The following is a 144,179-nucleotide window of genomic DNA, read 5'->3' as shown; positions in this document are numbered from 1 at the left end:
GACGGCTGAAATGCCAGAAACCGGTTCCCGGAAGCTTGTTTCCTTCCCAGTGTAAGAATTGGCTTGGTAGTTTGGTTTGCCCTGTTCCCATCATGCACTGGGACAGGAACAGACTAATTTGCATATAGCCAGGTTCTGAGCTGGGATGGTGCAGTGAGCTAAAAAATGGTGGTGGATCTAGCCCTGATCTTTTGACTGGGTGAGAGTATTCTGCTTAATTCAGAGACTCTGTCCATCACCACCCCTTGTTGTTAAATATTTTGTCCACCCTAAGCGTGGAAGGGTATACTCAGATGTGAGTCCCTTGCTCATTGCACCATCAGGATTCAAGCAAGCCGGACCGACGACGGCTGAAATGCCAGAAACCGGTTCCCGGAAGCTTGTTTCCTTCCCAGTGTAAGAATTGGCTTGGTAGTTTGGTTTGCCCTGTTCCCATTATGCACTGGGACAGGAACAGACTAATTTGCATATAGCCAGGTTCTGAGCTGGGATGGTGCAGTGAGCTAAAAAATGGTGGTGGATCTAGCCCTGATCTTTTGACTGGGTGAGAGTATTCTGCTTAATTCAGAGACTCTGTCCATCACCACACCTTGTTGTTAAATATTTTGTCCACCCTAAGCGTGGAAGGGTATACTCAGATGTGAGTCCCTTGCTCATTGCACCATCAGGATTCAAGCAAGCCGGGCCGACGATGGCTGAAATGCCAGAAACCGGTTCCCGGAAGCTTGTTTCCTTCCCAGTGTAAGAATTGGCTTGGTAGTTTGGTTTGCCCTGTTCCCATCATGCACTGGGACAGGAACAGACTAATTTGCATATAGCCAGGTTCTGAGCTGGGATGGTGCAGTGAGCTAAAAAATGGTGGTGGATCTAGCCCTGATCTTTTGACTGGGTGAGAGTATTCTGCTTAATTCAGAGACTCTGTCCATCACCACCCCTTGTTGTTAAAAATGGTCTGATCTAGTGCCTGTGTGTGCTGGGAAATTGGATGTGGTGATGCAGCCTCTGAACCATTGCATCAAGGAAAGCGTGGAAGAAGCGCGAAAGTGCATTCTGAGAGACCCCTCCTGCTGAGGCTTTCACCCCCTGAAAACTCCCTGATGCCAGGAGGTGCAGTGAGCACAGAACCTGGACATGGGTGGGAATGGTGTGTGCCCTGTGTGTGGGGTGTTCAAGTATGGGTGTCAGCTCCTCTATCAAATCCAGAATGCTGTCTGGGTGCAGCCTGTTGTTCACATGGATGTCCTCCTCGGTCCGCTGGAAGAGGGTGATGCGTGCTCTGTAAATCCTTTGTTGGTGTCTCCTTCTCTGTGCAGCATCTCTGATACACAGCCTCCTGGCTATCACATACATGTCAGCCATGGTGGGAAGTCCCAGTGACATTGTGGGCCTGTTTAAATAGGTAGCACCTGGTTTCCACCTGCTCAGAGTTGGGGGTAATTGAGAAGTGCAAAATTGTTATTTTCGTTAAATCGCTATTTGCAATTTTTTGCTACATCTCAATTTGCGAATTCGCATTTACCGGGAATGGTATTTGCGATTATCGCAAATACTGTGCCACGGACTGCGAATTCGCAATATTATTCACAGAATCGTTGGGATGCAAAAATGGTAATCACTATATTAGAGATTGCCATTTTTGCGATGCGGAAACCTTTTGTACATAGAAACAGTCTGTTTTGCGATCACATGCAACCTGATTTTTGCAATTCGCAGTGTTTGTGATTGCAAAGCAGCTTCCTCCCTTAAATACATATGAATCTATCCTTATTCAATCTTTGCACCACTTGCAGGCTATAATTCGTATAGAGCCTAAAACGGTTAAGCTGCCTCCAACAGATCTAAAAAAAGATTTAAAAGGAAGAGTTGTGTGTTTACCTTTGGTTTTTAAAAAACATGTTGAAACTGTTGGCATAAAAAGAGAGGAAAATTAACCTGTAGTCATTGATAAGGGTGTACCTACAAAGAGTAGGAAAATATGGCACAAGTTTGGAGATGTCTCCAAATTTCAAAAGGCTACATTATATCTGGTGCAAACAATATTCACTATAAAACTGTAAATTTACAATAACAAGAAATATTCCTAGAAGATGAAACAGACATTTCAAGTGGACAAGTAGAAAAAGTGGAGAACTCGAAAAAAGAAGACATTTTTGAACATTACACTATAAATCCTCTACACTCAAAAGAAGTGATAGAAGACAGTATTGAACTGTTCCAAATGAAAAAAGCAAAAGGAACGCCCATGAGTGTATGAGGAAAAAGTTTAGAAGCACGTTCTTTTCCACAGCTGTTCCCTATTGGAAAAGGTGGATGATATGATGAACGATCAGCTCATTTTCCAGCTTTAGAACATTGTACTTTACGACTGTACTCAGAAGATGCACAATGTATTGCATATTTGTTTCATCTTTTATTTGAAAGTGACCTTTCTACACTTTCATTTGCAGTGAATCACATATTGAAAACAGGGATTCATTTTTTGGTTGTTTCTGCAAAGCAATTCATGGATAAAGTTGAAGAAAGAGACGAACAATTAGAAACACAGTTAATTAATTTGATGGCATGTCAACGAGGCACTAATATATATTGGTATCGACATCATGGGGAACTGAAATGTATGTTAAGAAATTTAGGATCCCCTAAACTTAATTGTGCTGAGTACGCATGGGATGATATACTTGATTTTCCACGAGAAGCAAATTCAAATATGGAGAATATTAAATTGAAGACAGCTGGAAAACTGTGTTTTCTGGATCCTGTAAATGTGTGCAGATATTGTAATCATAGGTTGGAAGCTATGATGTCTTTCATCTGTAATAAAAAGAATCCACCTATTGGCAAAGTTATTAATTTCTTTTGAAGAAAGGAATATCAAGGTAGAGGTGCAACTCATATTCATATGTTGATATGGATCAAGAATGCACAAAAATTTGGAACTGACCTTTATTGAACAACATGTTAACTGTACCATACCAACAGAAAAAGCAGGAAACAACTTGAGACAGCAAGTTTTACAGTTTTAAAATCTTTGATGTAGAACATATAGTCAATGAAAATATTTTACACAAAATGTTGTTTTGGTTTTCCACGTACAGTAATTACGAAAGGAAGAGTGAACAGTTTGCAGTAAGGCATAGTATCCCTCAAGAATTACTCAAAAATACTTATAATATAAAAAGAACAGAAGAATCAATGTATATTAATGATTACAATTCAGTAATTTTGATAATGTGGAATGCAAATATGGACATACAATATGTTGCAGATAACTCAATTGCTGTTGCTCGCTATGTCATGTCTTATATTACCAAATCTGAGAAGACAGAATTGAAAGAATTGTAGGAAGACATTTTTCACGAAAAGACACTTAGCAAAAATTGTCCAGCTTCAGCTTGAAGATGCTTTCACATCGGGAAATTGGATCGTATGAATGTTTGGATTGATTGACATCTGCACGTTTATATTTAAAGTCAAGAAGAATCATTTGGATAAGTCTAGGTCTTGCTGTGACACATATCGAGTTTTGAAATCTGTACAAGAAATTAAATACTTAGCATTAATTGATCCTGAAAGTACAAATATTCTTAAAAGAAATATGTTGGATACGTACTATGCAAATAGAAGTCCACACCTGGAAAAGATATGTCTATATGAAGTACTGCAACATTACAGTTTTAGGAAAAATGTTACAGAAAATATAAATGAAGGAAAATATGCTGTAAGTGGATGTGTGTTAAAACATGACAAAGGAAATCTGATTAATCACAGGAAACTAAGTTGCGATACTCCAGTTAAAAGGGAGTTTTTCAATTTAGGTCTTCTGCAACTCTTCAAACCTTGGCGGAGTGAAATAGATTTACTTGGAGATTTTGACTGCTATGAAGATTCTTTCAATGCACCTACAGATAGCATTAAATGTATTATCTCCAAATGTTGAACAAAGATATTAATGAAGAAATTACTATTGCAGCTGAAATAGCTAGAGAAAATTCTCAAGATAGTCAGAGTTCTGCTACACAAAGTCAAGATCCACTACTGGAAGCCTTACTTGAAAAGGAAGCAACAATAGCAATGAGTGAAGTGGAAACGGCGATGCAACAAGCACAACAGGAAAATGTTGATTTGAAAAACTTAGAAGAACAACTGAATTCTGAACAGAGGGAAATATATTACCAAGTTACATAATATATAGTACACAGACTACTGCATGAAAAGAACATTTGCCAATGTACATAATTTAAACCTATTCTTATGTACATCAGTGGGCAAGCTGGAACAGGAAAAGGTTTCTTGATTAAATGTCACGTTATCTGCAAAAACCAGATTCACATTTATCGTGTGTTGTAACTAATCCTACTGGATTAGCAGCACACAATATCAAATGGATTACATTACATTACATTACTTTTGTTACCAGTAGAAAATGATAAAAAGGAGGAATATCACAAGCTATCCGGAGAAGCTTGTTTCGAATTTCAAGAGTACTGAAGAAAATGAAACTTCTGATAATGGATGAGGTAAGCATGGTTTCAAACTTAATGCTTGCTTTTGTACGTTTAAGAATACAGCAGATTTTTTTAAAAAGTCAGATGTTTTCTTTGGAGGAAAACATGTAATTGTATTTGGTGATCTACTACAACTCACACCTGTGAAAGGCCAACCAGTTTTTAAGACCCTTCTTCATGAAGGCACTAAATAAATCATTGGTAAGTATTGGAAATGTGAACATTTGGAGATATTTTGACTATAAAGAACTTATTAAGAACATGCGACAAGCAAATGACGAAGATTATGGAAATATTCTTCAAAATATTAGAATTTGTGTCTTAACAAAGGATGGCAAAGAAACTTTAGAAGGTCAGTTACTAAGAAACTTGGGGGCTTATTAGCAAGGGCGTTATCGCAGCTTCGGCAGCACTTTTTGCTGATAAAGCAGCGATTTTTTTTTATCGCCCAGTTACCAAGCTGTCACTAACAGCAGTTAGTGATAGGGACCAGTTTGGGGCCTGCATTGCATGTCAGCTCTATTTATCGCTAATGACATGCAAAGTGGGCGTACCCAAACTGGTAGCGACTGAAATCAGTCGCTAACACAGCTATCACCTATTAGCAATAGCCGAGACGTGATGAAAAAACACACGCTAACCCCGATTAGCACCAGGATTTTACACTTGGTAAAAACCTAACTTAGCCATGATAGTCAATGGGAGGTGGATTCTATGGCTAGGTCCCCACCAGCCTATTAGCAAGATTTTCCTTAGAGATAGGATTTTTATCTCTGGAAATCTCGCATTAAACATGGGAATCGCCGCAATCGCTGGATTTTTTTATAGCCGTGGAGATAATCATTGGCAATACTGCGTTGTCTCCACGATAAAATCCAGCGATAGGAGACAATAAAAAAAATCACGCTCAGCGCGGTTTGCGATAATTTTCGCAAGTTGTTGCTAATATGCCCCTTGTTTACGAAAAAAAAATATTGCACCTGAAACAATCTACAAAAAATTGCTGAAAAGTAGTCTATAATTTGCCTAATGCCATCACTGAAGGAATGCTCTACATTCAATGAAGAACTGTTGAAACTGGAGAAACAACCGATAATGAAAATAGTAACCACTGATAAATTAGAACATGGAGGAGTAACTAATCTTCTGTCAGAGAAATTACAGTTCAATTTAGTCTCCTTGGAAAAATCAATATCAAAGACTGGTAGCTTAGAAAAGACCTTATGTGTATCAGTAAACGGCGTAATTTAGATGTTGAGAAAGGTTTAGTAAATAGAGCAATGGGGAAAGTTGTTGACTTTGTAAGCTATCCAAATAGAGATGGAATTGAATTTTTGAAGATTAAATTTGATCAGATTGAAGACGTGAAACAGATTGCACATTTTGGTGTCCGTTTCTTGCTTGTAAAAGAGTTTTATGTTACTAGAAAACAGTTTCCTGTATGTTTAGCATATGCAGTGACCATTCATAAATCTCAAGATTTATGTGTTGGCGGTGCTTTGGTATATATTGGAAGTTCTTTGTTTGAAGAAGGTATGGCATATGTTACATTGTCTCGAGTAAGGACATTATCTGGATGGTATTTAATTGATTTTGATGGGGAAAAAGTTATTGCAGATGTAAATTTTGTAAAAGAGTACAATAGGTTCAGATGACTCTATGCTCCTAACTTAGTTCAATATCCTATTTATGAAAAACATTTGATACGTCCAAAACAAAAATTTGAGAAACATTCTAGTGAGGTTACAAAGAAGAAGGAACTGAAAAGAATGATGAGGCTGGAAAGATAATGTAAGTGGACATGGTGCTAATATTGTAGGATATCAGTTAGAAAATAGTTCAGGTAGCAACTGCGAAGCTAATGTAGCCGTGAACATTGCATTTCTTTTAGAAAATCTACAGCATGCAATTATGGAAAATCGAGAAAACAGAATTTGTTCTTTGTTACATTATGTTTTTTAAAAGTTGAAAACTGATAAAACAAAAATCCATAGTGTTTCTGATGTACAAAATCTTCTGGATATGTTTTCTGGTTCTTTACAATTTACACAGAATGTACAGCAAGATACTCAAGAATTTCTTATGTTTATGTTTGCAGTATTGTTTGGACTACGTTACAGATGGGATCATACATAGGACAGCGGCACTAACAGAGACACTGAACGATTCATACATTTGACAATACCAGATTGTAAAGCAGTGTCTTTCAATGAATTAGTGAAATCAGCTAATCATGATATGGAATGTATGCAAATCCGAAATGTTGTCAACATTATTTATAGATAGATGTGAAAAATATATAATTTTAATGATGCAACATTGTAGAGAAGATGGAACAAAACTGGAAACCAAAATTAAAAAGATTTTGGCAGGTTAAGTGTCAATTTCAGGAAGAACTTTTAAAACAGTGGCTATTGTTTTCCACGATGGACCGAGTCCAAAATTTGGACACTATTCTGTTTATTTAAAATGCAAAACTGGATGGACACTTTGCAATGATGCACATTTAGAGTTCGGTTGCCTTATGAATTGCCAAATTCATATCTAATATTTCTTATGCCAAAATTCTGAGAGAATGTCAACATGAATTAATCACTATATTTTTGATATTTGTACCACAAATGATTTCAGAAACATCAGTCGGGCTTTTGGGAAGTTGTGACTATGATTTGGAAAGTTTCTCTTGGATATCCTCAATGGAAATATTTTCAGAAACATCATTCGGCCAATTGGGAAGATGTTGAGAATTACGGTTTGAATGATTGATTCTGTTCTTTGATATTGCATTTTAAAAATTGTGTTCAAAAGAAAGCGCTTATATATTTGATCTTTGTATTATCTACAATGTAATAAGGGTGTTGATTTGTGAAAATGTGAATAGATATTTGAGGTTCTTGTAGATATTTTGATCGCAGGTATGTGTTATTTTAACAATTTTATTGGTTGTATTTGTTTGCCCGCTGTCATAGGATGATCAATATGGAAAAACACTGTGTATGGTTAAATTCAATAGAATCTGAAGACAGCAAAAAGGCAAACTGAATATGTTTTGTAATTGTAAAATTATATTATGTTCTTAAAACTATATCATTGTATGTAATAACAGGACTCGGAGACCAGCCGTTCCTACACCTGTGGAGTCCGCCGACCGGGACACTCGACTTGATGCGACCTTAACGTCTCTGCTGATCCCCGTAGCCATGAGAATGCCAGGACGGACCTTAACTGTCTAAACAGCAGAGGGACCTCATTACCATCTCTGACACCCTTCGGGTTTCTATTTAACTTTGTACTGGTCGGCGGCGCGCTTCCCCTTCATTGAGAATCCACCGAGGAGAGCATCCCCTGCCATTTCAGGGTCTCCACGCACTCAACTGGCTCTAGGACTCCATCAGCCTCGCCCTGCCTGAGCACATTCTCGGGGGCAGACTCCATGAGAATCCACCGAGGAGAGCTTCCCCTGCCATCACTGGGTCTCCGCGCCTTCAACTTGCTCTAGAACGCCATCAGCCTCATCCTGCCTGAGCACATTCCCGGGGGCAGACTCTTTGCCCTGCCCATCAGAAACTTCCCGGTGAATTTCGACATATTCTCATCATAAGCGGATAACTACAGTGCCTCTTCAAGCTAGACGAAACCCCCCCCCCGTGATAAACCAGAATCCTTACCTGTTTGTGGTTCCCCTTCCGCCCTCCCACTGTGCCCTGATGAAGGTGTAGTCCCGGACGGGACCATACACCGAAACGCGCGTAGGCGCTTGTTCCTATCCAGGAACCCTCAGAACCTACCTGGACCTCGAACCATCGGTCCCCATGTTATCCACAACCATCATCGCTTGGTGCTGTTTGATCTGAGAATGAATGCTGTATGAATGTTGATGATATGCTAGAGCGGAATCTGAACCACTATTCATACTTATTTTTTATTGTGTCTATTTATTACGGTGTAGGTTAACCCACGAAACATATTTATGTATCAGCCAAAAAAAAGACAGTCTCCAAAATAAATTTACTCCTGAAAAATAAATTTTGATACAAAACGAATAAATCTGTCTGTGTGGTGTAATTTGCCTGGGCTCAGGTGTCTCTATATTAATACACTTGGACCTCTCCTAGGCCTTTCTGTCCAAATCCATAGGGCAGGTACCCGTTCTGCTTTTGATGTTTCTTTCCCCGTCTACCTGCCTTAGATTGATGTGGGGTCCGCCTCTGAATTGAAATATGATCTTTTCTAGTCTAATATATAAATAAATCCTCCCTCAATAACATGATTTTGCAGCAGAAGTAGTTTCAAATCAAGAATCATATGAAATAGCCTATAAAACAGCAGGAATAACAAATAGATTTCCTTGCTTATCATGATCTCTGTATATTCTTAAACTGTCCTCGAAACATTCTCAAATGTACTGACCTTTCATTTCATTGTGTTCAAAAAATATACCCCCTATTTTTTAAACAATAGACTAATGTTATATAAAATATCTATTTTGCATAGGTGCTAGCCCCATCATTGGCTTTGTATTCAACTATCTTTTTATCAACTCTAAGGAAGTTATCATCGATTTGCCTCCAACATATGAATCAATATATGCAGAATGTAAGTTGTTTTTATAGCAGTATATTTTTTAAGACGATGACAATAGACCTTCAGATCAGTTTAGACACGTTAATCCGGGTTGAGTATCTATGTATAAATGTGACCAAAAAACAAAACATCAGTTTTTTTGTATGCGTAAAGAAACCGACAATACTGATCATTTTTTCTGTCTAGCTAAGTACTGCACTGACTTTATATATATTTGTCTATTAAATGACCTTAAGTGACTAATGTGTTATGTCTGGACCGGTTAGGTAGTTTTAGAGTTGTTAAGAATGATGTACTCTTTAACAGATAAATAAGCAGATAGTTAGATACATGTCAAGAATATGTTATAGAATATATATAATGCCATATATAATATGTTTTTTATAAATATTCCTTTCAGAGTTTCACCAACGACTCCTGAAGAAGGCATTTCCCCTACTGCTGAAACGCGCGTCGAGTCCCTTTTTATTAAATTCTGATTATTTGCAAAATATTTCTGTGATATATCTGATTTTTATTGAATATGTGTGATATATGTTGTCAAGAAGTGTTTATGTCATAATTTTATGGTATCATATAGTTTGACTTATGTGTTTGAGTCTCTATATGATTTTTATCTATTTGTTAATTAAATATATTGTTTTTACGTATACATTTGTTTTTTGACAATTCTTTTTCGCCACTGGTCCCAGCCTTCATAGTCACTTATTTTGTAGATGGCCTAGGATCTTTTTCCCAAGTTACACTAAGCGGATATGCCACGCATATACCAAATTTACTTTCGTTCAGAATATATTGAAAATATTAGTTCAGAAATATTTTTATGAATAAATTTAGACAGGCACTGTGAGCTGCACGTAGCACAGTACGAACACGCGTAGTGCAGCGCTCATTTTTTGCTTGTTCGCGGTCCTGAACGTCATGTTCGCGACCGCGAGCAAGCAAAATGACATCCCGACGAGATTCTCAACGCGGGGAGGTAAGGTTTCTCATTGTGAGTGGTTGCGCATGCTCGCGACCGCTCTCAATGAGAAACTACCAGTTCGCGTTGAGAAAGCTGCAGCTCGAGTAATAATCAATTCGAGCAGCAGAAAACTACAGCTCACACTGTGCAAGATGCCGTTTTCAATGAGTGCACAGTTCTGGATGCTTGTCCGCACTGTGCAATCATTGAAAACACATCTTGCACAGTGTAAACATGCTACAACGCAGCTCCCGTAGGGCTACGTGAAGTACGCGTAGTGCGAAGTGCACTTCGCGTAGCTTTGCATAGCGCTACTTCGCGAACTACGCCCACCCTTAATATATATGTATATATGTAGTTAATAAAAAACATAGGCTTGACAGACATTATAGATAGAAATTAGCATTAAAAAAACCTTTGAAATTCACTGACAAAACCATAGCTTTCAGGCGCGTTATAGTTAGAAATTATTTAGAAATTAGCATTTAAAAATCCTTAGAAATTCCCTGAAAATTCATAGGTTTCATGGACTTTATAGTTAGTTGGACATTCTTCTCATACAAAACCATAGAAATTCCCCTGTTATAGTTAGTTCAGCCTACTAAAACTCGCGCCCCCTCAATGCACTTCTGATGATGTCACATATTACATCATTCATGACAATGTTAGTGACTTCTCTGATGACATCACTGATGACATCTAATATGACATAACTGATGACATCACTGATGACATCATCCACATGAAAATCTGATCCACCTCCTCACACTGTAATATAACCTTTGATACACCTACTGTGAAATAAAGACTACCATTTTCGAAACCATCGACTCACCCATACCAGTTACTACATGGCACTCACTGATTCCTAGGTCTACACACCCATCCACTCATACACCTATACAGACTCTCATACCACCACTCATCCAGACTTACTCACACACCTAGTCAGTTATGCAAAGAATCAATCACACTACTACATCTAATGATCTATACAGTTATACACACACCACATCACTTATTCAAACAGAAACAAAAAAATCATACTTACTGTCTTCTACAATCACTGATATAAGTACACACTCATCCATACAGCCACTCTCACCATCACTGACTCTCATGTATAGTCATTTATGTACTTCAACTTTCACATACACTGCCTTTTACATATGTAGTTACTTGGACATGTATCATTGAGACATCAATTCACTCACCAAAACACCCATACACACACTAACCCACCCATACAGCTGTTTCAGCATGCACTCTTGAACCAATTTACACAGTGAATCAACCACTCAAACATCTATGCACAGAGTCACACTCCTCCCACCCACCCACACACACATTCAGGTACCCATGCAAATACCCAGGCAACCAATCGATAACCCATATAGAAACTCAGGAAGCTACTGATCAACCCATGCAGCAGCTTATACAACAGCAGACAGACTAATACAGACATTCACACAGTTTAGTCATTAAACCATGCATTCAGTAAGACACATGCAATCACTCACTTAAACAGTTTGTCACGCACATACTACATCCTCCATTCAGACACTTATACACACACTCATTCTTCAATACACCTTTGCATATATATAATGCATATTTAAAGTTTAAAGAAAAAAAACAGTCACTGGATGATGTCATCAGTGATATCATCAGTGATTTTATTTGAGATGTCATCAGTGATGTCATCAGTGATGTCACTGACCAGGTCATGAATGATAAAATATGTGACATCATCAGCAGTGCATTGCGGGAGTGCGAGTGATAGTTAGATGAACTAACTAAATGGGGTAATTTCTATGGTTTTGTACGAGAAGAATGTACAACTAACTATAACGTCCTTGAAACCTATGTTTTTTCCAGTGAATATATATATATATATATATATATATATATATATTCTCACTGAAAAAACCATAGGTTTCGGTCAAGTTATAGTTGTAAATTAGCAGTTGAAAAAACCCAGAAATTCACTGAATTCGCACACTTGTTGTTTCAGTCCCCTCCACCTTGTTGCACCACTGTGCAAACATACCCCCTGGTGCATTGTAAGTTGGGTGATTGAGTTTCCTTCAATACTGAGGGTCCCTGTGGGGCAACTAGCCCACCATGTACCTCCAGTAAGCACCAGGGAGCTGCATTGTAGAGAGGTGTATAAAGGGGCATGGCATCGGACTACCTCTCTGCAACGCAGCTCTGTGGCGGGAACTGGAGGTACCAGGTGAGCTAGTTGGCCATCAATGACCCTCAGTATTCAAGGGGAATTAATTCCCCAACTAACAATGCTCCAGGGGGTGCCTTTGCAGTATGGTGGTAAAAGGGGGTGCAGCCTCTGGCTAGAAGCTGGCTTTTTTTTATTTGATTTTTTTACAAGGGGGGCAGTGTCACCCCCTTTCTTTAACATTTCTTGGGCCCTGGGGACCCCATCACCCAGGGCCTGACCCCTTTTTATTTTTAATTATTTTTTTATATCAGGAAGGGGGACGCGTGGCCACCCTCCTGAGGTCAACTTTGCACGGGGGCATGGGCAGTCCTTTAAAAAAAAAAAAAAATGTCTCCCCTCCTCAGGCCAATAATGGCCCTGGGCACCCCATCCCCCAGAGCTGGCCTTTACTTAAAAAAAAAAAGGAATTCCAGAGGTGGAGCGGGGAAACATAGACCCCCTTCAGGGCCACTTCTGGACCCGGGGATCCCATCACCTGGGGCCCGGCCGCTACGTTGGGGACCATGGGGGGGCCTCAATCCCCCAACGGTCCCTGCTAACTTCCCATGTCCTCCTGGAGCCGGCATTGCTTTTCCACATGGGAGCTGCTGACATGCAGCTTCCCTTGTGGAAAAGCAATTCTACTTTGGCTTTTGGAAGTGAGCGCAGGTTTCCCTGCTCTCGCTTCCAAAAGCCAGAGCAGAGTTTGCTATGACAGGGCGGGAGCCACACGGTGGCAGCCCTGCCATAGGAAACAGCAATGTCCCGGGAGTGAGCACCCCGGGACATTGCAGGTGCTGGCCCTGGGGCGGTCCCCAGGGCCATGGAGGGCTCCGGAAGGGGGGCCACATGGCCCCCTCCCTTCATTTTCTATACCCCAGGGAGGTGGTGGTCCCCCCACCCAAAACTTTTCAAAAGTTATACAGAGCTCTGGGGAGGTGGCAGTCCCCGGGCAGTGTATGGGGGATTGGGACCCCCGCACGCATTTTGTTTTTCAAATCCTGGGAAGGTGTCCATCCCTAGGTCTGAGGGGGACCACAGTGCCCCCGCATACATTAGAATTAGTCCCAGGGGAGTGGCGGTCCCTGGGGCTGCGGGTGGGATGAATGCCCCCTTGCACATAATCAATAAAGCCACGTGGAGGTGGCAGTCCCCCTCAAATTTATTTGAGAGTGCCCCTGGCCCACCTGGGGGCTTATAGAAAATGAAGCGTGGTAGCCCGGGCTTTGTTTTTATTATATTTTCAGTGGGACTCCCATGAGCAGGCCTAGGTGGTCAGGGTGTTTCTACCCTGGCCTGCCCCCTTTTCTTCCTTCTCAACCTTTGTCCAACTCTTTTCTTGTGACTTAGTTATCGGGTCACAAGATGGCTGCCAACACAACACTTTATGGTTTGGAGTGTTGGCAGGCAATCAGAGTGGAGCTCGAGCCCCGGAGGGTTCGCGAATCCACTGCATCCCTAGATATCAAAACTTTTTTAATTTTGAATTTCTCAGGAACTACTGAACGTACTTGCACCATTTAAAAACAAGGACTGTTTCTGAACCAAGATCTACCTTTTTGACAAATTTGGTGTAATTTTGTTCAGCAGTTCTGGCTGATGTTTCCTCTAAAGTTTCCTATGGAAAATTACATGGGGAAAACGCGTTTTGGGAACCCCGTTTTTTCTCAGCCCCCGCATGACGAATCACCCCGAAATGAAAGATTGGAGCTGCCTCGAGCGGGTCACTAGCTTTGAAATTTACGCAAAGATTTGTCAACCGGCGCTAAAGTTTTTTGGGGAATCAAAAAACACTTTTCCTATGGAAACTAGGTCCTAACTATAACTACCTACTGGCAACCTCCAATAGGTAATATATATCTATATCTATAGTACGGTCTGAGGGCTCTAAATGGAAGGACAAGCTCGGACAGGGGGGGTGCCCATACAAATAATGGGCCCAACCACACATCAAGAATAGATTACATCCTGCTTGACGTGTGCTTATGGAGCTCAGTGAGGGATATGGTAATACTACCTTCAGTTGAGAGTGATCATAATCTGTTGTCCCTCACTCTAGCCCCTTGGTGGTCTGTTAGTAGTGGGGGTCCTGTATCTAGCCCCACAGTTGACTTAGGTGAGGCGGAGGTATCCCTTTGCGGAAGACGCCTGAAGTGGTCAAAACTTCTCTTGTCTGCAAGTAAACTTGAGGCTGTGTCCCAATTACTGGCCCGAGCCCACCAGAATCTAGGCGCAGTTGAAGGGGGTTTGGGGAGGTATGTGAAGTATTTTGTGGACTAACGGGGGCCTTGACAAATCTGTTTACTGTACGTAAGAGGCATGGTGGGGCGAGAGAAAGGGCCAACAAAAGAGACGGCTGGTACACCCACAACTGTAGGGAGGTGAAAACAAACCTAGTTGAGGCAGTTAAAGCAAAATCCCAAGTCAGGACAAGGGAGGCTAGGAAGGTCTACTCCAAGTCAGTCCAGATAGCAAAGAAGGAATGGGAGGAGAAATTCTGGGCGGACTTGCTGGTTGCTAGTAAAGATAAAGATGCTAGAGGGTTCTGGAAATTGATAGGCTCCAGTAGCAGACCCGACGATACTCTGAGAACTTGCACCATCCCACCCCAGAACTGGTTTCGTCATTTTGGGGCCTTATATTCAGAGATAGAAGGGCCCCTAAACGAGCCAGCTCTATTCCCCTTCTCTACGGAGGAGGGCTCCTTTGGCTTGTTCACACCCCGGGAGGTTGAGAATGCCATCAAAACCGTGGTCCCACTGAAAGCTGCTGGCCCGGATGGGCTCCCAGGGGATTTACTGCGGGCCTACCCATCTGATTGGGGCCAAATGATTTCGGCCCTCTTAAATGCCATCTTGGAGGGCGGCCCGATCCCAGAGTCGTGGAGAGGGGCAGTGGTAGTCCCCATATACAAAAAGGGAAGTAGAGACATTCCAGGGAACTATAGGCCAATAAGCCTGCTTGACTCTACACAAAAAGTAGCTGGAAAAGTCATTCTGGGGAGAATCCTTCAATGGGTGGATGAGAATCAAGTTCTATCGGACTTCCAAGCAGGCTTTCGCTCAGGAACAGGCACAATTGAGCAGGTCTTTAGGCTAACACTATTGCACTGGAAGGTGGTGGAACTGGGCAAGGGCAGTCTCTATTTGGCCTTCATTGACTTGAAGACTGCCTTTGACCTAGTTCCCAGGGAAGAACTCTGGAGGGTTCTCTATCGTTTGGGCCTGCCCCCGTACATTTTGTTTCTTCTTATGAAACTCCACACGAACAATTTCGCCCAGGTTCGCTGGGGGAGAAATGGCAAAACAACAGATAGGATCCCTGTCTGTAGGGGTGTCAGACAGGGTTGCGTGTTAGCTCCCACACTTTTCTCCTTATATGTAAATGGTGTGGTGGAGCATCTCCTACAGGTACCTGTGGACGCACCCTGTCTGGTGGGGTGTGCGGATCCCAACATTATTGTTCGCGGATGACACTCTGCTCATTTCAAAGACCCCTCAGGGGCTCCAGAAGTTGTTGACCCGTTTTCAGGACTTTTGCGTAACCAGCGGGCTGGTGATAAAAGTAGAAAAAACGAAATATCTGATACTACGTCCACCAAGGAAATTAGGTCGCCCTCCTACTTTGAATTCAGTCCCTCTGGAGAAAGTGACCGAATTTGATTATTTGGGACTACGCCTGAATGATAAAATGAGCTGGCCTTCACATATCGACAAGATGGTCCTCTGTCACAAAAGGGTTGGGGGTGCCTTACTCAAGGAATATCATGCATCCCCCAGATCTTCAGTGGCGCCTGCTATTGAGATCTACAAGGCAAGGGGGGTTACTTCTGCCTTGTATGGCGCAGAGTTATGGGGTCACTGCAATTTGGATTCCCTATCCAAGACTGAAAATAAGTTCCTGAAGGAGCTCTTAGCTCTTCCCTTGAGCACTCCAACAGTTCCAGTGCTCTTGGACTTGGGCTGCAAAGGCATCAAAGACCAGGCCCGTCTTCGCCCATTGCTCCTATGGTCCCGCATATGGAGGGTCCTGAAATTAAAATCCTATGCCGATGGCCTATCAGAAATATTGAACACGGGGGGCTGGAACAAGATCAAGTGGCTGAGGGACATAAAATCTCTTTTGGGGGAACTGGGCCTAGGAGACTGCTGGACTACAAGATCTGCTCCTCCTAAGGCAGTCCTCAAAAAACTATATTGGGACTGGGTCTCTTGCAACTAATTGGGAATCCACATCATTGCAATTCAACGGCAGCGTTCCTCAAAGTAAAGGATGTGGTATCATATGAACCCTATATGGACCTAATTACTATGCCAATGAACAGGGCCCTTTACTTCAAGTTCAGAGTTGGCACTCTTCCGTTAAGAGCAACTGTATCGAAGTGGAAGTCCTATGCTCATTTATCCCCCTTTTGCGCTTGTTGTCCAACCAGGCCTGAGACGGTGGCACATGTACTCTTTGAGTGCCCAGACTATATCCATCCAAGGAGATACTGGTTGAAACCCCTCTTCAAACGCCTGGGAACACGCATGCATTCGGTGGCTCTCCGAATTTTATTGACTGATACCTCTCCACTTAAAGTTTGTGGTGTTTCCAAATTTTTAAAACGTTCTTGGTTGATTCGTTGCAATAGATTGACTATATCGATTTCATTCTTTTTTAGCTAATTTATCTCAGGGGGTTCCCTAAAATTTTACCTTTTTAAAATGTATGACATACCTGTACTTTTTCTAAATGTTGTTTTTTAACGTATGTTATGCTTGTAAGATATCTTTGCATATCGAATAAAGCTTTCAACCAACCAACCTATATCTATTAAAGAAAAAAAATATATATATATATCACCTACTGGCGATAGCCAGTAGTATATATAGTTAGGACCTAGCTACCAAAGGAAATCCGCAACATTCTATTGGGAATAACTTTGGAGCTGGTTGAGGAATTTGCGTGTAATTTTCCAAAATTTTGGCCTGCTCCGCTGCGCTCCTTCACTGAAAGTTTTGGGGGATTCGTGTAATGGGGGCTGAGAAAAAATGGGGGTCCCAAAACGTGTTTTCCCCATGTTAATTTCCATAGGATGTTCTGACAAGTCTACAGCCCGAACCGCTGAACGGAATTACACCAAACTAGGCAAAATTGTAGGGACTGTTACGCAGAAGTGCCTTTGCTATATTTGGTGAAAATTGCTGCAGTGGTTTTTATGAAAATTAACTTCAGAAACACATATATATCTGGGCAGAGCATGACCACGCATCTCATCCTGAGATCTGATTGGCTGTCAGCACTTCATCCAAGACGTGTTGGCACGCATATTCAATCAATCAATCACAGACATTTACTTACACTACTTACCCGGAAGGTCTCAAGGCGCTTGGGGGGGGGGGAAAGTGCTGCTACTGCTCGAATTGCCAGGTCTTGAGCTTCTTCCTGAAGGAGAGGTGGTCTTGGGTCAGGCGCAGGTCGGTCGGGAGGGAGTTCCAGGTCTTTGCGGGGCAGGTAGGAGAAGGACCTTCCTCCTGTTGTCGTTCTTCGGATGCGGGGGACGGCGGCAAGGGCGTGGCTGGCTGATCGGAGATGTCATTTGGGAGCGTAGAAGTTGATGCGGTTGTTGAGGTAGCTCGGGCCTTGATCGTGTAGGGCTCTGTGTGCGTGGGTGAGGAGGCGGAAGGTGATTCTTTTGTTGACGGGGAGCCAATGCAGGTCTCTCAGATGTCCGGAGATGTGGCTGTGTCGTGGGATGTCGAGGAAGAGTCTGGCTGAGGCGTTCTGGATCCGCTGGAGTCTCTTCTGGAGTTTGGTGGTGGTTCCGGCGTAGAGGGCATTGCCGTAGTCCAGTTGGCTGGTAACGAGGGCCTGGGTGACCGTCTTCCTGGTCTCGGTGGGGATCCACCAGAAGATCTTCCGTAGCATGCGCAGGATGTTGAAGCATGACGAGGAGACGGCGTTGACTTGTCTGGTCATGGTGAGGGAGGAGTCCAAGATGAAGCCCAGGTTGCGTGCGTGGTCTGTCGGTTTGGGTGCGCTGCCCAGGGCGGGGGGCCACCAGGAGTCGTCCCAGGCGGAGGGCGAGGAACCCAGGATGAGGACTTCTGTCTTGTCTGAGTTCAGTTTCAGGCGGCTGGTCGTCATCCACTCGGCTACGTCTTTCATCCCTTCGTGAAGGTTGGCTCTGGCGGCGGCGGGGTCGTTGGTCAGGGAGAGGATCAGCTGGGTGTCGTCAGCGTAGGAGCGTAGGAGATGATGTTGAGGTTGTGTTGGCGTGCGATGGCCGCGAGGGGGCTCATGTAGACTTTGAAGAGGGTGGGGCTCAGCGAGGATCCTTGAGGGACGCCGCAGATGACTTCGGTGGCCTCTGACTTGTACGGTGGTAGACGGACTCTTTGTGTTCTACCGTCGAGGAAGGAGATGATCCATTCCAGTGCCTTCTCCTGGATTCCGACATTGCTGAGGCGCTGCACTAGGGTGCGGTGGCAGACAGTGTCGAATGCCGCGGAGAGGTCTAGGGGGATGAGGGCCGCTGTTTCTCCGTTGTCCATCAGGGCTCGGATGTCATCGGTGGCAGCGATGAGGGCGGATATACATGATAGCACCTCATTAAAAAGCATTGTAGTTAATAGAGGGTTTTAGTTACATTTTAAATCATTTGTTGATGGTACCATACTCATTTTAGGAAATTGTGGTGTGTTCTAAGGTGATTTTACCATGTGAAAAGCCTTCTGCTGGGATATCATGAATCATGTTTGAAAGAAAACTATTATCTCATGCTTTTCCCACAGTAGTTTGGTAGAGGATCTATAAGCTAAACTGAAAGCATATTTTCTGTAAATTCACATTATCTTTCTCAGTCATGTGAGAATGAAGTCTGACATTCTCAGTAAAACATGTACATCCAACAAGGACAGAGACTGTCAGTTGATTCCTTTGTTTTCTACTGCAGCCTCCTAGAGTGTTCTAAAGAACAACTAGAGCGCTAACAGTTCTACTTATTACAAAGGTATGGCACACCTGAAGCCATCTTGACTGGAATTAAGTGGTAACCCTTAAAACATTTAATTTAAAAAGGAACAAAATGAGGGGGTATATTTTGCAATAGAAAGTATGATTAGTGCTGCAGAAAGAACAATTAGGGCACATTTTGAGTGACTTCTCAAATCCTCTTCTATTTCATTAAACAATTCTGATAGCAGTGTCCCAAGATGGCCACCAGAGACAGAAGAGCCCAAATATAACCCACATATCACCCAGATGTAGCCCAAGTATAGCCCAATGACAGAATGTCCCAGAGTGACTTCTCAAATCCTCTTCTATTTCATTAAAAAAATTCTGCCATGCAGACTGAAACATGCACTTTGAATACCAGCAGCAGATTTCCCTGGTGAGCAGTAGCTTTACTACAGTGATCTAATGAGCAACTAGAGTGCTAACATTCACAATTTATGGCAAATGTGTGACACATCTGAATGCCTTCTTGATGGAACCAAAGTAAACAAGCATTGAAAATGCGGTAGATCTCGCCCTCGTTTCAGTTAAAGCCATTCTGTTTGTAATGAGGTGGCTTTTTAGCTTTGCTTTTATTAGTGTTTTTAAAACTTTCATGTAAATAACATGCATATGAATGCATATATGTGTATGTATGCATGCATTTATATTTGTATTTACATAGATATGTAGATTATATATGTTTATATATGTATGTATATTACTGCTCCTCGTTGCGCCCGGTCATGCACTCATGCACGGGTGCGTGGAGGAGGATCAGCGTTTTTATTTTTATCCTCTGAGCACCAGAGCTTAGAGGATAAAAATAAAAACGCTGATCCTCCTCCCGCGAGTGCTGTTTTCTTTGAAAAATACGAAAAGAAAGGAGCTACGATATGTATGTATATATATATATATACATACATATATATAAATGCATATGCATATATATGCATATATATATATGTGTATATGTGTGCGTGTAGAGAGAGGTAGAGAGGTAGAGGTAGAGAGGTGGAGAGGTAGAGGTAGAGAGGTAGAGACTAGTAGAGAGAGAAGTAGAGAGAGGTAGAGAGGTATAGAGTAGAGAGTGAGTAATAGAGAGTTGAGAGTGAGTAGTAGAGAGTAGTAGAGAGCAGTAGAGAGAGTAGCAGAGAGTGAGTAGTAGAGAGTAGTAGAGTGAATAGTAGAGTGAGTAGTAGAGAGTAGTAAAGAGTGTAGTAGAGAGTGAGTAGTAAAGAGTAGTAGAGAGTGAGTAGTAGAGAGTAGTAGAGAGTGAGTAGCAGAGAGAGTGAGTAGTAGAGAGTAGTAGGGAGTGAGTAGTAGAGAGTAGTAGAGAGAGTATAGGACATGATAATCCAAATCCAAATGTTTCTCAAGAAAAGTCATTTTCAATCGTTCGGAATATCGGCGTTTGGGCAGATATGACCCAGGGACCCCCAGTATGTAAGGGGAATTAGTCCCCCTCTGCAAAGGCGCCAGTGGCCTGCGTTGTAGAGAGGTGTAAAAAGGGGCATAGCCTCATTACACCTCTGTGCAATGTAGCCCCCTGGCGCATACTGGAGGATCCAGGTGGGCTAGTTGGCCCCCAGAGACCCCCAGTATGCAAGGGGAATTAGTTCCCCCTCTTCAAACATGCACGGGGGCTGCGTTGCAGAGAGGTGTAAAAAAGGGTGTGGCCTCATTACACCTCTCTGCAATACAGCTCCCTGGCCTCTACTGGAGGCTCCTGGTGGGCTTGTTGCCCCCCAGGGACCCCCAGTGTGCAAGGGGAATTAGTTCCCTATCTGCAAACGCACCAGGGGGCTGCGTTGCAGAGAGGTGTAACAAGGGGCATAGCCTCATTACACCAATGCAATGTAGCCCCCTGGCGCATAATAATCCACATTTGTAAAGCGCACAATCACCCGTAAGGGTCTCTAGGCGCTGGGGGCCGTCGGGAAGATTAAGCAAGCTATTGCCCAGAGTCACATGGTGCTGGGCTAATCTGCCGAAGGCCCTGGGGATCGAACCGTGATCCCCAGATTCCGGAGTCAGTCACCCTACTGGAGGTAAACCTTTTCTGACCTGAGGGCACCCACCATAGACACATTGGGGCCGCACTCAAGGCCCTGGCCCCATGGCCCCAGCCTGCTCCCCACATGCTGCAGGAGCTGGTATTTGTCTCTCCAGCAGGGAGCACCTATTTATGCTGCTCCCTCCAAGTGGTAGCAATCTGTTGTTCAGTGTGGGCTGGGAAACAGAGCACAAGTCTGCTACCAGCTGGTTGGAGCATTTTTAGAGCTCCTGCCTGCTGGGAGAAGGCTTGCATTTGCACAGACGTGGTGAAAGCAAACATAGGTTTCCCTGCCTGTGCAGGTGTGGACAGGAAAACCGCTTTGTCGCAAGGGTAGGCTCCCCGGGACATAGCTAGCAGGCCGGTGACAAGGGATGGGCTCCCGGTTGCTTGTGTTTTACAGTTTCTCGACTTTAGTCTGACTGGGGCCCCTTCTCTAAATTGTACATTAGGTACACTCCATATTGGTTACTGGGTTACCATTGTGAGTCCCTAGTATATGGTACCTTAGGTACTAAGGGCATAGAAACCCCAGAGGCCTACCAGGGGCTACAGCATGTATTACGCCGGCCCTGGTAAGAGTTCCAAAAAGGCACCACAGGTCTGCTACTGCAGCCTGGGTAAGGTGGTGAATGCACCCCTTACTAAGATAAAGGCTACATATATCTACCTTTAATCACTGACACATATAAACCTATAAGTCACTCCTATGGCAGCCCTTATCAGTCTTGCTGCCAGAATGCCTGCTTTTGTGCGTAAGGGTGCCCATGCATGAGCAGGACACCTCTGCAGCTTTCGGAATTTATTCTCTGTAGCTGTTGTGTGATACTGCCATACCAAAAAACTCTTAAGTGCATTATAACCTCACGGTAAATTCTATCTTTGGAATGGCTGCATGGAAACATGTCATGTTGAAGTGTCAAACACTTTGGAATCCTACCCTCGCCAGTCCTGGTGGAGGGGATAGAATACCACCCTTCTATAGGGAGAAATCATGTGCACACTTATATAACCAGTAATAGTTTAAAAGAGCTCCAGCATTACAATATGGATGCTGCAGCCACAGACACGAGTCTGACCTCCTGCTGTTGGATGAAACTCCAGCAGGAGAGGCCTGGACAACAGTTTGCCTGTCACAAGGAAGTGTGACCACCTCCCCAGACAGGCTTTAATGTATTGGGGCTGGTTGGGTGCATTCAGTGAATGCTTTTCAGACAGTGCTGGGGGCACATTTGCTATCCCTGTGCATATCCCAATTCAATCCAGTAGCAGGGGCACTCAGCCCCTGCTCTGGCGCAAAACTGGACAAAGGGAAAGGGGGGTAACCACCCCCTCCCTTGATCCAACCACAGGTGGGTCCCTAGAGTAAGTCCAACCCCAAACTTAGTATAAGTATAGGAACTCAGTTCTTAGAACTTTAGATAACCCTGGACAAAACTTCACAACATATATCCTGGAACTTTGACATTCTATTTTGACTAGAAGATGGAAGAATCTCCCTTGGGGTTTAGGAGTGACTCTCGTGTTCAAGCAGGCACCAAAGAAGCATCTTGCCAGTCTGCATTTCCAAGGCTCCCACAGGATCCCAACAGATTTGTGACACAGGACATGGACTTCCAGACATCTCCGAGGCCGACACAAGATCCCAGTAAAGCTGGGACCCGCAGCCATCCCGAGAGAAGTGGGACCGGAACTTCTGTACACCGTGCACATTTGCAAGTGAATCGACTTCCCAAGCGTTACCGAAGTTGTGCATTGGGCTACTCATAGTCCAAGCCTTGAGCACGACTTGCACTGAAGTTTGTGGTCCTACACTCCACGAGTGTTCCATGGGCCCACTTCTAGCTTTAATGCTCTAGGCTCCTTCACGATCTCTGGTCCGTTGACTGGTGGGTCCCCATGAAGGTAACTCTTCTGTTTCTTGGGCTTTCCTGGATGCTTCAGACGTGCCATGACTCTCCTCCAAAGGGTGAGTCCCTCAGACCTTAATGTTCAGTACCAAAGCCAATCTCTGCTTTCTGCATGGGTTGCTTTTGCCAAGGCTTGTTGGGTCCTATCCGGAATCCGACACTGCAGAACTTAACATTCTTTGTCAAACAGCTTGAATACAGCTCCTGGTCATCGTCTACACCTCCTGGTCCTCGTGGCAGAAGAGTCAAGCTTCACCTTCTTCACCTGAAATCACCTGACATTGGTTGGCATCATTTTATTGCCTTCCTGGTTCTGGCTATTGACCCAAACTCGGTCCCCTCTGCTTTCAGGTTCTTCTTGACTCTCATCCTAACTTTCCCCTTGGTCGCCTGCAGCACTTTCCGCAGCTCCCCATTGAAACCGACAACGAAACTCAACATTAAAAGACACCTATGCACCCTGGGTGAGGTAACTTGAGTACTCCAGTGCTCCTGTGGGTATTGACTCTAGAACTGCCTAGTTCTAAAGGGGTTTGCTACAAGTCCTCTTCCAAGTGTCCTTCCTTTGTGATTTTTTTAACCGCGACTTTACCCATTGAAGTACATGGTGATTCGTGTCTATGTTTAGATACTGCACGCGTCCCCCGTGGGTCTCCTGTGTCACTACCTTGTGAGGTTCCTGGTGGCCCCAGCAGTTCTACAGGCTCTAGTCCAAGTATATATGTCAGTCATGGTTCTTCTTATACCACTTTCTTAGTATATGGTCTGTGAGGCCCCTAAATGTATACTGTGCTAATTTAATATGTGCTAAGTAATTTTAACTGATGTACTTTTGCATCTAGCCTCATAAAGAGACTAGAGGGATGTGTTTAGAATAAATACATATATTTTATATATATACCTGGTGTGGTTCTCCTTTCATTTGGTCATTCACGAGATTATAGGCTGGTAAAACAAGCTGCTTTACATTCCATCAAGACTTTGCCTGAAGGCTGCTCACCGCCGCTACCAACCACTAGGATAGCTTTCTATTTAGGTTGTCTTTAAACCTACCATCAATAAGGGTCATTTGGACTGGTGCAAGGGGCCCACTAGAATAGTGGACAGCATATGCTAGGCCAACTCATCACACCTGTGGCTATAGCAGGATACGGAGCATTGCTGTGCAGCTCTTCCGCTGTAAATAGCGGCCTTGAGGATTAACATTTAAGTGTTTTTCTTTTTGAATAGATAGTAATTGAAAAGCTATTTTAAATCATTAAAAAATCAAAACTGATTTTTATGATACACTACTTATCTGATGATTCAGTGGATAAGTATAGCTTTAACATTATTGGAATACTGCGTAAAAACATTTTTTAGAATTCATTGCACATCTTTATTAGCTAAAGTTCTTTAAACAAAAAGCTTTTCACTTTTATATTGTCACCTTTATATTATCAATAAATTTGAAATACATCACAGATGTCATTTATTGATTCAAAAAAGGCTTTTATTAATCTTTAGCTACAGCTACTCTGGATATATAGTATCTTTTAGAAATTGGAGTCTCTAGTTGGCAGAGGAAGGTAACTTTGTCCAAACAGGGACCCTTTCATCTAGTCAGGGTAAGGGGAATACCCACTTTAGATAACTCCTACTCACCCCATGGGTAGCTTGGCAAAAGCAGACAGACTTATCCCAAAGGCAATGTGTAAACTACTTGTACTCGAAACACACTGCTGGATTATATCAATGCTCTTTATGTGGGGTTACAGAAACAACTGTTACTCAAACTCCAGCGCCTCCAGAACGCCGCGGCAAGGCTGGTTCTGGATATACCCAAGTTTGCTTCCGTAGCATCTAAACTGCAAGGCCTGCACTGGCTCACGGTGGGGAAAAGAATTGAGTTTAAATCAGCGTGCCTAGCGTACAAAGCATTTCACGGCTCAGGCCCCAGTTTCTTAAAAAGCAACCTAAAACCATATGAACCGACCAGGATGTTAAGATCCAGTAGTGCTAAACTCCTGGTAACTCCCAGATTCAAACAGCTGAGTTGGGGGCGGGATGGAGTTTCATAGGTAATACAGAAAAAACCTGGAACATGCTCCCTGCAGAACTCAAAAATAGCCCCTTCTTATGGTCCTTCCGCAAAAACCAGAAAACCTGGCTGTTCTCGTCTTAATTCAGAAAGGCACTACGTCTACTGGCAGGCAGTTGGTCTCTTACAGCACCAAGACGCCCTTGGGCATTTGAGCGCTCAATAAATCACAAAATCAAATAAAATCAAACACTGTAATACAGTGATAACACCACAAATGGACATCACTCCTATTTAGAAAGTTACATTATCTTCATCTAAACTCAACAAGACTAAAACAACAAAAATCCAACTCAAATGTAATAAGAGTATGACTTCATAGGTTTCAAAAACTTGTAGATGAGTCAAAATTCACAAGGACAAACAGAGATGGAAAGTGTTGAGAAACAAAGAGATGTGTCAGTTCCTGAGTCTTTGGGGAGGCGATGTGACAGTTCTGCTGCATGCAAGAGAAATGATGCATTGAATCCGGATTGTAGTACGAGTGATGCTTCGACTCCAAGATAGTTCTGGCCCATGAGTCATGAATCGGGAAAACATGGCACACAGGTGTGATGTGTGAAAATCCGGGATGCATCCACGATTGACGCAGCGGAGACAAGGGGTGCTGCGTCGGTTTCTTCAGCGCAATCCCATTATGCGTCAGCTCTTGCAGCCACAGAAAGGTGCTGCATTGATTCGGAAGCAATGTGTAGAGGTTTCTTCCAACCCCCAACAGCAGGATCAACCTCCAGCCCCCACATGACGTGAACTCCAGCAAATGGCTGGTCTGATGGGTTTGGTTTATAGCCTATGTATTTCAGCAGTATCTGTTTACACATGCACCTACCTAGTTCACAGTTACTCCCATGGTTAGACACCATCCCAAGACCTGGTCTGCTCTATTATGTATTTTGTACTTTGTCAGCAGGGGAAGGAGCAGACAGGTTGTTTAAACTTTCCCCTGGACCCTCCACACACCCTTTTGTTTTTTAGTATTTTGAGCAACTTCCTAGTTGCGGGTCCTTTGTTGTGGATACAAACGTTTTTGTACCCCTATAGCTCACTCAACCTAATTGTGCATGTTGCCCCTCCGCCCATCTCACCACTGTCGTACTTAATTTCAACTAGTATGGTAAAACATCTTGTGGTAATAACCATGTTAACCACGCAGCAAGTTTTAGTTATTAACTCATCAACTTATTACGATCTGTGGATCGGGTTTAACAGAATTGATCTTTCATGAGGTCACAGTGTTTGCCTCTATTTAGCGATCCATTCTGACTCTTTTCCATTACGTGTTAAATCCCGGCACATAGTTTACATTTTCCCTTTTTCTCTTCAATCAAACACCTAATGCGGGGCCATTCCGGGATCAACGTCATAGAACATTCATCTGTCTAGTGACACTGTCACGAGGATAGAAATATCTTTAGTGGATCTCTCTGGTGACTGAGAACACTGTGGTAAAATATTACCCTTTGCAATGCTGTTTCCGTGATTTGATTAACAAAGAGAGGCACACTACTGTCACTGTTTATTCATGTGATAGACACAGAGCTCGACTGAGATGCCCGCTTGCACACATGCGTAAGGGATCAGTGTTCTCCCCTCTGGACATGCGTGCTTTTCAACGCTAACGTTTTGCTAAATCCGTGTGGTTTACTTTTTCCATCCAATTCGGTTTTTATAAAAAATTAGAGAATCTTCACATTCCGGATAACGTTCCGGTTTGTAAACTCTTTAGAAGCACGCCTTCAACAATACAGCCGGAATGTGCTAGTGCTTGATTCTCATCTCTAGTGCACATGCGCGAAAGAACAGTGTTCTTTATCGCGCTCATCCCCCTTTTTTCCAATTCACGCGAGAATCGTCTCTTACAATCCAGTAACCTACAATGGTCGGGTATTTAACAAGGGCAGGATGACATACCGGGTCCCTCCATTTCCACTCGGTGTAAAATCGGGGGTACCGACGGACAGGTGAGTTTACCTGTTAGGCGGCCCTTTCTCCTCTCATATTTCTCTCATGTTCCACTTTGAGGGGGAATAACCAGAAGGAGTTCATAGCACCCTTCAATTCTGAAGACTATATGGTTTAGACCCTGTTGAGTCATGATACTTTGGGGACTTGAGAAACATCGTATGCTGTTCCCTTTAAGTGTCCCACGAACACCTGGCAGTGGATAGTTCTAAGTTTAGACGGATGGGTCTCCAGCACACGTTTGTTGAGTTAGATGTGTAAAATGATTAGGTTGGACACAGTAGTTTTGAGTACTAACTGCGCTCCTTTCTTTACACTATAGAGCGGGGCCTCATACTCCCGAGCGGTCGCCGGGTGAGGTGAGGTCTTCACCCACATAAAGCTGGGTGAGTATCACTGGGAGGAAATGCCTCCGCGTGATATAGCTAATATGCTTCCTTTTATAATGCAGAATGCAAATTATTCATGCAGTTGTCTTTTCATGTGTTTTTTAGTGTATCCATGTGATGGTGTGTGTGCTACTTAGTGCTTTTGTAAAGCAATTTGTTTCGGTTTTTTTGTTAGGAAGAAGACATGCTTCTTTCCTTCCAGTGGACTCACAATAACTCAAGTTCCTGGTACATATGTAACTTTTTTCAGTGCATCCTGTTATTTTTCACTGTACACATTTTTTATAGGTGCAGTAGTCATTATCTATATTCAAGGTCCTGAAGAAAGCCAGGGTAATTCCCTAATGGGCTAAAACATGTCGACCGTCCAAACAGCGCCAGTGGACAGTTTTTCCACTTTGGCGTTTTTGAATCTTTGTCACATAGACTTTGATTGGCACTTATGTCCAAGTCTGAGTAGTCAATTTTAATTCTTATTAATTCTCACTATTACGGTAGCACAGCACTGTATCCAGATTACTTTAAGATGAACTTCATAGCTATAGAACTGACATTCATCCCTATACCGGCACGACTAAGTCGGAAAAGGTTTTGACTGTTCAGCTACAACCCCCACATGACGTGAACTCCAGCAAATGGCTGGTCTGATGAGTTTGGTTTATAGCCTATGTATTTCAGCAGTATCTGTTTACACATGCACTTACCTGGTTCACAGTTACTCCCATGGTTAGACACCATCCCAAGACCTGGTCTGCTCTGTTATGTATTTTGTATTTCAACCTCCAGAGGCCCACAACTGGAATAGGCACCTTCTGCCTGGCCAGAACTCTCAGCAGCAGACTTTAGGGGAGCTGGGGGTGAAGTATTTGTGTCTCTGAGACTTCAGAACAGGAGAACAGGAGGCCAGTGGACTCGGGCCCTTGGAGATCTTCTTCAAGCAGGTTCACAGAGTAATTCCTGTCTTTGTCCTTTCCTTGGAAGAAACAGTAACTGCAGGCCACACTGCACACAACAAAGGGACAGTACTCCTCCTCACAGCTCTTCAGCTTTTCTCCTTGCAAAAGGTTCCTCTTGAGTCCAGAAGTCATCTAAAGTTCTGCTGTTAAAGGTCCACTAATTATACCCCGCTTTGTCTTTGTTCTATTTGTGCAAGAGTCTCTGATCCCAGTCGAAACCAGTTCTGTCCTCTCTGGTGCAGTATGGCCACAGGGGGTGGAGAAGCATTGTGCAAGGGATACAGGCCCTATTTGGGTGCAAGGAATTCTCCTCCCACAATGCTAAACGCAGCCTATCCTCATTCAGCTCAGCTCTGAGTCATCCAGAAAGGACTAAGCACCCCTCAACCCCCCAGTGGCTGTCCACAGTGAATGCACATCCCCAGCCCTTATCACTCCAAAAACCAGAGAGTCAATCCACAAACAGGAAGAGGCTCACAGAATGGTTAAACAAGAAAATGCCTACTTTTAAAAAGTGACAATTTCAGCCACACAATTTAAAAACCACCTTTACTAAAATATGTGTTATTAAATACTGATTTCAGAGAGCCTAAACGTTGTGTCGTTATCTTGTCCCAATGGTAAGTTATACTTGTAAGATGTTACAAAGTATCTTCCATTTCACCGAATGGGGCAGACAGCCTTTCAATAGTGAAAAACTAAATTGACTGCATTTCACTATCAGGACATGTCACACACACCAGTACATGTCTTACCTTTCCCATATACTGCTCCGTGCCAATGGGGGTACCATGGATCTATCATAGGGGTACCCTACATGTAAGAAAAGAGAAGGTTAGAGCCTGGTAAGTGGATGCACTTTCCATGTTGACATGGCAGTTTAGAATTGCGTACAGCCACTGCAGAGGCAGTTCCGAGACACCTCTCCAACCAGCGCTACTCATGTGTGTGGCACAATCAGCGCTGCAAGCCCACTAGTAGCATTTTTTGATTTACAGGCCCTGGCATACTCAGTGCACTTTACTAGGGACTTACCAGTAAATCAAATATAGTAATCATGGAAACACCAATCCATAAACACAATGTATACAGAGAGCATATGCACTTTAGCACTAATCAGCAGTTGTAAAGTGCCCAGAGCCTGTACCAAAAACACAGGGTCAAAAACAGGAGACCAAAAATGTAAAATTCTGGGGGTAAACCTGCTGAAAAAAGCCGAGTCTAACAGTATCCATGATACACATTTAGCAAGACATAGAGCAAGTGGAAGGCATACCTGTACTGTTAAGATCTGCTTGTCAATACCAACAAATAGAGCAAATTAAAAGGTAGAAAACAGCAAGTACGAGCTATGCATTTTATGGAAATCAATGGTTGATTGTTGAAGAGCAATGAGGTCTAGTTTTAATAGGTTTGTGAAAAACGTGAAGCAATGTGTAATGAAATTAGTTAATTAGCCGAGGCTGTTACTGTGCTCTTTGGACTTATACATGATGAGAGCCTTAACCAACAGTGCTTGCTTAGACATCTGGCCACAAGATTGCATGGCTTTGGTAGTAGGACAGTGGATGGTCTTGCCACTTCTAATAGAGTCCTAATTCGAAGAATAGTTCATTTACAATTTGATACAGGCCTTTTGATCGATGGTATTTCTATGACTCTAAAAAATTTAAAAATTGCTTCAAGAAATGCAACCCTCACATGCTTTTATAGCACTGGGAAGCTATGCTCGAAAAAGTGAAGAGGCCTCCAGTCAAATGAGTGTACCTGCAAGAGCATAATAGTTGCGGATGCAGTTGTAGAGAAAGTGTAGAAATTCAGGGTACAACAACAAAATGTTATTTAGATTTAGATCTGTAGTTAAAGGCAGAAAAAGAGCCCAGGAATATTTTTTTCTTCAATACATTTTGAAAATATATTATTTCATTGTAAAAGATTTAGAAACCTAAAATGTTGACAATATGTGTTTACTGTATTTCATTTTCTTTTCAATTCGTATGACATGGGAATAAAAAAAACACTTTTAATAAATATTGCATTACATGTTATAATATTTGTTATCAAAACTTATAAAAAATTAAACATCATAAGCAGTTATTTGTTATTTGAATATGGAGGTGTTCTTCGATGTTGAGGAGGGAGTGGTAGAGCTTCAACGTCACTTGCATCATCTATTGGTTCCAAAGGACGGCCCTTCATTGTTGTAACGAAATGCAACATAGGGTCTCAAGGCACTGAGGTGAGAGGGGCCTGCAGGTCTGTTCAGCGGAAGAACCAGGTCTTGGGGGTTTTCCTGAAGATGTTCAGGAAGGGGGTTCGAGGAAGAGTCTGGCGGCTGTGTTCTGTATTGTCTGTAGTTTACGGAGTAGGGACTTGGTTATGCAGGCGTAGAGTGCGTTTCCATAGTCTTGTCTGCTGGTGATGAGTGCATGGGTGACTGTCTTTCTTGACTCAGGGGTATCCATTTGAAGGTCTTGCGGAGGATGCAGAGGGTGTTGAAGCAGCTGGAGGTGACGGCGTTGACCTGTCGGTACATGCTAAGTGATGAATCGAGTACGATGCTGAGGATTTTAACGTGGTCTGAGGGAATTGGTGGGCTTCCGAGGGAGGTTGGCCACCAGGTGTTGTCCCATGCTGAAGGAGTTGTTTCAAGGACGAGGACTTCTAACTTCTTGGCTTTGAGCTTCAGGTAGCTGTTGGTCATCCAGACTGCGATGCTTTGCATTCCTTTCTGGAAGTTGAGTTTGATTGATTGATTTGATATTTGATATTTATAAAGTGCAATAGTCACCCGAAGGCATCAAGGAACTAGAACCAAGGCAAGTTGAAAAAAGACAAGAACTCCAGCTAGCAGCTAGACTGTAAATAGATATGAGAGCAAGGGGAAGAGAATTTCAAAGTCTGCTTCTTGCCACCGAGGTACAGCCAGCTGCAATTGAAGCATATTAGTCTGCTGGAGGAATGACAGTTGAACATAGTCTTCAAACTTGAGGGGTAGAACGCATACACCAATTTATGAACAATGCATAGGGATTTAAAAACAATGCCCTATTCAATGGGGAGCCAGTGCAGGCACTCTAGCCCCTTCCTGGGCGATTGTCTTCTGGGAATATCCAGAATGAGTCTTGCCAAGGAGTTCTGCAGTACCTAGAGTTTGTGCTGCAGGTTTTTATTAGCAGAAAGGTACAAGGCATTACAGTTATCAAATCTGGACATTAACAAGGCCAGTGCTACCTGTATCCGAGCTGGTCATTGGATAAAAGAAAATATATTTTTTAACATACTTATGAGCCAGGAGCATGTAGAGATGGTGCAATTCACTTGGATATTGAAGCTAAGTTCAATATCCATCAAGACACTAAGCGACTCATTAGGATGTGGGGCGGATTGCCCCCGCCGGGCCGGCGGTAGCCACCGCAGGCCTGGCGGTGGCAATCCGCCCGCCATCCCTGTGGAAAAGACCCCCGCCACATTATAACAGCTGGGGGGTCAGCGGCGGACGCAAAGACATGTCGACCGGGCGGAAACGAGTTCAATATGGTGGTGGTGTCTTTCAGACACCGCCAGCTATATTACAATGTGCATTTGTAAATGGCTTTCCGTGGTGGCATTGCCACCACGTGAAGGCATACGGAGTCTGCTTTGGGGGCCCATTGACTCCAGGGGGTGTGTGGGGGGTGCACATGGGGGGTACCTATGGTACCCCCCTGCCTTTCAAAGAACAACGTGGCAGGCAGGCAGGCATTGAAAAGCACAACATGTATTTTTAGCATTGTGTCGCAATGTTAAAAATACGGGATGCGCCCGCCACTGTGGCAGAAGCATCCTAATTGCCATCAAGGGACCCCCACCCCTATGGCGGGCAGTCCCTTTTACAGTGAGGATGGAGGGTGGACTGATGCCCTAAGATTCTTAGGCTTTTCGCTTGGGAAAGGACAGCATCCCAGGGATTGAGGCCAGCAGCTATTGTTCCAATTGGATGCCCCAGGTCCAAATATCATCACTTCGGTTTTATCCCCATTAAGTTTCAATAAGTCTCTGGTCATTCATCTAGAAAGAATTTCTAACAGTGAGCAAGGCCCTTTAGGGATAGTAACTATAATATGTGAATCCTCTGCATATAACACCACCTCCAGTCCAAAAAGAATGGTTCACAGTAGCAAGGGGTGCCACATACAGATTGAAAATAGTAGGGCTCAGAGATCATCCCTGTAGAACGCCACAGGGTAGAAAATAGGAGTCAGAGTGAAAGAATTTCATATTCACCCATTTAGGTCTCCCTGTCAGAAATGAGGACAGGAGGGCTAGTGCTTGATGTGAGATGCCAACACTCCGGAGTCTGTTCAGCAACAAGGTAGGGGAGCTGGTGTCAAATACTACTGACAAATCCAGGATGATTTGCACCACCCCCTGTCCTTCCCCCTTTATGCGCCTGATGTGATTAGTGGCTGATATTAAAGCTATTTCTGTTCCATGATGCTTCCTAAATCCAGACTGCAAATCATTTAACCATGATTGATGTTCTGCAGTTTCCATGAGCTGCCTATTAAGACGCAGTACCAGGATCTCTCCAGGAGCAGGAATCAAGGCGATAGGACCGTAGTTTTTACTATCCCTAGGATCAAGACTGGGTTTTTTCAAAAGAGGTCTGATAATAGCCTGTTTCCAGATATGGGGTGAAATTCTGGATCGAATGATATTATTCATTAATTTACAGAGGGGTACTGCTATAGTGCTACTATATTAGCTGCAGATTCTAGCCATGTAGCCTCAGCCCCAAGGTTAGAGTCCTCTTCAATAGTGCAGGGAATATTTCCTATGATGTTAATCAGAGTGGCGGCAGAAATACCTTTCCAACTTTTAAATTTACTAGAACAATGAGGGGGCCACTGTTCGCTACTCAATACTGAAGGAAGGAAGTTGAACCTTATAGCCCTATGATCCATCAAACAAATAGGTATTGTATGTTGGAAGGCAATTTGTGGATCGTTGGAAAAAATACCATCCAATGTGTGTCCAACTTTGTGAGCCGGGGCTGTTACTAGTAGGGCAAACCCCATGCTATCAAGCATCTCTACAAGAGTGTTACAATCTGAGATGTCCCTCTATTCTAGATAAAAATTATCTAGGACTATCTGCGAATTCTCCACTAATACTGACTCGAGAAGCTGCTTAATCTCTTTTAAAAAAAGACGTCCTCGGTCCTGGAGATCTATAAATCAATACTCTTCCAAATGCACAGGTGGCTGAGAGAATGAGTTTAAAATTAGTAGCATTACATGTATGTGTATTCCGGTCTGACTCGAAAATCCATTTATATTAGACAGACGATGGCTGAGAGGGGGGCCATGTAGATGTTGAAGAGGGTCGGACACAGTGATGACCCCTGTGGGACTCTGCATGTGATTTGCGTGGGATTGGAAAGGAAGGCTGGGATTCTGATCCTTTGGTTTCTTCCGTGGAGGAATGATCGCATCCAGTCCAGGGAAGCTCCTTGTTTGCTGTCGTCAGGTAGTCTGGCCACTAGTGTTTGGTGGGAGCCGGTATAAAAAGCCACTGAGCAGTCAAGTAGGATGAGGTCTCCGGAGTGGCCTTGGTCCAGGAGGGTGAGATGTCGTCTGTGGTAGTGAGTAGGGCGGTCTTGGTGCTGTGGTTGCTTCTGAATCCAGTTTGGTATGGGTTGAGGATGACGTTCTCTTTGATGAATTATGTCAGTTCCCTGTTGACTGTTTTCTCTTTAAATTTGGCCACGAAGGGGAGGAGCGAGATGGGCCGGTAGTTCTTGAGGTTGGTGGGGTCAGCAGTGGGCTTCTTGAGTGAATCACTGACAGAATATCGAGAGACAGAAAATCGCCCTAAAGAATTATCGCTGCAAAAATTACGAAAGTCAACCTATCTATATTATGGTAAATACAAAAATATCAAAATATAATATTGTTGTTAAAAACATTGTATTTTTTTAACTTACAAAATAATGTAAAATAAAGTAAATAATGTATATAATTAAAATAAACAGTTAAAATATTTTAAAATATTTAAAAATTATAACGAATATATATAATGTAAAAATAAATTGAATATATACATATAATATATCATAGATATATATATACTTACCTAATAATAATTGTAAACAATTATTTTAATAACTTATAAATTGTTAGAAATAAATATATATATATATACCAAATAAAAAAATTACAATTATTTTTAATATTTAAAAAATTAATTTTATACGACATTCACTAAAATATTACAAAAAATATTAGATAGCGGATGGAATAAAATTATTTTTCCAACTCCAAACAGAGCAACAGTAGAGAAAATGTTGGAGAGCGTAGGAGTAAAAATTACTATTCCCACTCCAGTGAGTGCAACAATAGGGAAAGTATTCGATAGTGTAGGCGTAAAAATTACTATTCCCAGTCCAGTGAGTGTAACAGTAGGGAAAGTGTTGGATAGCGTAGGGGTAAAAATTACTATTCCCACTTCAGTGAGTGCAACAGCAGGGAAAGTGCTGGACAGCATAAGAGTAAAAATTACTATTCCTCCTCCAGTGAGTGCAACCGTAGGGAAAGTGTTGGATAGCATAGGGGTAAACATTACTAGTCCCACTCCAGTGAGTGTAATAGTGTGGTAAATGAAGGCTAGCATAGGGGTTAAATTAACAAAACTTATTAATTAAATATTTTTTACATAAAAAAATACATATTAATAATTAATTAGCAAAAATAATAATAATAATAACTTACAATAAAATAAAATAAATATTTACTTAATCAACATTAAATTACTTCACACCCTATTTCCCTATAAACCCACAACCCGCTAAACATAAAAAATAAGACATTCAATGTAATGATCAATCAATCAATTAATAAAAATGAATTACCAATTAATATAAAATTACTAATCATTAAAAATGTATAACAATATTAATAAATTAATTAAACTTAAATTACTTCCCACCCTATTCACCTCTAAACCCACAACCCACTACACATAAAAAATAACACATTTAATTATCAATTAATAAATTAATACTATTTAATTACCAATTAATATTTAATTAACAACACATTATTTAACAATAGCAATACAAAAATTATAATACATTAATTAGAATTAGTTTAATTATAAAGTAATCAATTAATTAAAATTAAATATTACTCATTAATTAATTAAGGATATATTAATAATCAATTAAAATATATATATATTAATTAATTAATTATAATTTAATATCTTCCCACCCTATTCCCCTATAAACCCACAACCTGTTCTGATACAAAAACGCAAAATGTATTTTAAAAACAAATACTAATATCTAAATATGTAACACATATATATAAAATAATTTTAAAAAAAGTATAATTTACAACAATATTTTTGCTAACGATATTACTTACTTAGATATTACTTACTTCAATATTAAAAAAAACGATATTACTTTCCTTAAGGTCTATATTCTGGTAACTGATATTCTTGACATCGATATTCTGTTCCTACGATATTTAAAACTCTATATTACTGTAGGTCGATAATAAAAAATCTATATCATGACTGCATACATTCTTGAGCAGGGGCCACCTGGTGCATTTGGAGAAAAAAAATCAGCATTGATCACAAGTACTGTTGCTTCAAGAAAGTTAATAAATCCTGGAGAGGGCACTCGCTCCACAATATCTGTGGAATCCAGGTCGTCAATTCAGTGAGCAGAAGCAGCAGAATGTTATCTGTGTAGAAAGTATTCCACCCCTTGTTGTCATGTTTATTATGGTCTCAGACTGTATAATAGAAGCTTCCAGGTAAGTACATATAAATGTAAAATGAGGGGCAAGTGATGTTTGTCTCTTTGTGGATGGGAAAAGTATCAAACAGAAAGCCATCACCACTGACCAGGACCGTTGGATCTGCACACAGCCATTTCAACCTAGAGATAAAGGGGGTTATTTACAAGCCTCTTGTGCCGCTGGTGCATCACTTTTAAAATGGGAAAAAGTGACGTATTGATGGCACAAGGAGCTTATAAATAAGGCTGGTTGGTTAACCCTACTTCCCTTGATCCTTGTTAAGGGGTACCTCTCATTATTTCTTACTTGCTTATAAATAAGGTCCAAAGTACATTAGTAGTGCCCTTTTGAGAACCCTAATCTATTCGAAGCAGTCAAAGGCTTTGTCTGCGTCAAATTAAAGGCCACATTATCTTCCAACTTGATGCTTACTTTCCAAGCTATGTTAGCTTTTCCTCGTAAGTGACTCGCCTATGAGCACTTTGGGAAAACATTACCTGGGATTCATGAATGAGACCTGGGATTCCTTTTCTCATTACATTTTCCTGGACCTTGTTCCGAATATGATGAAGCTAATCAGGCAACTATTTGTACACAGCAGAGGGCCCCCCTTTCCCTGTTCAGGCGGCATACATATCATGGATATGTTAATTCACCTTGGAGTCTGACAGAAGTTTCATTTTTTTTTCAAAACGTCAAACAGAACTGAAGCAATTTTGACAAAATTGCTAAGCAAGCCAACATTGGTAGGGACTGCATTAGATTGCTTTATTAAAACGCAAGTCAAAGATACATTCTAATTTTTCATCAAGAGTGGTCTTTCCCTCTAGAATTCCCACTGCAACAATCCCCTCCCCTCATCTGACAGTCTAAAGAAGGGGCCCTTATCCAACAATATCATTTCAGCAGCTGTGTGGGCAACTTGATCAGAAAGATAGAGGCAGTGGAAGTGCATAAGTATCCTGTGGTCATAATCCTGTATTGCTTTGCCTCTTTTTGCCTTCGTTGTGCTGCTAGTGATCTGCCTGCATTTTCGCTTTGCTTTGCCCACTGTTGCTTATTGTATAGTATACGAAAATAATTCTATGCATATATTGTCACTGTGTTTAACAAACTAAGGGGCATATTATCAAGGGAAGTGGCGGAGTAAGGCGTTAGCCTTCCTGGTTTAACGCCTCACTCCACCGCTTCAGGAAAGCAGGGTTGCACCACAGTTACAACAATATGGTGCAGCCCTGCATTTCCTCCTGTGGTGGCGGTACGCTTAGCAGCCTTGGGGCAACGCAGGCACCCTTGCACCATAGTGCAAGGATGTCTGCATGGAGGGGAAGATTGTTAATGTGCAGGAAGGTCCCCCTTAACAATCTTTAAATGCCATTTTGTAATTTCTATGTGTGCTGCTTAACACAGTACACATAGAAGTTGCAAAACAACGGGGAATATTATCAACAACTAGCGATATTTATTGCTAAATAAGCTTAGCGTCATTTTTTTTATTGCCGTTCATCGCCGGATTTTATCACAGAGATAATGTGCTATTAACAACGTTTATCTCTAAAGCGATAAAATATCCGGCGATAGCGGCGAAATGCGCGAATATCGCTGGAAATCCAGCGATATTCAGACATTATCGCTAATAGGTACTTTGCCTGAATATCCGCCTCCCATTGGATATACAGGCTAAGAACTGGTCTGAGCAGGCGTTAGTTTTCAGCGATATTTGGCCTTGGCACACATTTTTTTGTCACTAAGCCTGCGTTGATAATAAGCGATAGCGATGTTAGCGACTACTTTCAGTTGCTAACAGGTTGGGTACGCCCACTTTGCATGTCATTAGCGATAATAATAATAATAACCCACATTTGTAAAGCGCACAATCACCCGTAAGGGTCTCTAGGCGCTGGGGGTCGTCAGAAAGATTAAGCAAGCTATTGCCCAGAGTCATATGGTGCTGAGCTAATCTGCAGCTGGTCCGGGGATCGAACCGTGATCCTCAGATTCAGGAGTCAGTCGCCCTGGCCGAGGCGCCACAGCTCTTCCTTGAGTTGCTGACATGCAAAGTGGGCCCCAAACCACTCGCTATCACCTAAAAGCTTTTGCTAACTGATGTCAGCGACAGCTTGCTAACAGGGCGATGAAATTATCACCGCTTTGCGGCCGAAAACGGCTGCAAAAGCGGCGATAATTTCATTTCGCCTGCCTTGGTAATATGCCCCAACATTTTTACAAATGATTGCTTACGTGCAGGAAGGGGGGCCTCCCTGTACATAAACAATCATTGGCCTTTTGCTGTTTTCATGTGTGCTGCACAACGCAGCACACATGAAAACCGCAAAATTGAGGAGAAATAAAACATTTCTCCTCATTGCGCGAGGTTAAGACCAGGTTTTCCCAGGCCTTAAATCTGGTGCTTCGTCCTATTTACGCCTCCCTTGTAAATAGAGGGTAGTGTCAGAATCAATGGGTGTTGTGGTGGTGCACACACAGCAACACCCATTGCCCTCCCCTTTCATGCTAAGCATAGCGTGAAAGGGGGCCTTACTTACAAGGCAGCGTTAAGCCACGTTTAGAGGTTTAACGCTGCCTTGTAAATAAGGCGAAGCCCCTATCGCCACAGGAACGCCGTGGAAAGTGATTTTCCCGTGGCAATAGGGGCTTGTAAATATGCCCCTAAGTACCCAAAATAGTCACACCTTTAACTTGTCCAATTATGGCTGATATTTACTACCAGACTATGGTACTGGAGCATGCCTTAGTGCCCTTATCAATCTTGATAAGCGACAGCTCCCACATATGCAAATAACGATCATAATTGTATGCAACGTGCTCTAAGTACCAGGGATTCCAGTGCCACTGCACATGCTGCCCTTACGTAGCTACTTGCCTAACTTTTTACAAGGACACCCACTGAGTGAAGTCGTTGTAATTTTGGGTGGTGAAGTTGGCTCCTTCAATAATATCCCAAGTGATCCTTTCACAACTACTCATGCTATTCAGGCCAAAATGATGTTTCAGGTATTGTTTGTAGATAGCAGGTCTGCTTTATAATACATGATGTTCTCAGATTTCATTAAACATGAATGTATTTTCTCTTTGGAATCAGTATTTAAATGTACGTGGCCTATATCTTTATACCTTTTATTTCACCAGCATCACGACAGTGCTCTTGCCTTTCTGATTTACAGATTACACATGTCCCTTCCCATGAGTCTTAGTGACACAACATATAATCGCTTGCCAACAATTATCAATACAATACTAAGCAAACAATTACTTTTCAATCACCTTAAAAAGCTAATTATATACCAATTATTGACTATAATGCAGTCGCAGATTCTAAATACAGTTTACTTTTTTATTTCCTTTGTCACTGATAAGTTGCCTGATTTTTAAGCAGCCCTTGTAAAATGTATTCCCTTTTACTTGAAATCTTGTCAAACATTTACTTAGTTTGAAATACGGACACTTTCATTTCCACATTATTGATTTAATCATAAGGTTTACGAGCAGAAGCTATCACTTTAAAATTGCAAGCCAAAATTGATGGCATCTTTTAGATGCATGTAATGTTGCACTTAATTGATTGCATGACTTCAAATGAAATCTTTGACCGTAAATTGTTTGATCTGTGCAACAAGATTCGATACTCTCCTTGCAGAGGATTCTAGCCTGCATTCTGTAGCTGGAGGTAATAGCTGGGTGTTCGGCAAAATTATTCCTAAGAACCAAGACAAACATCAAAAAGGTTGTGTTGACTATTTTAACAGGTTGTTCCTGTTCACTGTGTTCCACTGTGACAATATGACATTATTTGCAAGTACACATCAAATCCATTACTCTTATCACAGCAGTTGCATTATGTTTCTGCCACGTGGCAGAAGTTGGTTGTGAGATAGCACGAAGTCACAACACTAGTGATGTAGTTTACTAGCTGAAACACATCAATGCCAGAAAGAAAATCGATGACCTCTCACAAATCACCTTTGCAGCCTATAAATGCGCACAAAAATTAGCACCCTGATGAAAATATTATCGAAAACATACAAAACAGAACAAATGAAAAACAGGAAGACCTTACTGTTGAATAGATAGCTTAACGCCCCTTCATGGTTGCTTATGAAGGAAAACTACAAAATGAAAAGAGCGTCCTGCATTGATGAGAAAAGATAAACTAATTTTTACACTGGCTAAAGGGTAATACTTTTCTTTCAAAAATGTAAACGTATTTAAGGCTACAATGCAGGTGAATCTGGCTGCTGCCTTTTGAATGACCTGGAGTCTCTTGGAAAATGGCACAGGGATCCACTGTGGGGGCATTGGCATGGTCCAGTCTGCTGTTTTTCGGATCTTTCAGTGTTTAGAACGGCCCATCTGAAAACTTTCTTGAGGAGTTTAAGAATTTGGAAGCAAGCGAGGTGACCAACTTGGTAAGACATCAAGGTCCACATGTATCATAGTTCCGTTTTGCGAATTATAAATAGCGATTTTTAAGGAATCGCTATTTAGAAATCGCAAAACGGTATGTATGAAAAAAATCGAATTTTTTTGCGATTCCTTAATCTTTCTTATTTGCGAATTTGCAAGTTGCGAATTTGCAAATAAGGAATAAGTTCCCATTCATTCCTATGGGCCAGGAAGCCCATAGGAATGATTGTGAAATGCTTTTCATTTTGCGATTCGCAATTTGCTAATCGCAAAATGAGATTGATTCCAAGGGTGCAGGGGTGTCTCAAGGACAACCTGCTGCACCCCTGTAAATTACATGTGTGTGCATATGGCGCAGATACATGCCCAATGGGCATGTATGTGCGTCATATGCCACCCTCACAAATGCACAATTGTGCATATTTACAAGAAATCGCAAATTACCACCAACTACAAGTTGGTGGTAATTTGCGATTCTAAACCTGAATTCGCAATTTTAAAATGCTTCATACATAGCATTTAAGAAATCGCAAAATTGCGATTCCTTAAATGCTTAAGCAAAATAAGCAATCGCAATGTTTTGCGATTCCTTATTTTGCTAATGTTTATTACATTTCAAAATCGGTAAAAATGCCGTTTGCGATTCGGTAAGGCCATTCACAAAAGGCTTGATACATATGGCCCCAAATGTGATTTTCATTTGCGATTCCTAAGTTCCTTGCTGAGTTTAAAAGATGGGTTTTGGTCTTAGGGGCTGATTAGGAGTGCAGTGGTCTTAAGACTGGCTCCCTTGTTCTTGCAGTTGTCTGCCCGCCACATTATGGCTTTAAAAGTCACTGTAACGAAGGACCATCGGCTGCACCATTGAACAGTCATTCCCTGGCAGTGGCGGAGCTGTGCCACAATGCAATATGCTCAAGAGGACTTGTGCAGTCCAGCAGAGCATATTGTACTTGCAACGCCAGCCATTTTGTGCCGGGAGCTCTGCCATGAAAAGGATGGCAGTGCGAGAACAAAGAGGGGCGGCCCAATAGGGCCCCAATGCCTAGCACCAGGGGGATATATTCAGGGGTGCACAACATGTGCTCCTGTGCCTGTATTCCTCTAAAGTTCCAGCATAACATGGACGTCACCTTCCATGATGTGCTAGAACTTTTCCCATGCAGTGCCTGTTTTCCAGGCACCATCATGGGAAAGGGAAAGGACCATCTGCCTCACACAAGATCAACTCATAACGGGGCGGGAAGTCCTTGTGCAGCTTTGGTGGTTTTTTGCCGGTGGAGACTTGGCGCAGCACTGCCAATCTCTTAACCGGCCCCTTAATTCTGAGGACTACCAAGTTGCAGACCACAGCAAGGTGCCTTTTCTGAAGATGAACACTTCTGTTTTGTCACAGTTGCATTTCAAGCTGTTGACCTTCACCAATTTACGACTTTGGATATGCAGTAGGTGGAATTTACCTGGATGTTGGAGGTGCCATTGGAGAGGAAGAGAATACTAAATATGTCTCAGCATCGAATATTTCTCAGCACATGATGTTATCATTTATTAGAAATCAGTTATTTGTTCTGAAGTTTTATAAATGGGATGTTATTAGAAAGGCTACCTGGCAAAAACATTCTTTGTATATGAAGTGATTTAGTGTGCCTTTATGTTCAGATAGTGGCAACGTGTGTACTTTGTATTTTTCTGGTGCTCGTTAAAGCTCTGCATTGTTCCAATAATGTTCTGTAAGCTACTAATGCAACAGCCGTAGCCTTCCAGTAACTGGTTGCTATTTGACCTTTGTATTGTCTTTGTAGCTGAGCTGTTCTTGGCTCTTGCCCAAGGAAGCTGCTAATAGAGGCAGGTCACCGACATTGACGTTCCTTGGAGCTTGTCATTTTAAGTAATTGTTTGATTGCCCAACATCACTCATCTAGTGCATATAAAGAGTAATGTTTAATTGCTTGTTCATGCTGTTAGAATTGGTGGTAAGTTGGAATAGCTTCTCGAAAATGTTTAATCCAGTAAATTTGAACATGTTCCGTAAGTATAGATGCTATGAAAGGACAAAAAACTAAGTAACAATAACAATTTTCAGTTTTATAAAAAATATTTCAGTACTGCTACATTCATTGACATTTTACAACAGCTGTGCTGTGATGCGAAATGTATAGGTAAAGTACTATCCAGTGAAAGTGCTTCTATCATTAACAATGGAACCAAACTATGAAGTGCACCGGAACACAGCCATTTTACCTTTCCTATAACACTTCCCAATTAGAAAACGGACTGCACAAGTGCATGTGGTCCTTCTTTTATAACACCAATTGTGTGGGTGAAAATGTAACTCCCACAGGATGCGTGTTAATGTTGGTACAGGCAAATAAAACAATGTGGGGTGTATTCACAAAAACCGGTGCTAAACATCACCAAAAAAAGCCAATGCACCTTCACATATTGCAGCTGATCACAGGAAAATAACCATGTGTTGACGTGGAATTCACAACAGGGCTGTAGCATGCGATAATCTGCCTAAACAGCGGCCATTGTTTACGATACATCACCTCGACGGAGATAAAAACACAAACCACAACACCATAAATCATGCAAAGAGTCCAATCGCGATGAGGAAAGCAGCGTGCGCCACACTTGGCAGGCTGGAATAAGGACAACAAAAGCCTGCAAAAAAGAGACAATCCAAACAGAAAACAACAGCCTAGCACAATGGAGGCAACCCGAGCCAGCATACAACCCTACAAGCCCCATTGGCAAAAAAATATTGTACATGGCAGGCCATCTTGGACAAGGTGAATGAACCCTGAGAGCGGAGGTGGACAATGGAAGAAAACCAGAACATCCGTAATGATGCGAAAAGCACAAACAATCAGAAACACGCCGACAACAAGAAGGCAGCAATGCACACCAGAGGTGGGAGGCCAGCACCACACCAGGAGCTGGATGACATGGTGGAAATGGTGTCCACCAAATCAGTCTGGAGACAGTGGCAGGACTAGGAGACTGGAAACTGCCCAAAACAGACACAACAGCAACACCGAGGGGAACCAGCTGGGACCTGGGGGATGGGGGGAGATGGGCACAATGGCACACATGAACAATTAAGCACAGCACCACCGCAGACAAATCATGCCCAAGAGTAACATCACCATCCAAGAGCACAAGTCACACAACCCGGCAAGATCACACCACTGAACATGCACAGAAGCGAAAACCACACTGCCTGAAAGGGAGATGGGTGAGCCAAATCAGAGCTGAAGGGACAACTCACACACAATGCAGCACACACACATAGGAAGCAGAGCACCCCAACCTCCAACACAATGTGGCACAAAAACCAACAATTTCCCAACCTAACACAGGACAAGCACGAAACAGGGACATGACAATGCACAAGCACAAACCCACAGTCCTGATGGTGTAGTTTTATGTGTATGGCAGGGAGCCAAAGAGTCCGTGACACAAACATGGGCATACAAATCAAGACACAACACAGTCAGAGACAAGTGAAAGTGCAAAAACTTTATCAACAAGTGTGTCAGTACGACCAAGAGAAGTGCCATGATATGCAGACCAATACAGCACCATGTCTGAATGAGGAACGTAGGAAAGCGCCCATGTCCACCTCGGGGGAGCCCATCACCGACACAAGACAGTGCCAACCCGCGTCGATTTTCCGTGCATGGATCATGAGTCCAGGCCAATGCAGCCATCTCCACTGTTGTCTTGGGACATGTGCCCAGATTCACAGCATGCAACCAGTCGTCAGGACATGTGCAATGGGTCACATTAAATTGCGACTGCAGCTGCATAGGCCGACATTTCCAATGAGCGATTGTCGTCCACCACATCTGACATGTCGTCGATGTAATCCATCAGCTGAGCCGGACAGATGTGCTGACTCCAACCACTGGCCCGAATGTGCACCAAAGCCCAATCGAGTAGTGGCTCAATGTGCTCACTGCACATGAGAACTCGTGCAATCTCCCAGGTCCACTGTCCAGCCTGCATTCCAAACATCCATGCATGCCATAAATGGGCATCACAGTGACACTCCTGGTTTTTGGGCAAATAGGGGTGCACAAACGTGTCCTAATTCAGGTCAGCTACCGTTATGTTGGAGAGGCAGACATCCATGAACCACTCGAATATGCAGGAGCGACAATGCAACACAGGCTGAACGCAGGTGTCGTCCACAAGCCCGAAGCTCAGCCGGTAACTGATGCACAAGACGGCCAATGGCAGTACTCCCAGTACATGCAGCAGATGTGCATGGTACAGGTCCATGTGACTGGATCAGAGTATGTGTCCAGGATGGTTTGGCATGGCATCAGTGGCTCTGCTGGAAGCAGCACTGGCTTGCCCTGCGCCAGTCCTGTAGATCAAATGGCACAGCCTAGTGCAATGAGCAGTGTCTGTGTGGAACGGGTGCAGGCCTGGGTTGGGGTGGCAGCATGTGTGAAGGCCATTTCATGCACGCCAACTACGACCAAGGACTACTGCGTGTGGGATGTGTACATGTTGGTCTCACTTCGGGCAGTGTGTAGTTTGGGAGTCGCAAGTTAATGCCATTATATCTGTCAGGGGGTGCTGGCCACATGCTAGTTCCTGCTCGGAGCTGCAAATGTGCTACCACCTGATAGTTCACACAAAGGACCTTTCATCCCTACAGTAAATGCACCATCTGCATGCATACAGGAGATGCACAGGGCATGGCACGGGTGTAGTGGGATGTCTGTGACCCTGGGAACACGGTGACGCTGGCCTTTGAAGGTGTGCAGCTACATAAGTGTAGGGTAATGGACCGGACAGGGCAGACAAAGGTGTACAGCCCATGGATGGCTGGAATAGCGCTGCAAATGAGGCCAGGCAAATGACTCCTGCATCCACAGGGCTGATACATATAACACTTGGCATGCATGTGCCAAGATCCCGAGCGATTTTGTGCTTCTACATGTCCCAGTATGTGCGGGCCTGCCCTCCTGGTGTATGCTACATTGCAACATCGACTACTGTGTCCCTGGAGCGGACTACACCCCAACAAAGAGACAAACTTAACGCACTTCCTGCCCAAGGCCAGGCTCCCCTCTGCCGATTCAGCACACCCCTGCGCCGACCTGACATACTCCGGACCAGCACAAGCCGTTTGTGCATGCAGGGGAGGTGCGTGCAAAGCTACATGTCCAGGGTCACTGCCAATGCTGAGGTGACATGGTAACATCCGCTAAAGATAGCACACTGTGATGTTGCAGGGCCCATGCCCATCATACTGACACAATGATGGCTATGGGCACGAGCGCATGGCCACATTTATTAGCACATTACGTGTAATGGGGTGACCTGTAACCCTCAGCCCCCACACATTTATTAGCAGGCACACATACTGAGTGACAAGTGTGTGGGGTGTGTTCACACCAGCTGGAAAGGGCTGCCTGGTGCAGTCAGAAATCGACAACTGTGTACATTGCAAATGACACCACCATTTAAAAGTAAAGGCCCCATGACTTGTGCTGCACAGATAGTGGCCCCAGTTGCACATCGGCCTGCACAGGCCTACTGCCATAGAACGCTGACTTGCGAGGAACTGGGGCAGGGTCACAAGTGCAGAGCAGGTTTCCGCAGATGTAAAAGGAGTGTGTCGTGGAGTGTCTTGGTGGACAGTGGAAGGTGTACCCCCGGGGCAAGATGCAGAGTGCAGGACCACGCTGAAACAGTCACTATGGTGAAGATGAATGGAACAGACACATGTCGGACACCAAGTCTGGTCCAGCCTGATGAAGATGCAGGAAAACCACCAGGACATGAACTCAGATGCCACCAATGTCCAACCAGATAGTGCCCATGCGCACAGAGTTAGTGGCACCAATGCTCTTAGGGGATGCCGCCTTTGATGAGACTTGTCCAATGCTGTGGACTCCTCCACATCTTATCCAAGACACAGTTCCACATGTCAGACCTACTGGACCGCAGGGTAGGCTTGAAGCCATGGCAAGCACGGGCCATTCACCGAGTGTCGCCGGCTTCGGTTGGATGGCCCCACTGGCCTGCGTAGTTCAGGTTCAGTGGCACCACGGGAAGCAGACTTGCAGTGAACAGGGCTGATGGCACCAGGTCAGTTATTGATAGGTTCGAACACCTCATTGACTCTGATCTGGCTTTCTTCTGGACTGAGCTGCATTTTCCTCTTACTCCTCTCCGTCCATTCACTGGTGTGGACTCTGCCAATCATGATTCATGACTAACTGCTAGATGTGGGACCGACTGGTCTGCAAGGTAGACCTGAGACCTCATCCTCGTGTGGCCAGCTGGCATTTAACAGGGTTAGTGGCACCTCCTGCGGCCAACTGGCATTGAGCAGGGTTAGTGGCACCTCATGTGGCCGGCCTGCCATATGGAATTATGTATTACTGATCGAAGAGGGTTTGGTACTGTGGCCGTTGGCACGGACTAGGGGGTCACTGCCATTCAGGACTCTAGACACAGTTCCACATGTGGGACCTACTGGGCCGAAGCAAAGTTCGCGATACTAGTGCTTGGAGCTTGCACCGGCACGTGGTGGGACCTCTTTGACACACGCCGGTGTAGGCAGGTCAGCGGAGCCTCATTGGTGCACTGGGCAGGCATGATGGATCTGGAGACCGGCGGCCCGGGGTACTGTAGGCTCTTAGGGACGCAGGAGCCGCTGCTCTTGGCGCAGGGCTCGTGGTGGGCTGAGAGGCGCGGCCATGGCTGATGTGTGGTCGAGTCCGAATGAGAACCAAGTCCAGTGCGACCGGATTTTTGTTCACACCCCTATGCAGGCCTGGCGTATGCAGGTCCCACCCCTTATGCATGTGTATGCAGGGGGGGATGTAACATGCAACATTTCCACGTTCTGCCCCACAGCCTATGAGGACATGGTAGCATCCACTGGCCACTACACTCCATGCACCAGCAGTTGTTCGCTGCATGACCATTTCCATGGTTTGCACTCTGTGGTCTGTCCGGCTCCCCCACACCACACCTGGCATTGGGTAGGTTAACTTCCTTAGTTACTTGCCACTCTGACAAATGCCTGCTCCATGCCTCTCCTCACATCCTGCTATTGTGTGTCTGTGGTGCCATGCTGTGGCTGTGTTGTGGGCATGGCAAGGCCGGATTCCCGATGGAGTTGTGTTGTTGTGTTTGGTCGGTTGGCATGTTGTGTGTTATGTTGGATGTAGTTGTACTGTGTGCCCATTGGCAGTGCCATGAGTAGCATGACTGTGGGCGGCAGGTGCGTTTCAGGTGGATCCGCTGTCTTTTTTGGTACGCTGCCTCTGTGGTGTTCTGGGGGCGGGGCAGGACGGTTCCTGGGGGTGGTGGCGGGGCCTGGGGTGGTTGCGGTGGGTATCCTTGGTGCATGGTCATTTTATCCATGGCACCTGTGGGTCTTCAGGTGTGGCTCTTTGCTGGGCTCCATTTTATACTGCAGGTTGTCATCCTGCTTTACACCAGCAATGAGCAGCTGTTAATTCCCTGCTGCTACCGAGACTTATCAGCTTTTTTTGTTTCACATCGCAGATCTGGCAGTTCGTTGTCAAAGTGGTGTTGTGTTTTTTTGTGCGTTTTTGCACTGGAACGCCTACTCTGCATCTCATTAAAATTAGTTGGTGGTATCCACCATGGAGAGAAATTTTGGGGCAGTTATCGTGGGAATACAGGCGATGTCTGCAGTATGCACCAGTTTGTGAATTGGGTGTTAAATCTATCTCCACTTTTGATGCGTTTCGGTGGGGATAATTTAGAGTTGAGTCCTTTTGAATATCCCCCTGTATTTGCTCACTCACCTGAGCCATGTTTCAGATGCAGAGACATCCGCAAAGACCTTGGATAGATGTTCTAACTTTAAATCAACAAGGAGTTGATACACAGTTATAGTGTTCCATCGGGGCATCTTTTGAGAGGTGGTACTTATGGTATTGGTATCCTCATGGGGTGGAGTCACGAAAGACTGTATTTCCTGGTGGCTTCTGACTCACTAATAAAATGCAGAATTGAAGGTTAGGACGGTCATCTACTATGACACTTAAGGCTCCCCATGAGGATGAGTGCAGTCCTTAGTTGTATCAACTCTCAGCTGGCCATTAGGACTTCCATGAGTTGTAAGTGAACAACCACTCACTGTTTCCATACTGCACTATCGTCAGTAGCTGCAGTTTGTTTTTCTTTATCTGAGAACTGAGGGCCATTGTTATCAATATTTCATGCAATGCAGCAAGACAACCTGCTGTGCTGTGCTGTACTGTGCTGTGTGAAAGAGTGAGGGTAGGATGCACCATATTTTACAATGCATTGCACATTCCTTCTCCCTGCTTCAACTGGTGCACTGTGTGCAACCTTGCGCCAACACAGCCTTCCTTGCGAAGTGGTGAAAGTGGCACCTGCGTTGCAGGCATAATTGTTTTTGTGTAATGAGGGACACATTCTTGCACAAGAACAATCCTTAGAGGCTTTTTCCTCCTTCTAAGTGTGCTGCATAATGCAGCCCACATAGAAAGAGGACACAACAAGGAGAAACGAAGATATTAATCTGTGTTGCATCATCCCTTGTAAGGCGTAGCATTTGAATGCATTCCCTCATTTACCAGTATTGGTAAATCTGAGAATGTGCCAAATGTTATGGGTGGAGGCATGGGAACTTAACTCATGGAACAACTTACCAGGGCACAATAATGCATGGCAGCTACTTGATCTGCTTTGCGTTTCTCTATATTTACCAAGCAACGCAGGGCCACTCTGTTTGGCTGTGTGTTGTTTGGTAAATCAGACTTAAGTATTGTATTGCTTCTGAGACACAATGCATGACACCAAGTGAATGCAATACAATGATGATTCTTTAAATGTTATCTGGTTGATTTTGCTTACTATGCAGTTTTCAAGGTTAAAGGGTTATAGTGCACGAAGAAAGGTGTGAACCCTTGAACTTGGAGACAATTTCAGGGGATCACTAGCACAATATCGCAATCAAAAATATTGTAATTTAGAAATGTTGTCACAAAAAAAATGTTTTTCTATTCATATAATGATAAGTACAAAAATATTGATAAAACATATTGTTTTACACTAATATCGAAAATAATATACAGTACGATTTTTTTTTAATATTTATAGTTCAAAACAGTAAATATTTTGATATATATCATTATAACAAAAATTAAATATGTTTAAGCTATATTTAAACATATATTTATACAAACACATTTAAACAAACACAGATACATATTTATGAATGTGTGTATACTTATATACACATATGTATTCTAAATCTATAAAAAAAATATTAATTATAATCTGTATTCTAATTGTACATATAACAGTAGAGAAAGCGTTAGACTCAGGAGGGGTTACATTTACTATTCCCACTCCAGTCTGTGCAACAGTAACGAATGTGTTGGACTCAGGAAGGGTACAATTTACTATTCCTAATCATGTGTGTGCAACAGGACGGAAAGTGTTGTACGCTGTACCCCTAAAACCCAATAACCCACATGTGCCATATAATTTAAAAAATATCTTAATTACATAATTTACATAGTTCATTTTCAAATAAATAATTACTATCAATTATGAATTAATTATATTTCTTTTACTTCCCACCCTGTACCCCTATAACAGTAGCGGTCGGTAGTAGGTGTTTCTATAGGGCGGTGACGTGGGCAGGAGGAGGGGCAGGGTGGGGGGAAATAATGTATGGATTACGGAGTTTTACAGGTAAGTAAACATTTAAATACATAAAACGAATTTTGTTGCGCGCACTGCATCACATTTGGTGATGCAGTGTGCGCAACGAAATTCGTTTTATGTATTTAAATGTTTACTTACCTGTAAAACTCCGTAATCCATACATTATTTCCCCCCACCCTGCCCCTCCTCCTGCCCACGTCACCGCCCTATAGAAACACCTACTGCCGACCGCTACTGCCCTATAAACCTCATACGCTACACCTAAAACATAACTTACAAATGTATGAATCATATAATTTACATAGTCAATTATCAATTACATTGTTAATAATTAACAATTAATTAATTATAATGAACTTACTTCCCACCATGTACCCCTATAAACTCCAAAACCTGCACCTAAAACATTACTTAAAAATGAATTACACAGTTTACAGAATTAACTATCAATTAAATAATTAACAATAATTAAAAATGTAATTTTTTATTAATTATAATTCATTTACTTATTACTCTCTACACCTAGAAACCCGAGGACCCACACCTAAATGTTAAATTAAATAATAAATCTATTACACAATTCACATAATAAATTATCAATTAAATATTAATAATTAAAAAGTGTTCAATAATTAATTACAATTAAATTACTTCCCATCCAATACACCTTCAAAAACCACAACCTGCTACGACATAGAAACATTTATAAAAAATGAAACGAAATTAAAACTGAACTAAAAATCCACAAACTATACTAAAAACAAGAATTATACAATGCTTAACATATACATTCAAAACATATACTAAAATACATAAAAATAATTATACAGTGATATTATTAACAAAGATATTTTTTGAACCAATATTAACAGCATCGATATTTTTAACATTGTTATTAACGACATAGATATGTTTGCAACCAATATAAACAACATAAATATCTTTTACATCAATATTACTTACTTTAGAACTTGATATTTCTGCTTCTCAATATACTTTACTCAATATTTTGTCTGAATACTAATTCTAGGCATGACCAATCAGTACAGAAAAACTCCTTCTAAATCATGAAGACCGAAAAAGAAATATTAGTATGTTGTGCAGCAATGTCTGCATTCTATGCAACAATTGAGCAAGAAGTAAAAAAGACAGAGGATGTAATAAGAAATAACAAAGGCAACTGAGCCATGGACCATTTGGAGTTAAATTGACTTCTAATAACACAATCCTGAGTGTGTCTATTGAGATAGCCTTAGTAGCGATAGGCATGAACACCCATGTGGGTCCTCTCTGTGATGAGATAAATTAGCAGGATTAATTTGAAAAGTTATTTTAGTTTTAAGATTAGTTTTCAGACTTTCCTTTGATAACTCCCCTTAGCTGGAAAACTGTAGTTCTCATCTTGGCTTTCACATATCGAAGCAATGTGGTGCAAAGAAAGTATGCCTAATGTAAAAAGTCATAGAGCCTTTTTACAACTTTGGTGGTCATGCAGCCGGTCGACAAACCTGTCCACATACCGCCCACTAGATTAGGAGTTAAATCATGGTCTGGCGGGTGGGACATTGGCAGTACCCCAGTGGTGACTTTCTAAGGTTCATGTATGAGCCTTGGAAATACACTGCAATGGAGGCAGGGGATGCATACAGACAAGGGGGCACGCCATATGCCCCGTGCATTCACCCCATTACCCAGAGGCAGCAGGAGGCCGTATAGGCATGCTCACCACAATGAAAACTGTGGTGGTGAGGAAACTGGAATATGCTTGGCAGTGCAACAGCGGCACCGCTAGTATACTGTGGCCTTAGACCGCTGCGAACTGCCGTAGGCTCATGGTTCACTGGCAGTTATAGCTCTCCCATGAGGGTTCAACTAACCAGGTCTTAATAAGGGGGGGTGGGTGTACCGCCAGTTTGGTGGTACACGGTTCTGATAAGGTCCTAAAAGTATGGAGAAGTAAATAGAGCTACTAGAACTTTAGAAATGAGCAGAAAAGGGTCAGGCAGTACAACTAAATATATCTCTTCCTAAATATACCAGAGGGGGCTGCAGAGGGACTGGCGTCAAATATTTGTATTTAGGATAGTCTGAGAAGCAGACCTACAGATACATTCTCATGCGAGGGGGAGTCGCAGTACATTGCAGGAGGAGATACTGGGCGACTAGAAGTGGATAAAGTTAAGAAATATCATTTGCCTGATTTTATTTGGTTTGATTTATTAATAGTTGCTTTAGGCGGTCCAGCATTTCACACTAGACCGTGTAGGAAACCGAAACATTCTGAAAACCTGAAAGGAAAATGAAATAGCAAATGAAATCAAATGTTCCTTTCAGAGTTCACTGGAGCTTTTCATTTTAGGATTTGTGCTGCACTTCATTTTTTCAGTTTTTGGGTCACCTCTATTGAATGTTGACCACAGTGTGACCCATGGAACTGGTTGTGGTCTGGGATATGTATCTGAGCAGCTAGAATTACACCTCATCATAGGTCTCAAACTAGTTTCCAGTTGTAACTTGATTGCTTGTGTTCCCCTGATCAAGATTTAGGGGTCCATTACGATGTCGGGCGGTTTGCCTCCACCAGGCTGGCGGTGGCCACCGCCGGCCTGGCGGAGGCAAACCGCCCGACATTGCAAGCCCAAATCCCCCTGCCATATTAGGATGGCGGAGGGGAAGGTGGCAGTGCAAAATACCTCCTGCCTGTTTTCCGCCCCGGTCGCCTAGCGGCCGGGGCGGAAAACGAGTAACATGGAGGCGGTGTCTGTTAGACACCGCCCGCAATATTACCATGGGCATTGTTAGATGCCTTTCCGCGGCGGCGCTGCCGCCACGGAAAGGCATGCGGTATTTACTCTGGGGCCCCCCTGCGGGCCCCCAGAGTGAAGTACAGATGGGGGGGTGCACATGGGGGGTACCTGTGATACCCCCCTTCATTTTCATTTGGAAAGCGACAGGCACCGCGCGGTGCCTGCCGCTTTGCAAATGAAAATGTGAAAGTGCATTTTCAGCATTGTGGCGGGCGGTGCAGAGAGCACCGCCCGCCACAATGCTGAAAATACAGGATGTGCCCGCCACTGTGGCGGGCACATCCTAATGGTACCCCCGGGACCCCCGCCCTTATGGCGGGCGGTCCCGATTTACGATAGGATGACGGGCGGGCAAAGTCCGCCCGTCATCCTAATGGATCCCTTAGTGTCAGGAGGTCAGCTGGAAATACAAGTAATATGTTTGGCCACACATGAAATAAGTTGAAGCTGCTATTTTCTTTTCTTGAGCACTGAACACGGTAGGAGGGCTCCACTTCTTGACATGTGTGATATTTTCATCTTTGTAGGACTTGACAATATCTTCAAGTGGGTTTGAGAATGATGCTATCTGAGGCTGAAAGATCGGCTGCATTGAAGTTCACCAATATTTTCAACTTGACTTGACTCAAGCCGTGGTTGTCTGGGAATAATACAAGACTCAGTCGCTGGGCTTCCTTCTCCCAGATAAGGACATAGTTGGATCTAATATGCATGAGAAATACTCCTTCAAATCTTGCGTAAATTATGTTGATAATTGAGCTCTTTCTCTGATGTTTTTTTCTGAAAAAGATTGTCTTTGTTTTTTGTTTGTTTATCATAAGTTCATTTTGCAAGCAATATTTTTCCAAAGCTGTTAAATGGGCCGAGGGCGTTCTGGGTGTGAACGATAAGTCATCGCATATAATGGAGCAGGTATCTTGAAATTCTTGGTTGAAGTGGCAACTTGAGAGGCTTTAAAGACTTCTTGTTAGATAACATTGGAATTACACTGAAAGAGTAGCAGGCAAGGATGCAGCTGTGTTTAACTCCATAAGTAATGGTGAGCAGTTGGCTCAGGAGTCCATTTTGGTTTAGCCTTTCTTGAGATGCAGTGTTTGAATACAGCGTTTTTATGAATTAAAGGATGTCAGGGTCTAGGCCCATATGTGAGAGGTTTCCCCATAGTCTTTGTCTTGGTATGAAGTTGAAGGCCACAGTTAAGTTCAGGAAAGCACCACAAACCAGCATATACTCTCTGATGTGCTGAACTTGTGGATGATGCGTAGAAAGACAAATACTTGATTTTGTATGGATACCTGAAACCTCTTTCGGTTTAATTTAGGGGGCTTTCAGTCCAGTCGTCTCTTGCATTTAACAGCAATTTTGTTTCCTGTGAGAGGTCGAGTCTTTTTTTGGAGCCCCTCTTGTAGATTGAAACGATCAAGCGGTTCTGCCAGGAAGAGAGGCATGTTTACAAGTCAGATATCCCTGAGAAGGTTGACGTTAAAAGTTTCGTCCATCATTCAGGAAAGAGTCTGACTACTTTGATTGGGTCTGTATTTCATTGCAGGACTTTTTATGATGTTTGCCTCCAAGGTGTTCCTTCTGGCAGCTAGATGCTGCTTTTTCAAGGGCATTTATTCTTTTCAGAAATCATTAATCCTTCTTTTTTATTAGAATTGCAGGAAATGCTTTTTCATAACTATGTCGTTACAATGAATTACTAATTCACACCTCTACCATTTTGGCAAACTACTATACTACATAATTTCAGGAGAAATATTGACAGGAGTGCATTTGGAATGCAAGAAATTCGTCAGCTAGACATTTTGAGACAGGCATAGGTGGAGGAAGGCACATTAGGCCAAGTGCAGATTCCATAAGCCAACAAAAACGGGTTCAGGAAACAAGAGAAACTAAGAGAAAAAATGACCCTAGGACCAACAGTGCAGAGAGGGCCAAGTTCATTAGCATTGCGGGGCATATTTTCAAGCCTCTTGTGTCACCGGCAAGTCACTTTTAATTAAGAAAATGTGGCATACCAGCTGTGCAAGGGGCTTGTAAATAAGCCCTTGAGTGTTTTCTCAAATATTTTTAAGGCTTCTTGTGCTTTTTTATGGTTACGCAAATATTTATTAGAGCAATCTGAAAGTGAATTATATGTTTTCTTCTCCTCTCCTCAACTGATAACCTATTTATTTTATTAACATGGTGAGAGACAAAAAAAGGTCTTCTTTCCTTCAAAATAAATACCTTACGTTCAGTAGTATGGTTACTTAAGCTTTCAACACTCTGGAGGTAATGTAACGATTTATTACCCATTACCCACCTGATTATTCAGGTAACTTTACTTGAACATTCAGTTGGACTCAAGCTGTGGGGTGTGTTTACGACATTTTGGTTTGTATTGGTGTCAATAAATCTCTGGTACAGAAAAGATTACCTACATCTCCACTGAAAAGAACATTAATTAAAATGAGATCTAACATGACACCTTCTGCTAGCTATGCCTTAAAATATACCAGGCTCCTAAAATAATAATATCTCTCAGATCCACGCAGTTAATGCCCATGACATTGATCCATGTTCTTGGGCCTGTATACTGGCGATGGACTCTTTGGGTCCAATGCATGAAGTCAGCTGTGCCTGAAAGATTCTGGTTCAGCTTTGTATAATGCAAATAGGTGAATAGTTTTTTTTTCCTTTTTATCGGCAAAAATGTTTATTTACCACCTTAAAAAAAACATTATCCAACACACCATTTTCTAGGAGATATACTAAACCCTGATTATTGTATATGCTATCACTTTAATTAAAATAGAGATACAGGTGAATGCAGATATAAAAAGGCAAGATCTGCTGTCTGCGTCTATACTGATGATTGGGATGGAACATTGTCAACTGGGCTCAGATTATCAGCCTTTGAATAGCATATGCAAATCAATGGAATCCCAAATTATAGTGATATTGCTTTCTTACTTTGCAGTATTGTATGAAAAATGAAATGCCATCATTTATTGGAAGTGTCCGGTTGGCTGGGTCCTCATATTTTGAAACAAACTCTAGGGCTGTTCTAGGCACAGTCAGCCATTATTTTACATGGTCACTGGTTTTTGATACGATTATATATAATAGTACTTCATAAAAGAAAATGTTGCTTGGCATGAAAAGTGGAAAAAGCTGCATAGCAAGTTGGAAATGTATTTTTAGTACTTTGTCACTTTTATCATTCCTTTCAGTAGTTGAATATCGAATAATTGGGGCATCATTTGAGAGTACAAGATCAATCCACAATAGGCCAAATTAATCTGTCACTACTAAACAAACCATAGCAAATCCTTTTCTTTCAATAGTCTCCAGTGGTACGACAATACAGCCCAGAAGGGGATTGTGAATTGAGGCCGCAGGGAAGTGTGAGAAACGCCCAGTGAGGATCCTGCCCTGCCTGAGTTGTGCTCCTGCATATGGAGGCGGCAACAAATGAGCCGCTAAGATAACAACACACTCTCTCTCCACCCTGCGCTGCAAGGGCCCATCGGGTGCTGGAGGTTGCCTGCCTGGGTGGTGCATTCTTCTGGGCCGTTGAGTTTGCCAGTGCCAATGGTGTTTGTTCAAGTCTTGAGTCTGGGGGAGAGCAGGAGGGCCTTGTGGAACATCGCTGCAACCCGGTTGGCAACTGAGGGAGATCCCTGGGATCTCTGAGCACTGGATGCTGAGGGAAAGGCCATTGCAACCGAAATGCATTGGGGCCTACAGCTCCTGCTAAGCCTAGGTGCCTGGGCCCTCCATCTTATTTAGCCCCTGAGGTGCAAGCCTGTCCCACTACATGGTGACCGTAGGAATTGAGGATTCCCACTGCCTGAAAAAGCTTATATGTGAAAGCCAGATGGCTGTGGCGACAAGGCCACTTATGAACACCTACCAAAGTCCACCACCCTTTGCTATGGAGTATCAAACTTGGGTTCATTACATTCCAACACAGACTATACAGACTAAGGCACCTCATGTCTTCATCTACCTGCATCTCTAACTTTCAAGTTGTGATCTGGAGTGTGAACTGATGTCCCCAGCGAACCTTGGACTTGGTGACCTCCTTCCCCACACCATACATCTGCTTGGTCACCTTGGGTAGGGGGACAGAACCGTGTAATGGCACGGTATCCCATGCTCACTAGATCCTTTCAATCAGGCTACTTACAGGTGTTTTACAGACCTGGTAATTTTCTGCTGTATTGTACAGTGGAACTACATGTGCCTCAGATCCAGTAGGTGCCATTTGGAGCTAGGAGCAGCCTGGTCCAAAATGGACTGCAACCTTAAAGATATTCTCACCTGGCCAACTGGCGGTCCTTCCAGACTTTGTGCCCCAATGTCTATCCCAACTCAGAGGCAGGACAACGACGTAGCAGAGGAGCCAGTGTCACCTTTCTTTCTCGAATCCCTTTTCACGTTTCTTAGGTAGGACCTGCATGTGGTCAAAAAGGATTTTCCAATAAAATAAAGGAGATCCAGAGAGATGTTGACTTGCTTGGAGACGGTGTAGCCACCTTGGAGGAGCAGGTAAATAGCCAGGACGTGGAGGCACTAAAGCAGATCATTCACTTCTGCGTCAAACAAATTGATCTCCAGGACCACGCTGAGGATCTCGATAATAGATCCCATCAGAATAATATATGAATTAGAGGAATACCATCGAAAACAGAAGGCGAGGATCCCATCGTATACATCATGGATCTCTTTTGTGCCATACTGGAGGCCCCCCCAGACCTAAAGAAAAAAATTGATCAAGCACATAGAGCTGGCCTACCATAATCGGAGTGTTACAAGGAGGAGGTAACAAGGAGAAATAAAGATATTTCTCCATGTTATGACTCACCTGGGAGGCATAGCATTATGACGCATTCTCAGGTCTACCAGTATTGGTAAATCTGGGAATGTGCCAAAATCCATGGGTGGATGCGTAGGAACACCCACACGACACCATGGAATGCCTACCAGCGCAGGGTAAAATAATGAAGTGATTTGCACTGAGTTGCTTTACTCCAGATTAATGGAGCTACTCAGGGCCAGGCACAGTAGCCTTGAGTAGCTTCAGAGATCTAACTTAAGGTTTTCATCACTCTTGTACCATGTTGTATTTTACTCCCTGCAAGGCTCAACATCATTGACATCACGTCATTTTTAGCAGGCACATCTGAGAATGTTGTCTAGATCTCCATGGCAGTGGGGGCCAGTTTTGAACGTCACAGAAACTGACCCGGGACCAAACACATCCTACTGCTCAACAAAGGTAAGGAATCTGTTTTTCATATATAATATATGTCTTCTACTGCCTTGAATCCTCTCACTCTTAAATGAAATATTGGCATCTCCTTGATTATATTTTTAAAATGTCTGATGCACCACTATGGCATATTAGGGGCAAATGCTGGTTGCTTCAAAACTATTTTATAAACTTTTCCCACACAATTCCTATTTGTCGAGCCAGGTATGTGTAGTTATTAGCAATATTACGTGCAATTGAAAGATCTTTCTGCCATTTGGGGTCCCCATCAAACCCATTCAATGCGCAGTAAAGCTGAGCTGCAGTGTAGTACAGAAAGAGATCAGGGCATCCCTGACCTCCCCTTCTTAACAAGAGCTTCAGCTTGTCTTTTTGACCCAACCATATTTACCTGCCTAGACCAGAGAAAACAGAAGTGCATCTAATTTTTTTAAATAATTTAAATGGAATGAGGCACATAGTGTTGTGTTCTTTTCTGCTATAATGTACAGTGAAACTGCATGCTCTGCAGATCTAGTAGGTGCCTGTTGGAGCTAGAAGCGATGACAGCTGATCGGTCCAAAAAAGACTGCATCCTTACCGATATGCTCTCCAAGGCCAATTGGTGGTCGTTCCGGAGATCGTCACTTAACATCTAACCTAACTCAGATGCAGGACAACGATGCAGTGGAGGAACCGGTAACTCAGTCCTTTCTTGAATCACTCTTCACGTCTCTTAGAGAGGAACTGCAGGCGGTCGAAAAGGGCCTTTCCAATTTAATAAAGGAGATCTGGAGAGATCTCGACTCACTTGGGGATCATGTAGCCACCTTGGAGGAGCTGTGAAATGGCCAGGAGGAAGACATGGAGGCCCTACAGCAAGAAATCATTCACCTACATGACCAACACATTGATCTCCAGTCCCACACTGAGGATCTCAAGAATCAATCCCTTAGGAACAATATACAAATTAGAGGAGTACCATCGAAAGCAGAAGGCGAGGATCTCATCAGATACGTCACGGTTCTCTTTTGTGCCATACTGGAGGCCCACAAGACCTGGAGATAAAAATTGATCAAGCTTTTTTATTGATCAGCTTTTTTATTGATCCTTTTAGAATTTTAAATATTTTCGAGTGTGATTTATTATGTGCTTTATATGTAATACTGTGCTTTAGAAAACATCAGTTCTGCCCATACCTGCAGTTTGCTCGCTTTCCCCGGTCCACCACAGCTTCTGTGCTGTTTGTCGTGGAGGGAGCTTTGGAGCGAAATCACTTCCTGGTTTTCTGGCTGTTCCATCCGAGCCAGCCATCTTGGAGAGGTCGGCGGACTAGTCTCCCCCTCGCCCTGACTACTTGAGGGCGGGAGTCTCTCGCGCGCAATCATTGAGTAAACGAAGATTGCAGCGCTAGCGCTACACCTTTACTAGCGCTAACTCGCACCAGAATTGCTACAAATAACTTTCAGCTTTTTTATTGATCCTTTTAGAATTTTAAATATTTTCAAGTGTGATTTATTATGTGCTTTATATGTAATACTGTGCTTTAGAAAACATCAGTTCTGCCCATACCTGCAGTTTGCTCGCTTTCCCCGGTCCACCACAGCTTCTGTGCTGTTTGTCGTGGAGGGAGCTTTGGAGCGAAATCACTTCCTGGTTTTCTGGCTGTTCCATCCGGGCCAGCCATCTTGGAGAGGTCGGCGGACTAGTCTCCACCCTCACCTAATCTATAAGACCCCCCATAGACTAGCGCAGCGGTGACGGCCGAATACGCGCCGAAGAGGCGCCAAAGAGTAGCCAGTCTGCGCCAGTCAGCGACACGGAGGCGGACGGGGCCGGACGGCTTACGCTTATATTCGCTCGCTGTGCTAGTGGCACTATGTGTCGCGGTACACTTACGTATTCCAGCCCCGAACTTCGCTCCTTGCGCCCCCGTGTAGTCGCTGCCATCATGTTTTTCCGGGAGGGCGGGCTCTGAAGAAAGGCTGTAGTACTTGTGGCTGGCGCCTCCCTGATCGGAAATCTTTTATACAGGTCAGCCCACCCTTTCAGCATAAATGTTTACTACTGAACACTAGATCCCTACCCGGCCACTCTCTAGACATTTGGAATATGTTACAGGATTCTAAGATATCCTGTCTGTTCCTTACGGAAACTTGGCTGTCCGATTCTTCCTCTCCTGATTTGGCCAATGCCGTACCTTCTGCCTATAACATTTATAGGAAAGATAGGTCATCCGGTAGAGGTGGTGGAGTGGCTATTATAGTTAATAAGAATATTGTATGCCATACGTTCTCAGTAGATAATATACAGGGCTGCGAAGCATTAGGCTTTACTCTCCAGCTCTCATCTTCCCAGGCCTGTACTGGTATCCTGGTCTACAGATCACCAGGATCGGTGGGGCTGTTTTTGGAAGAACTACAGGCAGCCCTATCAATACCATGCCTTAGGTCTAATCATTGCATTTTATTAGGTGACTTAAATATCCATATGGATAATAGTTCGGATCCGGACACTCTAAAACTGCTAGATATTACTTCCGTGTTTGGCCTATCTCCTTATGTGACAGGACCGTCTCATAATAAAGGCCACACGCTTGACCAGATTTTTTCTACCGTTCCTATCTGTGTCGACCCTCCCATGCCAGTTTTGTGGTCAGATCATTTTCTCATCACTTTCTCCATCTCTGTCATGGCTCCATCACGGTCCCAACCAGCAGGGTCGCTAAAGCCTCTCTCTAAATCTTTCCATCTTCTTACTAGAGAGATGCTATCAAATGTTCTAACTAGCTTCCCGTGTCCCACCTCTAACAATGTAGAGGAGTACATCGATCTCTTCCATAATTGGTTCACAGACCGTCTAGAGAGCTTGATTCCAGCCAAGAAACATACTTCTGCAGACAAAAAAACATCTGCTCCTTGGTTTACCCCTCACCTAAAAAAAGCACGACAAGATCTCAAGAAAGCAGAAAGAGCATGGAGGCGATCCTATGATCTTTCTGAGAGGCTAAATTTTAAGACGCAGACTCGAGCCTACCACAAATTAATTTGGGAAGGTAAAAAATCCTATCTGGAATCCAGAATCAATGAAGCGGAGCATTCTAGCAAGGAAATTTTTAGGGTGGTTAAAGACTTCACCTCTCCCTCTGCTTATACTCCGACCCATGTTCACTCCGAAACTTGGTTGAAGGAATTAGCTGTCTATTTTGTACAGAAAATTACCTCTATTCAATCTTCCCTCCAGGCCACTTTCCAGCAGCATACGACAAGTCTGGGGTGTCCCTTGCCAGATCATGGCCCCTTTCTGTCCAATTTTCCCCCATTAGATCTAGAGAGTTCTCTTGCTATTCTGACAAGTCTCAAATCCGGATCTCCACAGGATCCTTGCCCTGCCAAGTGTCTAGCAAATATGGCACCTGTTCTTAATGACTTGATAAATCCCATCTTGAATCTGTCACTCTCTTCCGGGGTAGTTCCCAAAGCTTGGAAGAGTGCTATGATCCTACCACTTATAAAAAAAACGGCGCTCGACCCTGCAGTTCATGCAAACTACAGACCCATCTCCTTACTCCCTGCTCTGGCGAAAGTGACTGAAAGGTTTGCTCACAGATCTATTTCCAATTTTATCGAAGAAAGGGGTCTGTTGCATGGTACTCAATCCGGCTTCCGTGCAAATTTCAGCACGGAGACCGCGCTCCTTGAAGTCACAGATGCCATCAGGGAGGAGCTGGATGCTGGTAAAAAAGTGGTACTGATTATGCTGGATCTGTCGGCGGCGTTCGACACCGTTCCCCACGCACTTCTTCTCTCCAGACTCTGGGACTTTGGTTTGCGGGGAACGGTGTGGAACTGGCTAAAGTCCTTCTTAGCCGACCGCCGGCAGACAATCTGGGCGCCACCTTTCTCTGCTGAAATGTCACCACTTGAAGTGGGGGTCCCTCAAGGTTCCATCTTAAGCCCCCTCCTGTTTAACATCTTTATGGCCCCCCTGGCGGTGACGGCGGAGTCTTTTGGCGCCCGGATTGTCAGCTATGCTGACGGCACCCAGCTCCTCTTTGTAAGTAACAGGGATGGTCAGTTTGATGGTGTCCAGGTCAACGGATGTTTGAGTGCTATTTTTGAGTGGTTTGGATGCCATGGGCTGAAGTGCAACGCCGACAAGTCGGAGTTGCTCTTCTTTGGCTGTACATCTGAACCCGATTGGAAAACCTGGTGGCCGAAAGACATGTCTCCTCCCACTAGCTCGTCTGTGAAAGCCAAAAATCTGGGAGTGGTGATTGACAACAAGCTATCTTTCGGACCACATATTTCATCTCTCACTGGGAAATGTTTCGGCATCCTGCGGATGCTTCGCAAATTTCTCCCCCTAGTCTCTATCCAGCACAGAAAAATTATTGTCCAGGCACTGATCTGCTCCAGGCTGGATTATGCAAACATTCTGTTTCTGGGACTCCCCAAATATCTGGTCAGGCGTTTGCAAATCGGCCAGAATTCTGCAGCCCGAGCCATTTTTGGCCTTCCAAGGAAAGCCAGAGCCACGGATCTTCTCGCCACATTGCATTGGCTCCCAGTTGCAAAGAGGATTTTATTTAAAACATTGACCACGACTTTCAAGGCCTTGCATGGCATAGGCCCCAAATATATCTCCAAACGACTGTCTTGGTATACCCCTCTCAGATCTCTTAGATCCTCGTCCTTATCAAAAATGAGTGTTCCCACTATCAAACGGGCAAGAGTAGGAGGATGGTCTTTTCGGCACTTAGCCCCTCATGCCTGGAATGATCTTCCAATCTCTTTAAGACAAACTTCCAGTCTTCTGTCTTTCCGCAAGGCCCTTAAGACTTGGCTCTTCCCGTAATCTTTGATGCTGTTTTTATGCTTGTATGCCCTTTTGGTGTTATGTTTTTTTCCCCATCTTCGGTTGGGAGTCTTTGTCAAAGCGCCGGGATACTCCAGTGGAGTGGCCGTGCGCTATAGAAGTGCACAAATAACATAACATAACATAACATAACATATAGCTTGCCTACCACAATCGGAGTGGGACCCTCCTACGGACATTTAGTCTGTATCCTTGATTTCCAGGTGAAGGAAAATATCTTGTAAAGAACTCTGGAGAGACATCACATCACCTTTAGGGACCAAACACCAACACTATTTCAGGATCTAGCAGCGATTACATTACAGAAAAGACAAGATTTCCGACCAGCTACTTCTCATCTTTGGAACATGGGGGTGTCTTACTCATGGAGGCATCCATACCGCCTCATCTTTCAATTGGTTGGATAACATTTTCAACTTTGATCCCTGGAGGAAACATGTTGAATTTTGGGCACATATCTGCCTGCTGATGGATCATCATCAAGGACCTCCGCATCCCATTCACCAACTGCCATCCTTGATGGCATGGATGCGTGGAATGGGGGTACCCGCCGGGACCCTAAAACCATTGCCAAGGGATAACAGGTGGTGTTTAATTCAATCCCTGCTGTACCGGCTAAGACATGGCTGGCATGTAACTATCACCATTTACATTGATGGCTGGCTGGGTAGCAGGTTAGGTGGCAGGGGAACTATGGCCACTCTTGGCCCATCAACACTGGACAATTGGAACTGAAGGTCTACTTTCTTGGTTGTATGCTTATGTTCTCATATGCATCTTCATGTGTTTTCTTGTCTTTTCTTAATCTGGGGTAATACTCTTGTCTACAGCGGCCACAACACAGTACAATACTGGCCTTTTCACTGTACACAGAATGATGTTTGATGTAGCTTCTAGGTACATCTTGAAACACAATGACGGTCACTACCTTTAGGGTCCTCACTCTTAATGTGAAAGGAGTTAATAATCCAGTCAAATGCGAGGTGGCCTTATCCTATCTGGAGAACGTAGGGGCAGACACATGCCTTCTCCAGGAGACCCACCTCCTTTTATAGAACTGTCATTGACAGTTCACGTACTTCTCCACACCAATTCTTCTCCTTTGCGCCCACTAAGAGAGAGATGTGATGGTTTTGGTGGTGCACTCCTTTAAGGGGAAAATGTATTCCAAGGTGACAGAAGTAAAGGGACAGCTCCTTGACTTTCATCTCGCCTTCAACTACTGGTCTTTCCTGGTAGGTATTATTTATGCCCCTAATGAGAGACATGGGGCTTGTATACGTTTTGGTCTGAACAAAGTGCTGTCCACACAGGAGAGATGGGTCCTGGTTTGGGGGGGTCTCAACTTAGTCTTGGATAATTATCTAGATAGGACAACACATAGGCATTCCCTAGATGGGAGCATTGTAGAAAGAGGGGCATAGGTGGCTTAAGTGCATGCAGCTCTAGTATCTATGGAGAGTGTTTCACTCACATACACACAAATGCTCTTCCCCCATGCACCTAAAACCTATGCTAGCCTAGATTACATATACACACTAACCTCTGAGATGGAGATGTGGTGTCAGATTATGCAGCAGTATCACTTACAATGACAAGTCCCCCAATGGATCGACCTGTACGGCCTTGCCGACTAAGGGGCACATTGTTGCAACATCCCGAGGTGGTAAAGCAGGTGCACCAAACCATTTGTGATTATCTCACACTGAATAACACCCTTAAAGTCTCCATTTCCATGCTATGGGTGGCCCTCAAATGGTCATAGGAGGAGAATTAATTGCTATATATGCTGGAGGTTATAAACTGCAGCAAGTGGAACGTATAAACCAATGCACTTATGCGCTGGGTGTTTGGCATCAACTGACACCCCTCCAGCATTATTGGCAAGGATAGATCTTTGACAGGGCTGAATACGCAGCTCTTCGCCATTGATTTTATATTGGGGCACCAAGTGTGGCCGCTTCCTGGCTAACCGACTCTGAGTGAGCAACAGGCTTCTGGAGTACACTCACTATGTACCTCAGCTGGGACACAGATCAAAGACAATAAATCTATAGTAGATTTATTTAAGGGTTTTTATGCAGAGTTATACACCTGCCAACACCTAGATCCTGTGGACTGTGCTTCGTAACTCCACGACATGCATACATCTTCACATTCCCCTGATCTTGCAGACACACTGAGGCTAATATTCAGATAAAGGAATTAATTTCAGCTCTCTATTGACAGAAGGCCTCAAAATCCCAGGGCCAGAGGGGCACCATTTGTCTTTTCATAAAGCATGTTTTCACCCTCTTGCCCTCATTCTCACAAGATGGTTTACTCTTTTGTCATCCCTGGCGCCATTCCTGCTTCGATGCTTTCTGCCTTAGTGGTAGTCATTCCAAAGCCTGGCAAGGATAGGCAACAGTGCAGTTTATACAGTCCAATTTCTCTTATTGTGGACCCCAAGTTATTCTCTAGCAATTTATCTGATGAATTAAGCCCCAACATGTCATCTATCTTCGACTGACATCAAGCAGGATTTTTTTGTTTTTGCCCAGGGACACACTGGTGGTAACACTAAACATATTCAGCACATCATAAAGAAGGCTTCACAAAAGGCAGGAGAGCTTATGCTCTGAGCAATCGATGCCAAAAAGGCCTTTAACAGAGTTCACTGGTCTTTACTAGAGCGGGTTCTAGCCCAATTCGGGATTGGAGAGAGATTTAGGACTTGGGTGTTGAACTGTTATGACCTCCCCACAGTGACATTTAGAGGGAACGGCCATGTATCTGTGCCCTGTTCTATTACCAGAGGCACACGACAGTGGTGCCCATTGCCACCTCTGTTATTTGTTCTTTATATGGAGCCCCTAGCTCAAAGAGTTTTTGAGGACCCCAAGATTACCATCACCACTTTCATGGGGGAACAGCATACGATTAATTTATTTGCTGATGATATACAGGTGACCGTGGATAAGCCTTCCATGGCACTTCTGGCCTTCTTAACCAACCTGGAAGCCTTTGGCTTAACCTCAGGATTCTGAGTTAAAGTGGCTAAGCCTCAGACGCTGAACCTGTCACTGACCCCTGCTCAGGAGCCACAGCTTGCGGCACAGTACCCAATTCAATGGGCAAAGGTGGCGGTCACATACCTGGGCATCCAATTGGCCTCTTCCACACAGATGACTTCCACAATTATTTAACAGTCCCTATACAGACAAATCAAATTTGACTTAGTTCACTGAAAGCACGATCATATTTCTTGGCTGGGGAGAATAGCTACCCTTAGAATGACTATCTTGCCTAAGATTCGCAATCTTTAACGCTTCCATTGACACCCCGAGTGGGATGATTTTCAAATTTCCGAAATAATTGCAAAAATGTACCTGGTTTAGGGAGGAAGCTGCATATGAGGAAAGAGCTTAGCTACTTTCCATCTTATACTGGAGCTTTAGGTATCCCAAACCTCCAATTATTTTACCAAGCAGCTCAATTATGCTATGTGGTAGAATGGAACAGGGATTAATCTGAAAGACATTGGTTGTTGCATGACAGAGCGGTAGCTGCCACTTCTCAATGGAAAAATTCCCTTCTTGAAAAAGCACATAGGCCCCAAAATCTCTATCTGTTCCTGTTCATGAGAGTGACCATGGATGGTTGTATGTTGAAACAACGAGTTCCCCTACCATGACTTCCCTATCAACCAGGTCGCAACCACGACCCTGTCTAAACCACAATTTTTTTTACCACGCATTCCTTTACCACAATTTGTCTTGGTAAAGGAATGCGTGGTAAAAAAAACTGCTTTACAACTAGTACCCTGATCCTCCAACCGTTAAAAACAAATCCCCCTACCTATAATACTATCTCAACCACCTAAATCTAATTCCCCTTTCCCTTTTATTAATTACGAAACCCCCCACCTCCTAAATATGTACTCAACCCTCTTAATTCTAATTCCCCTCCCCCTTTTAATAATCACTAAACCCCCACCATCTTAATTCGATCTCAATCACCATATGTAGAATTCCCCTCTCCATTTTAATATTCACGAACCCTCACCTCCTAATTACGTTCTCAACCCCTGTAAATGAAACTCACCTCTCCCTAAATAAATAAATACTAAATACTAATCCCAAACCCCTTTAAACTAACCCCAAACCCCTTACCCATACAAATTAACCACTTTTACCAGTTTCTCCACAACTGCGACACTCCTCCTATCTCCGCCCTGTCTGAGCACTAGACCGACTCAGCCTTAACCACGCATATGCGTGGTTAAGGCTGAGTCGTTGTTTGGGCAAGTCGTTGTTCCACTTTCGTGACTCCGGAACTCGTTGTTCCAGAGTCGTTGTACAGGATGTTTGCCACCATGGATATCTGGGATAAATGCAGTTTTTGGTGAGGCCTCATGTCCTTTCACTCTCCTTTAACACCATTGTTTGACAACCCAGATTTCTCCCCAGGGCTGGGCCCTGGAACATTTTCTAAATGGCATCAGACCGAAATGGCAATCAGCGGGCCATATGATACACGAGAAGGGAGTGAACCCCTTTACATAGTTACTCTTGGATGTTGCGTTTCCAGAAACAGAATGCCTACTCTATCTGCAGCTCCATCATTGGCTATTGCACCCAGACAATAGAATCAATACCCTGAGAAATTTCACCACCTATGAGAGATGGCTGGTTACCAAGACGTCCAACAAACGGCTAATTCCTAAACTATATGCCCTCCTGAATCAGCCCACTCTGCACATGTTTGAGGCTAGCCAAAAAATCGAAGGGAAGTTTGGTAGACAGCCGACCACCAAGGAATGATAAAAGATGCGTTACAGAGCTTGACACACTGCCTGTAACACATCTCCTAACAAAACGTTTATTATGGTGGTTACATCCTGGAATTTAATTTCAGAAAACCTTCACAGGGCTGATTTGGAATGAAGTGTGAATTGTTGGGGAGAGGGTGTGGACACTAACACATCTCTTATGGGACTGGCCGTGGATATTAACATAGTTGACTCAAGTAATTGACAGTATTGACCTGCATCTTGATACCCAACTTCCTAGATTTCCCTCCTACACTCTACTGGGCCCATCAAACTGTTCAAAATGGGGATTTCTAGTTGACAGAGGTAGGTACCCTTGTTCAAATAGGGATCATTGCTTCTAGTCAGGGTAAGGAGGATACCCACTGGGTAGCTTGTTACTAGCAGACATACTTATCCCAAAGGCAATGTGTAAAGTATTTGTACTCAAAACACACTCTAATACAGTGATAACACCACAAAAAGACACCCGACCAGATTAGAAAAATAAAGTATAAAGTATCTTTATCTAAACTCAACAAGACCAAAATGACAAAATCCAACATATATGTAATAAGAATATGACTTGAAAAAGGTTTCAAACAATTGGGTCCATAGAAAACTATGGATGTGTGAATCCTTTCAAAGTACCTGTAGATGCATCAAAACTCACAAGACCAAAAAGCAGGAGAGATGGGAAACGTCTATAAACAAATAGTTACATCAGTTCCTCGACAGCGCTGACAGCTCAAAGTGTTGTAAGAGCAGCTGTAGTCCTCTAGGGGTTTTAGAGACTAACAGCATGTCATCAGCAAACAGCAACGTTTTCACCTTGGCTCCCCCCAGAGTTGGAGCATCAGCATGAATATCAGTGAGATACTGAACAGCTCCATTTATAAAGAGTGAGAAAAGAGTGGGAGCCAATACACAGCTCTGTCTGACCCCCTTGTTGACTTTAAATGGATCTGTCAGCTTGCCTTGGCTGCCCCAGTGAACCCTTGTGTAGTTGGCCTTGTGAAGGGGAATAATTAATGTTAGGACATCGACGGGGAGGCCTTAGGTCCATAAATGCTATGTATAGGCTTCCCTGTCTAATAACCACCGTCTTCCAGGCCAATAGCAGGAAGCAAAAGACCTGAACGATGGTGCTAGTTTTCGGTCTAAACCTTGCTTGAAAAGAGGTAAAGATGGTATAATCGCTTATCCAGGTCTGAATCTTAATAAGATGTGCATGGGCAAACACCTTTTGGGCACAATCAATTAGGCTGATGGGCCTATATTTGGAGGAAGAAAAACAGTCACCTTTCTTATACACCGGAATCACCTCTGCTCCCTTCCAGGAAGGTGGTATTGGGTCCCCTGCAGCCATTCCATTAGTTAGTGCCAGAGTGTATGTTGTCCAGCTCTCAATATTACTAAGAAAAACATCACCCGGAATGCCTCCAGGTCCTGGAACGTTATCCCTAATGGTGGTGTTAATGCTGGTCCTGATTTCAGCAATGGAAAAAAACTTGCTGGCCTGACAGTAAGCACAGTCTGGGGTGGAGACATCAGGGTCTGGCTTGCACGGTCCAGTAAAGTGAGGAGAAATGGTCATACCAGGTTGCAATAGCAATGTTGTTAATGAGTGGTGGATGCGTATCTGCATCTCCCCTAGTAACTAAGAGCCAGAACCACTGTGAATCATTCCTAAAACAGGCTTCTCTGATCGACAACCACTGATTCACCTCCCATTCCATTTTTGCTCTGGACTGCGCTGCCTTGTAAGACCTCCTTATTTCTCTCAGTTCAGCCACAATATTTGTTTTATTGGCCAGGGCCAATTTTGATCTAAGGCTTCTAGACTTCTGGTTAAACCAGGAAAACTGCGATCTAGTCTTCAAGGCAGTGCCATTTGGGCGTAGTGGTACTCTGAAAAGAGAGGCCAATTGATTGAAAAAATGACTATGATATCCCGCAATCCCGTCCAGACCTTCCTGTTGTTCGGCTAATATGAGTATCTCTATGGCACTATTAGCAGACTGAGTTTGATTGCTTCAAGTTTCCCAGGATCCATATTTACGCATGCCCATTTACGTCGCCTATTATCCTTAGCTGGGCATATCTCCCTAGTTCAAAGAAAAGAATTTGGAGGGCTCGGGCATTTGGCCCATGGCGATGTCAGGTAAAGCTCAAGGGGGTTGTGATCACTATCTGTGGTAGACCCCACTATCATGTCGCTCCTATTTTATCTGATTTAGTTTTGCCATTTGTAGTTCTCAGGCCAGGGGGGGACAAGCCACAGCTCATCTTCCTCCCTACTATCACATGTGTTGTAAAAGGTGAGCCCACATCAGTATCGATGCCCGGACTGCTGGCGCAAGTCGCCTCTTAGTTCCCATTCTGAATAGTTACCAAATAAAGAGACGGGCGCTGGGAGCAGGAATCACAAGAACAAAGTTTTATTTCTCATGAGGAGAGCCTGTCATTTCGGACACGAAACACAGTGTCTTTCGGGAGGTGCTCTAACAAGTGAGCTGAGACATCGTCTTTTATACCTTACAAAACACTTGGCATTACAATCACGACATTGTGAAACAAGGAAAAGACATCCCCATAATCCTCGTGTCAATCCTACCCCACATACGTTTACAATAGAGACCCTTGAACTGTCGATAAGAGTAGGGGCAATCACGCAGCTGAGTGTTCCGCTGATTATTAGGACGTGTGCGCCTGATCGTATCCCAAGGGGTGGGGAAGCCAGGATCAATAGTGGGTTCTTTGAAGAGGAGTGACTCCATACAATAAGGGGCAATAAACAGTATCTTCCGGCTTAGGCGATGGCCTCGGACATGTGTGGACAGTCCATCGCAGAGGGAGGGTTTACTAACAGAGGGGTTATTCATGAAAGGAAAGGAGGTGTTGGTCAGGCGCGGCCGTGACTCCCAAGGTCCGGGTCTTGCAGAAGAAGAAGGTTTATGACTTATTCATGTGAGGGAGGGGGGGGGGGAGCCAGGGTGCGCACAAGGACAGGGCCGCGCAGAGAGAGGTCTTACGACCCGTACATGAGAGGACGGGGGCAGTCAGATACAGCTGGGGGGGGGTTATGTCAGCTGAGGCGAGGGATGCTTCTTCGAGAGGAAATGGGGAGGGGGCTTTGTGTGGGTCAAGCAGGAGGGTTGCCTTTCATAGTAGGGTCGCGCAGAGGGAGAGGGTTTCTTGGTCTATGCATGTGAGAGGGGGTTAAAATACGCGCAGGAGGGAAGCCGGGGTTTCCAATGAGCAGGCAAAAGGCCATGGTGCCTAAAAATGGCTGTCATGTACATAAGGGCACGGGCTTTTACTGGCGGAGTGATGCGGTCAATATTTCACGATAGTCATGGTGCTTACGGGGGGGGGTGGAAAAGGGCAAATGAACGCTGCTTATGTACATCACTTTTCCTAATTTTCCACAGTGTCTTCCTTTTCTAGCGGTTTGAAGGTAATATTAAAGTCGCCAGCTACGATTAATTGGGACTGAGTGGCCCTATCATTGAGAAGATCGTCCAACTCTTGAAGAGTGGACGATCTGCTTCCAGCTCTAGTTCCTCAGGCGTTGATATTGAAGATGTCTACCCCTGTCCCATTCGCACCCCTGATTTGGATTGCTAGGATGACAGGGCTATTGGACTGGAGGTCTCAGATAGTACATTGGAGTCCAGTTTTTACCCAAAGTAGCAATCCCCCAGCGGGTTGGCCTGGCTTGCTGGTAGTTGCTGGACGATGGAATGTGATATAGCCAGGTATGTGAACAGGGGTAGAACTCCAGGTTTCCTGAAGGATCCAGATGCATTCAATATATTGTATCCAGTGGAAAAGGGCCACTTTCGACCTCACCCCTGCCATGTTCCATGTTACCGGACTAAGCTTATGGCCTTTGCTTGGCCTGCAATAGGAGAAAGCTGCTTTTCATCAGCAGCATACCCTGCTTGTGCTTATGACTGGAATACTACTGCGGGTGAAGCCCCCTCATTGAGTCTATTGTTAAAAGACAAGTGCTATTTGGTAGTCCAAAAGCTGTTGGACGGGGGGGGGGTTGGTGGGAATTTGGCAATAGAGAGGATAACTTTGTTTGTGACATAGTAGGCATTTCCTAAGCTTGCCAAATGTACTTTGGTGCATTGCATGCAGGGTTAACTTGGCATGTGAGTCAGTCGTTGGCAGCGAGGCGCTAGTAAGAGCCCAGGAGGGTGTGGGATTGGTGGGCAGTTAGCAGTGATTGAAGTGTGGTTTATACTTGAGTTGGATGCCAGTGGGGGTAGGTGAGCTCCTCCTAGCCTCCAGTTCTATCAGGTTGTGGGCCACGTTTCTGGGAGCTAGGTGCAGTTCTGTTGAGTGTTAGGGTAGTTTAACCTTTCCGCATACAAGATATCTTCCCTAATCACTGAGCAGCACCCCCTCACATGGCGGATCCAGTGTATGATTTTGTTGAGTAGGGAATATTCACCTTTGTGTTTTGCGTGAGAAGGAACCTTGGGGACATTAGTTATATAAATGCACTTCAGGGGCAATCGGTCTGTTCACACTGACCAATACAGTTGGATGAAAAAACATCAGCAGTGGGGAATTGGAAAACAGGGCCAAAGGTCAAAGATGGGCCCTGGTGTTCAAATCGGCCAGTAGTGGCATACGACCGGACATTATGCATCCACCCAGGAGCTACCCAACTAGTTGATGGTGTAAGGTTGTTCATGCTAGCAGAATTTAAAGGATGATGAACATGTACTGACATTAGGGGAATGGACTACTAGTGTGGCAGGTTAGATTTGTTGGCTGTCTAGGTATATGCTTGGGGAGTTGGACTGCCGGATCACCTCTAGCTAGTAGGAGTTTGACCTGTTTAGTAAGGTCAAGGACTGCTGTTTTTAGTGTGCTGACTTTGATTCTCAGATATGCTATTATCTTGGAGGTAACCTGGTTCTTCAAGAGTGAATCATCTGGGGAAACCTCATCCCTAGGAAAAGCTGTTGCTCTTTCCCCTATCTCTGCCACCAACCCCTTGTCAGTAAGACCAAGCAACCCCCCGGTCCCTTCTCCCTCTGTGGTGCAGATCATGTGCTGGAGTGGAATGAACCTATTAAACAAAACAAGGTCAGTGTCTGCCATGCTCTGGGCTGCATCAGTGGTAGGCAGTGTGGGAGTCCTTGGCTCCACTTCATCAATGATGGTCATCATTTGAGGCACTGAAGGGTGACTAGGGAAGAATTTTCAGTGCTGCATGTGTTAGGTTTGTTAAACATTTGTGGGAACCATTTTCGGGGATTTAAATTTGAACTGATAGAAAGGATGGGCGGGGTGACAGTGGTGAGAGGTTCGGTTGAGGCAGGAAGTACCGCTGGAACTAGAATTTCCTCACATTCGACTAAAAGCTTGTCAATGCTGTTGAGAACACAGTTACTCCCTGTGGACTTGCAGGCCAGCTTTGATTTATTTGACTTTGGCCGAACCCCTCCTCTCCCACTCCCACTCTCACAGTCGATGGATTTCCTTTTCCCCATAGTAACACTTGAATTCTAATTTGCAGAAGAATTGGGAAGGGAACAAGGGTGATGCAAGTGCATCCAAGTGAATGTAGTCCTACAACAATTCCAGCAAAGCTCTTGCACCAAGTATTCTCCCACTCCTATGGCCCAGAGCTCCAACAGAGGACTAGCAATAATATCCTTAGTCACAAATGCATATTAGAGTGACATCAGTAAAGACTGGGCACAAGGGCGATTGCGTAGCTGGGAGACTCAAGTCCAAAGAAACAAAGAAAGGAAGCCAAGATGCACAGGACAAGAAAAAAAGTCAGATAAACAGTCTAGCGGAAGCGGCTTGAGGGGACACAATAACTTGCAGTTTAGTCGCTTGTAGATAATCAGTCCAGGGGCTTCTATGGCCCAAACATCAAGGGTATTGGCCCGCCCTGCCTCTTCCTGGCAAGGATGGGCCCACCCTTGCCCAGGCTTTGCCCGTGCATGGCCCACACATGTCCTGATCAGCGGGGGCTCGCAGATTGCTTTATGCGCCTCCCGACGGCAGGAATACAGCAGCAACAAGGGAGCCTGGGGAATGAAGTTCATGCCAAGGAGTTTGGTGTGTCAAAAGGCCCCTTCTATATCCCAGTTATACTAAAGGAAAACGACCACAGTATCACCTTGGCAGTCATTGACACCAATTGCACAACTTGCTCTGCACGAACCAATAGAACAGGTGTGTGTATTCTTGAAGATTTTGCCTTTAGACATATGAGGCTAATATAATGAGCCAGTAATGGAGAGGTATCATGACTCACTAGCACCACAATTCCTGGATATCCGGTGACCGGTTTTAGCCATTCCTCGTACTGTTATTTATGACCTTTTTCCTGTATGTGTTTTATAAGTGTGGAGGTATAGGCAGCGAATTAAGGCTAATAGGCCACATATTCTTCGATTCTTCTTCATGCCTCTTTTTGTCTTTTAAATCGATAAAGGCTATTGATATTTGGATTACCAGTTTTCACCTACGACTTTGGTTTGTTTGGCTTTGTCATTCAGTCCTTTGAGTCATACCACTATAGCAGTTTTTGAGACTAAATTAAGATGAGATAGTTAATTTTGGCATTTTTCTTAATTAGTGTATTTGACTTTCAACTGGCGCGCCTGACCGGAAGATCCTTTGTACCCGGACTGGGTTGGAATTATCACCAGTCGTGGGGTAAGCCATGATTTACATCTACCCTCTGGGGATTCCACCACTTCCTTACGATTAACATCTGTGCGGTTTCCTGATCCCTTTTTCCTATCTCTTGATCTCTTATCATTTACAGGGATTATTCTTCCTGTGCCATTTTGGATTTGGGTATGTTTGTGCATGCCCCTTGCTTAATTTATATTCTGTACTGCTACCATATCAATTTTTTCTAATACAATGGGTCATCACTCTTTCTCACATTTTTCACATCAATCGTCACAGGGTGAACACTGGGTGACTGTGATGTATACTTTCAAATGGTTTTTAAACTGATGTTTTGAATGTGGTTTACACTTTTTTAAATAGTTGGACGTTAATAAACAGAAAAAAGAAAAAAGTAATGATACTTTGTCCAAACATGTTTAGCCTTACCGCACGGTTTCCACTACACTTTCCATGGCTTTCCTTTCGACCTTTGCTCAACTGCACGGAGACACTAGGTCTATTTTTGTCAATGAAGCTGATTGCTGTGTAAAGTAATGTGAATAATGCCCAAATGTCATATTAGCTACTGAATGCTGCTTTGCACTTTTTTCCGTTCATTTCTCACTTAGACTCATTCATTTCCTGTCGTATTACTGGTTGGTGATACATGATTTGTTTGAGCCTTCTTTGTATTATTAATTCAAATTCCTTAGAGTGTTAATTTTGAATCAGCAGTGGTGTTCTATACCACTAGTAATTGTACTGTATTTGTTGTTTTTTTCCAGCCCTGAAGATTTGGAGTGTATTTCACTCCAATGACACACGTGTCGGCTGGCGCAATAAAACATTATTGCTACACTTACCAACTGTCCTTTGTTGTTGCTACAAAATCAAGACCAAAGAATTTATTATAATTCTGTATCAATTTGTGGTTGCGCAGGTTTTTTTGCTCACTAAATTATATGTATGTGTTTTCACATTACATTGTCAAGGGGTTGTACAGGTCACCCCTTTCCTAACAGCACCACTCTAGTACAATCATTGATTAGACCATACCAAATACCCGGTGGTGCGCAAAATTTCCCTTCAACTAAGTACCTGGCGCTTTGTTGGGATTGACACAAAGGGCTTGTCTACTTGCCTCCTGTTCTGAAGTCTCAGGGACATCAACGCTTTCAACAAACAAAAAGTATCTAGGGGTCAAGATAAAAAGGACTCAACTTACGAGATACCTTCGACATAACCAAAAGTAAATTACAAAAGTGTGGAAAAACCCAGAGTGTTCATGTGTGCAAGATTGGATACACGTGGGCAGGTCAAATTGTCTGAATTGTACAGGAAACCCATGGCCCGGAATGCACTATTGAGATACAAGAGCTGCCATCCAAGGGCCCTCAGGAATATTTTGCCGTTTGGACAGTTTCTGAGGGTCCAGCAGAATTTTTCCAGTAGAGAGGCCTTTGAGGTACACTCCACGATTTTGCATAAACAACTAAGAGAGAGGAAATATCCTAAGAAAATTGTCCGCCAATCCAGGAAGCGGGCATCCAATAACAACCGTGATGCCCTCCTGGAAATTAAAGTACAGGAAGAGAAAACTGACAGGAACACATTTGTGAATACTTTTCACACCAAGTCTAATCAGGTCCAAAAGATTCTTAAGAAACATTGGTCCATCCTAAATACAGGGAGCGACAATCTGCCATTTCCACTCTTCGCATTCAAGAGAGGTCAAAATATAAAGGACCAACTTGTGCATACAAGACCTAAGAATAAGGCAAAAAGACAAGTTGGTACCCTGTGGGGCCTTCCACCAGTAGAGGGCCACCATCCTTGTGGAATGTGTTTTGTCTGTCCCCAGACTTGCAAATCTCCGACTATTGACATAGGCACCAGCAGACCGTGGCAACAGCGAAAATTCACCAACTGCAATAGTGAGAAAATCATATACCTCATCACATGTACATGTCATAAAAGATATGTAGGCATGACCACGCGTAAAATAAAAGTTCAAATTTCCGAACATAAGAACACAGTACGATGTTGCAAACAGGCGACACTTTTGACATCGCATTTCTTGGAAGCTGGCCATGATCCAAATGATTTTACATGGACAGTCTTAGAACAGCCTACCATCCCAGAACACTGTTTCAATGTTAACAAATTCCTTTTTAAAAAAGAACAGAAGTTGGTTTATAAATTAAATACTGACAAAGAAGGTCTGAACGAACCCAAAACTTGGATGTCACTGTAACGGGGTGGGTCCTGTTAACAACCATTCTATTCATGCCTCTTTCCAATGTGGTTGGTTACAACTGTACTAACATAGGTTACTGCCTGAAACAGCCCGGCTCTTGAGATGTAGCATTTCTGACAGCCTTCTGTTCTAGTCATTTCTACCTCGGTTTAGCAACATGAACTTTCAGGAAATACTCATATTTTTGAGTATCTATATCGTGGTAACCCACAGACGTGCATTCTAACCTGTCGATACGGAGACACACATTAATAAGCATTTGCGGGTATTTGCAAGCGTTCATAATATCCATATGTTACCAAGGGCGTTCAGACTGCACCGCATTCTTCATGTCCCAGTCAGTCAGGTGATGTGAGGGTATGTTGCCTGACCGTGACATTGTCTGACGTTATACATGTAAAGACAACAAATATGCTAACACTCTCATTTGAAACAACCGATATGTCACTTACACTGATGCAGGAAAGGACACATAATATACATAATAAATATGCTGCAACGCCTGCTTTTGCAAACTTTAACTGGAAGCACTTGAATTTCATTGTTTAATACGGCGCGATGTATGATTAGAGCAAGGTGGACTATAATGTAAATATTAAATATGCCGACACGCCCGCACTTGCAAACAATAACCGGTGGCACTCTAATTTCATGGATTAATACGGCGGATGATGTCAGACTAAAAGAAGGTTGAACTACTACTCCCAGTGTTCTCTAGTTGCACCACGTGGTCGGAAGCTAAAGGGCGTGATATACAAATGTGATGTTTTCGATTGCGTCGGTGCCTCCCCAGTCAGCGCAGAAGGACACTGGGAGACACCGACGGATAGGTAAGAAACGTAGCAATGTTCTTGATCTCCTACCGTATGCTCCTCACTGTGAGGTCTACGAGATGCGCACTTGGTATCACATGCACCGGTGTAAAAAAGAGCGCAAATGCAACCCTCGGCAAGAGTGAAGCCGTAACAATAGGAGAGGTCGCATTTAAATCAGTTTAGTGTTGCGATTATACAGTGACTCGCTCCTCTTTAGTGCAGAGCTCAAACTTAGACACCCTCGAGGGAGTAGCCACAATAGCAAGAGAGACCGCTTTTCATAAATCCAAGCCTTCAGATTAAATCGAGCTTCTGTTGTGTCATCCACTTTCCGCCCATGTAACTAGAGTGGATGATAACTGTAGTGAGTCCTCTGACATAGCAAGCTCGTACTCATGACACATCTTGAGCCCAGGCAAAGACATTATGTGCATTTTTTGAACTTGTGAACTCATTGATCTATTGTATGTCTATGTGTTGTTGTTATTCCTTGTACAGAGCGGTGCTCCTCTAAACCTGAGCTGCAGCCAGGTGGGGTGAAGCACCATCCCTACAAATCTTTGGTGAGTGGCCACATTTGTTTGCTGTAATAGTTGTATTACGGACAACGTGACAGATTTTGTAATTGCACGTTAATCACACATCATTGTATTGTGTTATTTTTCTAATGTGTTTTTCTCCTTACCTTTTTCTTCGACATGATGCCTATACAAGATTGTGGTGGAATATCTAAACCTGGAATTTCAGGTGATATAAATTTTAATTCCCTTTTCAATTTTAGTATCATACAGCAGTAGCAATCATCTAGGTCCTGACGAAAGCAGTGGCGTAGCAGCCACTTATGCAGAAACATGTTGACCTCCATTGCTCTGCAGATATTATGTTAAATCTGTATTTGGCTCTTTTTTCACATATTTTCAGATTTGGAGGAGCTGAAAGATAATATTAAAAACCAGACTTCTATTCAGCTTCATCCAATTTAATCTTGTCACCATTCACATTTTTTTGCACTGCTTTTTCAGTTGCTTAACTACTCAATATCTGTACTACCCATTTGTTGACACACGGTTCACTGGGTCTCCACAGCCTCAATTACACCTTTAGACTGTGGATACTTTTTCTTCTGGGTAAGGGGATCCCAGATGATGTAAAAGGGCGGTACAGTTCAGCAACTGATTGGAACATTTGACCTGCCCACGTGTATCCAATCTTGCACACATGAGCACTCTGGGTTTTTCCAAACTTATGTAATTTACTTTTGGTTATGTCGAAGGTATCTCGTAAGTTGAGTCCTTTTTACCTTGACCCCTAGATACTTTTTGTTTGTTGATACTATTAGTGGGGGCGGTTATCTAGGTTTGGGTCATAAAACTTGCCCTTGGACCTTTGTTCTAGGATAGATTAAAGCTAACATTCCTCTCCCTTCCCCCACTTTCACTAACCCTTCCCCGCCCGTCATCACGTCTAAACTCACTTCCATTCCCCCCTTAACCAAGGCTACGCTCTTCCCCCTGCTTCAAAAGGTAAAGTCAGGCTCCCCCCTTGACTTTGCCCCCGCCCACATCTTAAGAGAAATCTTCCTAAACTGTCCCACTCCCCCCCTCACACTGTTGAACGACTCGATCAGCAACGGAGCGGTCCCCACTGCTCACAAATTCGCGGCCATCATCCCCATTCTAAAAAAACCTGGTGCAGATCCCTCCTCCCCTTCTAACTATCGCCCCATCTTCCTCCTGCCTTACTTGGGTAAAGTTCTAGAAGCCCACGTGACCAGCACCCTGAGCGCCTATGTGGAAACCAACCACTGCCTCTCTACCAGGCAGGCGGGCTTCCGCCCGCTCCACTCCACCGAGAGGGTGGTGACCTCAGTGATGGACAGCCTACGCGAGGGCATCGACACTAATTGTCAGCAGGCCCTCATCCTTCTAGATCTGTCCGCCGCTTTTGACACGGTGGACCATTCCACCCTTCTCACCCGTGTCAAGGCAGCGGGCATCGAGGGCCTGGCCCTCGCTTGGCTTGAGTCCTTCCTGAGCGACAGGGCTCAGGCGGTTCACCTAGCTGGTTTCACCGCTGCTCCTCGCAGGGTTGCTTGTGGAGTCCCTCAAGGTTCCTCACTTTCCCCTCTTTTGTTTAATTTATACATCTACCCTCTAATTTTTATGTTACAGCAGCTCGAGGTCACGGTGTTTAATTACGCCGATGACCTCCAGCTAATTTTCAACCTTTCCCACTCCCCTTCCTCCTCCCAGAACGTCCAGTCCGTCATGTTGTTCATCCAGGACTGGATGAACTGCAACCACCTCAAACTCACTCCAGATAAGACGGAGTTAGTCTTGACTGGAGGTGGTTGCAGTCCCTGGTCCCCCTCCCACTGGCCTTCCTCACTTGGTGTCCCTCCGCTTCCTGTTCCCAAGGTCAAAACCCTTGGCATTCTCCTCAATTCTTCACTCTCCGTTCACTCACAGGTTTCCTCAGTTGTTTCTTCTTGTTTTTTCTCCCTTAGAACTATTAGGAAGATCTCTCGCTTTTTCTCTCTGCCTGCGTTAAAAATCATAGTGATGGGCATGGTGCTCTCGCGCCTTGATTATGGCAACATCATTTACAACGGCGCCCCAGCCTACGCCATTCGCCGTTTGCAGCTAGTGCAGAACCAGGCTGCCTGCCTGATCCACGGCCTGCCTAAATTCCATCGGGTTACCCCCTTAATGCAGGCACTGCACTGGCTGCCGGTGAAAGAGCGTGCCCTGTTCAAACTCGGCTGTACCACCTTCCAGGCCAAAATGGGCACCGCCCCGGAGTTCATCTGCTCCGCCATCAAACCCTACTCACCTGGCAGAGAGCTCCGCTCCTCCCATCAGGCCCTGCTAACCATCCCCCGTTTCCGTAAGAAAAAGGCCGGAGGAACAAAATTTGCAGTTCTCGCTCCTGCGTTCTGGAACTCCCTCCCGACCGAACTCCGATTGACTTCCTCCTACATAGAGTTTTGGAAGGGTCTTAAAACTCTGCTCTTTTCCCAAGCCTACAAGGTCTGATCCCCCTCTGCTCCTGCCACCCCCCTCGCAGTCCTAAAGCGCCAAGAAACCGCACGGTAGCAGAGCGCTATATAAATGTTTTTAAATTCAAATTCAAAAAAATTCAAATTAAATTCAAATTCAAATATTTTGTTCTTAGATATTGTGTTGTGTACATCAATGCTTTCCACAAAACAACACCTAGACAACATCTATACTCTGCCAACTGTGAGAATCAACTGTGAGAGTCACCTTTCCAAGTGGTTTCAATCTAGTCCTGGGCCCTTGGAAGTTGATATAAAGTGCAGCTCCTGCAGAAATCCACTCTTTTATGCTGGTGCTCCTTTTGGAACTGATGCATCTCCATTGACACTTGTGCATTGAAGTTGCTGATAGAATCAAGCACATCATATTGCTGATGGAACCTCCTTTCCTGATGTATCTTTGACTTTGCTTGGAGCTGATGCATCACCTACATTCCAAGGATCAAAGCTGATGCATCACCTCCTATCCTACATATATGTGATGGAACATGCTGTTTTGCAAAATCTCTTTAAGTTTACCATTTATCTCCATCATAGCTTTATCATCAGGACATGACAAAGGACATTGAGAAATGGTTTAGGGTATGTGTCACTCTGTCACCAATGTGTACACGTTCTTGTCTGTGATTGAATAAAAATGTTATGCCTATCACTATTATTTACAACGAAAAAGTGGCTGGTCAACATACGTTGATACAGACTTAGCTGCGCACAACTCAAGTATATTTATACCGATCTAACAATGTTACTTCTTTCACAAATCCAATTTATTCTTGTTAATTCACAATAAATATCATCATCAACATTAAAGTGTTATTTTTCAATTAACATTTTTGAATCCATTTTTCAACAATCCATGATTTGATATACAAAAAAGAAAACAGTCAATTTAGAGTTAGGTTGTCATTCGTCCAATGCATTTCGGGACACTGGGAAGGTCCCTTCGTCAGGGGCACCACTGCAAATAAAACATAATTTACAGGCACATCAGTCAATTTGGATGAACAAAAGCGTTTCAATGTATGAAAAAATCATGAGTTGTGATCACCATGAAAAAACAAGAACAAGACCTTCACCATCATCACCCGTGTTGTGTGTGTGAAACAAAAACGTCATACAATTACTTACACCAATGAATAGGGAGCCTGTCCCTCAATAAGATTCTATTTGACTGCAGTCAGTCAACAGCCAGAGCCATTTCCTGCAATCATAATTCAAAACGTTCCTTAGAACAACTCATTGTCAAATTTCAACACAATCCCAAGTTGCTTTCTGCCAAGTGATACTATGATTAATTTCCGCTCCAAACCTCATTGTTTCCACCGACTCGAAATTGTCCAAACCTGTCAGGTGTTTACAAATAAGCAATCACTATATATCATATCCTCAATATACCAGAGACAACAAACCTCCAAGCCACTGTCCTCATCTGCGCAGGCGTCCAAAGAACTATGCGACAATTTCGCCCACTTCTTCAACGATAAGATCACAAGAATTGAACTATCACTTGACATCAACAAATCACACCCCAAGAAGACCAGCATGGTTGTACCTCAGGCCCTCTCTCCCAGCTCTTCGATCACCCCCTGGCTTAGCTTTCGCCCCATTCCAGAAGCAGAGATAATCTCACTGATCTTGTCCTCCAAATCATCAGCACATATCTCAGATCCCATTCCTCCCTCACTAATCAAGAAAATGAAGCACGCTTTTGCACCTGTATGGGGCAAAATCATAAACAGCTCCTTAAAAAATGGAATGGTCCCTGACTGCCTAAAAAGGGGGCAAGTCACCCCCCTGCTGAAAAAACCCAGTCTTGACTCAACAGATTGATTTGCATTTGTTTGGGTCCAAACTGGGATAGCATGGTCAGCAAAAACACAAAGAATGTATCTCAGATCTCTTGCTTAGGGTGAGTGTTTGAAAAGTTTCAGCACTGTATCAATCATCTTGTTGTGTTTGCTACTGTGAGTAAGGTGCCTGCAGTTTGGACATGACACACATTGAAATTGTAGTAAAATGAAATGAATTGCTAGCTCAAGTAGTTAAGTAGAAGTTTCAACTCTCATTCAATTAAAAGCATTCAGGGGCATATTTTTTAGTTTTTGGCCCTCTGACTTTCCTCCAGCCTGGCCTGGCCTGTTATCTTCACTGAGCACTGCTCATTGTCAGGCCTTGTTATCTGCAGCCTGATGATCATGATGTCAAATGAACACAACCTTCCCTTACCTTTTATGTGCACACTTTCCTTTGTGCCCATTTAATAAATTACCTCAAGGCTATGTGCTACTCTGAAGGGGTCTGGGAGCTACTTACAGCCCCCATATTACTGTTTGGAGAGGCCCGATATAGGCTAAGTGATTTGTTGGACAATATACATAGCTAACATAATTGTCAATTACAGAAAACATTATTATATGCAGTACAACGAGTATATAATGTGTTTCCTAATTCTATTATGTGAATTGTAAATGCATCACAATATTCAAACATAAATACATAGACACATCTTTCCATACACATCAATTAGAATCTAGCACATACTAATGTTGGTGTTTTTTTAACATTGTAAAGTGCTTAGAAATCCTCAACATAATTGTCCTCTGTAAGGAACAAAATATATGGCAGCTCACAACACTAACTACACTTCAATCAGGAACTCAAAAGGACAGTGTAGCCTCTGTAAATGGAAAAGACATCAGTTAGACAGATTTCCATAAAAATGTCAGACATGTATGTGTTTTTCTGGTGAGTCATTGAGCTGACCCTACAGGGAGAGGCCCTCCTGTGTTTGCAACTCCATCTCCTATGGTGAGAAGGCAGTGACCCTCTCACCTGCTCTACCTGGCATTGTTGCTCTCAGAGGTGACAAACAACAGCAAAAGCAGGCAAGGTCTTGATGGCAGCAGTGTTAGGATGCAAGAGAGCATTTTTCCAACCACTGTGCACATGTATGTGATGATCACAATCGTCAACGAAGACGGACATAGCCACTGGGCTTCTTTAGCCCATGGCTCTCTCTCGGTTGTGGAGTTTACCGCCTACTATGCGGTGAACGTCTGCCACACCTGTCTGATTCCAAATGTCCTATTGGCGAGGTCAGGCACTCACATTTTTTCAAAATAGTGTGTTTGTGACTGTGACTGGACACTCAATCTTTAAAAAAAATAATTTATATGTAGAGCCTTATTGTGCTGGAAAGCAGTATTAGCGTGGTGTAATTTACACCTCTGTTGACGATATTTTTAGCTGAAAAGAGTAATAAAAATAATGTGAAGGTAATTCATTTGAAATGTATTTGTAAAGATCCAATTTCCAGTCAATTTGATGAAGATCAAATAGCTTTATTGAGAATCAAGGCAGATACCTCCAGCACAGCTTCACAGCTCAAAGATCAACTCCTATATTCAGAAGCTAACATTCTATCCTAGCAACATAGCTAACATTCTAATGATGACATGCAGATGCACTCAACTCTACACATCTCCCAACTTAACATACACTAAATAAATTATACATTTTATTTTCATATAAATCATATTTAAGGAATATAATATATTTCCATTTTTTATATTCAAAAGACATCAATCTTCAGAAACATGAACCGGAGCAAAGCATTTGAATATGTTTCCAGTACTCCAAGCTGATCCATCGGATAGGATAACAACATTTCTTTTTATAGACTTCACTTGAATCAGTGCAGAAAATTTGCTGTCACACTTTGTAGTTACACCACCACGTTTCATGGTCACCCAATCACCAATCTCAAATTTATTATCTTTCACACTCTTCCTATCATTATAATATCTAGTAGATTCAGCTTGCATTTTAACTACTTTATCTTCCATGGCAGTTCTGCCCACCCACACACAATCTTTCACTTTCAACCAACCAGAAAGCTCTTTGACACCAGGTTCACGTCCCTTTAAAGATATAAATGGAGAAACCCCTGTTATTGAATGCGGAGTAATCCTGTAAGACCACACCAACTTTTTTTAATTCTTCACGCCGAGACAAATTATTAGACAGGGACAACAGAATATTATCCATAATCAATCAGTTAATTTGTTCCACTAAACGATTAGCTTGTGGCTTAAATAGAGCAACCCTCTCATGTATGATCCCAAATTTAGAAAGAAATTCCTGCATTTCTTTCGACACCAATTGCACACCATTATCTGACACTAGTGTCTTGGGTATCCCCTCATTCATAAACACCCTTTCCATAACATCAAAAACTCTTTGAGTATTTATAAATTCTGTGCTTTCCACCATAAACCATTTAGAATGTTAGTCGACAATGACCATCAAAAACTTGCTGCGAGTACCAAGCTTAACAATTGGCCCAAGAAAATCAATTGCCACTCTTTCTCATGGACGTTTGGGAAAAGTTGTAGACTTTGGGGTGTGGTTTGAGGAAAACCTGAATTTTGTGACGCATGTCAAAAAACTCACAGGGACTTTTTTTGGTATACTTAAAACCCTGTGAAAATTCCTCCCCCTTCTGCCTATGGAGGCCAAAGAAACAGTAGTCAAGGCTTTGACCCTTTTGCCGTTGGATTATTCCAACGCGCTTTTAGTTGGTTGTCCAGGCTATTTGATAAAAAAGTTACAGGTAGTCCAAAACGCGGCTGCTCGGCTCCTACCGGGCCTCTCTTCCAGGCAGAGCGTGCGGGTCCATCTCCACCACCTTCATTGGCTCCCAGTTGAGGCCCGTTTGAAATTTAAAATGTTGGTCATTGTCCAACGGGCCTTGTATGGATTGGGCCTACTCTATCTGCAGAAGCGCTTTACTTTTTATTCCCCTACTAGTATCTGCGGTCTTCGGACCAACTTCTTATCCAGACTCCGCGTTTTTTGCACCAGAGGTTAGGTGGCTGCTCTTTCACCCGTAAAGCTGGCCTAGCCTGGAATGAGCTTCCTCTTGCTCTTAGGAAGGTTGCTGATCCGGCTGGCTTTAAAAAGAGCCTAAAAACACTATTGTTCTGAGCCCATTCTTTTGAGGCTTTGCCTGCTGTGTTGGTGGGCGGGGGTTCAGGGTAGCAGCGCCGGGATACTCTGAGTAACTGTGCGCTTTAGAAATCCAGGATAACATAACATAACATAACATAACATAACATAACATAACATAACATAACATAACATAACATAACATAACATTGATGGCTGCCTTACAACTTTAGTTTTATCCGCTTGAGCACAAGCGTAACACTCTCTTACTGCATCCTCAATCTCTCTATCCATTCCAGGCCACCAATACGAATGTCGGACCCTACTGTTAGTCATATTCCTACCTAAGTGTCCCTCGTGAGCAATATTTATAATGTTCCCTCTCAGACTGGCTCCTGGTACACATTGATATCTCCTCAATAGTTTTCCTTCACTTACACTCAGTTCAGCCTCAACATGGTAGAAACTTCTGAATATTTCATCTTCAATAATGTTTTGATGCCACCCATGAGAAACACAAGTAATCACTTGTAAAAGTTCATCATTTGACATTGCATTTGTTCATTCATCCTTGCTAAAAGCATGTTCCAATCCTTTAACATCATGTACTACATCAATCATGTTGTCCATATTATTTTCCATGCCCTCAACTGGCATTCTAGATAAATAGTCTGCTACTACATTCCTGAGACCCTTAACATATTCAACAACAAAATTGAAATCAAGTACAGACAAGATCCCCCATGAAATCCTAGGGGTAACATTTCCTACTAATCCTCTGCCTCCTTTGAAAAGATGAACTAACAGTTTATGATCAGGTTGCACATGAAAAGGAAGACCCCATACAAAGTACCTAAAGTGCCTAATCCCCCAACAACACGCTAAGGCTTCCCCCTCGATCACAGAATATGATAGTTCCGCATCTCGCAATCTTCTGGAAGCAAATCCAATGATCTTTTCCTCACCATTACACAACTGAGTCAAACCCGCTCCAACTCTTACTGCACTTGCATCAGTAGTAACAAAAGTCTTATCCTTAACATTAAAACGCCCAAGAATAGGAGCACTAATGATGCCTCTTTTATTGTTACTAAATGCCTTGTCACAATTCTCATTCCAAGTAAAAATAACTGCAGTCTCAGTAGTTCAGCAATTTCTGTAAAACCCTTGACAAATTTTGAGCAGTACTCAGCAAGTCCTAAAAATGACTTAAGCTGATCCTTATTTTTGGAATGCGAGAGTCTCTAACTGCAGCAATGATACATTTTTTAGGCTTAAGACCATCTTTGAAAATTTTCAGTCCAAGATACATCACACTATCTTTTCTTAACTGACATTTTTCTTTCTTTATTGTCAGTCCATTATCATCCATTCTTTTCAATACCTCATTCAGAGCAATATCATGGTGTACACTGTCTTATCCTACAATTAAAACATCATGCTGAAAACACAAAACATCATTCATGTCTCCAAAAAACCTCTCCATCACTCTCTGAAATACCGCAGAGGCGGATGATAAGCCAAAAGGCATCCTACAATACCGATATGCCCCTAATGGCGTCACAAAAGAGGTAAGATGTCTTGATCCACTTTCCAAATCTATCTGATGATACGCTGAAGACATATCGATCACACTGAAAACAGTACCACCACCCATAGCTGTTAGCATTTCAGAAATATTTGGCAAAGGTTGTCTATCTACCTAAATATTTCTGTTTAAATCGCGTAAGTTCAAACACAAACAAATTTTGTTTCCATCCTTTGACGCTACAACAATCGGGGCCAACCACTCAGAGGCCTCGATTGGTTCAATAACTCCTTGAGCAAGGAGTTTTTTAAGTTCACATTGCAATGGTTCTCTCATTAAATGGGGTACATTTCTAACTCTGTGTACTACTGGAATAGCATTTCTCTTTAAAATAATTTTGTGCGAGAGGTTTTCAATTTCCCAAAATCATCAGAGAACACTCTTGAGTACTTATCAAATAAATCATTTTATATATATAGAGTTAATATTGTGCACAGCAATAGACATAACAGGTACTTCAGCATTAAGGTTGAGGATAATATTTAAATCCTTTTGATGGCGCCAGCCTAACAAATTTGAACCTTGTTTGGTTAAATACACCCTTTTATATACTTTCTTTCCATTAAAGAATATTAACATTCATTTGAGGCCAATTATATCAATAGTTTTTCCTCCATACCCGACAGCTCTTATGTCAGGCTTATTCTGTGAGTTAACATCAGATTTACTTTTCCACACTTCATTATGCGTTTTCATGGATAACAAAGTGTAAAGACTCCCTGAATCATCTGGCATATTAACATCATAAGAGTCTAATTTTATGATGCAATGAGGTAAGGTCAACAATTCTGTGCTTTCTCTAACCACATCACAACACAAACTGAATTTTCAGAATGTGATTCTAAATCATTACTGTACACTTGATCATATTTTAGAGTCCCTGTAACCATCAACACATAACATAAGCTCCCGAATATTATCAGTAACATCACCCACTTCATGTACTTGATCTGATTGCATTTGTCCCGACTGGAACTTGGTCCTACACGCTTTGGCAAGATATCCCTTTTTTCCAAAAATTCTACACAAGGCATTCCTCGCAGAACATTTGGGACTAGAAGCAGTGTGACCAGGTGCCCCACAACGGTAACACTTAATAGTCCTCATGTCAAATTTAGGAATATTATTATTCCCTACAGATCTATCAATTTTGACGGGATTTTTTTATAGGATATTTCTCTATTTGCTTAACTAATTTAGTTTCACCAACATAGGCTTGAGTTTCACATTTCTTATTATTCTGATCTCTACTTAATGAATCACTACATACTTCCACTTTCTTAATCCATATCCGAGTATGTTCTAGACTTTTAGCGATTTGAATTGCCTCCTCTAGAGACGGATCTTTAATGAGAAGTTTTTCTGGTCTCGAATAGGAGAATCTGCTAGGTTTTCAAATTGGCATGTAAGAGATAGACCCCTTTAATGCAGCAACATAGGTACCAATATCCTCATCAACTTTCTGTTTGCGAATAAAAAATGTATGCCTCTCAAGGACCACATTCACTTTAGCAGTAAAGCGTAACTCCAACATTTTCATTGATATTTCATATAGATTAATGGGTTGACCATCTCCCATTCCGAGAGAGATCTCAGGTAGATCTTCATGTAATCAACGCCCTTCAACTCCAAGATGATGAGGTAATATAGCTTGTTTTCTTATGGGTCCATATTTATCTACCCCAGTAACCAAAATGTAAGTCAAAAATAGTTTTTTCCAATCCTTCCAAGGGATCGCCGGATCACCTGGAGTAGGAAGGAAACTTGGAGGAGCAGACATGGATTGATCACCCATAAAGATAAAAAAAAGAATTAGTATATATATATATAATTCAATATACCTGGAAGGAAAGTGTTGGTTAAGAAAACAACAAATCAAAACAATAAGTTAATATAAAAAGATAAAACAATAGTTTAATATAACAAACCAGATTATTTGATGTCTTCTATTTATAATTCCTTTCCAATCCTTCTATTTATAATTCCAAAGATGTCTAAACTGTTGTAGTCTTTTACAGTTCAATACATCCAAACTGTAGAAAACTGTTCTCCTCTTTTCTTAAAATTTAAATATTCCTCAAGATAGATGCAGTTTTCTAAAGTTGCGGTCGTATTTTGATAAAAATTATCGGAAAGTAATGTTTATGTTTTTCTAATGAAAATCCGCCCAATCTCTTAAAATGGCTGCCAAAGGAAAATAGGGCTTGCTTAGAAGAAAATCCAATATGGCCGCAAAAAGAAACAATCGGTCCTCTTTTCAAGGAAGGTAGAGTTTGCTTTGAAGAAAATCCAATATGGCAGCCAAAAGAAACACTCGGTCCTTTTTTCAAGGGAAAATGGCTTGCTTCGAAGAAAATCTAATATGGTTGCAATCACCATATACCAGTTAGGAAGCAGTTCAAAGAATGCAGTCTTTAACACTCCGATATTTCTCAGGCAAGCATGTAAATCTTTAAAGTTTCAGTATTAAAACATCCAGGTTCCATATTAAAACATCCAGGTTCTATATTTAAACAAATCTTCAGAAGTTTTATCAAATATTAAGGAAAATAAACGTTCCCTTCCTTTATTGGAGAATACAGATTTTCCAATTTCAAATTAAATCTTGGAAAGTGTAATAAATATTCTTTCATTCAACAAATTTTACTCACAGTATATCCAAAGGAGGTAGGACACAATTTCAGCAGTTGTAGGTTCCAGCTAAATCTCAACAGGTAGAAAAATCTCCAATAAGTCCATAAATCCAGGGGTGAAGGTATCAATGTCTCCTCGTCGCCAATGTAAAGATCCAATTTCCAGTCAATTTGAGGAAGATCAAATAGCTTTATTTGAGAATCAAGGCAGACACCTCCAGCACAGCTTCACAGCTCAAAGATCAACTCCTATAATCAAAAGCTAACATTCTATCCTAGCAACATAGCTAGCATTCTAATGATGACATGCAGATGCACTCAACTCTACAGTATTATTTACAATTGTTTTAGATTTTAATGTTATATTAGGCTATACATGTAATTTGTGAAGAATAAAGGACAAAAAGCAAATGTTGGATTAAAATATCTAGTTAAACCGCAAATATATTTTAGAACTGCATAACTTTAGTGTTAATTACCAAGTATGTCTCCATGGAAAAGGTGTCAAATATTCAAATGTATTTTCCAATGCAGACATATGAAACATGGGAGAGTGAGGAGGCAACAGTCTTAGGTGTACCGTCCGTTTCCAGGCCTTGCCACCTTGGAATAAAGGGATATAGTCAAGATGTTCAGGTTGAATATGCAAAATATACTGGATTCATGTCATCATCTGGAGCCAGATCTTCAGCCTCACAACAGAAATCCCATATCTATAACATAAATTGTGGCACTCATGACAGTACTTAATTTTGTGGCCACAGGTTCCTTCTAATACACACTGGCAGTATCTGGTGGAATGTCAGATACAACATTCAGTGGTGTGCTGCAAGAAGTTGTATCTTCAATGATGTCTTACATCCACAGCTTCATCCAGTTTCCAGGGCCACAGGATTTAGCCAATGTGAAGGGGGACTTTTATGATTTGGGCTGCCTACCGCATGTGATTGGAGCAATTGATAGCACACATATTTCCTATGTGCCTCCACTCACCAGAGAACAGCTCTACTGCTATGATGCGATAGACCCAGTGGCAGTGCGTTCGCGTTTGCTGTTGCGGCCCTTGATTTTATAAGCGGCATCTTGGAACTTCGTTATTTTAAAACTTTGCACTGATAATTTTTAAATTTACACTTCGCACTTTTGCTGTTGGCCCCAGCTCCCTGAGTCCCGATCTGGCACGGCTGTGTGCCGCTTGAACCGGCGGGCTGACAGGGGAGCAGGCGCCATCTTGGGCCAGGGCACTGAGGCGACCCATGTCAGTGCTCCAGTCCTCATGCTCCTCCTCTATTTCAGGAGCTCCCTTGCATGCGCTCAGTGGATGCGATAGACCCAGTGGCAGTGAGTTCGTGATTGCTGTTGCGGCGCGTGGAAGTGGCATCCTCCTTCCCGCCCTTGATTTAATAGGCGGCACCTTGGAACTTCGTTATTTTAAAACTTTGCACTGATAATTTTTAAATTTGCACTTCGCACTTTTGCTGTTGGCCCCAGCTCCATGAGTCCCGATCTGGCACGGCTGTGTGCCGCTTGAACCCGCGGGCTGACAGGGGAGCGGGCGCCATCTTGGACCAGGGCACTGAGGCGGCCCAGGTCAGCGCTGCAGTCCTTGCGCTCCTCCTCTATTTCAGGAGCTCCCTTGCGCGCGCTCAGTGGATGCGATAGACCCCGTGGCAGTGGGTTCGCGTTTGCTGTTGCGACGCGTGGAGGTGGCATCCTTCTTCCCGCCCTTGATTTAATAAGAGGCACCTTGGAACTTCATTATTTTAAAACTTTGCACTGATAATTTTTTCATTTGCACTTCACACTTTTGCTGTTGGCCCCAGCTCCCTGAGTCCCAATCTGGCACGCCTGTGTGCCGCTTGAACCAGCGGGCTGACAGGGGAGCGAGCGCCATCTTGGACCAGGGCACTGAGGCGGCCCAGGTCAGCGCTCCAGTCCTCGCTTCTCCTCTATTTCAAGATTACTCCATGCGCACGGGCAGTGGACGCGCGCAGCAGGCGCGCCAAAGGCACGCCAAAGGCAAGCCCGTCTGCGCCCGTCCGCAGCCTACCAGGGCTAGGGGCCCCTCACTATGCCCGTTTTCTTTTTTACTCCGCTGCACAACTATTCTCATTCCAGGATCATCAGCCCCTCCAAGCGGCCACCCGTGCACGGATTAATGAACTTGGCCTGGCCCGGGCATCACCTTCAACCACCTTTCCTGCCTCTTTGCCTTCCCCTCCCCTTTACCTCCCTGTTCCCCTCCGGTCCCTGTCCATCCTTCACCTGGCTTCCATTCCATCGCATCTGTCGGCTTTTTTACTTAATACTAGGTTGGCTGTCAAACATCAGCTGGAACTGTTTGACTTCTTGGACTCTGTCAAACCGGACCTTCTATTCCAGACAGATACTTGGTTTTGCTCTGATTCACTTCCTAGCGTGTTGGCAGCCCTCCCCCACCCCTACTTTGTCCTCAGGGCCGACCGGCCAGAGGGCCGGACAGGAGGTGGGGTCGCCTTGATCGCCCGCGCGGGCCTTCATTTTCAAGTGCTCCCTTCCCCTCCCATATCTGCGGCAGATTGCCTGGTCGTACGTTCTACCTCCTTTCAGGTCCCTCTAGCGTGCGTTCTTGTTTATCGCCCTTCCCAACCCTGTCCAAGCATTCTCCCCGCCATTCTGGACCTTTTAGGAACCCTTGTAATTAACAACTCCTCAGTCATGCTACTTGGGGATTTTAACTTCTGGCCTAACGATCCAGCCGAAGACGTCACATCCCGTGATTTCATCCAGCTCCTCCTTAGCTTGAACTTCGTCTCCCAGGTCCACACTCCCACTCACATTTGTGGCCACATCCTAGATCAAATCTGGACCCTCAACATCTCAGTTTCCGTCCCTACTGTCATGCCTTGGACATGGTCGGACCATTCTCTGATCTCTTTCTTTCTGGATCTTAGTTTTGACAATAACCCTCCCATCCCCAAACACACCTGGGCGGGAAACTGGAGCAGAGTGGACATTCCTGCCCTCTGCTCCTCCCTGTCACCTTCTGGCCCTGACGTGGCAGGCCTCTCGCCACCTAGTCAATTGGCCGCCCTGAACAGCTGGCTCTTGATGGCGTGTGACCAAGTAGCCCCTTTGAAGCGCGTCACAGTCAGACGCACCCATGATGCAAATAAATGGTTCTTTTCCGCTCTCAAAGAAAAAAATCTGGCAGTGCGTCAAGCAGAGCCAGCTTGGAGGCGCGCCTACTGCCCTTCTTCCAAACTACGTTACACTTCCATCCTCAATGAATATAAAAGGGATATTCTCCTCGCTAAGACTTCTTATTTCTCGGGGAGAATTCTCGCTGCAGAGAACCGGCCAAAAGAAATATTTGCCACAGTTCGCGAGCTGGCTTCTTCTGACAGGGCCACCCCCAAAATCCCCCCTTCCCAACTCTTGTGCAACTCTCTTAATTTCTTTTTTATTGAGAAAGTTGCACTTATCAAGGCAAAGATACCTCTGCGCTCCCCTACCTTTTGTGATCCCCAGCCTCCCCCCACCACGTCCAGCCTGACCCACTTACCCCCTTTGACAAAAGAAACTTTTCTCCCCCTGCTGACCCATGTCAAGTCAGGATCCCCTGCGGACATCGCCCGGCGCATGTCCTCAGTAAGATCTTCACAGATTGTCATCTCCCCCCCTTACCCTTCTGAACGACTCCCTTGAACAGGGCGTTGTACCGGTCCCCTACAAAGCGGCCACCATCATCCCTATTTTAAAAAACCCGGGGCCCACCCTGTCTTTCCATCAAACTACCGCCCTATTTCCCTTCTCCCCTTTTTGGCCAAAGTCCTTAAGGCCCATGTCACCCAGGTTCTTGGTGCCTTCGTGGAAGAGAGTGGGGGCCTTGCTCCCCGTCAGGCAGGCTTCCGACCCCGGCATTCTACTAAGAAGGTTGTCATCTCCGTGATGGACGAACTAATAGAGGGGTTAGACACCAACACCCCCTAGGCCCTCGTCCTTTTAGATCTTTCTGCCGCCTTTGACACGGTTGATCATTCCACCCTTTTCACCCCTGTCAAGGCGGAGGGCATCGGGGGCCCAGCTTTGACTTGGATCAACTCCTTTTTAAAAGATCGTACCCAGGCTGTCCACCTTGCGGAATTCTCTGCCCCCCCCCCTCGCCCGGTCCAGTGTGGTGTTCCTCAGGGGTCCTCTCTTTCTCCCTTATTATTTAATCTTTACATTTTTCCACTCATCTTTGCACTACAACAGATGGAGGTCGTCGTGTACAACTACACTGACAACCTCCAACTTATTTTTCATCTTTCTCATTCCCCATAGGGCATTCACAACCTTCAATCTGTCATGCTGTTCATTAGAGACTGGATGAACTGCAATCATCTTAAATTAAATCCGGACAAGACTGAACTTGTCGTCACTGGTAGCACTCCCAGTCCCCGGTCCCCCAACTTATGGCTTCTTTCCCTGGGCTCTCCCCCATACCCTCATCCTCAGTTAAAACGCTTGGCATTACACTTAATCAATACCTCACTCCCCATTCCAAGATCAGCTCAGTTGTCTCCTCCTGTTTCTTTGCTCTCCGTACTATAAGGAAAATCTCCTGGTTCTTCTCTCTCCCGGCTTTAAAACTAATTCTAATGGCAATGGTCCTATCTCGGCTGGACTACGGGAACATAGTGTACAACGGCGCCCCCACATATGCCCTCCGTCGCCTTCACCTAGTCCAAAAACAGGCTGCACGCCTGATTTATGGGGTGCCCAGATTCCACCATACCACTCCCCTACTTAAATCATTACATTGGTTGGGCTGCACTACTTTCCAGGCCATTGCGGGGACTGCTCCAGCGTTCATTACATCTGCAATCAAGGTTTATCGTCCCAATAGAGAACTCCGCTCCTCCGCTAAGTTCTTTCTTTCTGTACCCAGATTTAAGAAAAGCAGATCAGGGGGTCTGAAATTTGCTATTCTAGCCCCAACCTTTTGGAACTCTCTCCCCCTGCACATTTTATCCGTCTCTTCCTATCTCGAATTCCGCAGGGCCCTTAAGACTTTCCTTTTTTCACAAGCTTTCCCACCTCAGTAATTTTTTCTTTTCCAAGCCTCTGGCCCAAGCATCCTCTAGCGCCATGAAACCGATGAGTATACGCGCGCTATATAAATTCCTTTAAATTCAAATTCAAATTCAAAATTAAATTCAAATACTGGAATCAAAAATGCTTATATTCAATCAATGTGCAAGTTTTCTGCTTCCCAGATCACAAGTGTCTGCGCAAGTTTCCCCAGCTTTGCCCATGAGTCCTTTGCCCTAGATCAGCTTTATACCCTTGCAAATGTCACAAATTAGACCTGAGAGGGCCTGGCCTGGCGATCAGTACAATCTTTCATATTATTGTTTGGGAAATGTCTGTTTTATTAATCTTTAATTGTATAACATTTTTTGATACTTTTTTTGTCTTCTTTCTAGAAGACTCAGCTTATTGCACTGGGTCATGGTTGTGGGTACTGCTGGGAAGTCCAACAACTCCTGGGGAAGTCCACATCAATGAGGCCTTTAGAAGGACACAGCGGCCAGTTGAGTAGCCTTTTGGACTCCTGAAGGCAAGATTTTGCTGTCTTCACCAAACTGTTGGAGTCCTCCTCTATTCACCCGATAAGGTGTGCAAAATCTCTGTGGCCTGCTGCATGCTCCACAACATTGCCCTGCGATGGAACATCTCTTACATCTCAGAGGATTGAGACCATAAAGAGTCACCGGGTGAGGATCCTGAAATGTGAAAGGAAGGAGTGGACTTATGTCAAGATGTCATTGACAGCATACTCCTATGAGTATCTTTATATCTTTACATGTTATCGCTTTCACTGATACACTAACTATTGATTTGATAATGAGAGAAGTATGTGGTGGTAATTTGTTAGGAAGGGCAAGTTCAGGGACAATCAGGCCAATGGTGTTTATTAATCCAAAATTTGACACATTGATTACTGTGTTCAGTTACATTGTTTATCTCGGTTTGTTTTGGGAAACTGTGTCCTCCAAAAGTGAAGAGAAAGGAATTGACTTATGTCAAGATGTCATTGACAACATATTCTTATGAGTATCTTTATATCTTTACATGTTATCACTTTCACTGATACACTAACTATCGATTTGATGATGAGAGAAGTATGTGGTGGTAATTTGTTAGGAAGGGCAAGTTCAGGGACAATCAGGCCAATGGTATTCATTAATCAAAGGTTTGACACCTTGACTATTGTGTTCAGTTACATTGTTTATCTCGGTTTGTTTTGGGAAAAAATCTCCTCCAAAAGTTTACTTACCTTATATGTCTGTCATGTTATGTTATGTCAGTTTTAATTTCCATCACCATGCAATCTTCATTTAGACATTTCAGAGTTGTTACATTTGGAGGTATATGGTGCTGTTTCGAAGTACAAAGAGAACATGAGTTGATTCTGTGAAGGACAGACACATTTTGGGTGGACCAATCTTGTATCTAGGCAACTTGCACTGGGAATGAATAGGAGATTTGAAGTTTACACTAGACTTGTATTCTGTTTTGTGTTGGCAGTGGCACTAAGGCACTATATGTGCCATCATTAGCTCAAACCACATGTGGTAGTGGAGCCAAATCATGCTACTCTCTCTTTACATTTGCAAAATCCTCATTGTGTATACAGTGTATGTAGCTGTTGATGTGGCTCATCATTGTAGGACATACGTCTTGTGGCATAGCACTGAAACAGACACTGGAACAGTGTAGTGGAAGGATTCTGTGTCTACAAAATGTAGTACTGCCATATTTTTGTCTATTGTGTTTTTGATGTGCTATTCCTTATGTGAGCCAAAAGACCTGGCTCGAGCAGATAATGTGAGTAAATGATAATTTGACTATTCAATCTGATTGTTTTGGCTATATCACCTTCTACCATGTTGGCAAAGTCTTGGACTGGAAATGTGGGAACTGGCACTGAGTATCAGTAACATGTATGGATTGGTATGTCAGCACAAATGTTGACAGACAAATATTGCTCCAATGGAATAAACATAGAAGTAGATGAGTTAATGGTATGACATTTTTTATGAGTCATTGTTGGGAAGATGAGTTAAACATAACCTATTTGCAAATTATCTATGTTTACACAATCTTTTGATTTTTGTCATTGTAAAGTTATTATGAAAGACAACACATGCATTGATAGAGTTGGGATACAACACACCAGTTTTTCTGTTTTTGAGATGTGAATTTATCAAACTAAACCTGAAGAATTATTTAAACAGGGTGAAAATGAAAAAAGCAAATCAAAAAGTTAAGAAGACGGTCATGGTGAATGAAACAATAGTTGAGAACCAATTTAGTTTGAAGTCTGATGTCCAAAATAAGACTGACATCAGGAAGGCAAATGTGTCCAGAAATAGTCCACAGAGAGAATGGTAAGCACACACTGGAAGAAATTAGGGTAAGGGTTTCTTGCTGGTGGTGACAGAGGTCTTGCCATCCTTACCTACTGGTAATATACGTTGACACCCCGTTCTAATGGGGAAAGTTGGGTCCACAGTTACAGGGCCTGGGGTGGCTGTATGTTGTTCCTCTGGTAGCAGGGCCTTCCTTCCTAAAATTTCATAAAAACTCCTAACAGTTCCAAAACCTTTGCATCATGAGCAGCCTGCCTATTCACAATTTGCATGATTGCCACATTGTCCACGTTAAACAAAGCTTGATTGTTTCTGAATTGCCCTCCTCAAAACAACAGGGCTACCACCAGTAAAAAGAACTCCAAAAAGTCAATGCACATGCACCTTATAGCATGCCTAAATAAGACAAAACCTGTTTCACTTGCTGCATCAGAGTAAATCTGAGTAGGCTTATACACCTCTTCCCTTAGATTTTGTATAGGAATCCAGTTGAAGCTTTTCAAACATTTTTCCTAAATTGTCAAATCCCCTTACATACCTGCTAACAAACTCTCTCTGAGGTGTGGCAATTGATAGTCTGACAGCTCCAAACTCAGCCTTCCATCTTGTACCACCCTGCATGTAAAATGTAAGTGGCACAGCAGCACTTAAATGTTTTGCATTTTTACCTTCTCCAACATCCCTTAAACAATTGTAGCACACCCAATTTTCCTATCCTCCAGGTTCCTGGCTTTTGTTGAAAATGAATCAATCTCAGTGTCTAGCAAAATGCCATCTCTGTAGTCAAACCCACTGTTTCGTCTGGCGCCGGAGGAATTCCCTCATCCATCAGCAAATCTTGAAAGATAGCCATCCAACCAATGAAAACTTGGGGGTTTTGAGGACCAACAAAAAATAAATCATTCAAATAATGTGTCACAAACAAAAACATTATGTTAATGTAAAGCCCCACTGCAAATAATAACTAGACTTCTTGCATAACACACATGGGAGAGAATAGCCCATGGGCAAAGTTTTATTGAAGAAAAATAGGCCTTCAAATTGTATTTCCAGCAACTCAAAATCCTCTGGATGTGATGTACAGGTAGCCATCTGATCTCTGATTTCATGCCACTTCTTGCCAAACACTCCACAACTCTGGCCTATTGCACTAACTTCATGGCCACATCCACAGAAGAATATTTCACTGAAGTCAGATCTCCCAGTATGAAATCATTAATTAATAGATCCCGGGCCACATCAAAATGTTGAATCAGTCTATTTTCACCACTTCCCTTGTTTGAGTATATGCTCTTTCACAAAGGAGCTTGATTGACAGTGAGGCTGTTCGTATCACCCTTTCACTTGCACCCCATAACCTTTCCCTAATTGGATGTCAAAATGTGTGAAAGGGTGATTACTGGCACATTTCAATCACATATGACGATCACACAATGAAAGAGCTTGCTTTAATCTCTATTGAACAAGCCTATGTAAGTCCAACATGCCTGACTGCCCTGCCTGAACTCTGTCAGAACCTCTGGCCCCTTCCTGGGTGGGCCTCTCTTAAAAGGGCTAATACCCGAATGGCAGATCTCTGGCTGTGTATACCATTGAGCCACCCAGGCCGGTGCCATCCATTGCTGCCATACATCCATATCGAAATCACTCCACTTCCCTTCCACATTTGCTGCAAGGTACACCCATGGCTCTTTGTCAGAACAAACCCATGCATAACATAAATGTAAGCTGTGCCTTTCCTATTACATCAATGTATTTAAATAATACTACACAGAGCATGGGGAACTTCTCAGAGTACACTCTGGCATATAGTAAAAATGCTTCTGTACAATTTTCAATGGTAACACGGACCTTAGGTTGCTTTAACAACTTGGAACTCCTCCTCCTTTGAACACTCTTTAGCTCTCACTTTCCTGTGAAATCATCTAAACACCTCGATATATTTTTCTTTCTATATCATGGTTTAGTAATTCCCATGTACAGCTATGTCTTATGTTTCATCTCCTTACTCTCTACCCTAACCATGGCTCTGCCTCCCCTATTCCCACCATGTCTCCACCCTCCTCAACTTGCTCTGCAGCAGCAAACATTCCAAAATGGCCACGACAATAGCCCTATTTTGATATGCAAGGACAGCACACCGTGCAACCCACACCTCCTTGCACAAATGCTCCAGCACTAAAAAATCCTCTCTATCTGCCGTTACAGCCTTCATGACCCCCAACAATCTATGTCACCCTAAACCTGCAACTCCATCCCCCGAGCTAATCCAATCCCTGCAGTCTCCTGGAACTCTCCACCTGGGGAGAGCTCCAAATTGCCTGACCCCATCCCCATTTTCTATGCTCCCATATTAGCCTGTGACTGTGAACAATTGTTTTATATTGTAAAAGAACGGGCATTGAGATTTGATTCTTTGTGCCAGAGGGTATTACTTTTTAATGGCCTTCAGCGTTAGCTTAGTCTTCTACATGCTGCAGTTTCATGACTGGCTTGTTTAATAGGTGTAAAAAGAGTGTTTCTCCTAATAAAGAGATATGTCAATCTCAACAAAGCATAGAGCTGTTCTAAAATAACAATATGAAAATATGTAGCAATATTGTGAAAATTGGATCCTACATGATTATACAGGAATCAGCTCTGAAAGAGGTGTTTCCACCTTAATGTATGCTGCTTAGAATGTGCCTGTGAGGAAAACTAACAGGGAAATGAGGCATCAACAGGTACTCAGAGCAATCTTGAATCCACCCGTATTGAATTTAAGATTGATGGTAATGTTTCTTTAAATACTACGTGGCATGCCACAGCCCACAGTATGTTAGGAAAACATAAAACACAACTCAATTAGAGTCAGATTCTTGATGCACTCTCAGGTTTCCAACAGGGGGTGGCAGAAAAAGTGAGAAAACAGGATATGATTAATGAGATATTAGCATGTACTTTTGTTGCAAGAGTCAGATGTCAGCAGGAAAATCCTGTCAACGGATGTGGAAGCCAGCATAAGGATAAACGTCCAATAAGACAAAAAAATGTAAGTGACAGGAAGTGGAGGAGTGAAAACAAGATAACAACGAAATCAGAAACAGAAACTACAGTCTGAGATTCAGCTGCTAAGCTCCACCCATCAATAAGGCAATCCATCAAATGACGCTTGTTAAAGAGCACAGCTATTTCGGAGAAAGTGTTGTGGTGCTCTAGCAGATGGTATATGTGGGCCAAAGTAGCAGGAAACTAAACAGAGTCAAGTAGCCAAGTTTTAATTTGCCTTTTGAAGGCTGACAGAAGACTGTTCAAAAGTTGTGCTGTGCATACAGAAAGCAGCTGCCACCACAATGAGACTTTAGAAATGTTGGTATCCGTAAAAGGCGATACTTGTTGGATCTAAGTGCCCTCTCTTGAGTGAATGGAGCCAGTCTATTCAACAGATAGCATGAGATCTTTCCATGATAAGCTCTGAAAGCCAATGTAAGAGCTTTAAAGTTGATATGCTTTTACACCGGAAGCCAGTGCAGATATCTCGAATGTAGGGAGATATGATGGCTCCTCAGCACTCTCCTGAATAGTCATGCCACTGCATTTTGAGTTAGTTGAAGTCTCTGTATCAAATATGCCAGAATACCTTGGAAGAGACTGCTAGAGTAGTCCAGATGGGATGTGATTAAAGAATTAACTACTGTTTTCCCATTCCAGTAACCATCTAAAGAGAGTTCTTTATAGTTTTCATCTTCAAAACACAGACAGAAGGAATATGTTTCATTTGATCCATGAAGGATAGGGTTGAATCAAAGATAATGCCCCTATTTCAAATTGACGAGGCAGGATTAGAAGGGGTGTCAAGTTCAGAAGGCCATCAAAGGAAAGGTGGCGAGGGGTCATGTTGGCTGAACATCAGAACTTCCATTTTGTCAGAACTTGTTTTTAAGCAATTTGCATCTATCCAAGTTGCGACTCCTCTAAAACATTCTTTTAAATTGTAACAAAAACTGCCTCTGTGTTATCTTGGAAGGAACAAAAGTAATTTGGTGTCATCAGTGTAAGTCAGTACATTACCACCCAAAGCTTCAATGATATTCGTCAAGGGGTAAAGGTATTTCTTGAACAAAAGTGGGCTCTAAGCAGACCTCCGTGGAACACCACATACCAGTGGTTTAGGAGATAAAAAGTGGGGGTGGAAGCACACCAGCTGGGATCTATCTGCCTTACAATAAATATTTAACCCATAAAGGGGCCTTGCCCTGAATGTCAAGACTGCTACAAATCACATACAAAACAGTGTTGAATTCTGCTGACAAATCAAGGAGCAATACTATGACAGGTGTGCTCTTTCTAAATTCTCCCAGATGAACTTGGGGGCATATGTACTAGGACGGTAATAAATAAAAGCAAAGCGGGCTTAGCGTTTGTTTATTTATCGCTGTCTATCGCAGGAATTTATCGTCCTGGTAATGCGTTATTAACAGCGTGTTACTCCAGGGCGATAATATTCAACGGAAATGGGCCAACATCACTGGAAAACCAGTGATGTTGCACCCAAAATGGAGATAGCCTTGGTGATATGACCCTGTGGTCGTATCATCATAATCAACCTCCCATGTTAGCTATGCCTTAGTCAGGCATTTAACAGACGTTAAATTCCTGCATTAAGGCATAGTAACGGGATTTAAAATATTGCTACCCCTCGTTGATGATATCACAAAGCTGGGGTAGCGATATTTTCCCATGGTGTTTTGTTAGACATGCCTCCTTTACATCTCATTGGAGGTGCAAAGCGAGGCGTGAACAAAACGGGAGCTGAATCAAGGAAACACGCTCTAGCGTGTCCTTGCAAATAATGCGATATAATTATCGCCGCTTTTTGCCCGAAAACGGACGCTAAAGCGGTGATAATTATATCTTCAGCCCTTGGTGATATGCCCCCAAGCTACCTCCAAAAGGTCTGTCTCTGTACTAAACCCTGTCGGAAAGCCAAACTGTGAATCATGGAGAATAAAATTAGCCTCCACAAAAGCTGACAGTTGTTGATTGGCCACTTTCTCTAGGATTTATGCAGGAGCTGGGAAAAGACATACGGGCCTGTCATTGTTTCTCACTCTAAAGCCAGCATTATGCTTTTTAAACAGTGATAGAAGGGAGGCTTGTTTCCCACAAGAGAAACAAATTGCAGATATTAAAGAGGTATTCCATATTACATTGAGCTAGAGGTTAAAATACCGAGCCATAAGTTTGAAGATATGTGGGAGGCATACATCCTCTGGGGAAACAGACTTGCATTTTATTAGCGTCCACTGTTCCATTACCCTTGCAGTGACCAAACTACTGACTTACCTCACGGGAGAAGAAATGCTAGTATTGGGTGTAGAGCTTGAATTCACTCCAGTACCTGGGATACAATTCAGAATGTCATTCACTTAAAGTGATTAGAGTGAACTGCGGGAGAGAATATTGTATTCCCCACAGCAGATCATTCCTATTCTGTAGTCAAAACTGAAATAAAACAGCAACTACAATTTAATAATACCCCAAAAATACTGAGAACTGTTTTGATATTTTATTTTTTAATTCTATAAAATGCACGCTTACTGCCCTTAGAATGCATACCAGTCTATCTTTAATAAAAAAACATGTAAATTAAATTGGCCTATGTTTAATACTACTGAAGAATTTCAGCTTTTCAAACAAATTTGGCAATAATATAAAGATTTATAGCAACAATAAAATCTCAGTTTACTTAGAAAAGGATAGTAAGCAAAATAATCGTTTTGGCAATGCATTTTAAAATATTCTTTATTCCATGGCAAATCAAATGTAGTTTAATTTTTGGTTAGATTTCTTTTGAATACTTTTTAACAAAGATATAAATGACCGATAACCCCATTTCTTACCGAGACGGCGATTACTGAAACTAAACTGAAATAAAATAGATTGGAAATGATTCACAGTCTTCAAAAACCCATCTATTTATTTATGTCACTGGAAAATTACAAATGAAACAACTTATTTAGCGATAAATACAAGGCTCACAGAGATGAGAGAAAATAAATATCTCTTTTAGTGAAAGGATAGTTTCTTTAAATCGTCCAATAATTCACAGGTAAATAAATCTTTTTCAGAAAAAGCAATAAAAATGTGAATGGCAACCGACATACAGAAATACAGACTTTTGTATTTAGTGTAATGCAGATACACAAAGAAAGTGATTTTGCTAGGAACGTGCTATCGTTTAAATGTTGATAAAATTATGTATTTTTGTTATAAATATACTATAATGTTAACACAATATTTGCAAAACAAAATCTGATTATAGATGTCACATGCACAATCCTGCAGATTATATGATCTGTTTTAAGGTTGATTGAATCGTCAGATGGAGTGGAGATTGTAGATTGAGGCATAACACAGCGCAAGGCAAGTACGTGTAGCATTATCCAATGTTTTCAATAAGGTCAATGACCTAAGCTACAAATATTAAACAGGTCTCTCCACCGGCTGCCCTCTTTTCATGGGGTCACCGATTTTTCCCATTGTACATCAGGTCAGTCACAGCCTTTTAAGAGAACCAAGCAGTTTCGTTTCTTCTGTTCTTGTTTCACTTACGGCGAGTGTTTTTCTCACTAGACAAATGCCTGCAAAAAGTCATTGTTGTATGTAACCTTCTAAAACTAAAAGACGTTGTAATTAGAGAACAAACCCCCATTTTGTATATTTGTGAGATTTTCATTCAGATTGTACTTTGTGATTCAGATTTAGCATGTTTTAAGCAGTATTGTTAGATTCGACAGAAACACGAGACTGCATATGTTACTCATTCCACTGAATTTCACCCACTCTTGACAAGCATACCAAGGGGCAGATTTAGAAGGGATGGCGCATCCCTGCATATCAGCAGGATGCGCCAGTACAGATGCAACAAGCAATTCTACCCTTGGGCCACCACGGATGCATCGCATTTACAATGTAGCGCAGGGATAGACAGATGTGTGTTGCATCTGATGGCATAAAGGCGGTGCATTGCTGGAGTCATGCCGCAAATGTGAAAGAACTCCAGCAATGCTTAGGCCGCCCATACCTAACGTGCTGCGCCACTCTTTACACCTACTTCAAGCACGCGTAAGGTTTTGTCGAGTCTGACTCTGAAAAGTGACTCCGTGAAATCTTAGAGATTTCACTGCGTCACTTTTACGAGGTTTCTTCCGACGGAACTTCCAGCCTGCATACATTAAACCTGACGCATGTTTAATGTGGTGCAGGGCTTTACAACGTGTCGCATCTTCCTAGATGTGTCATGTTTTAAATAAGTCGGAAAGTGGCACATGGTTTACGCCGCTGGTGAATCACAGAAGTAACGCAACAGCGGCGTAAATGTGTTTCAAGCAGCTTGTAAATATGCCCCCAAGTTTCCATGACCTATAAACTATTTTCAAATATTTTTTATTCCTTCAGTTTTCTTAAGATAGGACGCTGTAATGTGAACAAGTGAGCACTTAAAACAAGGGACCTTTTGAGATTCATTTTCATACTCACAAGTAAGAAAAGGTACATATTGTTCTGGATTCTTCTCTTAAAGTGTCCAATGCCCCGGAGTGAAACTTTAATTGTCCCTGAATTATTCTGAGCTGCCGTCGGAAATAACACTCTGTAGCCTTTGCTTACCCAAATGCTGCTTCAAATTTCTCTCATTTGCCACTTTTATTTAAGTGCTATTCTGTGCATCAGCATCTGCCCTTGTTCAATTTGTCAACAACACTAATGTGTTCCTTCCATCGTATTCGCACGGGGTTACTTATAACCACACCTACAATCAAGCTCACATATAAATGTCATGATTTCTATGCTGTCTCACATTCCCAGCTCCCCTCAATGACTGTGTTGTAACATCACATAGTTACTGGTATTATAGATCGCCTCCACATTGAGCATGTACCTCTCTGAAAAGGTGTCTGAAAAGGAACACAGTAAGCTATCAGTTTAACCCAGAAGGCACAAACATACTCAGCTAGTACTGGCATAGGCAGACAGGATCTTTTAATTCTAGGTAGCAACACCATTCTAAGTAGTAGCATCACATCATCCTATAAATATGTCAGCACACACCTCTTGCTTACCTGGCTGATCCATTTGTGTAGTGGGTTGGTGGTTAAAAATAAGCACAATAGTCCCAAATCCTGCCCTGGAAGACATCCATAAAAGCAGACAACCATTGTCCCCATTCTCTTACTACAGTGAAACATATCCAATTAAACATCACCGTGCTAAAGCCCTAATTTGATTGCTTTTGTGTGATGGAGCCTGTCACAGAGTCACCTTTTCCATGTAGTCCTGTTTAGTTGCTTTTTACTGGACCTTGAGCCTTTAGTATTATGATTCTGTGCACTGTGACACTGCCCTTCATTGCCACAGTATGTATGCTCTGGCCTTAAAATACTGTCAAAACTGGTGTCACCCAATTGGTACCTGACTGGACATGTATTAGAAACAGTGCTTCATATCATCGCACATCCAAAGTTGTAATGTCAGTAAAGTAATAAAGCAAATTATACTGAAGTTGTTATGGCACACCAATGTGGTACTTACATGGCATCCTTAAACTTTGCCACCAAAATAGTGTATGCTATCAGTGAACTGGGGAATTCACAACACCAATTTGTAACCTATTGATATCAAAGAACACTCCAGAACACTTTATAGATAGTTACATTGAGCCGTCTTGCAGATTTAAAAATAGGTGATTTTTTTAAAATCAGGAACAAAATATATATAGTGCAATCAGTCTTACTTAACAGTTCATGGGTTGCATCTTGACAGTGTCATAAAGCTTGAGTGCACAATTCTTCTGATGCTCTGCTAGCAGACATGTATTACAAGATGGGTGATTGCCTTTGTGAAGACCGCGGCTGAACACCTGAGACCGCCAGCAGACCACTGACTCTGTCATAGGGCGGTACAGAGGAGCTGCATCAACGTCTGTATTACGAGTTGCCTTGTCCACATCTAACTGTGGCAGTCCGACCACCTGCTTCAATGTAGCAATGATGGAAGATTCACGTGTTTATTCACCCCTTTTGTGTTCTTCAACCCAGATCCCTTTCTTAAGGTCCTCTTTTCACTGCAGAATCTTCACCTTTAGTATTCCTACCCTGTATGCGATGATCTGAGCCCTTTTTGTACTATGTACAAATTGCCAGGACTGTCTACATATGGGCCGTAGCGCGGCAATGGGTAGATGGTATTTTTCCACATGTATCATGCATACATATGCATCCAACACAAATGCACATGCAGGCATCAATATATTTGGTAAAGGTACTCACTACTGCTGCAAGATCCCTGCATCTTTATCACAGGCACAGTGGTCAACTTGTGATACTGCGGTCTTTGTACTGCCAACTCCATTGACTACTGGCGGGGCACATGCAGTTCTCCGTCTGTCGGCCCGCCAAACTCATAATAAGGCCCTAGATGTCCAAGAGTGACTAAATAGGAAAACGTTATTCATTTGAAGGGTTTAGCTAGATTCTCTATGAAAGGTCCTATCTTGAATTAAATACTTTGCTTCTATCTTTAGCCAGGAAACTTCTAGTTAAATGATTCAAATGTATTTTCCATTCAGATTTAAAGATCTAATTTAATGGTGCAATCAGATTTGGACTCCTTAATTGGAAAGATTTTTTAATAAAAATGATGTTGTGCCTTCTGAGCCGAAACTAGTTTAAATCTAGTTTTGCTACTCATCTCACTACCAAAATAAATATTCCTGGCATGGTGTCAAGATAGCAGCATACCAACATAGTGCTTATCAGAAGGATTAATAAATTGATTGTTACAGCTTCCTTCAGAGAATAATGAATATGTACAAAATTATATTAAATAATTACAAAGGGCTCCAAATATTTGAGGTATCACTGAGAGTACAAAGGGAATGTGGGACACCATGCACAATGTCTTTTGTGGTTAGGTCTGCAAGGTCGGTATTATGGAACTAAAGCTTTGGACAGCTCTCAATTTTTGGTCTGCCATTACTTCACAGAGATTACACATGTTCTTACATCTAAACTGTGTACTTTTTCCACACAAGCATGTAATATTTCCTCCTGGGTAGCATTTCTGTCCTTGCAAGTGCTAAAGGGTGCTGAAAATGATTGTACTGTTCTCTTACAAGTTAAATTTAAAATATTTCCTTGAAAAATTGAAAATGGGGTGATGGTTTTTAACCTGAAAATCTATATGCATGAAACTTCATAAAGTGCAAGTTGTAATGAAAATATTCCAATAATTATTAGAAGTTTAAAAGTGAAACACCCAGATGTTTTTTGTAGGATAACATTTCTAGATGTGATTGCTTTTTGGTTGACTTCAAATATGGCCTGTACAAAAAAACTATCAAATAACAGAGTTAGGCAAATATGAACAATTCAGGAAAATTGAAAATATTTTTGACTTTTTTGGTTGACATTCTACATATGTGTGATTTTCACAAATTTACATCCATTGTAGGGCTTTGGTGAGGTCCTCACAGTGCAGTCACGATGCAGTGTACTTTTTGGTTATTTTTAGGCATTTTAAGGCTTTTGTAGGATATTGCTCACCACCAATCCAAAACCTCACAGCACATATAGGGCCAGATTTAGGTATCCAAATACCGGTCGGTAACGGGCGAAAATACCGATTTTCGGCTGTTACCGATCGGTATTTCGATACTGAGATGTAGGACCACCTAAAATACAGAATCGGTAATTTTACCGAATCTGTAATTTTACTGATTCTGTAAAATTACCGAATCGGTAAAATTACCGAATCTGTATTTTTAGATGTAGGTAGCACTGTAATCAGTGCTACAGGGCTTTAAGAAGTCGTTATTTACCACCAACTAGAAGTTGGTGGTAAATAATGAAAGCCTTGAAAAAGTATTTTTTTTGCTTTTCAAACACTGCCATGTTGCAGACATACATGCCCTTAGGGCATGTATGTCCGCAACATGTGCACTCATACATGATTGAGGGGTGCAACAGGGTGTCAAAGTGACACCCTGCAACCCTTCAATATTTCCCCCAATTACCGATTCGGTATTTACCGATTCGGTAATTGACATTCATTCCTATGGGCCTCCATACTGGGATTTTTAAAAATTATTTATCCTACTTCCTTTTTTTGTTATAGGATTAGTAAGTATTTTCACTGACTCTAGGGTCCCTGATGGTAGATTTATTTTTAATGAGACATTTCTTGATTACTGTCTCATAGAGATGCAAATCACTCTGTGGTTCTTTATTCAATAAGAACGGACGTATATTCTTCTAATTCTTTTTTTGATCCTTTAATTATCTCCAGTCAGCTGTCCAGATATGGGATCTTTTTGCATAAAATCTTTTTCTTTTTACGCCCACAAGCATAGTTGAGCTTGTACTGATCAATTTCTTGATGCAACCACAAAAGCTTTATCTGCTTCTGTCTGGAGCGATGCTATAGTTTCTCCTTTATTAGCAGTCCCATCCAACCAGTGAGTCTGAAAATGTTTATTCTCAACTTTTTAAACTTTCCCTCAGATATAGTAGTCTTATTCATCACCCATGTTCTAAAGGGCCCTTTTTGCAGGGTTGCCGCCAAACCTTTTTACCTTCCTCCGTGTAATTTTGCTGAATTCGTTTTTGTTGGCTTTAGGACTCTGGACACTTCACCACTGCTGACTAACCCTGGGCGGGTAACTCCGCTCGACCAGCGGAGTTTGAGGATATTTGCCTACTCAGCCCTCCACTGCAAACGCAGAGGTAGGCAAAAATCTTCCTCCATAGCGGAGCAGAGTTAACCGCTTCCTTCCCCCTCCTAAAAGCAAGACATACAATGTAGTGTTTTTTTCATTGAAGAACACAAGAAGCAGGAAGGAGAGTGGCCAGGCAGGGGAGGTGGCACACATTCAGGTAAGTGTCTTCTTTCTTCATTTTGAAATCATTTATGAGGGAGGAGCTAAGCGGAGCTCTCCGTATAGCTACGCGTAGAGGCACTACGAAGGCTCCTTACACCCTTACTGCTGACTAGTGCTAAAGTGCGTGCGCTCTCTCCTCTAAACTTGTTAAATTGGTTCATCCCCAGTTGGCATATTTAATTTAGTTATAAGCTCATAGTAAAGAGCACAACATGTGCCCAGTACCTGCAAATAAAATGCTACTAGTGGACCAGAGGGTGACTTATTGTGCCATCATCTTAGGTGGCCCTCTACCCATGGCTCAGGCCTGCCATTGCGGAGCATGTGTGTGCAGTTCATGCAGGCATTTTGACCCACCAAAAGACATCTTTTGCCAAGTCTAAACCTTTCCCTTTTATGCATTTAAGCCAACCCTATGATAGGCCCTGAACAACTCAGAGGGCAAGGTGCAATGTATTTAAATAGCAGGATATGTACTGGCAGTGAAAAACTCCCAAAGTAATTTTTCACTACGCAAGGCCTATTTCTCCTATAGGCTAACATTGGGATTACCTTATTACATTTTATAGATGTAATTTCCTAATGAGAAAAGATCGTTTTTTTAAGTTTGTTGTCTCTGGAATCATAATTTTAAAACCTACCTTCATAGGGAAGTCAGATTACAAATAGCAATTCTGAAAATGCCACTTTTAGAAAAGTGGCTTTTTTTTAACTTTAGCCATTTGTCCCCAACTGTTTATCTTTTATCACATGGCTGGGATAAGTAACAGCTGGGCTTTGTGTATTCCCCCTAGACATACACACATGACAGCTTTGATGTGACTTGATGGACTATCCTGGCAGGATGGAAGGGAGGAGCTAGACCCAGCCTCACTTACACCTGAATAGTCTGTGTCCTGTCCAAACACAAAGAGCTGTATAACACCCTTTAGTGAGACTGGGGGAAGGCCAGGAAGAGTAGGACCTCTGTGCACTGTAAATGCCTCTCTTTGTAGTCTCCCCCACTTCAAAGGCTCAACTGGGGTTAAGTACAGAACCTCTGACACCACCACTACAGTACACTTCTGGACCAGTGGATACTTTGCCAGGAAGAAGTTCTGCTGTGATGCTGAATGCACTGCCACTATGCTGGACTGCTACTCTGAAGGAGCTGCTGCCTTGCTGTGCTAACTTGCTGCCAGCTACACTCTTGCCTGGGGAGGAAACACTGGACCTGGCCCCCATATTGAACCCAGGACCCCAGAGTGACTCAAAGGGCTAGTGTGCTGGCCTCCTGATTTGTGCCTCATGGACATATTAGGCATCCCACACCTCCTGGACCCATCTTCATCAAGCTCCGGACCCTCAAGAAGAACCTCTCTGATCCTGGGCCCTTTGAAGTGATCTTTTTGCTCTTGAATTCAAGCTCTTGGGGTCTTTGCAAATAACTCTTTTGCTCTGAACTCCGCTGCTTACCCTGACATCCAGCATGAGCTGTTGCAATTTCAACTCTTCAGAAAGCAAGTATTGCCGTTCACAACCACGAGGCTCCAGTCCATCTGCTGCTATATGTCGCTTACTTTTTGTGCCCCACAGACCATTACTAAAGATGGTCTCCTTGCTCCTGCCCCAGTTTTTTACCCACGATTGAGACTCTTGGCACAAAACTGGAGAAGGTAAACCTTCAGCTGGACTAATATGGGGCTGTATCCTATCCACACTCCATTGCAGTCATCTTGATCTTTGGGAGTTGGCCTGGTCTATCGTGATCAGATATCCCCGGTTGGTGCTTCACAGTTTTAAGCACTATATTGCACTATATTGCAATTTAGTATTTAAAACTTGATAACTAAAGTTCCACTGATTGGACTTTTGTTGTTTTGGTCTTGTTGTGTTTAATAAATTAGGGTCTATTTTCACAACCCGGTATGGGATCTTTTTGTATTTTATTTTCACTGTTTTCCTGTTTGAAGTTTTGCACAAATACATTACACATTTCCTCTGAAGTTACGCCTGACTGCTCTGTGCCACACTACCACAGTACAGGTTAATTTAGGGTGTACTTGTGCCTTACCCTGTCTAGAAATATGTTTACTGTGTGACCAGGGTTTATATCCTAATCAACCAGGCACCCAATTTCTAAATACCCTGCTGTGTGATTTTTGTAGGAATATTGCTAAGGATTCCATGGTTACCACAGAATGATCTGAAAAGCAAAAATTGGTTTATTTTTCCTTCTTCCAACAAAGGGGGAGCAATAAAAACCAAGCCAATTCTTGATTCTTATTTGTATTGCTTGGAAAAATAATTGTGTATATTCTGCTACATGGGTTCATGTTTTTCTGTATGTCATCAATCCCAGTTGACTCACAAAGATCTTTGTTTTCATTTTTTACCTTGTGAAGGGTTAAGGTAAGAGTAGTCTAATTGGGGACAGGGTAAAAATGTATAATATTTGCCTATGACTGTGTTCCTCAGAGGTTAGTTACGATCCTATACCTGATTTGGAAAGGACTGAGTACTATCTGATATTTATCCATAGTATGAGATAATATTGAAGTTCTGCTTTTCTGACTTAATAGCCGCTCGTAGTCGAGGTACGCTCTGGTGACTGTGCGAGTTTAAAGTCCACTTTTGCATTTTACCTGGAACTGTTGCCGTCTGGTGCCCTTTGTTTGCTCTTGACCCGGACCTGCCGCTGGATTGACCTTAGGCTGCCTAGGGGGAGCATGACTGCGAGGACCAGAGGTACTTGTGCTTCGTGACCACGCGCACCTGGTGCCTCTTTCCGCCCCCTCCTCCCTGCTGACCTTTATAACACGACTCGCGGCCCCCGCTCCGCGGGAGTCGCTCGTATTCGAGGTACGATCTTGTGACTGTGTGAGTTCAAAGCCCACTTTCACATTTTACCTGGAACTGTTGCCGTCTGGTGCCCTTTGTTTACTCTTGACCCGGACCTGCCGCTGGATTAAACTTGGGCTGCCTAGGGGGAGCGGGACTGCGAGGACCAGAGGTACTTGCGCTTTGTGATCACGCGCACCTGGTGCCTCTTCCCACCCACCTCCTCCTCCCATTTAGTAACGCCCATACACGCGCACACGGGACAAGGGCGGACCCGTTTAAGCCCGTTAAAGACCGTGTGAGACCGGGCCGGGTTACCCCCCTAACATTTGAGCTCATGTGTACTTTACGTGTGTGATATTCCCGCTTTCTATTTCTTCTTCTTCAGTGGACGCTGTGTGTATAGTCCTAATATGTGTACTCGAGGGAGTAGGAGTAAAACGGCTGCAGGGGGGGCAAAATTGACAGGAACATTAGATAACTTCATTACACGGGCCAATTCATTTATTGACCAAGGCATCATTCTCATGGAGCGCAGAGTGTCCCAAGATCTTGCTATGGCAAAAAGATCGTCAATGGGACATTTTGCAACAGAGAAAACCCCCGACCATGCCATGGATATGCGCCGCTCAGAGGTCCACGCTGTTGTTCATAGTATGCCAAACGCGGTGGACCTGTCAGCGTCACATATATTGTCTGATTCTCAATTAAGTTTGGATCTAGAAAAAAAACCAGAATTAGCTAGTAATATTATCCCAAACGATATAAGTAGTAGTCAGTTGAGGGGTAGGAGGGAGGGCGCTATTCCAAAGAAATCTAAGAAACAAAATGTGGTGGTAATTGGAGACTCACAAAAAAAGGCTGGGGAGGGACTCGATCATGATCCATGCACAGAAAATGAGCAATCACGTCCTGAAGTGACTAAGGTAGTCATGTGTACAGGACTTCTAGGGGTGTCATCTAGCATGGTAGGTGAAAGTGATACCAAAGATGAGGCTGATAGCTTATTCTTACTAAAAATGGGGGAGCTCTTTAAAAAATATCTCTCCCCGATCGAGATAAGATTATCCCACATTGAAAAACAGTTAGCCACCCTTTGTACCCTGCCCAAACTTCCAAAAAATCAAGGGGCATCGAAGGTTAGGGTTAATAAATCCAGCAATTCCAAACCTGTACCCCAAGTACCTAAAAATCCATCAGCCCCAGTTGCCAGTACAAAACTAAAGCCCATCATAGCCCTGGAGAAGAAAGTGGTTGACAATTCTAAAGATCCTGCTGCGCGCATTTCACAGGGGGATACCTTATCGGGGCTCCCATTTTGCAACCCAAAGGGAATGGGAACAAGGGAGCTCTAGATCGAAGACGAGTGGTCAATTTGCCCCCTGAGGCAAGCCCCTATGTGGTAGTCATGACAGGGGTCCCGGAACTGGTAGATGCAGTGGAGGAACCTAGCTGGTCCTTAAAAAACAAGGTTCAACACTGGCTTAATTTAAACCAACCATTACCCCCCATTTGTCAAGTAAGATTCTGACAGTGCTTAGGGTGCCGTGGGTGGGACACGACAGGAAATAAACTAAGGGTGATTGTGTCTTGATTAATTTTGAGGATCCCCATACGGTCGAGCATATATGCTCTTGGAATGTGCAATCTGGGTTTGAAGGTATAGAAACAAAAAGTCTCTCTTTTTTCTATCCCCCTAGGAGTCGCCCGGGTCGCAATTTTAACGTTGACCCTGATCTTGACTAGAATGGGAACTGGCGCAGAGTAGGGTTTCACGGCTGGGGCGAAGGCTGGGGGGCATGGGGGAGTACCCCCCTTATGAACCTAGCTTTCAGGGATAACTAGTGTGGAATTCCGACCGCCAATAGGTTTAGCCCCCTGGAGATGGTTGATTGACGCTCATCTACAATCAAGTCATCGAATAGAGAGTGGGTCCATTATGTTCAGTATAATAAAGGAGCTAACCGAGCTGCTTATGACAGCCAAAACGTTAAAGTAGTGGAGAGGGACAAAGACAAAACTGTAGCCTCCACTCCATCTTGCACATTAGAAACAGAGATACTGTTATCATAGCGACCAATCACATGTGTGATGAGGAGGGAATCGTGTTGATCCCGCCAAATCATTCAGGTGAAGCAGTAAGGGTTATTGGAGATAGTACAGTATCTCTGGCTCAGACAAAAGGTAAAACTAAGGTTGTCCCATCAGTAGTAGCTGAAGTTGCCCAACTGGTCGACTGCAGGGGAAGGATGGCTTTGCTATCCTGGAATATAGCGGGTCTGTTTAGTAAGGCAAAGGATCCTATTTTCCTAGCATTTATAGAAAATGATGACGTGATTTGTCTTCAGGAGTGCTGGGAACAGTTTGAGACGCACATTAGTGGTTATCGCACCTACTTCACCGCAGCTCAGCAGACTAGCAGGGGTAGATGCTCAGGCGGACTATGCACATTCATATCCAACACAGCTAATTTGACAGTTAAGTGCCTATCCAGTAGGGGCAACTATCATTATCAAGCACTCTCAATCAAGACGGGTGGAAACCAGCATATCACCCTGATGAATCTTTATAATAGCATCTCTAGGGATGATCAAGAAAGGGTCATGGATGAATTAAATAATGATTTATGTAACAATAGTGGACCTGGGAAAGAGGGAGGGTGTGTCATAGTGACTGGAGATTTTAACTGCCATCTTTGCCCCTACAGTAATTTAGATATATGTGGTATGGCTAACCTTAAGGGAGATCCATGTACTCACTTTGAGCACACTACATCTGGAAATTTGTTCAACAACTTATTATTTGAGCGGGACTTAGGCTTTGTAAATGAGCTATGTAACCCCGAGGTTAATTTTCAACCTACTTTTAATGGAAGGGGATTAAAGTCTGGTATTGACTATACATTGGCCTCTACAAGCCACCATTGCAATGTCCTGTCATTTAAAACAGAGGACATTGCCCTCAGTGACCATTTCCCAATTAGTTCAATATTTATTATTGAGTTGAGTTGCAGACAAACATCTAATGTAGTCGAAAATATATATAGTCATGGGATCTCCTTGAATAGAACAAATGGCTACTCAATTAAATGGAGTAAGGTCGACCCTACAAATTTTTTGCAGTGTTTGTTAACGGATTTTCTTTCTGTTTTTTTGACCTGTCTTGTGGAAAATCCTAACCCAACTGAGGTTATCTCAGCTTTTACGAAAATAACCTCACATATTAGCAGCAAGTTAACAGGGATTGCATGGGAAGGGGAAAGACTCAAGGTTGAGGGCTGGTTCAATTCCGAATGCAGCAAGGCGCACTCACATTTAAAGCAAACCTTAAAAAATGTGCCTAAAAATATCCTTGATATTAGGTCGGCCAGAGCTTGTTATAAATTAGCCTTGCAGAAAAGGAAGAAAGAGTTGAAGGAGGATGCCTGGAGAGCACTGCTTAATGAGTGCACTTTAAGAGATAATAATGCCTTCTGGAGAGCGGTAAACGCTCTCTTTTTTGTTGAAAGGAATTGTGACCTGATAGAGATTGCCATTGATCAGTCTGTCTGGGTAAATTATTTTACTGAACTTTACAAGAAAGATGTTACGGTTAGAGCAGAAAACCTCAGCCCTGATCAGACTGTAACCATAGGATCTGTTTCTCAGGATGATTTGTTCCCTTTGGAGATTACTTTTACCCTGTCAGAGGTCGAATTGGCCATTAAAGAAAGTTCTAATAATAAAGCCCAAGGACCTGACGGAATACCGATTGATATGTATAAGGATAATATCGCCCTATGGGCACCGCTCCTGACAAACGTGCTCAATAGTTGTAATACTAATGGTTTTCCACCTACATGGCAGGATGCGACAGTAGTGTCTATATTTAAAAAGGGTGACCGCAACAACCCCAAATGTTACAGGCCTATTTCACTGCTTGACTCCCTAATGAAAATAGCAGGTAGAGTCATATTTAATAGATTGCAGGTATGGGCCGAGGAGGAATGTATTTTATCCAAATTTCAGTACGGGTTTAAGTAAGGATTGGGCACCATTGAACAAGGATTAAACTTGGCAATTTTAATAGGGAAATATAAAGTGGCAAAAAAGGGCAATTTATTTATGACATTTGTTGACCTCAGTTCAGCTTTCGACTGTTTGAGTCACAATGTTTTGTGGGACACTTTATTACACCTTGGCGTTGAGCTAAATATTCTTAACTTTCCTAAAGAATTATATAGAGGGGCAGGGGCAAAGGTGCGGCACGGTAAGAAAGGTGATTGCACAGAAAAATTCCCTATAATGAAGGGGGTACGGCAGGGTTGTATTCTGGCCCCTTTTCTTTTTAATCTTTATATTAATAGTGTAGCTGACCATCTAATTAAACTAAATGTGGACTACCCACGAATTGAAGGCGCCGCGGTGCCTATTCTACTATACGCAGATGATGGGGTGATCATGGCAAGAACCCACAAAAGCCTCCAGAAGGCGCTAGCTAGTTTCTCACTTTACGTAGGATCCAGGGGCCTAAAGATAAAGATCGGAAAAACTTTTACCATGTGCGGCTCATCAAAAAACAAGGTTTCCTGCAACACTGTTTTAGAACAATCAAAGATAGGGACAACTAGTACTTTTTCCTATTTGGGAATACTTTTTAACAATAGAGGTTCATGGACTACAGCCATTACTACCAGAAACTTAGCGTTCTCACGTGCTATTGGTGCACTAAGACAGTTCGCTAATAAACTTGGGGGTTGGCCTGTACGCATCTTGCTTGACACATACAAAGCCAAATGCGTATCTACTGCAATTTATGGGGCTGGCATTTGAGTCATTTCAGATTTTCTAGAAATACAGGTAAAGGAAAACACTTTTCTCAGATACTTGTTGCTGTCCCTAAGTCTACCTCAAGCTACGCTTGCCATAAAGAACTTGCTCTGGTATATATCTCTGATTTAATCAGGATCAGCCCTGTGCTGTTATGGCACAGGATTTGGACATCGACTGAAACCGAATTTAAGAGGGTTATCATTGCAGACTGTATGAAACTCGAGGGGTCCAAAAACATTCAGTGGCTCTTGTACAACAAGGCCTTTTTAACAAATATAGGGCTTCCAGAATTTTGTAATACCCCCTTATTACTATCCTCAATATAAAAAAAAACACTGAAGGAACGATGCTCTGTTTTTCTGGAGGATCAACGTTGGTCAGTTGAGGGGAAGAAGGCCTCTATCATTCATCATTATTCATTACTACAGGGTCCTGGCCTGCAGTCTTACTTGTCTCCTGAGCTGTCTAGCTATGACAGAATGCTGTTAACACGGCTGAGAATGGGCAGCTATTTTAGGATGGTTACTCATCCAGATATTATTACTTGGTCTAAAAACCTAAGCCATTGCCCATGCGATGACCTTTCCGTGCAATCAACTATACATTGCATTCTATCCTGTAAATTCTATGCTTGGGGCAGGAGAAGATACCTAATTCCCCTTTTAAAGTCTTGGGGTTTAAGACAGTGCAGACCGGCCCTATTTAAGATTCTTTTATTGCAGGATGAAGTGACTATTAATGCTGTATCCAAGTTTCTGAAATTTGTAATTAGATGCAGAGCTTCCATTGGTTAAACGTACTTTCAAATTGTTAATATTGTCTATCAATGAGTTCGCACAGTAATTATGAAGATGAACTGTATCCATGTACCAAATTGTGTTATAGTGTAACCCTTTATGTGTATTTTTTATTTTGCCATAGATTTTATTTTATGAATAATTGTAATTTTCAAACTGCATGAACTTGTCTGTGCTTTTATGATTTTATATGAATTGAATAAAGCTATCTTTGATTGATTGATTGATTGATTGACTTAATAGCGAGGATTAGCCAAAAAATTCCATTATCCCAAATGGGATTACCACATTGAATTTGAGAGTTTTTGCTAATCAATATTGCCACACCCCTATGTTATGTGGTTGCCAAGGAGAAGTAACCTTATCTTCCGAAAGATATTGAAACGTTTCTTTTTCTTAATGAAGCATCAAAGAAGTGGCAAAGCCAATCATATACAGCCTGTCTTTTGTGCCTATTATTTAACCCGTTAGCATTGTAGTTCATAATCACAATTTATTCCATGTTGATTTACTGCCTTTTAGGTGTACTAGCGATTAGTCTCTAACAACATACATATCTTATATTTTTACACTTTTGATTGTATTCTGCTTATCATGTGTTAATATGCCTTGGTTAACACTTATTTCAGTGCCTAATTGTTAATTTCTAGGTGAGAAAACCTTTGCACTCGTTCCTTTCTCGAAAGAAACTGATTTGCCAACCCATGTTTGCTGGGCTGTAGATGGAATTATGTAAGTCATTCCCTTGTTCATTGTCCCTTCCTTTTTTTCTAATTATTTCTTTATTCATAATTGTACTGTTATTAAGCTCCTAACTAAGCCATTGAGGCTTAATATTTGCAAGACTCTTAATGGAATAGGATTTAGCAGAGGGTTTTGTACTCTCATTACACCGTATGTACGTCTTCACATGTTTTTTCATCATATGTGATAATTATGAAATGACCAAATTTATTTTTTCTTTTTTTCTTTTTGTCTTTCAGTTTTTGATTGACTGAAGATCCAGGTATCTGTTGATATGCACTCATAATAATTACAGAATTACAATTTATTGGACAAAAATATTAAATGATTTGCTACATTTTTATGAAGCTCTATGCAAACCACTGTGCTCAGTCAAATTTAATTTTTGTCCAGAAGATGGGCCAGTAACTAGTCCAGGGTCGAATTGTCGTTAACCGATAAACAGCAGTAAAAGACAATTCTTAATTGTTTCTCTGCAATTAATATTTTCCAAAAAATAATGCATTTTGAGATTTCCTGGTGTTGGAAATGGGTCTTTTCACAGGGTTATCACGGAACCTTTTGCTTTTTCCTCCTATTTTTCCTGGACTGTTTTTGTTGGCTTTAGGACCTTGGGCACTTTACTACTGCTAATCAGTGCTAAAGTGCATATGCCCTCTTTGTAAATTATGATAAATTTTAGGAATATTTGTATTTACTAGTGAGTCCCTAGTAAAGTGCACTGAGTGTGCCAGGGCCTGTAAATCAAATGCTACTAGTGGGCATGCAGCATTGATTGTGCCACCCACATGAGTATCTCAGACATGCCACTGCAATGTCTGTGCACATAGATTTAAACTGCCAGGCTTGCCGCATTCTAATCTAGGACCCGATCAATACTGTGACCTTATGCCCCTATAGGGCTATAATCCATTTATTCCCCTATAATGGCATAAACGATCAAGAGTGATATTTCAGAAACTCGTCTCTGGCCTAATACGATCAGAGCCACATTTCAGAATCTCTTCCTCCGCAGCTTCCTCTGCAGCTCATTAGAGCAAATGACAAAGCAGAAGCCACTATCTAAGATTCCTAGATTACACTCCGAGTTCTTCAACAAGATAAAACTCAGTAACCTGGGAAAGCCCCGCTTGCTATGTTTTGATTAGTAATAGAACTCTAATGAGCACTGAGAGACGATCACTTCCTAGTGACATCTTTATTGACGTCTTATGTCCAAAAACTTACGTAAAACCAGGCACCTTTCAGGTATAAATATTACCAACGTTGCCTTAAGCAAACGCTGATGTTACTACTGCCGCTACTGCAGTCTCAACGACATCGATGATAGCGATGGTGTGGTGAACATAGAAGCAGAACAGCTGTCCCCTTCAGAGCCCAGCAGATGCAAGCTGCCCACGGACGCTGCCCCTCCTCTTCCTCGACGCGCTGAGAGAGACGCTGTCTTTTCTCCTGCCGAGAAATCCAGCTCCGGCGTTTCCAGCCTACTCTTGCGAGTGACTGGAATATCGAGTCCTGGAAGGAGATACAAGACCTCCCACATTCTATTCCAGAGGTATGGTGTTGACTAAACCCGTAGAGAGAATTCTTGAAGCAAACCTTGGCAAAACCAACTTAACTAAAACTGCTACTTACTTACTCCCTGCCAAGTATTAGGCTTAGGTCAGGTACACTGGGGTAGGCGTAGTTAGAAGCACCAGTTGAGTACGTTAGCTAAATGTATATATGAATGTATATATGTTTTATTCATTTTAAACCATTGTATGGCTAAGAAACCATATCAATGCTTTTACAGTATTATTTCGCAATCCTCATTTTACTGTACGCACTTTTTATAATAACAAGTCTTGCAATTGTGGCAATTCATTTCTCTTTCACGAGAAGAAAGACTGTTCAATAAATAATACCTTTTATTGAAAACGCCCGTCTCTCTATTCTATGCATATTGGTGAAAGTAATCTGCACAAAACTGACTGAGTAAAATAACTGTCTATTGTTTCACACGACTCTAGAGATTGACTCTTATTCTAAGGAGCAAAGTTGTCATGTTTATGCGGTTGTTGGAAAACTGAATCCCTTCTTGTCTGTACCAGGGAAGCTGATCACTTCCTATTCAGTCAAGAACGTTTCCAGTGACCTCTGAGCTAGTTGGTAACAAACCCAATTAAGTTTAGCATAGTCAGTGGAGACCTGGAAGATCCGCACTTCTACGTCCATACTACTGTTTATGTTATTCCAATGCGCAGGGCCTATTGGGAAAATAGGTACTACACTATAGGCTGACTAGCAAGTTCACCCACTTGCCAGGTCCTAACCCTCTCTTCTTTTACATGTAAGGCACCTGTCACATAAGCCCAAAGCCCCCCCCCCCGGGCAGTATGCAGACTATGTGAAAGGTCGGACATGTACTGGTGTGTGACATGTCCTGATAGTGAAATACTGTGTATTCTATTTTTTCAACACTAAAAGGCCACCTGTCCCATAGGCTAACGTGGGAATTGCTTTGTAACATCTTACAAGCATAACTCCCCGGTGGGATAAGATAGAGAACTGGGGTTTAGGCTCTCTGAACTCATAATTTAATAACACAACTTTTTAGGAAGATTTCTTTTTTATTTTGTGCTTGAAATTGCCACTTTTAGAATGTAGGATTTTCTTATCTAACCATTGTGTGTGTCTCTGCTCTTTTGTGTATTGACTGTCCGGTTTTGGAGTGACAGGGGCTGGTGAAGTGCATTCACTGTAGCCAGCCATGAGGGCGGTTGAGGTGTGCCCTGCCTTTCCTGAGTGACTCTTAACGGGGCTGAATATACTTTGACTTCCTTTAGAGTGGAGGGTAGAGTTTCACTTGTACATGAATAGGCGGTGTCTCCTCTGTGCAATGCCGTCTCTACCCCCATGTAGTCATGCCGCACCACAGAGGACAGCATTGGTTTGGACTGGGCTCAAAGAACCTTTTCACAAAGAGAACAAAGAGAAAATGGGCTATAAGTATTGGACCCTAAGCACCAGATAATTAGATCATTTTCGGACTAAAGAGGAACCTTTTAAAAAGGCGAAGAGCTGGAGAGCTGTGAGGAGCACTGCCCCTTTGATATGTGTTCTTTGCTGGGTTGTAATGCAGTTTCTGCTTTTGTCAAGGAGAGGACAAAAACTGGAGCTGTGCTGTGAACCTGCTTATGAGATCTCAAGGACACAAGGACTTCACCAGCAACCCACTGCCCAGCACCTGGACTCCTCTGGGGACTCCTGCTTTTAAGTGGTCACTAATTGCAGTTTGTGGGACATGAGAATTTTGTGATTGGTGCGACAAAGCAATGAAAACAACTCTGACACCATCAGTGACGCCGCAAGTGATGCCGGGACCTGCACCAAGGGTGCAAGCACCGCTTGTGAAGTGCACTAGGCAACGTCCCACCTGTACCACAGCTCCAACGCCATTCGTGGCCTGCAGTTTTCGGTCTTTCTAATGCCAACGTACGCACCAGTGCCATCACCGCCAGCACCAGCGCCCCATTATCGTGGAGCCATAACCGACGAGGGTGACTTAATGACTTTGCATCACCTCTCTGCAATCAGCCCCCCAAACAACAGTACCTTGGAAAATGATGTCCATGGGTGATGCATGGCGTTGTGAGGTGTAGGTGCCAAGTTTGAGGCCGGTTCTCTGGTTTTAACGGGGAAGGCGAAGTCCATAAGGAGGCATTACGTCGAGTCCAGGACCATGGAAGTCGACGGCGGTGAGGTGTTAGTTCCAGAGAGGCATTGAAAAGAGGTGTAAAAAGGGGCGTGGCCTCGGACCACCTCCCTGCCACACAGCCCTGTGGTGTGTACAGAAGGTACCTGGTGACTAGATACCCTCAGGGACTCTCAGCATTCAAGGGGAACTAATTCCCCACCTTAAAACATGCCACTGTGCGTGTTTGCACAGTGGTGCTGGGAGAAGGCGGGCCTCAAGCGATTTGCCGGTTCCTTTTTATTCCTTAAAAAAAATATTTGGGAAGGGGGGCTGCATGGCCCCCCTTCTTTTGGCCTCTTATGGCCCCGGGGACCTAATCCCCGCGCCTGCCTGCCTTTTTTTGGCTGCTTGTCCCCCCTCCCAGGCCACTCCTGGCCCCGGGGACCACATCCCCTGGGGTCTGGCCACTCTGTTAGGGACTGTGGGGGAACCCCAATTCCCCCGGTCCCGCGGTCTCCCCGCCTCCTGCGGGAGCCGCATTGCTTTTCCACAAGAGAAGCTGCTGACATGCAGCTCCCCTTGTGGAAAAGCAATCTGCTTTGAATTTGGGAAGCGAGAGCAGCAAACCTGCTCTCTCTTCCAAAATCCAAACCAGTGTTTGCTAAGACAGGGCAGTGACATAGCAAATAGCACTTTCCCGGGGCACTGCAGGAGCTGGCCCTGAGGATGGCCGTCCCCAGGGCCATGGAGGGCTCCAGGAGGGGGGTTGCGCACCCCCCTCCCAACCATTGCAAAGCCCCGGGTAGGTGGTAGTCCCCTCACCTCAGGGGTCAGTAACGGACCCCCACATTTACATTTTTAGTGCCCCAGGGAGGTGGTGGTCCCCGGGGCGTGTGGGGGGCTCAACCCCCCCACACAGGTTATTTTATTAAAAATAGAGCCCCGGGAGGTGGCAGTCCCTGGGGCAGCATAGAGGGGATTGTGACCCCCCACACTTTTTTTAACACCCCCAGGGAGGTGGTGGTCCCCATGGCTGTGGGGTGGTGTGCCCTACCACGGTTATTTGTAAAAGCCCTGGTGAGGTGGCAATCCCCGGGGCAGCATGAGGGGATTGGGATCCCCCATGTATTTTTTTAAAGCCCCGGGGAGGTGGCAGTCCTCGGAGCTGCGGGCCCCCGCAGGCTCCCTCTGATGAATTTATAGTGTCCCCAGGACCTGGCCCACCTGGAGGCTTTTTTAAACAAAGCACAGGAGCCAGCGCTTTGTTTTTTAAAATAATTTTGGCAGGATTCGCGACCCCATCGTGATCTCTGCCGTAATGTTGGGCCCTGGGGTTCTTTGTGAGACCCCCTGAGCCGGCTTAGGGGGTCAGGGTGTTTCTACCCTGCCCCCTTTTCTTCTTTTGTCTTCTGTTTTCTTGTGACTCTGTTCTACTGAGTCACAAGATGACTGCCAACACTTCCCGGTTTGGAGGTTTGGCAGCCAATTAGAATGAAGCTCGTGGTCGGGAGGGTTCGTGAACCCACCACAGCCAAAGATATCAAAACTTTTTCTTTTTCTAATGTCTCAGGAACTACTGAACAAATTTACAACATTTAACAAAAAAGACTCATTCTGAACCAATGGATACCTTTTTGCCAAATTTGGTTCTCGCTCAGCAGTTCCGGCTATAGCTTTGTCTAAAGTTTCCAATGGAGAATAACATGGGGAAAAACATTTTGGGACCCCCCTACTTCCAAAACTAGTGATCAGCTCCTTTCAGCTCCTGCCCTAAAAGTGTTGGGGTGATTCGCCAAGTCGGGTCCGAGAAAAAAGGGGGGTCCTAAAATCCAGCCGCCGGTAGGTAGTTATAGTTATGAACTAGTTTCCATAGGGAAAGCATTTTTGGATTTGCTAATAACTTTAGCGTCATTTGACGAACCTTCTCAAAATTTGCCAAAATCTATTCAGGTCAGCTCCTATCCTGAAAGTTTGAGGGTGATTCATGAAGCGGGGGCTGGGAAAAAATTGGGTCTCAAAACGCATTTTCCCAATGTTAATTTCCGCAGGAATTTTTGAGACGGGCTCCAGCCTGATCTACTGAACGGAATTACCTGAAATTTGGCAAAAAGGTAGAGCTTGGTTCAGTAAGCAAGCCTTTTTTTCAATTGGGTAAATCCGTTCAGTAGTTTTTGAGAAAGTAAAAAAATGTATTTCCTATAGGAAAATGTGCACAGGGCTACAACCGAAACTAACAAACAGAATTACACCAAATTTGGCAAAAAGGTAGTGCTTGGATCAGAAAGGGACCTTTCTTTTCAATAGTGTAAATCCGTTCAGTAGTTGCTGAGAAATTTAAAAAATGAAGGTTTCGATACCTAGGGACACAGTGGAGTCACTAACCCTCCCGACCATGAGCTTCGTTCTAATTGGCTGCCACTACCACGAGCTTCATTCTAATTGGCTGTCAACACTCAAAAAAAAAAGAAAGGTTCCCTTCATCATGATATTGACTAAAACGTCCAATGACTATGCAACACACTAATTCCAAACTGCAATCAGCAAATGCCAAATACTGCAACACAAAAAAAAAAATTCTAAAAAAACATTTATCTTTATGTATATGCCTTTAGCGATATTCAATAGGATTCCTTTAAAAACAACACATATTGTGCAAATATGTGCAAAGTACAATCACATCAGACATTATCACAAGTATTAAAATCAAAACATTCCTAAATCATACATCAACATGTACACATTCAATATACATCAATTATGATCTGCATAATCGAGACAAAAACAACAAAAGGCATAAAAATTATCTAATTCTATTGTACAACGATTTTGAGAGCACAAAGGCCAATACTCTTGATTTGTATTTGCACCCTTCTGTGGCTGTCTTTTTCGATTGTACTCTCCTTTAGATTTGACGCGTTTCGATGGTTTATCTTAACTCAATACCACCTTTTTCAAGACATGAAATTTTAGCTGTCCCGATACAATATTATAATTTTTCTGCCATTAAAGGCTCTTTGGTCCACTACGGAATGGCCTGTTTAAGGAGAAAACGGCTTTCACAGCAGTTTACTGTGAAAATCGGCTCCAATTGCCACCCCTGCTGCTTTTTGGGGAGTTCTTAGTGGCTATACACTCTTTGGGTAAAGTTCCGTAATATTGCCCTTGTCTGTCTTATTTCATTGGAGCGGTATTGTTGCTGTGTCCCCGCTATTTCGTTATATATTCTTCGTCTCGGTTGACACGCAGTAACTTCCGTGCAGTCTTGTGATTGTAGGGTTGCGCGCTTCTTTAACCACCGCACTTTTCGAAAGAAGATGGTCATATATTTGATCTTTGTATTATATACTTTGTTACTAAGGATGTTTGTTTGTAAGAAGTGTAAATACAAAGTTGAGTTTGTTGTAGATGTTTTGAAGAGAAATATGTTTTTTTAACAATCTTATTGATTGTATTTTTTTGCCTGCTGTCATTTGATGATCAACATTGAAATCATTGTGTATGGTGAAATTCAATAGAATCTGAAGACAGCAAAAAAAGACAAATTGAATATGTGATGTAATTGTGTACTTATGTTGTGTTGCATAAGCTACAACATTGTATGTAATAACACAATCTGTTTCTTCTCTTTTATAGACCCTACTACTAAAGTTTAAACTATTTTAAATTTATATTACAAAATAAAGAAGTGAAAAAATGTTACTGTTAATTTCATATCTACTTGAAAACAGGTAAGATTATTTAACCCAGCTACTACTCATGTAGTCTATAAAAGACACTGTCACTAATCGTGCACAATTCTAGTCACCCAGCTAGTACCACCTACTAATCCAATCTCTCCGCTAATACCCAAGCACTTATAAGTTCACCATACACTCTTCTTGCAGTACTGTAATCATCCGGTCACTGCTCAAGTACTCATACAATGGCTCAATCACTAACACAAGCACTGCTACAATTCTCTGTGCATTATCCATACAGACCTCTAACCAGTTACATACTACTGATTCACTCCTCTAAATACCCTGGTAGTACCCATGCACTCTGGCAATCACCCTGTCACTCCCCATGCACTTCATCAATCACCCATCTAGCACAATGTACTTATCCAATCACGTTGCTAATACTGAAGCACTTTTAAATACACCATGCACTCTCTTTACAGCACTGTAATCATCCAGATACTAGTCACATACTTATTGAATGGTGCAGGCACTAATAAGCACTGCTACAATTCTCTGTGCAGAATCCATGCAAACCTCTAACCACCTACATACTACTTATTCACTCCTCTAAATACCCTGGTAGTACCCATGCAGTCTAGCAATTCTGCTGCCACTCACCATGCTGTTCTCCAATCACCAATGTAGCAGTATGTACTTATCCAATCACTCCGCCAATATGCAAGCACTTATTTATACACCATGCACTCTCTTTACAGCACTGAAGACATCCAGTCACTGCTCATGTACTCATACAATGGCCCAGGCACAAACACAAGCACTGCTACATTCCTCTGTGCAATATCCAGGCAGACCTCTCACGAGCTATATACTACTGATAGACTCCTCTAAACACTCTGGTAGTATCCATGCACTCAAGCAACCCTCCTGTCAGTCCCCATGCACTTCTCCAATTACCCATTGAGAACTATCTACTTATCAAATCACTCCGCAAATACTTACGCACTTTTTAATACACCATGCACTCTCTTTACAACACTGTAGTCATCCAGTTACTGGTTACATACTCATACAATGGCCCAGGCTCTAACACAAGCACTACTACAATCCTATATGCACTATCCATGCAGACCTCTAACCAGGTACATTCTATTGATATACTCCTGTAATTACTAAGTTAGTGCACATGCAGTCTAGCAATCCCCCTGTCAGTCCCCAAACACTCCAATCCCCCATCTAGCAGTATGTACTTATATAATCACGTTGCCAATACACACTCTCCTTGCAGTACTCTAATCATCTACTCAGTACCCATGTACACATGTAAAGACCCAATCACAAACACATGCACTGCTGGAATCATCTATGTATTACTCATACAGTCCTCTAACCACTTACACACTTCTCATTCGCTCCTTCAAATCCCCTGGTATTACTCTTACAGTCCAACAATCACCCTCTCAATTCCCATGCAGTCCTCCACTTACCCAGCTAATACCATGTAGTAAACTATATACTCTGCCAATACCCAAACACTTATAAATTCACCACACAGTCTCCTTGCAGTACTCTAATCATCCACTCAGTACCCATGTACTCGTGTAAAGACCCTGTCAGAAACACATGCACTGCTGCAATCGTCTATGTACTACTCATGCAGTACTCTAACCACTTACACACTTACTATTCGCTCCTTCAAGTCCCCTAGTACTACCCACGTAGAGTTGAAATCATGCAGGCACTACTTATACACTACTCTGTTCACCCATGCACTACTGATACACTCCTGGAATTATCCAGACACTTCTTATACACTATGCTTTTACTCCTCCCATTATCTAGGCACTACCCATACAGTCCTTTTATCACTCAGGTACTAATCTTGCATTAATAAAAAAACCCATACATTAATAAAGCACTTACAAAATCGCTCAGATTATATTAATTTACTCCTTCAGTCAATCACAGATCAATTCATACAACACTCAGAATATGTTTCTTCTTTAAACCAAATAGGCGCTTAAAAAAAGAACCATTTCATCTTCTTTTGTTGTTGTGTTGTTTTTTTGTGTTTTTGAAACAATATTTGAAATTCTGTTGGTGTTTATTTTATTCAAAAACTGAAAAAAACAGAGCCAACAACAAAACTATGGCAACAAATATGCAATTTAACAGCATTGCATTAAAGAAAAAAAAATACAATGGTGATTCTGGATTGTATTCAGGATTGCATCCAACACAAAGTGCCTTTCTGCATTTAATGCAGACCTGCTCTACACAAGCTAAATCTTGATGAATGGTGGCAGGTGTTGTGCCACTTGAAGAAGAACTGGGCCCATCATGTCTTTATTTCTCCTGTTTCCATCTTAGTTGTTCTCGGGTAAGTCGTTTTGGATGAATTGTTTGAAGATGCTTTAACTTCGACGATGTGCCACATGAATATTTATTGGGTGATCCAAGTGAAAGCACTCGTTCACAAATTGAGCATGTGACTTTCGTTGAATTAACCTTCTTTCGTAATGGTGGAAAAGTAAAAAATGCCCAAACCACACTCTCATATTTCTTTTTCTGATCTTCTAAATCTTCTTCTTCCTGTGGTGGAAGTTGCTCAGGTGGAGATGCAGCAGCCATTTTAAGAGGAAGACAAATAAACACCAAAAAGATGTAAACACACCTACTAGAGAAGAGCTATGTCTCCAAAGATGGTCCTGGAAAAATGAAAGAAAAATGGGTCGGGTCTTACAACTTCTAGAATAAAAAGCCTGTAAATCAATCATAAACTTTCTTTTCAAGCCACATGGGCTTTGTGAAGGGCGCGCGCAGTGGTGCAAAACTACATTTAAAAATAATATATCTTTAACCTGATAACAAATATATGACTTATATAATTCTGTTAAAACATCTCTTGATATAATATATATAATAAACTTGTATAAACATATTTTTAAAAGGTAACATTTTACAATCTATTTGTGCACCCAGCGCGACATCGCAACTTACATATGTGACATAGTGCAGGCCGAAACCGCGCACCACTCGCTAACGTAATGCGGAACGTGCACGACTTAACCAATATATTGGTTAATTAATTAAAATTGCGCAGCGACCGAGTCAGGTGTACAATAGGTGCACGAATGGTTCTACTTTTTTTTTAAAACAAGATTAATTTAATTTTACAAAGAAAAAAACTTTTTAATTAACAAACAAATGTTTAAAAAAAATTCTTGCAGATTATAGTTACATATTAGCATTTTTTTAAAATTATGAACATTACAGAAAAAACAAAAGGATACAGCTAAGTTATAGTTAGAAATGAGCACTAAAAAACCATAGAAATTCGCAGAAAAAAAGATACGTTTCAGGCACGTTATAGTTAGTTAGACATTTTGCTCATACAAAACCATAGAAATTCCAGTGTTATAGTTAGTTGAGCTAACTATAACGCAATGAGCTGCTGATGACATCACATAATACATCATTAATGACATGGTTAGTGACGTCACTGATGACATCTCAAATGACATCAATGATGACATCACTGATGACATCATCCACGTGACAATCACATACACCTTTTCATACACTAGTAAAATCTTTCATCACTCTTTGTAAAATACAGAGTATCAAGTGTGCAAGGACAGAGATATATAATTTGAAAAAAGTCGATTTTCTCAACAATTACTTAATTTTCACCAACTATACAAAAGGCACTTCTGCATACCAGGTTCTACCATTTTGCCAAGTTTGCAGTAATTCCATTCAGCCGTTCGGGCTGTAGCTATGTCTAAAGGTCCTATGGAAAATTGCATTGGGCTACATTTCACATTCAATTTTCTCAAAAACTACTGGAGAGATTTACTCCAACCATACAAAAGGCACTGCTCCATACCAGTCCCTACCATTTTGTCAAATCTGGTGTAATTCCGTTCAGCCGTTCGAGCTGTAGCCTTGTCAGAATGTCCCTAAGGAAATTAACATGGGGAAAACACGTTTTGGGACACCCCTTTTTTCTTGGCCCCCGCTTGACGAATCCCCCCAAAACTTTCAGGGAAGGAGTGGAGCGCAGCAAGGCAAATTTAAGGAAAATTACAGGCAGATCCCTCAATCAGCGCTAAAGTTATTCCCAATAGAATGTTCGGCATTTCCTATGGTAACTAGGTCCTAACTATATATACCTACTGGCTGTTGCCAGTAAGTAAGTAAGTAATATATATATATACATATACATATATATTACCTACTGGCTATCGCCAGTAGGTATATATAGTTAGAATTTTTTCTCTATGGGACTTTTGAAAATTCTATGTCTAATAACTTTGGCGTTTGTGGACGGAATCGGCTGAAATTTTCAGGAAAATGGCACATTTTGTTTCTGAGCAGCCCCTGAAAATTTGGTGGGGTTTCGTCAAGGGGGGGCTGAGAAAAAAGGGGGGTCCCAAAACGCGTTTTTTGCATTGAGTTTTCCATAGGGCGGTTGGACTCACTTTTAGCTCGAACGGCTGAATGGATTTGCACGAAACTTGGCAAAATTGTAGGGACTGTTAGCCCGATGTGCCTTTGCTAGGTCTCAATATATGTGCTCCAGTAGTTTTTGAGAAATTAACGTTCAAACCAAGATATATATCTGTAACAGCGCTCTGGGCAGCGATCCGGTCCGCTTACTTTTCGCTTATCGGAACTTTGCGCGCAGAAAGCTGATTGGCTCTCCGGTGTCTGTCAACATTCTAAACAGTCCGGAGCGGACGCCATCTTGTCTCTCGGTAGGATCGAGAGAGAAGAAGAGGTGGAAAACGAAGGGGGAATTTAATGAAAGGGGGCAAGGTAGACCCCTCTTGACCCCCTAGGAATGTTGTTGGGGTTATTAAAGGGTCCCCTGGGGAAAATAAAAAAAAATGATTTTTCACGGTAGAAGCGCGGCCGCGAACTGGTAGCGAAACGGGAATTCGCCATTTTGTGCTTCGTAAATTAAATTACTAGTTATAAGTGGGTGCGGGAGACGTATCCTAATCCCCTATGTTTCCTGAGGGTGGGTGAGGAGGCTGATATATGTTGATACATCTCTTCCAGCGGCTGTGCGTGAGCTTTTTTTTTTTTTTTGCTGCGTGACAGTCCGGAGCGGCCGCCATCTTGTCTCTCGGTAGGATCGAGAGAGAAGAAAAGGTGAAAAACTAAGGGGGAATTTAATGAAAGGGGGCAAGGTATCCCCCTCTTGACCCCCTAGGAATGTTGTTGGGGTTATTAAAGGGTCCCGTGGGGAAAATAAAAAAAAATGATTTTTCACGGTAGAAGCGCTTCACGGGCCGCGAACTGGGCCGCAAACTGGTAGCGAAACGGGAATTCGCCATTTTGTGCTTCGTTAATTAAAGTACTAGGTATAAGGGGGTGCGGGAGACGTATCCTAATCCCCTATGTTTCCTGAGGGTGGCTGAGGAGGCTGATATATGTTGATACATCTCTTCCAGCGGCTGCGCCATCTTGCCTTTTTTCGAATGCCACAATTTTGTCGTGCACGGCAGCCATTTTAGATGCCAGGCTGGTCCCAGGCTATCACCTAACCCTGCGGATGTAGTTTATGGCCCCAGCTGTAGAGAATTCAGACATGCCAATCCTCCTGATTCAGGCGTGTGAGTACTGATTTCAGTGCTAGTCTCCCGCCTCCCGATTTCTGAAAGCAAAAACCCGGGGGCATATTACGAACAACTAGCGATAATTTTTGTCTCTAACTTGTTTAGAGACAAAAATTATCGCCGCACATCGGCGATTTTTATCGCAGATAAACCTTGCTATTATCGCAGAAAAGTCAGCGATATTCATGTATTATCGACCTAATGCTCTTAGCCATGTTATCCACCTCCCATTGGATAACATGGCTAAGAACTGCTCAGGGCAGGTGTTAGATTTTGGAGATATTCGCGCTTAGCGCGAATATCTCCAAAAGTTGGTAATAGAAGGTAGCGATGTTAGGGACTGTTTCCAGTCGCTAACATCTTGGCACGCCACTTTGCATGTCATTAGTGATAAGTATCACTGACATGCAAAGCGGGGCCCAAGATGGTCGCTATCTCCTTTTAGCTGTCACTAACTGGTGTTAGCGACAGCTTGATAATAGGGAAATAATTTTATCTCCGCTTTCATGGTTTTTAAAGCCAAAAAAGCGGAGATAAACCCCCTTGATAATATGCCCCACGATTCCTTGGGGGTTTCAGCTGACAGGGCTTGGTATTGTGTTACATGGTAATTTTTCCATGAAACGTCAGAGGGTCGATGCAGGGGTTCTAGAAGAGGTGATAAACCATTTAAGCCTCATGAACAAGCGCATGGTCTTTTAAAGATTTGTGAAGTACTCGGGGCGGCGGTGTGTGTGTGCCCTCTTTCAGGAGCGGGCGGGGGGGCACTGCCAGCAACTTGCCAGGTCAGGTAGTGTTCAACACGTGCATCACCCTTTCTCTGCCTGCTATTGCGCTCCATGCTTCGGAAAGGTAAGAAAAAGAACGTGCATTTGAGTTTGAAATGTCCGATCCTGCAGCAGCACACTTCCAAAGCCCACACATGACAATAACCCGATTCAAGGCCCCATTCACCCGTTTTAAAAAAAATAGATAACACTCCAACAAAATAAGGTTATAAAACTTTATTAACTACTAACTTTAACGAACGGAACAAAAACTAAAAACATTTAAACATTTCTCAATACAAAAAGCAACAATGGTTAGAAGCTGTCTTTTGTGCGAATAGTCCCAAGGCAGCACAACGTGCAGAGTTCTGGACGGCACCCAGGTGATGTCGCCTGGGTGCCGCACTGGTTTAGGGATCCTACAATGCTGCTCCGAAAATTGGCGTGGGGCGTCCCGGGTGGGGCGGGGGGAGGCCTCGTCAGTAGCGGTCTGTTGTGCGAATAGTCCCAAGGCAGCACAACGTGCAGAGTTCTGGACGGCACCCAGGTGATGTCGCCTGGGTGCCGCACTGGTTTAGGGATCCTACAATGCAGCACAGAAAAACAGCGTGGGGCGTCCCGGGTGGTGCGGGGGGAGGCCTCGTCAGTAGCGGTCTGTGTCCAGTGTCACATGGCTGACACAACATGTACGACAGGCACCCAGGTGATGTCCAGTAAACTGCCGCACTGGTTTTGGTATCCTACAATGCTGCTCCGAAAATTGGCGTGCGGCGGCCCGGGGGGGGGGGGCGTGGGGGAGCCGGCGTGAACGGGCCTCCCCAGGTGGCGGCCATCTAGCTGAGTTGCGCTCGCTCTTGCGGCCACAGCGTCTCGCTCACCATGTTGTTGAGTTGCTCCCACTCTTGCAGTGCAGCGATAGGCGGCTGCCACATGGCTCTTAAAATGGCGGACAGCTCCTCGGTTTTAGGCCTGGTCCACTGAAATGGTCCTGGGACACTTTGGAACTCGGACGCTTGCCTGCTAGGGCTTGGGTTCCATTCTCGAAAAGCGTCCCCTCAGCCGTGAAGATTGTATAATAGTCTTGGGGGCCCCCGACTCCCGCAGGCTTCCGGTGGGGAGCGGCTGCCATGATTGCTCGCGGAATGACCACGACGGAGCCACGAGATGGTGGTGCTCTCATGCTGACGCCAGCTTCAGTCTGAATGATCCAGAAACAAGGTGGGGCTTTCATCGTTTGGGGAAAAAAAATGTTCTAAACCAATGAAAAGTGTTATTTTTAGGTCATATGACCAAGCCTTCCATCTTTAGGAAACCAAAAGTAAAATGAACCAATGAAAAGTTTTATAAACAAGTCACATGACCTGTTATGCGGCATAGGGCTACAAAAAGCGTAGAAAATCCGTTGGCACGTGAGGCGGCGTCAGTAGCGGACCGATGTGCGAATAGGCCGAAGGCAGCACAACGGGCCGAGATCCGGATGGTACCGAGGTGGTGTCCAGCTAATTGCCGCACTGGTGTGGCCATCCTACAATGCTGCGCCGAAAGACGGCGTGTCCAGCTGAATTGCGGTCACTGTTGCGGTACAGTGACTCGAACGCGCCGAGATCCGGATGGCACCGAGGTGGTGTCCAGCAAATTGCCGCACTGGTGTGGCCATCCTACAATGCTGCGCCGAAAGACGGCGTGTCCAGCTGAATTGCGGTCACTGTTGCGGTACAGTGACTCGAACGCGCCGAGATCCGGATGGCACCGAGGTGGTGTCCAGCAAATTGCCGCACTGGTGTGGCATCCTACAATGCTGCGCCGAAAGACGGCGTGTCCAGCTGAGTTGCGGTCACTGTTGCGGTACAGTGAGTCGAACGCGCCGAGATCTGGATGGCCCCGATGTTGTGTCCAGCAAGTTGCCGCACTGGTGTGGCCATCCTACAATGCTGCGCCGAAAGTCGGCGTGGGGTGCCCCGTTGGCTTATGAGGTGATGTCAGTAGTGGACCGATGTGTGAATAGGTCGGAACCAGCACAAGGCACCAAGATCCGAATGGCAAGTCCTGGATGTTGAGTGCCTCAGTTGAGATTTCTGAGCAGTGCTTGTAAGACTGTCTGAAGCTTATTTGCACCTGCTGCAGCTTCACTAGGTCCGGCGGAACTTTTTGCCTTTTCCTTTCTACTTCTTTTCCTACAATGCGTTTCATCTGAAGACACGACCAGGTCCCTGAATGTGTGCAGGGGGACGCTATTGATTGAATGAACGCGCCGAGATCTGGATGGCACCGAGGTGGTGTCCAGCAAATTGCTGCACTGGTGTGGCCATCCTACAATGCTGCGCCGAAAGTCGGCGTGGGGTGCCCCGTTGGTTTATGAGGTGATGTCAGTAGTGGACCGATGTGTGAATAGGTCGGAACCAGCACAAGGCGCCCTGCACTGTTGAGCCTTTTTGAATGCCTGTTTTTTGTTGTTTCCCCTCCATCAAAAACAAAACAAAAATACAAGGCGCCAAGATCCGAATGGCAAGTCCTGGATGTTGAGTGCCTCAGTTGAGAGTTCTGAGCAGTGCTTGTAAGACTGTCTGAAGCTTATTTTCACCTGCTGCAGCTTCACTAGGTCCGGCGGAACTTTTTTCCTTTTCCTTTCTGCTTCTTTTCCTACAATGCGTTTCATCTGAAGACACGACCAGGTCCCTGAATGTGTGCAGGGGGACGCTATTGATTGAATGAAAATGGCGGCTTGACACAAAGCTGACTCAAGCGTTACTGTTGGTGCTATACAGACAAAAATTGGTTTTCAGTTTGTACATTCTTCAGGTTTTTTTTTTCCATCCAAGTCTGATTGAGAGTTTGTAGAAAAATGGCTTCAGATTTTCCACATACTACTTTTCAACATTCTTCCTAAATGTAACAATGTGAAACTCACTAGGAGAACGGCTGTTTCTGTTTCCTTTCAAAATGCTGCCACCAATATTTTCTGAATGGAAGACACCATCTTGTAGCATAAAGGGCCGAAAGGGGTTCTGGTCTGGCCGATGGTTGGTGGAGACATTTTGACTATATCTTGGACCTGCCCGGCCTCGCCCAAAATGGCGCCGGTATAAATGGGACTCGTAACTCTTTGCCCGCAAATGTATATCTAGAAAATGTTATTGTAAGTGGCCCTGTCGTATTTTAATTACAAAATGTACGTCCACCGATTCCGCAACTGTTAGACACCTTTGTTCTTGTCACCTAATGGCCCGCTCGTTACGTTCTTCTACAGTGTAAATGTCTCCTCATCATATACGATTTCAGTTTGCTCCGTGGCCGGCCCACGTGGTTATAGGCCCGTATTTGTATACTGACATTTTCACAATAAAGGTTTTTAAAACAAAACACGGTAGTAGTATTTTCATTTGTAAAGTTTTTACTTTTAGTGACTGTTTTCGAATCAGTAAAAGGCAAGTGAAATAAAGCAGTCCAATTACATGACGGATAAAAGGTATAATATGTAGGAACGCAGTAAAGATAAATGGTCAAGGGCAGTTGTGTTTTTCATGTCTGCAACATAAAGTGATCGATAAGAATCTGATAATCAGGCGTATCGGCGACTAAGACAGCAGGCCGAATCTCTTTTACTCAAGGGCTCCGTCATGGAAGGAAGAAACGCCCTTTTTCTCGAAAAAGGAATATATTTTACTTGCAAGACAGTTGTAAATTTTCCGGGAAAGTACATTAGCCTGGAATATTATAACATATGTTTGAAAAAAAAATATTGTTCGAAAATAATAAAAAGCGTAATTTTTAGGTCATATGACCAAGCTTTTCATCATTAAATTAACAAAAGTAAAATGAACCAATGAAAAGTTTTATTAACAAGTCACATGACCTGTTATGCTTACGTTACGCGCTGCGCGCCGCGCCTCGGATCACTTCCGGGTGCGCTAACGCGGCGTGTCATAAAACGCATTACGCGACAACGTAGGTCAAGAATATAGTCTAAATGTCTCCACCAACCAGCGTTCAGAACACAACCCCTTTCAGCAGTCCAAAAAGTTCTGTTAAATGACAACAGAGGGGACAGGCAACAAGAACCATCAGTCAAAGAGGGGAGGGCAAGTTCTTCTCTTCCGGGTCATGTTGGGGCGCTACCGGAACTGATCGAATTGGTAGTCTACAGTGTTTCTGGATGTTTCAGACTAAAGCTGGCGTCAGCATGAGACCACTACCATCTCGTAGCTCCGTCGTGGCCATTCCACGAGCAATCATGGCAGCCGCTCCCCACCAGAAGCCTGCGGGAGTCGGAGGCCCCCAAGACTTTTGTAGAATCTTCACGGCTGAGGGGACGCTTTTCGAGAATGGGACCCAAGCCCTAGCAGACAAGCGTCCGAGTTCCAAGGTGTCCCAGGGCCATTTTAGTGGACCAGGCCCAAAACCGAAGAGCCGGCCGCCATTTTGAGAGTCCTGTGGCAGCCGCCTATCGCTGCACCGCAAGAGCGGACGCATCTCAACTACATGGTGAGCGAGACGCTGTAGTCGCAAGAGCGGGCGGTAAACAGCTGAATGGCGGAAGAGGCACAGTGTAGCAAAAGCGGGCGGAATGGCAACTAAAACGATAAAGGGGCGCCCCACTACAGCTTGTCTTCAGGTCAAACGGATTGTGGGACAAGGTCCAGAATTGAAGAGTCATCAAAAGGCAAAAAGTTCCGCCGGACCCCGGGAGCCGGCCGCCTATGTCGGGGGCGATCTCAGGCTACACCAGTGCTATAAGACTTGGGGAGGGTGTCGGAGCCAAGCGTCTTCTCCGAGTCCATGGCCATCACACCGCCCCTCAGGGGCCTCCGTCAAGCTGTTTAGGAAGGTAACATATCACATTGTTTTCTAATGCAGTCAGGTCCACAAACGACACTCACTTACTTTGAGAATAGTGAAGCTGCAGTAGGTGGAAATAAGCTTCAGACAGTGTTACAAGCACTGCTCAGAACTCTTAACTATGGCACCCAACATCCAGAACTTATGCTATTTGAGAATGGTAGTGACATCGAAGCATCTCAGGGACCAAAACCATTAACGTACTTTCACGTATGAAAATCTTACTTGGGGAGGGGGCAGGAGCGAAGCGCCCCCTCCCAGTCAGCGCCACCACACCGTATGTTGAAAATCTGAAGCCATCGTTCTACAAAGTCAACCAAACTTGGATTGAAAAATCTAGAAAAATGTACAAACTGAAAACCAGTTTTGGTCTGCATAGCATCAGTAACAACGCTTGAGTCAGCTTTGTGTCAAGCCGCCATTTTGATTCAACAAAGCACAGGCATTGAAAAAGGCTGAAATTCAGAACTCTAAACTATGGCACCCAACATCCAGGAGCTTGCTATCCGGATCTTGGAGCCTTGTGCTGTTTTCGATCTATTCACACATCGGTCCACTACTGACATCATCTTATAAACCAACGTTATGTAAATAGTTTTTTAATAAAATGTTTTACCCTGTTTCTTTGCTGGTGTGTTGTCTATATTTTTAATATTTGCATAGGGTTTGTCGTTATTTTGTGCGGGATGGGTGATGGAGCCGAGCTGTCTTGCAGCCCTCATGGTGTGGAGCTCAGTTCATCTCACTATTTTCGTATTTCTCAAGAAGGGTTGTTCCTAATATTTCTATTTTAGCGAGGTCAAAAAGAGATCCAATTAGTGGCCTACTGATTTTGCTCGATTACTTTTATTTTTTTACACGATTTTTCACTATCTGCAAAGACTAAACAGAGTATTGCGACTTTGTGCTTGTTTGTAAATAGAGAATGATCCAAAGAGAACCAATTCTAAAACAGTAAATGCTTGGACAACAATCAATCAAATGGAGAGACAAGGAGGCACGACGGATTACAACGGGGGTAAAGGCCTGCGTTAACTACCCTTCAGTATCTGCAAAGAGAGAGTACTACTAAGGCAAAAGAGGGGAGGGGGGGGGTGCAGCGTTCAAAGCACATCAGCGTGCATAAATACGAAAATGTTTTTATCTATCACGTACTTGACATTTTAAAGCTTTTCATATTTGCTATTAAAAAACCAATGAAATTCACAGAAAAAACCATAGGTTATAGTGGATATATAGTTAGGAATTTGCATTTACAAAACCTTGAAAATTCAATGAAAAAACCATAGGTTATAGGCCATATATAGTTAGGAATTAGCATTTACAAAACCTTATTTTACTCGCATAAAACCATTGAAATTCCATATATAGTTAGAAGCGCTAACTATATATCGCGCACCCGCAATCCACTGCTGATGATGTCACATATTACATCATTCATGACATGGTCAGTGACATCACTGATGACATCACCGTAGTTCCTGTTCACGGTAGCTTACATGCATGGTCCCTTCATTATTTCTATACATTTCAGCCTCTAAGCACGCCCTCTGGTTGGATAGGGCATGCTGGGACATGTAGTTTCAATTGATATTTATGCCATTGTGTTTATTAGAATGTCGTGGGTTTTTGCAGCATTGAGGCACTGTTTGACGTTACTGCATATGGAAAGCGTGTCCCCAGTTTGCCAGGACAATATCGCTTTGTGACGCTCGTGATTACACGTGCGTGTATAATCAACTCTCTGCTGAGGGTTAATTGCAATGCGTAACTATATGGACTGAAGTCCATTTGACAATAAAGGGCTGAGTGCCCTATATATATATATAACCTACTGGCGGTCGCCAGTAGGTAGTTATTGTTAGGACCTAGCCACCATAGGAAATCCGCAACATTCTATTGGGAATAACTTTGGCGCCTGTTGAGGAATGAATGTGAAATTTTCCAAAATTTAGGCCAGCTCCACTCCGCTCCTTCCCTGGAAGTTTCGGTGGCATTCGTCATGTGGGGGCCGAGAAAAAAGGGGGTCCCAAAATGGGTTTTCCCCATGTAATTTTCCATAGGACGTTTAGACACGGCTACAGCCCGAACCGCTGAACGGAATTACAGCAAACTTGGTAAAATTGTAGGGACTGGTACGCACAAGTGCCTTTTCTATATTTAGTGAAAATTACTCCAGTGGTTTTTATGAAAAGTAAATTCAAAAACACATATATATCTATTTGCGCGCTTCGAGCGCTTACCGGTACATGTACCGGGAAGCGCACCCGGCGCGCCTCGGAAGTGCGCTTGCGGAAAGCTGATTGGCTCTTGGGTGTCTGTCAACATTCCAAACAGTCCGGAGAGTCCGCCATCTTGTGTCTCTGTAAAACTGAGACACAAGAGGTAAAAAAAAAGGGGGAAATGATTAAAAGGGGGCAGGGTAGACGCCCCCTGACCCCCTAGGTTTTCTGAGGGGAGCCTAGAAAGACCACGAAAATACGGTTTATAAAAAAATTAAAAATACTACTTTTATGAGTATGCTACTGAATGTCTTGCATTATTATTTACTTTAAATACATAATTATAATTTTTTTTCGCACGCTGGAATAGCGCTCTCACTATGTGTACGGGTGCGTTTACGGGTGTGCGTACCCTGAGCGCTCCGGGGTAAAAAGATTTAAAAAACACAGAAAAAATACATTGAAAAATTAATGTTAGAAAAATAAACATTTTTTATATAATTTTATTAAAATTAAAATAATTAATAGCTATAAAAATAGCTATTAAACAAACTTAATAATTCACTTTAAAAACCGTAGGTTACAAACTTGTTATAGTTAGGAATTAGCATTTAAAAAACCTTTGAAATTTACTGAAAAAACCATAGGTTTAACACTCGTTATAGTTAGGAATTTGCATTTAAAAAACCTTAGAAATATACTGAAAAACCCATAGGTTTCACACCACTTATAGTTAGCTGAACATTTTACTCATACAAAACCATTGAAATTCCCATGTTATAGTTACTTGGACTCACTATAACTAGCAATGTCACATATTACATCATTCATGACATGGTCAGTGACATCACTGATGACATCACTGATGACATCTCAAATGACATCACTGATGACATCATAAACTGACAGCACTGATCACAACACTGATGACATCATTCATGTGATAATACGATGCACCTCCTCACACTCTAATCTAATCTTTGATACACCCAGTGTTAAATACATACAGTCACTCATCAATACAACACTATCATATGCAATCAATCACACTCCCATTTCCTCATCCATATAGTTATACACACAAAACCTTACTTATTCAAACATATACTAACACATACTTAGTCTCTTTTGCTATCACGGATACAAGTACACATTGATCCATACAGCCACTTGCACAATCACTTCCTCTCATGTATAGTCATTTATATATACCAACTCACACATGCACTGTGTTTTATATATGTACTTACTTGAACATGTAGCACTGAGATATCCATTCACTCACCAACACACCCATGCACACAGTCAACCGCCCATACAGCTGTTTTCCACATGCACTCTTGAACCCATACACCTAGTGAATCATCTGCTCACACATCTATGCACAGAGTCACACACCATGCAGCCACCCACACACACACTCAGCCTCACATACAACCAATAAATAACCCATATCGCCACTCATATAGCTACTGATCAACACATGCAACAGCTTACACAACAACAAACTTAATGATGCACACATTCAGACAGTTTAGTCACTAACCCATGCATTCAGTAAGACACTTTTAATCACTCACTCATACAGTCTGTCATGCACCTACTAAATCCTTCATCCAGACACTTATACATCCACTCAATCTTCAATATGTAAAACATATTTAAACTTTACAGAAACACACAGACACTGGATGATGTCATCAGTGATGACATTTGAAATGTCATCAGTGATGTCATCAGTGATATCATTTGAGATGTCATCAGTGATATCATCAGTTATGTCACTAACCATATCATGAATGATGTAATATGTGACATCATCAGCAGTGGATTAGTATAATGTGGGAATTTCAAAGGTTTTGTATGAGTAAAATGTTCAGCTAACTATAACTGGTTTGAAACCTATGGTTTTTTCAGTGAAAAAAAAAAATTAAAATATATATATATATATATATATATATATATATATATATTTATATATTATATATATATATATATATATATATATATATATATATATATATATATATATATATATATATATATATTAATATATATATATATATATTCCATCAACTTGCCTCGTCTTTGTCGACCCCTGGCGCTTCTGGAACCGGTGCAGTATTCCTCGCCAGAGCCCAGCCGAATTCAATCAGCCACACCTCCTCTTCAGGAATGAATACGCACTCGCAGGATCTCTTCTTTTCTAATTATTTATTCATCCACAGTTTCCAGCATAATAAATATGGGTATTTATTATGCTGGAAACTGTGGATGAATAAATAATTGGAAAAGAAGAGATCCTGCGAGTGTGTATTCATTCCTGAAAAGGAGGTGTGGCTGATATATATACATATATATATATATATATATGTATATATATATATATATATATATATATTCACTGAAAACAACATAGGTTTCAGGGGCGTTATAGTTAGCTGGACATTTCAGTCATAAAAAATCATTGAAATTCCCCCGTTATATTTAGTTCAGCTAACTATAACTCGCAAGCCTGCAATGCACTGCTGATGACGTCACGTATTACATCACTCATGACATGGTCAGTGACATCACTTATAATATCACTGATGACATCTCAAATTACATCACTGATGACATCATCCTTGTGATAGAGTGGCTACTTGGCCCTCTGGGACCCTCAGTATTGAAAGAGAATTAGTTCCCCAATTTACAACTCGCCACGGGGCGGGTTTGCACAATGGTGAATGAAGGGGGCGTGGCCTGAGGTGACATGTCTGCAAACACGCCCTGTGGCACGTTTTAAGTTGGAGAATTAATTTCTCCTCAATCCTGAGGATCGCGGGGGCCAACTAGCCCACCAGGTACCTCCAGTATACGCCAGAGAGCTGCATTGCAGAGAGGTGTTCAGAGGCCACTTCCCTTTTTACAACACCCTCAACGCAGCTATGCGGCGCTTACTGGAGGTACCTGGTGGGCTAGTTGGCCCCCAGGCACCCTCAGGTATTAATTCCTCAACTTAAAATGTGCAACAGGGCGTCTTTGCACACATGTCACCTCAGGGCCAACCCCCTCCCTTCACCACTGTGCAAACGCACCCTGTGGCTTGTTTTTAGTTGGGGGATTCACTCCCCTGTAATACTGAGAGTCCCTGGGGTGCAACTAGTCCACCAGCTACCTCCATTAAGCACCACAGAGCTGCGTTCCAGAGAGGTGTAAAAAGGGGCTTGGCCTCAGATCACCTCTCTGCAATGCTGCCCCCTGGCGAATACTAGAGGTTCCTGGTGGGCTAGTTTGCCCCAGGGACCCCTAGTATGCTAGGGGAATTTGTTTCCCATCAGCCAACCCGCCAGGGGGCGCGTTTGCAGAGTGCTGCAAGAAGGGGGAATTGCCTCCGGCGTGATAACGGTCTTTTTTTTTTTTAAGAAGGGGGGCTGTGTATACCCCCTTCTTTTTCTCATGTTTTGGCCCTGTGGACCCCATCCCCCAGGGCCTGCCCCCTAATTTATTTTTTATAATGAAAAATAACGGGAAGGGGCCGTGTGGCCCCTTTCCTGAGGCCATAATTGGCCCCGGGGACCCCATCCCTGGGGCATGGCACTTTTATTTTATGTTTATCATATTGAAGGGGGGCTGCCCTGACTCCCTCCTTAGGACATTCATGCCCCCGGGACCCCATTCCCCGGGTCCGGCCTTCGTTTATTTTATTTTTTTCTTTTAATATTTTTTATACATTTTGTGGGGCCCCCTCCCCGGCCAATATTAGCCCCGAGGACCACATCCCCTGGGCTGGCCCACTCTGTTGGGGACCATGGGGGTGTCACCAATCGCCCCACTGTCTTGCCGGCTCCCAGTGTCCTGCGGGGCCGGCATTGCTTTTCCACATTGGGAGCTCCTAAGATGCAGCTCCCCTGTGGAAAAGCAATTTGCTTTGGTATTTGGAAGAGAGAGCATATTTCCTGCTCTCTCTTCCAAATATCGAAGCAGTTTGCTATGGCAATGGGGGGAGCCGCCCCGCCATAGCAAACTACAGTGTCCTGGGGGTGGGCAGGCGCCCGCCCTTGGGGATGACGGTCCCCAGGGCCATGACAGGGCTCCAGGAGGGGGGCCGCGAGACCGCCTTCCACCATTCACAAACCCCGGGGAGGTGGTGTTCCCCGGGACTGGGGGGTCTGACCCAGATCCCCAATTGTAATGTTCAGAGCCCCTGGGAGGTGGCGGTCCCTGGGGCGTGTGGGGGGTCTCCAACCACCAGACAGGTTTTTTATTTTTTATTTTTATAATAAACACAAGCGGTCACCGGCGCTGCGGGGGGCCGTGAGCCACCCTCATATATCGACATTGAGACCCCCACACATTTAAGTTCAAAGCCCCGGGGGGTGGTGGTCCCCGCTGCTGGGGGGGCTGTGAGCCCCCCTGCACAATTCTTAATAGAGCCCCGGGGGTGGCAGTAGGAAATCTCAGCCAGCACGCAAAAGTTTCGTGCAGATGCAGAATTGCTTATTCCAGCTGTTCGCAATGCTTTTTTCCTGTTCGCGAACGAGGTTTGTGGGCTTTGGCGAGAAATATCTGGTGAACACGCATCTTGAAAGAGCAAACAAGCATAAATTCTGTGAAGCCATGGATCGCGGAATTTTTGGCAATTCTGCGTTCTCCGTGGCACGCAAAATTACCCAAATTCCACAAATTCTTTGA

The sequence above is a fragment of the Lissotriton vulgaris genome, chromosome 1_1 (genome assembly GCF_964263255.1).
Source record: "Lissotriton vulgaris chromosome 1_1, aLisVul1.2, whole genome shotgun sequence".
Classification (NCBI taxonomy): domain Eukaryota; kingdom Metazoa; phylum Chordata; class Amphibia; order Caudata; family Salamandridae; genus Lissotriton; species Lissotriton vulgaris.
Note: the sequence above shows the minus strand (reverse complement) of the source record.